A 144,179-nucleotide genomic window follows, 5' to 3' on the forward strand; every position below is an offset into this window, starting at 1 on the left:
CAGTGCCTAGAAGATATCCTTAGAGGCAAAGAGGAGTGCTAACATAAGAGATCAGAAAGGTGTAAATAGTTTTCATCCTTGATCTAATTTGTAATTTGTAAGGTCTTTAATACTAAAATGTTCCTCTTATCCTTAATTATTCTGCTCCTATTTCTTCATTTTACAGTCCATGATTCAATCCTGCCTTCCACATTTTGTTTTCATTGACATTCACTCTCTTTCGCTCTCAGTAGGTCTCCCAGTCAATGAAACAGGAGCAGTCAGGTTAGGTGGAACTCAGTGTTTTTATAGTTTCAATTCACATTCTAAGCATGAACAAATATATAGGTATGTTTGCAATGTAATATTTGACAGAAACCATTTTTAAAGGGAAATATATGTACACACATACATACACGCACATGCCAATACATACACGCCTACCCTCTAGGGTTTTTTTTTGCAGGTGTACTTTAGTGTGCTACAATATTAGGTACGAAAACACACAGATGTTAGAAAAAAGGGGGGGGGGTGTACTAGCGCTAATTTAGTGATTGTGATATAAGTGAATAAGCTGCTTCAACATAGAATTCTTATCTTTAAACAATAGTGGAACAGTGAAATGTAAAGTGAAGCGCTGTATATTTTAAACAATGTGAGGTAAATAAGTTAGGACAATACCTTAGTTTTCATACATACAAGTCCATATGTGACATATAGTACCTTGAAATAAAACACAAATAAAAACACAATAGTGTATCCTGTGATATACAAAAATAGATATAAAACGAAATAATTTCCCACTCACACTTTTAAGAGCTAATGGATATAGCTCAATCAAATCGCTTGTAGGATCCGTAAAGGCGATCCTAATCCCTTCTTTTAGGAGGGAGTTCTTTCTCTTCCTTGGTTTCTAAAATCAGGAGAGGTATATGGTGCAGTACCTTAGATAGTAAATCTTTAAAAGGGTAAAGTAAAAGGGTACTTACAAACCCAGAGCCATCCAAATCGGCTCTGATCAGGGGCGTATGTGGTTAAGGACCACAATCCTTCTTTGTGCAAATAAAAGTAGCAGGAACAATGCCAGTAGTGTTTAAAAATATATATAAATACTTTATTACATAAAAATATATAACATTATAAAAACACTTGACTAGGCATTAAAAAAGTCCAATTCCATGAAGACCGGTGATCTCCAAATTCCCAGGACGCGTTTCGCTATATCAGCTTCATCAACTGGATGTGTAAAAATGGAAAAGTCTTCATTTTCCTCCTTGGACCTGTTCCTGCTTTTATACACCTTCTTAAATCCGTAATGTCAGTCCTGCTTGTAAATCCGCGGGTGATTACCATGTAAACGGTGACGCCCTGCGTTTCAAGTCTCACTTTCAGTCCTTTTCCTTGGTTCCGCCGTCATTTCCGGTCACGTGGGGATATGCCGATACGTCATGCGTTCCAATTTGCGGTTCATTAGGACCGCATTTCCGGTAAAACATAATGTATAAGTGAAACCATAAAAAGAACAGCCGCACTAACAATTATTCATAAATATGTACAATCATTTTGTTTTAACTTGAACCATAGGAAGTGTTTGAACCCCAAGTTATTACATAATTTCACCATATAACTATCGATGAAAATTTATTGTATAGTGGCAAGGGTGTGATTATATGTGCATGCAGTCCAATATTAAAGGGATAGTTAAAATGTATATTATCTTGTAAAAAGGGCGAATCATTTCATTATTTCGGCATATAACTGTAGATATAGAGTGATTCTATACACATACAATAAATATTAAAGGGATAGTATAAAAATATATTCTTGTAGACAGAGAGCGAATTATAAAATGCATAAATTTTAACCCATTTAGAAAGCTAAAAAGACTAAATGTAAAAACTTTTTAAATATAAATAATGCCATTTAGATATAAAAGGAAATTAAAAAGAATTGAAAAATAGATGAAAATCTAACTTTAAAATTCTATTTTAAAAAATGGCACATCTCAAAATCTGTATTGAGACCATAGGGAATAAGTGTATTTAATTTAAAAATCCATTCCATTTCGCTTTTGCTTAATTTAGTATCAAAATCCCCTCCTCTCCAATCTTTTTCTAGGTTTTTTATTCCTAAGAATTTCGTATCTTTCATTTCACAATTTTGGTGCGCCTTATAGTGAGCAGAGACACTATGGTTTTCGAAACCCTTTACTATATTCCTTCCATGTTCTTCGATTCGAATATGTAATGCCCTTGTGGTTTTACCCACATATTGTAAACCACAAGGGCATATCATTAAATATATAAGGTTATTTGAATGGCATGTCAGAAGTTCTTTAATTTGATACTCTATTCCCTCTCTGCTAAAAAAAATTTTATATGTCTTTTCTTATTTACGGTCCTCTTACAGGCCAGGCAATAGCCGCACCCAAAGAAACCTTTTTCTGTGTTTAAAAAAGTGCTAGTTGTTCTCTTCTCTTTTATAAAACTTGATGTGAGGGCGGTGCGGAGATTGCTGACTCCTCTGTGTATAAAACGGGGTCTTTCTGGGAGAAATGTTTTCGCAATAGGATCTTGTAAAAGAATGGGCCAGAATTTTGAAATTATTTTCCGAACTTTATAATTTTCAGTGCTAAAGTTGCATACAAATGGTATGTCTTTGAAGTCTTCTTCTTTTTTTTCTTTATATTTTAGTAAATTTTCCCTTTCTACTTCCTTTGCAAGCTTTCTATCATTTTCTAATTTTTCTTCTTCATACCCTTTCTCCAAAAAGTCTTGTTTAATTTTGTTTGATTGAGTTTCAAAGGTTTTAGAGTCGGTGCAATTTCGCCGTATGCGCAGGAATTGACCTTTGGGGGCATTTTCAAGCCATGGGGCAAAATGGCAGCTATCTCTCCCTATGTAGCTGTTGGCTTCTACTGTTTTAAAATAGTTTTTAGTCTTTATTTTATTGTTCTCAATATATATATGTAAATCTAAAAACACAATCTCTGACTTCTTCCAGTTATTTGTGAGTTTTATTCCCCATGAATTGGTATTCAGATAATTTAAAAATTCTATCAGATCGCTTTCTTCTCCCTCCCATATGAAAAAGATATCATCAATGTACCGGCCATAGGTAACCAAGTTCTGCCTCCAGCCATGTTGCCCATATATAAAAGACTCTTCCCAGTGGGCCATAAATAAATTTGCATAGCTGGGGGCGAACTTGGTTCCCATGGCCGTTCCATTTATCTGGAGAAAAAAACTCCTCTCCATACCAGAAGAAATTGTTTTTGAGAATGAGGTCTATTCCTTCCAAAATATATTCTATTTTTACATCCTTCAGACCTGAAAAATTATTTAAAAAGAACTTTACTGCATTTTGTCCATAAGAATGAGGGATATTACTATAAAGTGCGGTGACATCACTAGTAACTAAAAAACAATCTGGATTCCAAGTGCATTCTTTTAAAATATTTAAAATGGTAATCGTGTCTTTTATATATGAGGTAGTTGTTTTAACAAGGGGTTGTAGATGGATGTCTACAAAATGGGATAGTCTACTTGATACTGAGTCTATCCCAGCCACTATAGGTCTTCCCGGAGGGTTGTTGACGTCTTTGTGTACCTTTGGTAGAAAATAAAATACCGGTATTTTTGGGTGTTTGATGTTTAAAAAACCAAATTCTTTTTCATTCAGGATTTGGAGTTCTTTACCTTTATTAAATTTTTTTAAAAATACTTCATTTATATCTTTATTGGGGTTATAATTTAGTTTTTTATATGTCTGTTCATCTGCTAGTATTCTTTCGGCTTCTTTGCAGTATGATTCCTTGGACATTAAAACTATCCCCCCTCCCTTATCCGCTGGCTTTATTACAAGGTTAGTGTCTGATTTTAAATCCCTAAATGCTTTTCTTTCTTGAGTCGTAAGGTTATTATTAAAATTATCCAGTTTTTCTAATTTTTTTATTTCAGTTAATACCATTCTCAAATGTCACCATTTTTTCTGAAAGACCCCGTTTTATACACAGAGGAGTCAGCAATCTCCGCACCGCCCTCACATCAAGTTTTATAAAAGAGAAGAGAACAACTAGCACTTTTTTAAACACAGAAAAAGGTTTCTTTGGGTGCGGCTATTGCCTGGCCTGTAAGAGGACCGTAAATAAGAAAAGACATATAAAACATTTTTTAGCAGAGAGGGAATAGAGTATCAAATTAAAGAACTTCTGACATGCCATTCAAATAACCTTATATATTTAATGATATGCCCTTGTGGTTTACAATATGTGGGTAAAACCACAAGGGCATTACATATTCGAATCGAAGAACATGGAAGGAATATAGTAAAGGGTTTCGAAAACCATAGTGTCTCTGCTCACTATAAGGCGCACCAAAATTGTGAAATGAAAGATACGAAATTCTTAGGAATAAAAAAACTAGAAAAAGATTGGAGAGGAGGGGATTTTGATACTAAATTAAGCAAAAGCGAAATGGAATGGATTTTTAAATTAAATACACTTATTCCCTATGGTCTCAATACAGATTTTGAGATGTGCCATTTTTTAAAATAGAATTTTAAAGTTAGATTTTCATCTATTTTTCAATTCTTTTTAATTTCCTTTTATATCTAAATGGCATTATTTATATTTAAAAAGTTTTTACATTTAGTCTTTTTAGCTTTCTAAATGGGTTAAAATTTATGCATTTTATAATTCGCTCTCTGTCTACAAGAATATATTTTTATACTATCCCTTTAATATTTATTGTATGTGTATAGAATCACTCTATATCTACAGTTATATGCCGAAATAATGAAATGATTCGCCCTTTTTACAAGATAATATACATTTTAACTATCCCTTTAATATTGGACTGCATGCACATATAATCACACCCTTGCCACTATACAATAAATTTTCATCGATAGTTATATGGTGAAATTATGTAATAACTTGGGGTTCAAACACTTCCTATGGTTCAAGTTAAAACAAAATGATTGTACATATTTATGAATAATTGTTAGTGCGGCTGTTCTTTTTATGGTTTCACTTATACATTATGTTTTACCGGAAATGCGGTCCTAATGAACCGCAAATTGGAACGCATGACGTATCGGCATATCCCCACGTGACCGGAAATGACGGCGGAACCAAGGAAAAGGACTGAAAGTGAGACTTGAAACGCAGGGCGTCACCGTTTACATGGTAATCACCCGCGGATTTACAAGCAGGACTGACATTACGGATTTAAGAAGGTGTATAAAAGCAGGAACAGGTCCAAGGAGGAAAATGAAGACTTTTCCATTTTTACACATCCAGTTGATGAAGCTGATATAGCGAAACGCGTCCTGGGAATTTGGAGATCACCGGTCTTCATGGAATTGGACTTTTTTAATGCCTAGTCAAGTGTTTTTATAATGTTATATATTTTTATGTAATAAAGTATTTATATATATTTTTAAACACTACTGGCATTGTTCCTGCTACTTTTATTTGCACAAAGAAGGATTGTGGTCCTTAACCACATACGCCCCTGATCAGAGCCGATTTGGATGGCTCTGGGTTTGTAAGTACCCTTTTACTTTACCCTTTTAAAGATTTACTATCTAAGGTACTGCACCATATACCTCTCCTGATTTTAGAAACCAAGGAAGAGAAAGAACTCCCTCCTAAAAGAAGGGATTAGGATCGCCTTTACAGATCCTACAAGCGATTTGATTGAGCTATATCCATTAGCTCTTAAAAGTGTGAGTGGGAAATTATTTCGTTTTATATCTATTTCTGTATATCACAGGATACACTATTGTGTTTTTATTTGTGTTTTATTTCAAGGTACTATATGTCACATATGGACTTGTATGTATGAAAACTAAGGTATTGTCCTAACTTATTTACCTCACATTGTTTAAAATATACAGCGCTTCACTTTACATTTCACTGTTACACACAGATGTTAGCCCATAATTTTTCTGATCTAGCAGATCTTATATGTAGAACTAAGCATTGCTGCCATGTAGGGAGTGAATTAGTGGTTAGCTAACCTGGATTATTGACAGTGAACGCCAGACTGGCTTTGATCGCACCTTTTTATTCCCTTTGTGGAAAGAAGCAGTTTAGATCTGGAATCCAGTATTCTGGACGCAGTCAAGCTTTATGAATTTACTGGAATAACTAGACTTGGACTTTGAAGACTAGGGGCACAAATGCATACACCTGTTTCTAATTTATATACACACACACACAAATAAAACAGAATAGTCTGAAATTAACATTTTTTTACTGTACATATCGGACAAAAATTGCTACAAAACAACATCCAAGTAATGAAACAGTTGATGCAGAAATTACAACCACGACAACGCTCCCGGCAAGACTGACAAGTACTCCAAGGCCGACACCCACGATAATTTGAGCCAGTTGTACCATGCTGGTAAGAGCGGCGCAGTCTATTCCTTTTCCTCGGCTTTCTTTGTCCTTCTTCCCAAGTAGCTGCGCTTCATACTGCAGAACAACAACAACAGTTAGGGTTAAATCAATAAAATCATTATGAAAAGTAATTTTAACTACAATTCAATAAAAAATAAAGTGTAAAATATAAACATTCAAATGAGATTTTTAACAACCATAACCAGAACTCTATAGATTATCCCCAGAAGGTTGAGGCCTCACACATACTATAGCATTCTATCACTGGCAAATAATATTTATAAACTTTATTAACTATACTTTGTGCGATGGAATTTCCTTGTGATACATAAATCAATAATTTCGTGCTACCAAGTGTAGCATGTAAACATTAGTCATCCAATTATGAATTCATGTTTTCATAAAATCCATACTTATTAAACAATGAGGTGTTGCATCCCTGTGGCAAGGTCATACAACATATGTTAGTGATAGAAGCAAATGTGTGTGCCTCATCTCAGCTCATACACCACATAGCCAAGCAACATGGAAAATGTATAATGTGAACAGAATAGCTACAAGCACGTTCTTTCCATGTCGCTTTAACATCATCTTAGTTTGCCAGAGATGGTAGCATCTTAACAGGTGCATTTCAGATTTTCAACGGTTTACTAGAGAAAGTCATGGGAGATCCTTGCACATGTGTAGTACTGCCAAATTTACCCTACAATCATATAAATGATTTGCTGTAGTGTCTGTAATATTTTTCATGGTGAGTGAGAGAGCAATAGGCTAGAAGTATTTTTTTTTCTTTTTATAAGACTATGTCCTCTTATTTTTTTTTATTTTTTTTCAATTTTAAAAGATCTATTCTTTTTAACACATAGTTTATAAAATGTTAAAGATGCACCACAGATCCATGAAGCAAACACTTGCTGAAGTACTTTATATGTGAATTGGGTGTTCTCGCTTTTACTTTTTAAAAATAATGCAGATTTCAATAGAAATTGTCACTTTTGCTAAAATTAACCTTGTTACATCCCCTGGCCCCTGTCAGTCAACTGACCCTGTTACTTCCTGGTCTGTTTAACTTTAAGGTGAACTAAACTAAAGAGGCAGCAATTGTCCAGAGCACCTTCCTTGCAAATATTTCTTATTGAGCTGCATTGGAAAGTCTATGATTGGACAGCCACAGAAAGTCTGGGTGGGGCTAGAAAGGGGATGCTTGCAAAGGCATCAGACAAGAGATCGGCAGCTGTTTTTCAAAATACCTCCATAAAAAAATGAATAATTACATGCAAGCATGTTTTCATGGTGAGTATATAAAAAAAAAAATAGTGATTTTTATCTGGGGGAAGGACATTTGGGCAGTGTAAATTAAAAAGTTTTAATGCCTGAAATAGGTGACATTGGAACCCATGTACGGGTTTTTCTCCAATTATTTCTTCTGTGGACATCAAGGTACATTAAGAACTGAAGGCCTTTAATTTGCATCTCTTGTAACTAGCATACCCATGGTTGCCCTGTTTTTGTAGAATGTCAAATTAAAGACTATTTCTTTAATTGCACAGTTACTATATTAAGAAATTTGAAAATCAGAAATATTTTGAATTGTCTCTAGTAGGTTATATAGAAGAACACTACCTTTTTAGCTCATTTTTAAACCAAATCACAGCCAGCTCCCATTCGTTGCGAAGGTTACAATGTATATATGACAGAAGAGTGCCATTTTCAGAGCTTCACCATAGTTATGGTTATTGTTATAGAAGGGATTGGCTAACAATTTATTGCTTAAAAAAAGTACAGGGCCGAAGGAAGATCTTGGGAGTTGGTGCAATTATGGTCTAAATATGCATTGACAAGAGGATGAAAAATGATTTGGAAGAAAGAGAAAAAAGTGTGGGGGAGGGAGAAAAAAAAAAACATCTGAAATACACAAGGGGCTCATAAAACTCAACCAAGAATGAGGGCTGCTACACATCCAAACGTCTAATTGTAAGATACAGCAGGCATGGGCACAATGATCGGCATTTTGGAATGATGCAGTCCACCTTATCCATCCATTGAGTGAGACTTATGGCATCTTGCTGCTGCCATAGAGATATGCATTCTAGCAACTTTAATCAAGTTTCTCTTCAGACATTTTTTGCATTTTGAAAGTGGTAAAGTTGGAAAACATCACCTTGTGAATAAATGGAGGAGGGTTATCCAGAATCTGAGTCAGATAGGAATATGTGAGGCACAAGTAAGCTTGGATAATGCTGCCAAAAATGGAGGTAGCATTATTAATTATATGCATGACTTGTGTGCGCAGTAAGCACCGTGCCAACTCGCCCTCCCCAACCCCGACATGGAGGTAGCATTATTAATTATATGCATGACTTGTGTGTGCAGTAAGCACTGTGCCAACTCGCCCTCCCCAACTCCGACATGGAGGTAGCATTATTAATTATATGCATGACTTGTGTGTGCAGTAAGCACTGTGCCAACTCGCCCTCCCCAACCCCGACATGGAGGTAGCATTATTAATTATATGCATGACTTGTGTGCGCAGTAAGCACCGTGCCAACTCGCCCTCCCCAACCACGACATGGAGGTAGCATTATTAATTATATGCATGACTTGTGTGCGCAGTAAGCACCGTGCCAACTCGCCCTCCCCAACCCCGACATGGAGGTAGCATTATTAATTATATGCATGACTTGTGTGTGCAGTAAGCACTGTGCCAACTCGCCCTCCCCAACTCCGACATGGAGGTAGCATTATTAATTATATGCATGACTTGTGTGTGCAGTAAGCACTGTGCCAACTCGCCCTCCCAAACCCCGACATGGAGGTAGCATTATTAATTATATGCATGACTTGTGTGCACAGTAAGCACTGTGCCAACTCGCCCTCCCCAACTCCGACATGGAGGTAGCATTATTAATTATATGCATGACTTGTGTGTGCAGTAAGCACTGTGCCAAATCGCCCTCCCCAACCCCGACATGGAGGTAGCATTATTAATTATATGCATGACTTGTGTGCGCAGTAAGCACCGTGCCAACTCGCTCTCCCCAACCCCGACATGGAGGTAGCATTATTAATTATATGCATGACTTGTGTGCGCAGTAAGCACCGTGCCAACTCGCCCTCCCCAACCCCGACATGGAGGTAGCATTATTAATTATATGCATGACTTGTGTGTGCAGTAAGCACTGTGCCAACTCGCCCTCCCCAACTCCGACATGGAGGTAGCATTATTAATTATATGCATGACTTGTGTGTGCAGTAAGCACTGTGCCAACTCGCCCTCCCCAACCCCGACATGGAGGTAGCATTATTAATTATATGCATGACTTGTGTGCGCAGTAAGCACCGTGCCAACTCGCCCTCCCCAACCACGACATGGAGGTAGCATTATTAATTATATGCATGACTTGTGTGCGCAGTAAGCACCGTGCCAACTCGCCCTCCCCAACCCCGACTTGGAGGTAGCATTATTAATTATATGCATGACTTGTGTGTGCAGTAAGCACTGTGCCAACTCGCCCTCCCCAACTCCGACATGGAGGTAGCATTATTAATTATATGCATGACTTGTGTGTGCAGTAAGCACTGTGCCAACTCGCCCTCCCAAACCCCGACATGGAGGTAGCATTATTAATTATATGCATGACTTGTGTGCACAGTAAGCACTGTGCCAACTCGCCCTCCCCAACTCCGACATGGAGGTAGCATTATTAATTATATGCATGACTTGTGTGTGCAGTAAGCACTGTGCCAACTCGCCCTCCCAAACCCCGACATGGAGGTAGCATTATTAATTATATGCATGACTTGTGTGCACAGTAAGCACTGTGCCAACTCGCCCTCCCCAACTCCGACATGGAGGTAGCATTATTAATTATATGCATGACTTGTGTGTGCAGTAAGCACTGTGCCAACTCGCCCTCCCCAACCCCGACATGGAGGTAGCATTATTAATTATATGCATGACTTGTGTGCACAGTAAGCACTGTGCCAACTCACCCTCCCCAACTCCGACATGGAGGTAGCATTATTAATTATATGCATGACTTGTGTGCACAATAAGCACTGTGCCAACTTGCCCTCCCCAACTCCGACATGGAGGTAGCATTATTAATTATATGCATGACTTGTGTGTGCAGTAAGCAATGTGCCAACTCGCCCTCCCCAACCCCGACATGGAGATAGCATTATTAATTATATGCATGACTTGTGTGCACAGTAAGCACTGTGCCAACTCGCCCTCCCCAACCCCGACATGGAGGTAGCATTATTAATTATATGCATGACTTGTGTGCACAGTAAGCACTGTGCCAACTCGCCCTCCCCAACTCCGACATGGAGGTAGCATTATTAATTATATGCATGACTTGTGTGCACAGTAAGCACTGTGCCAACTCGCCCTCCCCAACCCCGACATGGAGGCAGCATTATTAATTATATGCATGACTTGTGTGCGCAGTACGCACTGTGCCAACTCGCCCTCCCCAACCCCGACATGGAGGCAGCATTATTATATGCATGACTTGTGTGTGCAGTACCATCTTGAGAGCAGTCTCATTAGTTTCCTATACCTCAGCACTCAAGGTAGCTTAATGGGCCAAAGTGCACATCGTCCTCTGTGACCAAAACAAAAAACAAAAGCAGCAAGGTGAATTTTTAGTGTAGGACTAACTCAAGAGGTTTGTATTTATGTAGCAGGTGAGCTTACACTTTATCATTGTAGTTAAACTAAAATCCTCCAGTTATTTAAAGGGAAACTATAGTGCCAGGAAAATAAACTTCAAGGCCCCCTTCAGTTAATAACCCCTTCAGTCACTTGCATGGGTCCAGCGCCCATGTCTCTTGGTCTCAGCCCACGCTTCTCCGAGGGGGGGGGATGGGGGAGACCTAATGCGCATGCGCTGCAATGGCCGTGCTCGCATTAGGATCTCCCCGTAGGATAACATTATTCAATGCTTTCCTATGGGGAAAATCTGATGCTGGAAATCCTCATGCAGAGAATGGAGGAGCCAATTTAAGGCATCCACAGATGGCAAGTCTAGAATCTGGAACACCAAATTCCATTGGCTTTCTAAGATAGAATATGATTTGAAATAAATATATATCTATATAGTAGTAAAGGCAGATAATTGTGTATCTTGAGGCTCTCTTGCTTCAGTCATGGAGAGTCAGTCATGCTGATGGAATTCCTATATGACATCACCAAACCTCGCAAAATCTCAGCAGGGAGCAATGGTGACAGCAGCAGCAGCAGCAGCTGGAACAGCTGGAACAAGTGGTGTCCTGTTGGTAGAGGGTAGTTCACATATATATTCTGGTGAGTGTTGCATGGGTTGAGGGCATGCATCATTGATAAAGGGACATGGTGTGAGGAACTGACTCTGCTGGGTTTCGAACCCTGGTTTACATGCTGCTAAACCTCTTCCTTACCAGTACTCCAGCCTGCCTTTTGCAAATTAACCTGAGATCTGGTAACCTTGACTCTACAGCATTTGGTATCAGTGACAAGTCTCTTCAGCTGTGTCTGGTCATGTGTCTGGTTCTTGGCCTATAAAAGCCACTTCCTGTCTCTGTACCTTTGCCAGATTATTGTGGTTCCTGTACTCTCTAATCAAGCTTGTTCCTGTTTCTCCTACCTGTTGCTGATTTTGGACCGTTTTGACTTTGCTGATTCTCCTTCCCACTGACCTCGGCTTGCCTCACTACGATTATCATCTCTCTGTTCCAGTCTCCCATCTCTGCTTAAGACCAGAAGGCCACTCAAGGCTCAGGGGCTCAACCACCTGGGTAACGAGTGGCTACCTCTGGCAGAAAACATTGCTGATCTGGCTACTGGACTCCAAAACTTTGTAACATCAATATCATTACAGAATAATCTGGCCCATTCATGGAGACCGTCGGATCAGATTCTGCAAGAACTATGCAGACCCAGGCACAGACCATTCAAGTGCTGCAAGATCAGGTAGCTGAACTGCAAAATGAAGTTCGATCAATGCATAGTGAGCTTACCAGCTACAGGGCACATGATGTTGCGGCTGCTGCTGCTACTACTGTTACACCTGCACAAGATGCCCGCTTGCCTCTACCAGAAAAATTTGGAGGAGACCGCAAAAAATGTAGGGGTTTCCTAAATCAATGCAGTTTGCATTTCATGATGTTACCTAACCGTTTTCCATCTGAAAGAGAGAAGGTGGGATTTATTTTCTCCCTATTCAAAGATGAAGCCCTGTCTTGGGGCTCCCCTTTTCTGGAACAGGACAGTCCAGTCTTGGGAAATTTAAAAGACTTTCTTGAGGCCATCCTGGTACATCCTCAGCCAGAATTGCCATTTACTGTAGAGGTAGATGCTTCTGATTCAGCTGTTGGGGCTATACTGTCTCAAAGGACTGGACCTAAGATGTTGTTACATCCATGTGCCTTCTATTCCCGCCAGATGTTACCAGCAGAAAGAAATTATGACATAGGGAATAAAGAACTTTTGGCTATAAAAGCTGCCTTTGCCGAATGGAGACATCTCTTGGAGGGAGCCACCCATCCAATTACTGTCCTCACAGATCACAAAAATCTGGAATGTATTCAATCAGCTAAGAGACTGTCAGCCAGACAAGCACGCTGGTCCCTATTTTTCTCAAGGTTTAATTTTTTGATTTCATACCGCCCTGGTTCCAGAAATGGCAAGGCAGATGCCTTGTCTAGGATAGCTGACCCCCTCCATACTACAGTAACCAAAGCCACCATCTTGCCTGAGAGTAGATTTTTCGGAGTTTCCTTTCCTTCTGATCTAATGTCTCGCATTAAAAAGGGCTACGCTGAAGATCCAGTTTTTCGTGATCCTCCTCGTAATCTTCATATGACCATGCTTAATGGGTTTTGGATTTTTCAACAACGTCTGTTTGTTCCAGAATCAGTGCGACTGGACATTTTACGTCTCTACCATGACTCAAAACCAGCAGGTCATCCAGGAATCCGAAGGATTGGAGGCAGATCGGTGCAATCGCCACAAGGTCCTACATTGGTTATACGGTCTATTGAGTTTGTTTTGTGGACCTGTTATCACTGTCATTATGTTCCTGTGCAACACTGGTAGGTCCGTCCATAATTGGTGGGTGGCCAGACTAACTGGCACCACCCCTTTAAAGTAGACCATACACTGAGTGAAGCTTTGTTGTTCTATGCATTGTACTAGTGCCCTGCTCCCTCCTGCATTCAAAAATCTGCCTAAAAGAGTCAGAGGTGAAAAAAAGAATCATCTTTGTAATACCCACCCCAGATCTTTAAATGTTAAGTTGCTGTAATAAACATGTTTTCTCTGCTTTACATTTATCTGCTATTCGGGTGAAAACTTTCTTTTGCAATTCCATTGTCACCTAAACAGAGCACAAAACAAGAATGACCCATTGTTACATTTCAAGGAAGGAACTGTAAGATGCGTTCTCAGTATAATGCAGCTTGCTGGGTAGAAAACTTGAAACAGGCTTAAGTAACTACTAGTGGTCAACAGAATCATTGTCCATATTGCTTAAATGTAAAATTGAAACTACCTACCCTTCAGCGGATCGTCCTTTACAATCAGAAAGAAACTGCAGAGAAGAACATTTTAGTACAAAAGACGTGTGTTAAAGTCAATGGGATATCTCATTTAAAAAGGATCTGAGCAACTTCCATTAGCCATATCCCACAGTGATCGCCATACATTTAAACATTAACGCAAAACAATGGAAGGAAAGTAGAAAGGAAAAAACGTTGCAAAAAAACCTCGATTACAAAACCCATAAAAAAAAATAAAAAAATTTTAATAATGCATTAAGATGCTTTTTTTTTTTTAAATAAATGAGTATTTAAAATATATCTTTAAGTCTACCACACAGGTGAAGGAGTAGAATGTGAAACCGAGGTCTTCAGTAAGTAGCTATTAGAAAATAAGTAAGAGAAGGAATCATTAAAGAATATGAATTGAAATATAATGCTACTAACCAAGGTAGATTGCCACCCATAGCTACACCTCTGGCGTCTGCATAAATGGAAATCCCTAGCAGAGGGGAAAGGCCAGCGATGGCTGATGGGAGGCCCTAATGACATTGTACAGCCATCGGGCAATCGCTCAGTGGGCCGCTATGACGTCTAGGGACATTGCTTTGTGTATAGCTTTTTTTGTAGTGGGTCAGAGAGATACTATGGCAACACTCCAATTCCTAATCTAGCACCACAGACATTCAAGATCACAAGCAGCATCCCACAAACACGCAATACCACAAGCAGCATCCCCCCACACATGCATCGCCACAAGCAGCACCCCCAAAAAAACAACAAAAAACGAAAACCACAGTACTACAAGCAATCCTTCCTCCCCTTGCCTCCACAAACACACCACAGGCAGCCAGCCCACACATCTGAACCACAACAAACAGCATTCACAACACTTTCTACCAGTCCCTTCGCTCTTGTGCTCTGGGGTCCCATTTATTACAGATGCAAAAACGTTGTTGGATATGATCTAAATGAAACCAGGTTGGTTCCCCTCCTTTTCTCCTGAGCTGGTTATGAACTCTCTCTTGTGTGCTACACTCTCAGCACAGAATCCACTTGGTGGTCTCATGGCTGATGCATGAAGGGGGCTGAGTTACAGCATGCGCACTTCACCCTGTGTGGCCTACAGCAAAGGGCCAGTAAAATTAGCAGAAGGATGGGAACAAGACTTGCTTAGCAACTTGCTTTCTGAGTGGCAACTCCCTGTCACTGCATGTGAAATTTTGTAATATGAAATTAAATAGCCGTTCCTAACAGTGACAAAAATGTTAATGAGTATCGACTAGCCACAAAAAAATTTCAACAAGGTCGTTAACGAACCTTGAAAATGCCATCCATGTGTAAAAATGTCTGCTTTTGAATATATTTCCAAGGAAAGCGAAATCATATTTCTTCAGTATGACGTTAATTAAGAAGTTTTATAGTGACATATGAGAGAACCAACGTACTCCCTCCCCTTCCCCGACTTTACCGAAATGGTATGAACTTTAAAAACTTCTTTAAGGTTCAGAAGGAGAGGGAGAGGCTGTCACTTTCAGGACATTTGTAGACATTAAATGGGAGTTTTGGGTTACTGGCATAGAAAATCATTGATGTGCAAATTGGAGCCAAGCCACTCCCTACATTTAAACTTTGTAAACCAAATTAAAATGATTAATTACAAATATTTATCAGTGAACTTACCCCATAAATGTCCTGTGTATAATTTTGGGATATATTGTTTAGGCCACCATTGTGGTTCCGTTTACGAGATCTAGTGACTGGAACTACAGATTAGAACAACCTCAATGTTGCTGCTATCGGGTAATTGACCACGCCTACACATTTTAGGGACATGTGAATGCTATGAAATATCTGGATAGCCAAAGAAAGAATAAAATCCCCCCTTGACATAAGAGCTATAAAGGGACAATGTTATAGCAACAGCGATTTTTGCAGTGCTGCTGTTAGGAACTGCAGGGACACATGAACAGGGGTCTCCTTGCACCAGGAGCATAGGTTGTTATGGTGCTTGACATGTCCCATAAAATAATGTCAAAGCTCACAGCAGAAACCACAAAGAAAAACATGGTTTTATTGCATTTAATTCATTATCTATTTAAACAGGATACAATTAAAATGTTAGCATCTTTTAATCAAACAAAATATAAAGATATATTAGACATAAATGGCTCCTAAGGACAATCATTAAATGGGAAAATGTTCTCTTTGCTTTGGGTGCTTATACACCTACAATAACTTCATCTCATAAATGTAGATACATGCCGCGTGAGTGAATAGAAAACCGACTAAATTTACAGTATTAATCTCTAAATGCTACCAGCAGTGGGTACTCTTCCCAGGAGAGTTTTTTTAACCCCTTAAGGACACATGACGTGTGACAAGTCATGATGCCCTTTTATTCCAGAAGTTTGGTCCTTAAGGGGTTAATTTCATCTAGCAAACTAATTACACTCGCACCTAATCCCACGGATTGCACTTTACAGATTTCAAGCACGGACCGAATCCATTTTCTCTGAGTGTACAGCTTGCAGACAGTAATGCAGTCTAGTTATCATTAGGAGGGATTGTCCTTTTGCAGGGAGACTGATTAGCACAGCATGTGCACAGAGAAAACACAAATAAATGATGTCCAATGCCATTGATTAGAGAGAAGATGGAAAGTGTAACAAATTATTTTCAATGAATGACTGGGCCTCATTTCCTGGCCATGAAAGCTATAAAATGAAAGAGGAGCAATTGTATCTTATCAAATACATCAGCACAGAGCAACAGGCAGACCCCTAGCTGGTTGATTACAACTGACACAACATAAACATCACAGAAGCCTTGCACAACTCTGATCCTGCAGGGCTATGATTGGAATATAACTGTATATTATTATGCATTCTATGGTCTAGAATTAGAAAGCAGGAAAGAGAGGCACTTCGGGGTAGTGTGGGTAAACAAACCAAACAAGTGTCCTTATTTAGATCCACAATTCTACGGTCACTCATGTCTTTTAAATGTGAAAATCCCCCTTTTGTAGAAGCTTTGTATTCTTGGTCTGTCTGAATTTATAACAGAGCCCCACAGTCATAATACGGATAGTGATGTATGTTACACAAACTGATTTCTAAACACATTTATTGTAGTTTAAAGACACATAGTACTTGTTCTAAATTACATTTTAATTGTAAAAATTGTATTTAGTAAGTCACCCAACTTTTTTCAGAACTGCCCATTTATATTTCTAAAGTTATAGTCCCTCTATCAGTTTGAAATTTTGGTAATTATGGGTAAGTGATGTGTGCTGGATATGATAATGGTACCACTGGGGCTCTCAGGGGTGTCAGGTGGCAAAGAGACAAGGGGCTTTACCCCAAGGGTAAATGTTATGGCCTCTCCCACATATATTTACTTAAGCCATTACTAAAACCACTATTTAACAAAGCTCTAGGTCCAATCCTTGATAAATCACAATGTGAAACCAAGTCTTTGATTGAATATCGAGTATTCCCTTAACCTAGGTTTATAAAATCCAGACATACGGAATTAACCTCAGGTCATGCTGTATTAACCCTTCACACCTAGTTTATTAAAACACTGCCCCAACAGCAATACCCCCACGCCCCTCCCCACCCCCCCCAATCTGACAGGTATTCTCACAACTTTGTATGTTCGAGACAGCTTTAGGGATGTGCACATCCATATCCAGAATTAGCTCTATTTGTGTAAACATATTTATTAAACAGTTGGTAAGGTAAGGGAAACCTAGTTGTGACTTTAATTTCCTTGACCATCAGTTTCCACCCATGTCTTTACATCAGCGGTCTCAAACGCAAGTTATCTACTCTCATGGGAGCTTCAGATGACCACACACTTACTCCTAGACAGAAGAAAAAATAAATACATAAATATCACACACACAAATACACTCTGCAAGGACACCACTAGGCAATGCTACTTGGACGGGGGTAAACAGCCAACAGGTTACATTCTGGGCTGTCCCTTCAGACACAGGAAACCTGGAAACCAACGCACAAGCTACAAGAAGATATTTCGGGGCTGTAAATTGCCCAAGGACAAGTTGTTTGAGACCCCAGTTTTAGATGAACAGAATTTCTGCCAAGTGCTGAACTATATATTGCCTAACGGGCAGTGTGTATGGCATACGCACAGCGCGACCATAGTAATGTTTCAGATCATCATGTTTGCCTGAAGCATTTATGCTTTGTGGTGATAGGACTCCATGTAGAAACTGCAAATTCTGCCCTTTGTATTGTCTAAATTGCAGGTATTGTCTTCAAAATTGGGACCAATTGCAGAATAAGGTGCTCTAAGAAGATAAAGAGTGGTGAGTGGCCAATAGGAATTTCTGCACATCTAATGAAACAAAAGTTAAGACATAAACGAACGACAATTATTGAGTAACATAGAAACATAGAAAGTGAAGACACATAAGAACCATGTGGCTCATCTAGTCTGCCCAATTTTCTAAATACTCATTAGTCCATGGCCTTATCTTGTAGCTAGGATAGCCTTATGCCTATCCCACTCATGCTTAAACTCCTTCACTGTGTTAACCTATTCCATGCATCCACTACCCTCTCAGTAAAGGAATACTTCCTGATATTTTTAAACCTTTGCCCCTCTAATTTAAGACTATGTCCTCTTGTTATGGTAGTTTTTCTTCTTTTATACATAGTCTCCTCCTTTACAGTGTTGATTCCCTTATTACTTATTTAATGGTTTCTAACATATTTACCTGTCTCGTCTTTCCTCCAAGCTATACATGTTAAGTTCCTTTAACCTTTCCTGGAGGTTTTATCCTGTTGTCAGGATCCTATCCTGACAACTCAAATAATATTTTTTTTCTTCTGTTTTATTTTCTTCAGTACCAGTTTTCACCACTAGTGGCCTCCCTAGCCACTAGTCAAAGCACAGTCTCTCACACCTGCCTATAACCTGATCTTCTGAATGTGCTATAAAATGCTACACCCAACTAAAGGAGTTGCCTTTACATTGAGAGAAGTTATTGTTCTGAACCTGATAAGTCTTCTGCTCCTGACTCTTACTGAAGAAAACCTGCTCTACTTTTACTTACTTTCAACCATCCTGATCTACTCTACAATCCTGATTTATTCCAACCAACCTGCTTCAGTTTATTCTGGACTTTGGTACCTTTATTGCTTGGTTACTACCTACAGTTCTCCTAGCTAAAACAACACAACCTTCCAGGCCCCAGGGAGAGTGTGCAGCTTAGCGGACAAGGGCACATGTATGAGTGTGGGAATGGATGAAGCATGATTAGCTATGTGTTACGTGTGGGAATGTGATATGTGAGGAAGTGGGTGGTGACAGATCCAACTGACCTCAGTGCCACTTAGGAGACGGGCCCGCCCACCCTCCCTTTGTGCTTTAGGCCCGGGGTGTTGTCACAGCGAGGTGGGGGCATATCCTTGCCAAATAAAGGAGAGATGGTTTGCAGGTTAGATGAATAAGGAGGATACTGGCCGGGTCTCATCCTCCCCCTGTCTCTTATGGTGAACCTTAAGGGGTACCAGGTTGGACGTGTCCCCATTGGGTTGAAAGCCGACTAGTGGGGAGCATTATGGTTGGGCCCCACCGAGCGAAAAGCTGGCTGGTGGGGAGCCCAAAAGGAAGAGGATTTTTATTATGCAGAGGGGGGGGGGGGGGGGGGAGGTGAGAGCCTTTGGGAAGAGGGACTTAGATTGGCAAGGATGTTTTTCGGTTACTGTATGACTTTATGCAAGTTATTTATATTAATATAAGATATTTATTATGTACGTTTTATATGTTAAAGGAGTTATACAATATTTGGTTGTGTTAATAAATGCTGTGGCCTGTTATATCCAAGAAGTTGGGTCTGTTGTTATTTGGGGTAAGTTATGGTTTTATGGTTGGGTGAAGGGAATCTATCATCCAATGCCCACTACGTACATACATGGATATTACAGGCTTTCCTATTGTTTGCAAGAATCCTGAAAGACCCTAATTATAACAATCTGAACCCATTTCTGATTTCAAAGTAAAGAGACTGATCACCTCAATTGCTAACTTAACCTGTATTACTTTATCCTTTATGTTCCTGTTTAGTTTTATCTAATTGTATCCCTGTTACCTAAAACCTGCTTAGGGCATATTGCCTAAACCTTCTCTTTTGTTCCTTTTATTAACTCTAACCTATAATTCTGCTTATAGGTTCTTATTCGAACGCTAACCTATAATTCCACTTATGGGTTCATCTTCTTCCTCCAACCTATACAATTTCTCTTCTAGGTTTTCCTGTTACTTTATAATCCTGTCTGGGGCTTATTTCCTAAACTCTTGTTTTCTGTTATCCCTTAATATACTTACCTGTAACTCCGTTCATAGGTTCTACCTTCTCCCTTTTGTCTTTATTTCTTCTTCACTATTAATCATGTTACTCATATTGTTTCTCTTGTTTAACCATGTCTAAACACTCAAAGAACCACAAGTCAAACTCAGCATAAGTCTCTTGTCTGACCTGATCAGAACCATGAAAACTGTATTCCATAAACCAGTTTAGTAGCCCTTCTCTTATCTCTCTGCAAAGTATCAATATCCTTCTGGAGATACGATCTCCAGTACTACATACAATACTCCAAGTGAGGTCTCACCAGTGTTCTGTACAATGGCATGAGCACTTCCCTATAATACTGCCATTACCTCTCCCTATACGACCAATCATTATGTTAGCATTTCCTGCCGCTCTATTACATTGTCTGCCTACCTTTAAGTCATCAGAAAAATCACCCCTAAATCCCTCTCCTCGGATGTTGAGGTTAGGACTATCAAATATTCTATATTCTGTCCTTGGGTTTGTATGTCTAAGATGCATTATTTTACACTTATCCACATTAAATTTCAGTTGCCACAGCTCTGACCATTTTTCTAGTTTACCTAAATCATTTGCCATTTGGCTTATCCCTCCTGGGGATAAATTAGTAATGACTAATTTGTCTAGATTTTACCAGAACCTTTGATAACAAGATCGAATCTACGTTTGGTAGTTACTAGTCACATATTACAAGGAGCTTCGGTTTGAAACATGAACATTTTTTTTTAATTTTTAAATTTCAAAGCTAAAGTTAACATTTACGATCAACAATAATATTGGCCACTGAATACAAAGAGCTCAAAAATAAAAAATAGACAACCTGGGGTAATTATTTTATAAACAGGTTGTAAATTACTGTATCGTGCATTTAAAGAAACTGATTGAAATGTTTATTTGTTACATTTTAGTTTGGACTGTAATCAACTAGTCTTACAGTCTTTAATTTCTCTTTGAGCTGGAAATTTGTTATAATTGCTAATTGTTAACAGCTAGGTCCCCATGATTCAAATAGAAAACAATACGTTACCTATACACATATATATTGAAACCTAAAAGCACTTTTCAAAGCATTAAAACGATATCAAACCAACCAACAAAATTACAGAAAAGGCAGAAACGTGATATAAACATTAAATATTCATTCTGTAAGTAAAGTGCATGTGTCATGTACATTTATAACAATCCACATAATGGCATAGCACAAAAACACAGTTTAATTACATTGTATACACAGACACGAAGACTAATCACAGAGTAAAGCATACTTAATGTGTACCTATTATACTGGCAAGATGTGGTTGCTATGGTGACTATTTACACACTGGGTGTACGATGCATTACCAGCAAGTGGATGTCTACTTTAAATTACTAAGGCTATATAAAAAGAGCACAGATCTAGATCTACACGGCATATTCTTGCCAGACTATTATAAGGCTAAAATGATCCCACGTGGATTTAGATTGCTAAATATACCAACTATAGGAAGGCTTAAAGCGACAGTCTGCAGAGATTGGACTCATGTACTTAACCCATTCAGGACGGAGTCAATAGTACACGTTCTGAACAAAACAAAACGTAAACAAAAACTGGAATTTGCGCTATATGTCTGTTCAACCGTAATTCACCTCTTTCATATTAAATGCACCCACACTTATTATATTTCCTGGCTAATCATGGCAGCATATACACATGGGTTAGCTCCTCCCCTTACAGCCAATAGGACAGGATTAAACAAATTCTTATATAAAAGGAGGATCCAGAGAAGAGACCCTCAGTCTTTTTCCTGTCCTTATAGCCTTTAGGAAGGGAGCTTTTTAGCTCCCTCTATTATTTTCTCTTTACAGTGTGTTATTAAGTACATGCAAGGGGAAATTGATTCCCACTATCTCCTTCCTATTCCTCCTTCTTTTACCTGGGTTCTATGAGTACCTGTTCACTCCTGGGCATCTCAGAGGCCATGGAGGCAAGTAAGCGGTCCGTGAAAAGACCAAGACAGAGACTGGTATCCTCAGAATCATCTGGCTCAGAATACCAGGATTCGCTGGAAGAATTTCAGGTTCTCGATCAGACCTACTCTAGTGAGAATGAAGAAGAGGTCTTGTCGGAATATCTAGACGCCAAGACAGTGGATAAGCTCATCCTGAAGGTAAGAAAGACCCTTGAATTACCAGAGGATCTTCCTAAACCTGAAGTTTCTGACAAGCATTTTGCGGATCTTAGGAAGCAGAAGCCTTCCTTCCCTCTTCACAAAGCCATTAAAGAGGTAGTTACCGCAGAATGGGAGAAACCTGATAAAAAGGTTCCATTTCAGGGCAGGCTATCCAGGCTTTATCCTTTGGAAGAAAAGACTTCAAAGAAATGGACAACACCTCCAAAAGTTGATGCTACCATATCAAGGGTAGCTAGGAAAACGAGTCTACCACTGGATAGTTCAGCCTCCTTGCGGGAGCCGATGGATAAGAAATTGGATTCTGATCTTTCCAAGATATATTCGGCAGGAGGTACTGGATGCCATCCAGCTGTTTGTCTTACGGCGGTATCCAGAGCCATGAAAAGTTGGATGAAGGACCTAGATACAGATGTGGAAAGAGGAATTAAGAGAACAGTCCTCAGGGAGTCTATCCATGACCTTCGGATGGCCACGGAATTTGTCGCTCAAGCTGCTCTGGATATTACCAGGATCTTCTCCCGCACCATGGCCCTCTCCGTTGCAGCTAGGAGAGCTTTATGGTTGCGTTATTGGGGTGCAGATTCCTTCTCTAAGTCCAATTTATGTTCCATACCTTTTGAAGGCGAGCTTCTATTTGGGAAGACCCTGGAGGAATCCATTGAAAAAGCAGCTGAAGGGCGTAAGGTCTTTTTATCCCAAGAAAAAAGAACCAGGAAACCAGGCTCCTCTTGGTCCGATAAGCGACCCCCGAGGGATCAATACTTTCGGGATGCTCGTAGTTACCGACCAGGTAGAGAGTTCAACAGGAGTAGTAATTGGCGTGGGGGCCAATCATATGCTGCCCGTTCTTCCCGAGGTAGAAACCCTTCCTTTCGGGGAGGCAGGAACTTCTGACTATCCGTCAGAGGTCGGTGCTCGTCTTTCCAATTTCTGGAAGGTTTGGGCACAGGACATACAAGATGCCTGGGTCAAAGCTATAATTCAAAGAGGTTACAGATTGGAATTCCTCAGAAGACCCAGGGGCGACTTCTTCATTCCCACAGGCCTGCCCAAGGACGAAGGCAGAAGCAGAGCATTGAGAGATTATATTCAAAACCTCAGGTCCCAAAGGGTCATCGTTCCAGTGCCAGAAGAGGAACGATTTCAGGGTCACTATTCACCTCTGTTCTTAGTCCAGAAAGACAAGGACAAGTGGAGACCTATTCTGGACCTACGAAGGATCAACAGGAGACTTCTAATCAGATCTTTCAAGATGGAGTCCATAAGATCCATCTCCCCAGCCATCCGGAAGGCAGATTGGCTCATTTCTATCGACCTACGGGACGCCTATTATCACATCCCGATAGCCAAGGAACATCATCGTTTTCTCCGATTTGCCATAGGAGAAGACCATTTTCAATTCAGAGCACTTCCATTTGGCCTGAGCACCGCACCCAGAACCTTTTCGAAAGTGTTAGTCGTACTCATAGAAAGATTGAGGATTCAGGGAGTTTCTCTGTTCCATTACCTGGACGACCTTCTGTTGGTAGCACCAAACGTCCAGATGGCGGTGCATCACAGGGAATTTGTACTATCGGAACTTCTTCAATTTGGCTGGCTAGTAAATCTACAAAAAAGCAGCCTCATTACATCCCAGAAGATTACGTTTCTGGGGGCGCGCTTCGACACGCTCCGGAACTCTATCTCCCTTTCACAGGAAAGAATACAGAGGATTTTGATCTTTGTCTACAAGATTCTGCACCTTCATATAATAGAAACATAGAAACATAGAATGTGACGGCAGATAAGAACCATTCGGCCCATCTAGTCTGCCCAGTTTTCTAAATACTTTCATTAGTCCCTGGCCTTATCTTATAGTTAGGATAGCCTTATGCCTATCCCACGCATGCTTAAACTCCTTTACTGTGTTAACCTCTACCACTTCAGCTGGAAGGCTATTCCATGCATCCACTACCCTCTCAGTAAAGTAATACTTCCTGATATTATTTTTAAACCTTTGTCCCTCTAATTTAAGACTATGTCCTCTTGTTGTGGTAGTTTTTCTTCTTTTAAATATAGTCTCCTCCTTTACTGTGTTGATTCCCTTTATGTATTTAAATGTTTCTATCATATCCCCCCTGTCTCGTCTTTCCTCCAAGCTATACATGTTAAGATCCTTTAACCTTTCCTGGTAAGTTTTATCCTGCAATCCATGAACCAGTTTAGTAGCCCTTCTTTGAACTCTCTCTAAGGTATCAATATCCTTCTGAAGATAGGGTCTCCAGTACTGTGTACAGTACTCCAAGTGAGGTCTCACTAGTGTTCTGTACAATGGCATGAGCACTTCCCTCTTTCTACTGCTAATACCTCTCCCTATACAACCAAGCATTCTGCTAGCATTTCCTGCTGCTCTATTACATTGTCTGCCTACCTTTAAGTCATCAGAAATAATCACCCCTAAATCCCTTTCCTCAGATGTTGAGGTTAGGACTCTATCAAATATTCTGTACTCTGCCGTTGAGTTTTTACGTCCAAGATGCATTATCTTGCACTTATCCACATTAAATGTCAGTTGCCACAACTCTGACCATTTTTCTAGTTTACCTAAATCATTTTCCATTTGGCTTATCCCTCCTGGAACATCAACCCTGTTACATATCTTAGTATCATCCGCAAAAAGACACACCTTACCATCAAGACCTTCTGCAATATCACTAATAAAAATATTAAAGAGAATGGGTCCAAGTACAGATCCCTGAGGTACCCCACTGGTGACAAGCCCAAGCTTCGAATATACTCCATTGACTACAACCCTCTGTTGCCTGTCACTCAGCCACTGCCTTACCCATTCAACAATATTGGAATCCAAACTCAAAGATTGTAGTTTATTGATAAGCCTTCTATGTGCAACAGTGTCAAAAGCCTTACTGAAATCTAGGTAAGCAATGTCTACTGCACCACCCTGATCTATAATTTTAGTTACCCAATCAAAAAAATCAATAAGATTAGTTTGGCATGATCTCCCTGAAGTAAACCCATGTTGTCTCTGGTCTTGAAATCCATGTGTTTTTAGATGTTCAACAATCCTATCCTTTAACATGGTTTCCATCACTTTCCCCACTACTGAAGTAAGGCTTACTGGCCTATAGTTGCCCGACTCCTCCCTATTACCTTTCTTGTGAATGGGCACAACATTCGCTAACTTCCAATCTTCTGGGACTACTCCTGTTATCAATGATTGGTTAAATAAATCTGTTAATGGTTTTGCTAGTACACCACTAAGCTCTTTTAATAGCTTTGGGTGTATTCCATCAGGTCCCATTGACTTATTTGTCTTTACTTTTGACAGTTGAAATAGAACCTCTTCCTCTGTAAACTCACGTGTAATAAATGACTCATTTACCCTTTTTCTTAACTGAGGTCCCTTTCCTTCATTTTCATCTGTAAATACCGAACAAAAATATTCATTGAGGCAGTCAGCTAGACCTTTATCCTCATCTACATACCTTCCTTCTTTTGTTTTTAATCTAACTAATCCTTGTTTTACTTTTCTTTTCTCATTTATGTATCTAAAAAAAGTTTTGTCCCCCTTTTTTACTGACTGTGCTATTTTCTCTTCTGTGTGGGATTTGGAAGCTCTTATAACTTGCTTAGCCTCTTTCTGCCTAATCTTATAGGTCATTCTGTCTTCCTCACTCTGGGTTTTTTTATAATTACTAAATGCTAACTTTTTGTTTTTTACTATTTTGGCCACATCTGCGGAGTACCACAGTGGTTTCTTGAATTTTTTGCTTTTACTGACAAGCCTAATGCAATTTTCTGTTGCCTTCAGTAGTGCAGCTTTTAAATAATCCCATTTCTTTTGGACTCCATATAAATTGCTCCAGTCTGATAATGACTCCTTTACACATATTCTAATTTTAGAAAAGTCTGTTTTTCTAAAGTCTAAAACTTTTGTTTTTGTGTGGTGTGACTCAGTCACTGTTCTTATATTAAACCACAACTGCAAGGACATACTCGCAACTTCTGGGCCATCTGACCTCTTCTATAGCAAACACCGAGGCGAAGACGACACAGGATCAGGAGAAGCCGTAAGACCAAAAATGGCACTCAAGGGCAAACCACCATACAGGAGATAAATCCCATCTTCAACCTCTCACACAGACTGCTCAGCACCACCGAAATGACCACTTTAAGTAAAGGACTTTCTTTTATACCTACATGTGGTCCTAATCCATTTAAATGGAGCACTGAATTATTTCAATTCGGAAGACACATGAGATTGAAAGAATTTTTTCAGAATAATGCAAAAGAGAAACTACCAACAGCAGACATTGGAACATGTAGATTCAAGAACAAATCTACATTTGACCCTCACAGCACTAAGCACACGATTAAAACTTTTTTATCTTCTACAGCTAGGATGTCTCAGGATCTTTTCTCACGGGAATCCAGACAATATCAAAATATCACCAAACAGGAACGAAATTTACTAAAGGATTTGGCTAAAGACCCCACCATAATGATCCGTCCGGCGGATGAGGGTGGTGGTATAGTCCTGATGGACTACATTGACTACTCTGAAGATTTAAAAACACAGCTCAAGGATTTAAACACGTACCATCCATTAAAGGGAGACCCCACAATGGAAATACAAAAGAAAATAGTAGACATTCTTGATATGTGTTTAAAAGCTAGCGACATTGAAAGAGAACTTTATCATTTTTTGAATAAATCTTTCCCCCGCACTCCTGTGATATATAGCATACCGAAGATTCACAAAAACGCTCAGAGACCTCCGGGTAGACCAATAGTTTCAGCCATCGATGGAATATTGGAACCTATTGCGCAGTGGCTTGATTTTATCTGCAAAGAACCCATGGAGGCTTTATATACCTGTGTTAAAGATACACAGTCGCTGTTGAATAACATCAAAACTTTGGAATTTCAGGATACAGCACTGGTCTTTATCACTATGGACGTTTCTAATTTGTACACCATTATCCCCCACATTGATGGGGTAGAAGCCATGCGTCAAGTGCTATGTAATTCACCATTATATCGTGGTCCTCCAATTGAGATTTGAGGAACAATGGTACTTACAGGTAGCAGGAACGCCCATGGGTTCGGCAGTTGCACCAAGATATGCTAATATGTATATGTATGAGATACAACATATATTAACTCCATATGCAAGATTCATCACAGGATATTATCGCTACATAGATGATCTCCTGATAATCTGGAACGGTAGATTAACCGAGGCACAGTACATGATAGATCTATTGAACCAGCTACCTACACCGATTAGGTTCACGTCTAACATCAGCAAAGATTCAGTCCAATATTTGGATTTGGAGCTATCATATGGATTAAAAGGAATTGAATATACACTGTTCTCTAAACCAACAGATCGAAACACCCTGCTCCATGCACATAGTGCCCATCCAAAGGCCCTGAAAAAATCCATCCCGAAGGCACAGTACCAGAGGGTTATACGTAATAGCTCCAATGCACCCAAAGCCGAGTTACAACTGGAATCGATGACCCAAAAGTTTGTGAATAGAGGATATGAAGGTCGAGTGTTACAAGAGGCACTCATGCATGCCAAGTTAGCCCCGAATCAGGTTAAGGCTAACTCTTCACAGCGCATGGTGTTTCCCATGACACTCCACAACTCAGCCGATAAGGTAGCAGCATTGATCAAGGACAACTGGAAAGTGATATCCACGGATGACTCACTTCCCAAGATTTTTAAAGAACCACCCATGATCTGCTACAGAAGAAACAGGAACCTACGCAATATGTTGGTACATACAGATCCTGTAGAAAGTTACACCAAGACTTTAAAGAGCAATATATGCGGTTGGATACGCTGTTTGGGATGTGTAACCTGTGGACACATGATTCCTTTAAAAAATTTAGCCACCCTCACACTAATAAAATATATGACATCAGTTACATTTCATGTAAAACACCCTATGTCATTTACAAACTCATGTGCCCCTGTGGATTATACAACGTGGGAAAAACCGAAACCCCTATATGTGAGCGTATTCGGGGCCACTGGTCTAGTATCAGGCTGGCCTATCGTGATGGCCAATCTGTTAAACCGGTGGCCAAACATTTTTTGGAGAAGCGGCATCCCTATCCTACCTCAAATTTGTGAGTATAGACCACATACCTTCTCCTATGAGGGGTGGTAATAGAGGACGGATGCTGCTCCAAAAGGAAGCCTTTTGGATATACCAGTTGGTGCACGTTGGCACTGAAAGGGCTTAGTGAGAATATCCCTTATTATTCATTTATTTGAACTCCATTAGCTTGTACTGTATATATATGTATGTATTAATGTATGTTTTTATTATTATAGCTCTGGTGCTAGTGTTTTGTATGTAATGTGCATTATGTAATATACTTGTATAGTCACACTTGCACACTATCTCATTAATTGAATTATTATCTTTTATTATATGTGTACATTTTGGTGTTTTTTTCTGCATCATATATTACACACATAGTGTCATATACACAAGTATTGACGTATGTGCACCGGATTACGGCCGTCAGTAGTTTTCTGCACCTGGGTGAGTTTCACTTAATTACTTGTATCCTATATATTGTCAGTTATGTGATAATGTTAAATATTGCTTTGTTACCCTGAGGAAAGTCCAGAGCTGGGACTGAAACGTTGGTCTCTTTTAATCTGTATTAAATAAAATTTGGAACTTTTAAAAGACCGGTGAGCAGCTGTTTTTTGGTGAATTATATATATATATATATATATATATATATATATATATATATATATATATATATATATATATATATATATATATACACACACACACACACACATGCCCAAGTAATAAATTAATTATAATACAAAAAAAACTATAAATGCTAACTTTGGCCAGGGTATGTGAGTAAGTGGCTACTAAAAGAGACTGGACATATCCCATTTTGAATACTCTGGACTGTCTCCTTTGCAAATGGTATGCAATGATAGGGATAATGTTCATTCCTGGCCTGTTATATGGTCTCAACATAGACCCAGCAAACTAATTTGGCAAATATCAACGTGTAAAAACTGAAAAATGGAAAGCCCTAAAACCTGTACATGGGGGGTATTGTACTAGTAAAACATTGCTTAACACAAATATGTGTATTTTGGCAGTAAAATCCAACATTATTCACAAAAGATAAATACGGGATACCAGTAGGTGTATAGGTGCTTCCAAGTTTTAGATGGTAGGTGTATATGTACATAAGGTGTATTTTGCCCTTGAAATATAAGTTATGAATAAAGAGAAGTTAAATGACTATTTAGTATACACAACACCCAGGGTCAAAATAGAGGATAAAAAAAAATAATGTACTTAACAGTATATGACACAATGAATGTCCTAATGCTGGTAGGGATACAATTATAGGAGTCTATAAGAAATGAATAAAACAGTACAAAGTGTAACCTGATAAAATAGTAGTACAAAATAAACAAATGTATGGTTAAACTCACAAGTGTATAGCCATGCCAGGCTCTATGTTATCAGCTTCAAGGTGCCAATACTGAAGTCCACAGGCAAAATATGGCAGGTGATTATTTCCAAGACTTTTTTAGAAAAAATATATATAAAAAAAAAACAGGACATGTGAATAGGTAGTGGGTAACAACAATAACATACACTACCGCAATAAAGTCCCCATGATAATACAGCATATAGCATGCAGTGTTTCGACATAAAAGTCTTCCTCAGTGCAGTGTTGATAGGTGCTGATTACTTTTCTTTTATATGCTTCTGTTGATTGCCGAAATCAAATTCACCCGCCTATGCTCCCATTTAATTCCGGGTTACGTGTCACTTGCGGTTAAGGTCCGCTTTAAAATCCAATACTGCCCACAAATGCAATTGTATAATTTAAAATGTGCTCTGTGGACTTATAAACACACGTGACCCGGAAGTAAGACGCAGCATAGGCGGGTGAATTTGATTTCGGCAATCAACAGAAGCATATAAAAGAAAAGTAATCAGCACCTATCAACACTGCACTGAGGAAGACTTATGTCGAAACGCATTTGCTATATGCTGTATTATTGTAAGGACTTTATTGCGGTAGTCTATATTATTGTTTTTACACACTGCTTATGCACATGTTCTGTTTTTATATATTTTTTTCTCATTAACGTCCTGGAAATCATCACCTGACTGATTTTGCCTGTGTACTACTATCCAAGCCAGTATTGGCACCTTAAAGCGGATAACATAGAACCTGGCACGGCTCTACACTTGTGAGTGTAACCAGACATTGATTTTGTACAGCTATTTTATCAGGTTACGCTATGTACTGTTTTATTAATTTCTTATAGACTCCTATAATTGTATCAATACCAGTATTGGGACATTCATTGTGTCATTTACTGTTAAGTATACTATTTTTCATCCTCTATTTTGACACTGGGTGTTGTGTATACTAAATAGTGGTTTAACTTCTATTTATTAATTATTCTATTTAAATTATTATTTCTTAATTTTTATACCTATTACATGGTTTCATAAATTAATATCTGATATGAAATGAAAGCCCTGTTTCTCCTGAACAAACATATATATATATATATATTAGTTGTGAGTTCACTTAATATGAAAGATGTAAATTATGGTTGAACTTACACATTCAAATTCTAGGGTTTGTTTTGATTAGAATTTGGACAATTAATATTTTTATATATTATATATATTTTTCATATCTTATATGTTTCATTCTTTATGGGCATATCTTACTGCATTTCTATTTCTATTTTCGATTTTGACATTTATTCATTGTATTTTTATGTCTTTTAAATAATTCTACCTTTTTGCTTTACATTCTTAAAGGCACAGTACCTCATTTTTTGAAATATTTGTAAAAGTATTTGATAGATTTTTTCATTCATTCCTTTTTAGATATACATAGCTTTAAGCTCCTACAGATCACATCCATATCCTATTAGTCATTTCATTATTCTGTTTTAAGCCATTATCACGAGTCAGCTCCTGGTACCCACACACTATCCTCTAGAGTCTAGAGTGTTGTTTTTCCTCTATTGTCTAGAATAAACACCTCAATCTTTCTAGGTCCTAAATTGACCCAGGTTCCTGATCTTTAGTAAATAACACTCTTGGATTCTCAGGTAGGTCATTGCTGAATATTCACCTTTGAAGGAACATTCCAAGGAGTCTAATGGAAAGGGGTTTGTTTTTTTGTTTTGTTTTAACACAATTTAGAAAATATACCATGCCAAAAAAGGACCTGATAACCACTAGAACGCTTTTCAGCAAATTAAATGTGTATAACAAAAATGACCAAACTTGGTAATGTGCATGAGCAGCACAAAAACTACACACGCCTCACCATACTGGATTACGAAAACATCTACTGATGTCTTCTAATTGATTAAAGCTACAGTGGTTATTGTGCAGAGAGTAGTGTCCTCCTAGAGTAAGTAATCAAAGCATTCAAGAGTGTCTTGCTTGCATTTAGGATCTGCTGGGCACTTTCACTGCCAACTGAGCTAGGTCTAGCCATGCAATGCCACACTCACTGGCTGTAAAAATGCTAAGCGGACACACTCAGCAAACAAGCTGACTCTGCACAAAGCTCTGCTCAGTGAAACTGTTGATCTCTAGAGCTTCTGGCAAATGGGAAGTTTGTGACGGGCATGTGGAAGACCCCAGTTAAGTTGCAAAATATTTCTTAAACGGTTTGCCTATTTACTCTGTGAGAGTGCCATGGCACTCCTGACATATAACTACAGTTCTCTGTCCCTTTGAACGAATATAATTTGGCAAAATTGATAATTGTACACTACAAATACACATGTCCACCATACTCAAAATGACTGTTTTGAACATGCTTAAAGGAACATAGAGATCTCAATTGCAATTTGGAAAACAAGTTAACGTCACAGATGACCGATTATCTATTGTGATGCAATTCCAAAGCCCTTTATTTCTCATAAACCTCGCGATCTCTGTATATTGATCTTGAAATCAGATATTTTATCAATTTCATCAAAAGCCCAGTTCAGAGTTAATAATTTCTAACATCGGCAGCACTATAGTTAGAAAAGGTGAAGGCATTGTGGGGTTGTGATGTTAAAAAAAAAAAAAAAAAAAAAAACACACCCAATTACAGACAAAATTCAGAAACAACTCTCAAACAAAACTCAAGCAAAGTATTGTGATTGAAGCCAACATGCTTTTTTTAAAGGAGAATATCATGAGGTTTGTTCCTCTAATGTATGGAGTAATGGCACCAGAGTTTAATCATTGGTCACCTCCATTTGTATTTACCCACTGCCGTATGCCTGTCTTCTGCTTAAAAACAACATTATTATTTGCATATGGATTACATAAGTAAATATAAAACCTCTCCTTTAAAACGATGTACATATGAGCTAAATATTCTAGGTTTACATAGAAAAAATATGTTTATAAGAAGTGAAAATAAAATATAAGCTAAAAAGTTTTCAAATCCTTAATAAATGTCACCAAAAAAAAAAAACCACACACACATGCAAAAGAACTTTAGAGTTACGGTCTGCTTACAGCTCAAGGCCAAAGATTTGAATACTGATACATTTATAAAATCAGTGGTCTAAAAAAAAAATACCTAAAAAAGGTACAGTAGAAGATAAAAGATCCGATATTATAAGTAAAGTACACTGATCAGTCACAACATTAAAACCACCTACCTAATATCTGGTAAGTGTCCCTCATGCAGCCAAAACAGCTCTGATGCATTGAGGCATGAACTCCACAAAACATCTCTATGTTTCTTGTGGTACTTGGCACCAAGACATTAGCAGCAGATCCTTTAAGCCCTGCAAGTTGTGAGGTGGGACCTCCATTGATCAGATTTGTTGTTCCAGTAAATCCCCACAGATGCTCAATCTGATTGAGATCTCGGGAGTTTGGAGACCAAGGCAACACCTTGAATTCTTTACCATGTTCCTCAAATCATTCCTAAATATTTTTTGCTGTGTGGCAGGGTGCTTTATCCTCCTGAAAGAGACCACTGCCATCAGGGTTGTACGTGGTCTGCAACAATCTCTAGGTAGGTAGTGTCAAAGTAACATCCACATGATTGCCAGGACCAAAGATTTCACAGCTTAACATTGCCCAGAGCATAACACTGCCTTCACAGGCCTGCCATCTTCCCATCAGGGCCGCCATCAGGGCATGACAACCATAACAGTTGTCATGGGCCCGGCGGCCCTGGGGGGCCCGGCCGCCCGGGCCCCACGTGTGGGGCCCATCGGGTGGCCCACACACTTAGGGCCACCCGATGAGCCCCCTCCTTCAGGGGCCCGGTCAGCGCTATGGCCGTTGTATAGCGCGACCGGGCCCCTTTAAAAAAAAAAAAGCAGCCGCAAGTGCTGCTGGGAGGAAGTGCTCACTTCCTCCCAGCTCACTCCGCGCGGGAGGAGCGCGCCCGCCCGCCCGCCCGCCCAGCCGTAAAGAGGGAGAGCCCGGCAATGAAGAGGGAGCAGCGCCGACTCCCATCATCCCCAGCCACCCTCCTGCAAAGAAAAGGTAAGAGACAGAAGGGTGGCTGGAAAATGAGCTGTGTGTGTGTGTGCATGTATGTATGTATGTCTGTGTCTGTCTGTGTCTGTATGCATGTATGTGTATGTCTGTCTGTCTGTCTGTGAGATGGCTTTTATGGTGCCATCTCCTAAACAACTTTGGTGCAGTTTGACAAAAACTTAGACCTTGACCATTACCTGGGGGTGCTGGTGGTAGTGCTGGTAATTATAGAGCTGTTATGGGGTGAGGTGTGTCACCAGCATAAACTGTGCTCCTTGATAAAAGTTGGGTAATGTAAAACATGTCCCATAAGATGTGCAAGCAGCAATGTATGTATCTGTATGTATGCATGTATGTGTATGTATGTGTGTGTGTGTGTCTGTATGTATGTCTGTGTGTCTGTATGCATGTATGTGTATGTGTGTCTGTCTGTATGCATGTTTGTGTATGTCTGTCTGTCTGTATGCATGTCTGTGTCTGTATGCATGTATGTGTATGTCTGTGTGTCTGTATGCATGTCTGTGTGTCTGTATGCATGTCTGTGTGTCTGTATGCATGTACGTGTATGTCTGTATGTATGTATGTGTGTCTGTATGCATGTCTGTGTATGTATGTCTGTCTGAATGTATGTCTGTATGCATGTATGTCTGTCTGTATGTGTATGTCTGTATGCATGTATGTCTATGTATGTAGGTCTGTCTGGATGCATGCATGTCTGTCTGTCTGTCTATGTCTGTCTGTATGCGTGTGTGTCTGTGTGTCTGGATGCATGTATGTGTATGTATGTCTGTCTGCATGTCTGTATGCATGTATGTCTATGTATGTATGTCTGTCTGGATGCATGCCTGTCTGTCTGTATGTCTCTGTCTGTCTGTCTGTATGCGTGTATGTCTGTATGCATGTATGTCTGTCTGTCTGTATGTCTATGTGTGTATGTATGTATGTCTGTGTGTATGTCTATGTATGTATGTCTGTCTGTATGTATGTATATGTCTGTATGCATGTATGTATGTCTATGTATGTGTATATGTATGTCATTATATATGTATATATGTATGTCTGTATGTCAGTATGAATGTATGTCTGCATATTATTATGAACGTAGGTCTGTGTGTATGTATGTATGTATGTCTGGATGCATGTCTGTGTGTATGTCTATGTCTGTCTGACTGCATGCACGTATGTATGTCTGTCTATGTATGTTTGTGTATGTATGTATGCATACATGTATGTCTGTATGCATGTATGTCTGTATGTATGTCTATGTATGTGTATATGTATTTCTGTATGTCATTATATATGTATATATGTATGTCTGTATGTCAGTATGAATGTATGTCTGCATATTATTATGAACGTAGGTCTGTGTGTATGTGTGTATGGATGTCTGTATGCATGTATGTCAGTCTGTATGCCATTATGAATGTATGTGTGTATGGATGTCAGTGTCTGTATGTATGAATGTGTGTGTGTGTGTGTGTGTGTGTATGTATGTATGTATGTCGGTGTCTGTCTGTCACTATGTATGCCTGTGTGTATGTCTCAGTATGTGTGTGTCAGTATGTATGCCTGTATGCGTGTATGTCTGTTTCAGTATGTGTGTCTTAGTATGTATCAGTGTGTGCGTTTGTGTCTGTGTGTGGACCCAGTGAGCGGTATTTGGAGGCGGGCCTCAGGGGGCCCAGACCCTGAGCTGAGTTAGGGGCCCCAAAATTTCTTGTGGCGGCCCTGCTTCCCATAGTCCTTCCTTGCAACACTTTTGGTAGGTATGAGCCACTACATTCCAGGAACACCCTACAAGACTTGCTGTTTTGAAGATGCTCATGCCCAGTCATCTAGCCATCATTATTTGGCCATTGTCAGTCACGCAGATCTTTCCACTGGACCATTTTTCCTGTTCACAACACATGAAATTCAAGAACTGACCGTTTACTTGCTGCCCAATATATCTCACCCCTTGACAGATTCCACTGAAACAATATAATCAGTTGTTTTAATGTTGTGGCTGATCATTGAATACAACTCACTGCAGCCTTTGATGAATTAAATCTGAAGCAATATTGAGTATGATTACATGCCTACCCATGACAAAGACAAAACAATGCATAGTGGATATAAAATTGGTTAATGAGGCTAAAGTGAAAATAGTGATTCTGGTTTTTTTTTTTGTTTTGTTTTTTTTAAATCACACAGCAAAGATCACACATTTGAGATGTCTCATTAAATTGATCAGTTTCTGTGAGGTTCAAAGAAAATTGTTAATAGGGACATTACATTGTACTTCAACTAGTATCTTTCAAAAAAAAGAAAGTGGATAACTGAAATACAAGTCAGAGAGCTTTTATGTTTGCCAACTCAGCCACCATACTCGTTAACTATTGCAATGCCACCATAGGCACAACTGCACATCTTTATGAGCACATTTTCTCTACACTTAGAGATTCGTTTCAGGCCAACTGCGAATTTGGGCCAATTGGGAATTCCTGAACTCAGAGCCAAATTACAGACAATCTGATAGAAGCAGTTCCAAATCGGTTTAGTTCAGGGTTGTGGTTCTGAAATGTACCCATAGCACCCAAGGAGTAAAAAAATAAAATAAAAAATAAGAATGGTGGCCAGTCATTAAATGTTTATTTTTGGCATCTCTTCAAATGACGCTACTTTGATCCCAGTGAAAAAAATACATTCATCTTAAAACTCTAATCTAAGAATGTTTCCATATTTGTTTTATTTAGAGAGAATATATGTGTATTTTGTATTACTGGAGTTACAACTCATGTACGTTTTACCATATCTTCATGGTTTCATCCAATACTTTATAGATTTTGAATTGTTAAGAAAAACAAATATTGAGATTACTGTACGTTAATGCTTTTGTAAATGTTGTGAATTTCAACTTGTACATTTTCTTCTAATGTACTCAAATGTATATGTATTGAAAAGTAACAGTAATCTGCAAAAAATGCAGGTTAAATATATACAACGCACATACCTATCTAATGAGGGGAAAAAAATACTAAACCGATGCTTATTTGTACCATGTGGCTCTAAAACATATTTAGATAAGCTAGGGTACTATCTCATAGAAGGCTTGAATTTTATTGTAAAGCACTGCAGAATACCAATAATAATAATACTACAATAACCAGGAAATCGTTAGATTTGGGCACCACCAACATTTTTGTTTTGTCTGAACAAAATGTCAGTCATTTATCCATTTGCTTTCAGACAAAATTCACAATCAAAAAAATTCCACAATCCTTGCAGTGGCTACATCTTACAGCCAATTAGCAGATAACACCCTAAATTGGTACCCTTGTGAGAATGCTTTATTTAAGAGTATCAAATTAGGAAACCTATTAGTAGATCGCTCCTTTATTTGGAGTCCTTATGGCAATCCCAGATAAGGATTAGGGAGCTGTGGAAAGTATCAAAATTACAAAAAGCCCTTTTTGACATTTTTGACTTTTTGACAAATTTGCCAATACTAAGCAGAAAATACTTTGTATTAGTAAATAAGGTCCCTACCCACCATGCCGTGAGTATGGGGCATGTTTAGTAAACAGCATAAAAAAATAGGCAGCTATTCATTTTCATCCAAATTTTCAGAAAGTAATCCATTCTTCAGAAAGAGGGGTGGATGAATGCAAGGAACAATGAATTTTGTTATTTATTATTTATTATTTTGTTTATTTAGTACAAGGAGGGAGTTCTCAGCTCTCTCATTTTAATATTTAAAAACAGAATCCTAAATCACCCTTTACCATCCCCCATCATAATTGGTATTAGGAAGGTTAAATCCTCCCTTCTGCCCCTACTTGCCAGTGGCTGCTAGTTGTTATACTTAAAGACAAGCGACTGGCAACTATTGTTGCCCAGTCATGTATACAATGGCACAGGTTCATCATGCCCCCATAGTGGGGAACCTAAAATATTAATAAAGTGGGGAGTTCCTTGGTGCCCTCACTTGTGGGGCCTATTAAAATAAATGGAAGGGACCTAGTGTGTCCCTCAGGAAATCATTGGCACAAATAAAATGCATGTGATTAATGCAGAAATGCTCATAAATTCCTATAATATATACAATGTTGGTGTCCTAAAGAACTAACTACTAGCTACTAAATAAATGCAAAGTGCTGACTAGGGAGAGCAATTTAGAGCTCAGCTAGTACTCTTATTTAATGCATGGTTATTATAGAGAACATCTTTCTGTAGAATTCTCCTCCCTTGAGACACTGATGCATTGCAGGCTAGATGAGTGGAAGCCGCACAGTGTAAAGACATTTAGGTGTATCTGTTAAAATAATGAGCATTCTCTTGTATATCTAATATTTATTAAGCAAAATGAGGCTTGTAATAAGCTGGCATGCATATTTAAAAAGTTTAATTAAATTTACAGCTAAACGGTCAAAGGCAAAGAGTAGAGGAGATGAAGCAGGTAGAATATATGATTTTATTAATAACAAGTTAATGTAACTATGTCACTGTTTAATTGTTTGCATAAATCATGCCCTAATTTTTTTGGTATACAATGCATTTTTTCCCCTCTAAAAAGCCCTGTTTTCAAGTTGTTAGGATAAATTTAGGCACTTTGTTCCCTCTTCTATATGACCCAGCAAGAATAATAAGGGTTATTTACTAAATTGAGTAAATTTCCAATTAAGGGTCATAGAACCATTAGAGGATGTTTTAGTTCAGTTATTTTACAGCTTAATGTAGTGGTTGTGCTTAGAGCCTGTCCCTGCAGGGTGACAATTGTTAACACTGCTTTTTCTCTGAGAAGAGGAAGTGTTTACATGAGTGCCCAATGCCACCTCTTGTTGCTGTCACTTAGCCACTAAAGAGAGGCCTCCTGGTGATGTCCTGCAGTCTTTGCAGGACATTCGTACAGTGGCTTCACACTCTGCATGACGATGTTAAACACTCCCCATAGAGATGCTTTGAACTAAAGCATCTCTATGAGGAGATGATGATTGGCACGGTGTTACAATTGCTTAACATGCGCAATAGCCCCTAATGCTTTCCTATAGGGAAGTAATGGATTGATTGAAATCATAAACAATGTTGATTTTAGCAGGGGAGGAACCGTGGTCTACAGCAAGACAGGCTCACCAATGAATAATGTGATTTATTTCACTATTTGAGGTGCCAAACACTAGGAACACATTTTAACGTTAGGAACATATGTTTGCATTCCTAACGTTAGAGTGTTCCTTGTAATTTGAAATTCACTTTGAATGCTCATTTAAGTTATCCTAATCCAATTTTCTTTTTTATTGGTCCTTTTTTTAGTTGCCATGAAGTATAACTGTCTAAATCAGAAAGTAAGGCACAGATGATTGCCGATATGTTGAGCAGACCTCAGACGTAAATTATAGAATTACAAAAGTTACAATTAAAATTGTGGTTTCAGCAGATATCAGATTTAGGTTGTTATACTTAATCGGGATATAAGAAAATGACAGGGGTAAATGGATGGAGGAGTGATATTGATTCTGGCAGTCTGCCCTGCTGTGGTCAAAAAACAGGTCAATCATGGATGATGTCACCACCTGGTGTCTGGACTGCAGCGGAGAAGAAACCATTTAGAAAATGTTCAGTTTGTTATTGAATCTGAACTATAGAGCAGCAAACGGAGGCTTACAGATTGAGAAAAAAAATTCTACATTTTTTCCATATACAGTGGATCTGCTTCAATGGTATTGGTGAGTTCAAGCATGGATTAGATTTGGATGAACATGGTTATATTGTGTTGCATTGTGTCAACTGATTTATAGTATATAGAATAAATATGTAAAAAAAAAAATAGATAGATAAAAATAACTTACTTCCTCTTCTCTGTGGTATTCAGCTATCAAATTAAAGGGTACGGTATATAAGGTACTTGACATCACCCCGAAAAGTGAACACAAAACCAGGGTGGAATAAACATGGGGAAATAATCCAATAAATCCAGTTCCAAGCCCGAACAGGAGGTATCCAACAAAATACAGACCCTTCAGTCCAATGTACGGTAGAAGGGCTTTCTGAACATCTGAAATATATACAAGATACATTCAGAATAGGAAAATAAATAAATAAAACATGCACCAAAACACAGTGTGATTGTATTTTTTAAAATACCTACAAAAATTATTTCTAAGAGGAAGTATAACAGATTCATCATTTTCATTATTTAGAGAATTGCATTTTAAAGATCATTATTACATTAAAATTTGATCTATCTTGGTTGAAGCTAACCTTTGTATGAAACATGATGCACAATAAATAAATAATGATAAAGTGGTATTAAAGTTTTGAAAAATAACAATGAAATGAATAGAACATAGAGATCGCCAACTGTATCCATTCCAAGAGTGTGCTAAAGTTATTGTTTTGGCACTCGACGGTTACAATTGGGTATATGCTTGTACATATTACACAGCAGTGTTAAAGCAGGAGATGTCAAGTTTAGCTAAACTGCAGTATGAGACATTCTAACCGTCAACCAGTGACAGTCAATCAAAACAAAATTTCATTGCCCCACTGAGAAAATAAAAATGCCTCTCAATAGTATTTAAGATCAAACTTCATGAGTCATGAGATCCATAGGGTATTGACTGACATCATAATAGAATACAGTGTTGAGGATGCATGAAAAACTGCATAGCCTTCATGTTAAGACAATAAAGACAGAGACAGTCTCCTTGCTTCAAAGTCACATCATTGTAGTTTCTGTTAACAATGTACATAGAAGATATGCATTTCAGTTCAAAACCAATTTGATTCATTAATCTGATTTGATAAATGCTCATACATTTTAGAAATTAATACTCATGGGTGGATTTGCCAGCAGCCATTTAAAGCTGTATTAATTAATTAATATATATATAATTCTTTCTCAAGTTTTGAGAAAGGACCAGGATTGGGTCTGAAACGCAGACTCTACATTAATAAAAGTTTATTTTTGAACTAAACAAGTTTGCTGGGTGCCCACTTCATTGGCATTTTTTGGTTATATGTTTGTTTCATTGTGGTTAAGCACCAAGGCATTTGTATATCATTGATTTATGGCACTAGCTGCAATTTGGATAGAAAACGTGCCTTTTTCTCTCAATCTGGGGACAGTCCTAAGGAATGACACCAGAGCTGATCCTCGGCTCTGCCCTTTGTGATGGTCTCATAGTTAGATAGCTGAAAAGAGACTTGCGTCCATCAAGTTCAGCCTTCCTCACACCTGTTTTTTGCTGTTGATCCAAAAGGCAAAAAAAAAAAAACCCAGTTTGAAGCACAATTTTGCAACAAGCTAGGACAAAAAATTCCTTCTTGATCCCAGAATGGCAGTCAGATTTATCCTTGAATCAAGCAGTTATTACCCTACATTGAAAGATTATATCCTTGAATATTCTGTCTTTGCAAGCATGCATCTAGTAGCTGTTTGAACATCTGTATGGACTCTGATAAAACCACTTCTTCAGGCAGAGAATTCCACATCCTGATTGTTCTTACAGTAAAAAAACCTTTCCTTTGCCTTCGACGAAATCTTCTTTCTTCTAGTCTAAACGCATGACCTCGTGTCCTATGTAAAGTCCGGTTTGTGAATAGATTTCCACACAATGGTTTGTATTGGCCTCGTAAATATGTATTGGTCTCCACCCCCAAATTAGGCTCTGCATTTGGCACCTAGGACCACCATAAATCAGAATCCCTCACCCCCCTCCCTGGCCAAAACTAAGCAATTAGAGAGGGGGGAATAAACTATTTTTTTTCTTCAGCCCCTACCTGCCACCCTATATTAGCCCTTAGCCCTATTATAGTCCCTAACCCCCAATTGTAGCTCCTAACTTCAGCCCACACAACACCCTAATTTCAGCACCTATACAACACTACCCATCCCCCCTCCCCCCCCACACTACAGTCCCTAACCCTCCTAATACCGCCTCTAACCCTCAATTTGCCTTAACCCCTAATTGTAGTTCCTATTCCCCACTATGGCCCCTAACCCCCAATTTCATCCCCTATCCCTCACACTACAGCCCTATTCCCCCCCCCCCCCACTTGCAGCCCTTATCCCCTCCTACAGCTGATATTGCCTTACTTCAGTCCTTATGACTACTACAGTCCCTATCCTCTCCTCCACAGTCCCTCTCCCCAATTGCAGCCACCCCCCACTTCAGCCCCTAACCCCCTACATTTCCTAAACCATCAATTACAGCCTATACCCTCCACTATAGCTCCTACCTCTACACAATAACCCCCATTCCCCACTACAGTCCATAGTTCCCTACTATAACCCTTAACTCCTAAGAAGGCCGAATCACCCCACCACAGCCCACTGCCAGTGCCCCCACTGAGATTAGGTTCTGGACCACTGAAGCTATTTGGGCACAAAGATAACACGGATTAGCTATTTTGGGACAAAGAGGACACTGGAATGATTTATAGGAACAGAAATGGCACTGGAAAGCAGGGCACAAAGATGGCATTGATAAGATTTTGGGGGATAAAGGTGGCGCAGTAGGAAGTGTGTGACATGTTATCTGGTGAAGTTGGGGGTGGGGGCAAAGAGGCGGAATGGCTTCTATTGAAAATGTTACTTTTAAGGGTAGGAGTTAGCAATATAGCCATGCCCACCTGGGGGCACCAAACATATTCTTGCACCCAGCCAGTGACCATAGGATTGGCCCTGCATGACACTGAAACCATACCTTGAATATTTTGGACTCTGGTGTTCTCTTCTGGAGACACTAGAAACCTACACAGTTATTCACTAAAGTGAGAATTGTCAAGAACTCTTAGTGCATTTAACATTTTAGACCACAGTATCTGATCTGGGAGCATAACTGGCTGGGATAGTTTTTTCAATTCCACAAATTTTGACAAAAATTTGAAATTCACATGATGCCCCCTTTACAAATCTAACACCAACCAATGTTGGAAGGTATTCTGAAACGTATTGCTCGAGTGCTGTATAACACATTCCTGCAAAGGTAACCTTAAAAGGATACTATAGAGTTAGGAATACAGATCTGTATTCCTAACACTATAACGCTCTCTGTACACCCTCTCTCCCCCTTCCTCATGCCCTACACCCCTTCAACAGCTAAAGAGTTCAAATAAAACTTTAGTTACTTACCTGGATCAAGTGCCAATGTCCCTCGGTGCTAGGTCAGCGCTCCACCTCCTCCAACATTTAATGGGGTTTTCATGGACGCATGCAGAGCGTGAAAATGTCCAGCATCATTTAAGTTACCTGGAGTTCGGTGGCAGCCAGGAAGTACCTCTAGTTGACATCTGATTGACAGCCACTAGAGGCAGTCTTAGTGCTGCAAAGTTATTATTGCAGTTTCTCTAAAATTGCAAAGATTTACATTGCGGGACTAAGGAGGCAGGAACAGTGCACCCAGACCACTTCAATTAGATATATTAATCTGACCTTTACTCCTGTAACCAGTCCTTCGCATTCAACATTGCAGCAAGCTGTAGTACATGAATACGCACTGTATGTTACTGTGAAGCTTCCAGCTCTCTAAAGGGACCACTTCATCTTAATGACGGCCACTAGAAGTGCTTCTGATGAAATAGCGGACTAAAATCTATGGTTTCAGAAAGATCATCTGATTGGCGAGGCTTGTTGCCCCACATGCTAACTAGCCTCCCAATGCTTTCCTATGTGAAGCAGGATGGCAAACGCAAACACCGGTGCTGCAAGGGAGAAAAGGTGACAAAGACTTTTCTTCTTGCAGGTGGGGTTTGGCAACCTAAATGGCCACTATCCTTGGGAATGCACATTTGTATTCCTAAAGCTATAGTGCTCCTTTAATACATTGCACATTAATGTTGGATTTATTGAGGTGGATCTTTGTCATGCAATCCAACATGCTGCACATTACTGGGGATTGTATTGCTTTTGGATACATGAATACAAACCTAAATCTACCATGTGGATTAGGAAAGCAGGACATAGAGATTAGGTTGCAAAATGGGGGTTGTCAAGGCAAGAATGCATATGCAATATGTATGGTTTGAATGTGAATGGCTGTACAGATTGAATTACTTACAGGAATAAAGAGAAGAGGAGATTGCATTTATGCACATGCCCCAGCAGCCAATTTCCACTCCTCTCTCATAGATCAGATATGCTGAAGAATTGTGCGGTGCGTATGGATTTCCATGGTAAACAATCTAGGAAATGTAAACCGCTGTTAAAAACATTGTAAAGATACACATACATTCAGAAAATGCAAAAATACACAGAATAGCACCTGGATGAATGTAAGAGACTAACATTTCACATTTCTTTCTCCAATACTCAAATCTAATAATGTCAGTTCAGAATATGTCTAAGAGACCGTATTTTCATTCCACATTCGTTAAGAGCCTTGGTGCTGCATATTGGTGATGGGCAATATTTTCATATATCTTCACATAGGATTGGCAGGTCTGCGCAAATTTTTACATTATTTTTGACAAATATAGCACACAGTCTTATGACTCACTAAAGTATACTAGTAAGCCAGGTTTACGGTTTCTACATTCACACAATAGTATTTATTAAAATTCATAACCAAGCCTAGTAATTCATAGTCATAAAAAAGTTACCTCTTTAAAATAAGACAATTAAGACTATGTTTTGGTAAAAAAAAATAACACAAAGCTATTAATTTGAATATTAAGGAAATTGGCCACTAAGTTAAACTAAAGATGAAAATGACTTTCTAGATGTTGGATGTAAGTGGAGAACACACACACACACAAAAAAAGAGAAAAATAAAAATGCAACATTCTGTAAACTATATTCCAAGGGCAGCAGTTAACAACCTCTAACCTAAGCAATGCAAATACAAAAGACACAAACTTTGTTTAACCGCATTTAAGATATACAATAAAGTAAACTTAAACTAAACAATAAATGTATTTAAGATATCTTTGAGGCAAAGAACACTATGGGGGAGATGAGAAGAACACTATGGGAGGGGTAAAGAACACTATGGGACAGGGGAGGGGGTGAAAGAGCACCATGGGACATGGGAAGGCGGGAAAGAACACTATGGGATGGGGGGAGAACACTATGGGACAGGGGAGGAGTGGGAAAGAACACTATGAGACAGGGAAGTGGGGGGGGGGGGGAAGAAACACTGGGGTGGGGGGGGACCACTTAAAGAGAAGTGAGAGAAACACTAAGAGGGGGGTGGGAGGAACATTAAGGAGAATAAGAAGGAACCAAGAGACAGGTAAAGGAGGGGGAAGAAGAACACTAATTGACATGGAGGAGAGGAGAGAGGAACACTAAGGGACAAGGAGGGGAGAGTGGCACACAGGGGGGCTGAGTGGGGAGAAAGACACACAGATGAGCCTGGGGGAGAGAAAGTTCACAGATGGGCTGTGGATGAAAGTGACACACAGAAGGGCCTAGGGTGGAAATACAAAGGGGATGGGGGTGAAAGACACACAGGGGCTGGAGAAGAGGAAAAAGACACAGAGGGGCTTGGGGGAGATAGACGGGATGGTGGTGAAAGAGAAACACACAAAGTAGCTGGTAAGAGTAAAAGACACAAAGGGGCTGGGAGAGAAGGAGACACACAAAGGGGCTGGGAGGAGTAAGACACACAGATGGGGGTTGTAAGAGATACACAAGTGAGATGCAAGACACACAATGGGGAAAGATAGGGGATAAGATACACTAAAGGGGGTAAGACATTTTAAAAAGGCGATAAGAAACAAAAGGCAGGTTAAGAGGCACACAGTTGAAGATGCTTTTGGGGGGGTGCCAAAATCATCTTCGCCTGTGTACCCAAAAATCATTGCACCGGCCCTGCCAGTAACAGTTATGTAGTCCCCAAAGTTTTGGTGTTTAGTCAGCAAATGCGTATCGCTAGGATTCCGACTTTATTAACCACATCGCGACTTCGGACATCTCAGGTACGTCCGACAAAAAACAGTCCTTAAGGACCTCGGACTTACCGGATATGTCTGCGGGGAATTAGAGCGCTGGAAGCGATCATGATCGCTTCCAGCCACTCTATCGGTCTTGCAGCGATGCCTCGATGTTGGGGCATCGTGCAATATCCCATCTCACTGCCAGGCCGCCGGAGAACACCAGAACGATCACTTCCGGGTTGCTCCGACAGTGCAGAGCATCGGATGCCATCAGGCAGGCTTCTGATGCTCTGCCAGTGCTGAGTACCTTGAGGCTCAATGAATAAATACATTAATTAAAATAAAAAATATATTTTTTTTAATTAACCCCTTCCCTCCTTCTCCCTCTCCCATGTCCTTACCCGATTGCCGCCGTTCCGCCTCCGGCGATCAGTCTTCTGCTCCACTGGGGGGACTGTCTGACAGCCCAAACAGTCCCCCCTCTGCAAATATATGACCATATGACCACATGGCCTCAATAGGTATCTAAAGTGCTATATATATAATATATGTATTCATAATAAGTGTATTTTTGTATTACTATATACATATATTAATATAAAAATACACTTAGAGTAAAATTACACATGTATATATACACATAATATATAACTATATATTGTAAAAAATAATTTAAAGACATTTATATATATGTAATTTTGTTCTAAATGTATTTTGATATATCTATGTATATATAAAAATACAAAATATACATATGTCAAAATATATATATATTTACATAAATAATTTCATTAATATACACATAGACTTCAAATATATAAATATGTATATTTAAATTCTACGTGCATATTTATGTAATATTTTTACATAATTATATACTCGAGTATAAGCCGACCCGAATATAAGCCGAGGCCCCTAATTTTACCCCAAAAAACTGGGAAAACTTATTGACTCGAGTATAAGACTAGGGTGGGAAATGCAGCAGCTACTGGTAAATTTCTAAATAAAATTAGATCCTAAAAAAATTATATTAATTTAATATTTATTTACAGTGTGTGTATATAATGAATGCAGTGTGTGCGTATGAATGCAGTGTGCGTATGAATGCAGTGTGCGTATGAATGCAGTGTGTGCGTATGAATGCAGTGTGCGTATGAATGCAGTGTGCGTATGAGTGCAGTGTGTGTGTATGAGTGCAGTGTGAGTGCAGTGTGTGTGTATGAGTGCAGTGTGTGTGTATGTGTGCAGTGTGAGTGCATTGTGTGTGTATGAGTGCATTGTGTGTGTGTATATATTAATTGAATATTTATTTACAGTGTGTGTATATAATGAATGCAGTGTGTGCGTATGAGTGCAGTGTGTGTGTATGAGTGCAGTGCGTATGAGTGCAGTGCGTATGAGTATGAGTGCAGTGCGTGTGTGTATGAGTGCAGTGTATGTGTGCAGTGTGAGTGCAGTGTGAGTGTATGAGTGCAGTGTGTGTGTGTGTGTATGAGTGCAGTGTATGTATGAGTGCAGTGTGTGTATGAATGCAGTGTGTGTATGAGTGCAGTGTGTGTGTATGAGTGCAGTGTGTGTGTATGAGTGCATGAGTGCAGTGTGTGTGTATGAGTGCAGTGTGTGTGTGTATGAGTGCAGTGTGTGTGTGTGTATGAGTGCAGTGTGTGTGTGTATGAGTGCAGTGTGTATGTATGACTGCAGTGTGTATGTATGAGTGCAGTGTGTATGTATGAGTGCAGTGTGTATGTATGAGTGCAGTGTGTATGTATGAGTGCAGTGTGTATGTATGAGTGCAGTGTGTATGTATGAGTGCAGTGTGTGTATGAATGCAGTGTGTGTATGAATGCAGTGTGTGTATGAATGCAGTGTGTGTATGAATGCAGTGCGAGTGCAGTGTGTATGTATGAATGCAGTGTGTGAGTGCAGTGTGTGTGAGTGCAGTGTGTGTATATGAATGAAGTGTGAGTGTGTGTGATGCAGTGTGTGTTTGTGTATGTGTTGGTGGGGGTGGGCATTTTGATTGTTATATTATTAATTACTTTATTCATTATTATTTTATTTTTTAATATTTATTTTTTTAATTATTCCGATTTTTTTTTGTCCCCCCTCCCTGCTTCCTAGCTGGCCAGGGAGGGGGGCTCTTACTCCCTGGTCGTCCAGCATTGGCAGTTCAGTGGGGGGTAGAGGGGGACTGGCAGAGCTGTAACTTACCTGTCCTGCAGCTCCTGTCAGCTCCCTTCTCCTCCGCGCCGTCCGGTCAGCTCTTCTGTCAGCTCACACTGTAAATCTCGCGAGAGCTTCGGAGCTGACCAAGGTGCTGAACGGACGGCGCGGAGGAGGAGGGAGCTGACAGGAGCTGCAGGAGAGGTAAGTTACAGCTCTGACAGCCCCCACATCCCCAGTCTGTATTATGGCAATGTAAATTGCCATAATACAGACATTGACTCGAGTATAAGCCGAGTTGGGGTTTTTCAGCACAAAAAATGTGCTGAAAAACTCGGCTTATACTCGAGTATATTTATTGATTGCATTTTGGGGGACCTGCGTGACAACCCAAGCCAAAAGTCCAGAGAATCTAAATTGATAGCACTATATTTAATCATGTAACTTTCCAAGACACCATAAAGCCTGTACATGTACCGTTTTTACACTGTAGACTTTGTTGAACACAAATATTAGTGTTTCAGAACAGTAAGACATATCACAGTGTTTTTGTATTTTTCACACACAAACGGCACTTTCACTGATGAAATCATTGTTGTGATACGTTTTACTGTTTTGAAACACTAATATGTGTTCAGCGAAGTCTCCCGAGTATAACAGTACCCCCCATGTACAGGTTTTATAGTATTTTTTAAAGTTACAGGGTCAAATATAAGGCCGTTCTCTCACATTGAAATTTTCCAGATTGGTTATGTTGCCTTTGAGAGCCTATAATAGCACAGGAATGAGAATTACCCCCATGATGGCATATCATTTGCAAAAGAAGATAACTCAAGGTATTGCAAATGGCGTATGTTCAGTCTTTTTTAGTAGCCACTTAGTCACAAACATTGGCCACAGTTAGCGTTCATAATAGTTATTTGCATTTTTAACACACAAACAAATATAAATGCTAACTTTGGCTGCTAAAAAAGACTGGACATACCCCATATTGAATACCATGGGTTGTCTACTTTTCAAAAATATATGGTTTGAGGGAGGTAAATTACATTGGAGGCTTCAAAAATGTCCCAAATAGGACATGGGTGCATGATGACCAGCTGTGAAAATTCCAAGTGGGAAAACTGGAATGTGCACCCTCCAAATAAGGTATTTTAGCCCCCTGAGAAAACGACACACATATACATGGGTGGTATCACTGTACTCAGGAGATGTTGCTGAACACATATTGGGGTTCTTTGACAGGAACGCTTAAAGTTCGTACATGTATTCTTAAATTGCTATGTGTGACAAATAGATTGGTGGTAAAATGGTTGCATGGAAATAGTCAAAATACCCCAAGTGTAATACCTTAGGCTGTCTTCTTTTAAAAATATATACACATGTGAAGGGTTATTCAGGGATTCCTGACAGATATCAGTGTTACAATGTAACTTTCCAAAAAAAGCTAATAACATGTTAGCATTTGGAATTTCTAAACTCATGACAAAAATTTATAAACTATTTAGCACGGGTGTTTTTTGGCAGTTGTAGATGCGTAACAGATTTTGGGGGTCAAAGTTAGAAAAAGTGGTTTTTTTTATAAAAAAATGTTCATCATATTTTAGAATTGTTTTTATAGTAAATTATATGATATGATGAAAATAATGGTATCTTTAAAAAGACCATTTAAAGGAGCACTATAGGGTCAGGAACAAAAACATGTATTCCTGACCCTATAGGGTTAAAACCACCAACTAGCCCCCTGCCCCCTCATGCCTCCCTAAATATAGTAAAATCCTACTTTTATTCAAGCCTGAAGCTGCAGGCTTTGTCCCAGTTTCCTTTTGACCTGCCCACTGACATCATCAGAAGTGGTAGCCGGATCCAATCACAATGCTTACCCATAGTATTGGCTGAGACTGACAAAGAGGCAGATCAGGGGCAGAGCCAGCATGCTTCAAACACAGCCCTGGCCAATCAGCATCTCCTCATAGAGATGAATCGAATCAATGCATCTCTATGAGGAAAGTTCAGTGTCTGCATGCAGAGGGTGGAGACACTAAATGTTTGGATGCATTTTAGGCAGCCATGACCCAGGAAGGATCTCTAATAGTGATGTCGCGAACACAAAATTTTCGGTTCGCGAACGGCATTTCCAAAGTCCATTTGCACAACCGCAAACTCCCCATTTGCACATGTTTTAGTGCAAACTAGTCTAACTACTAATATAGTTGAAACATGCTACTTTTATTCATGCCAGACAACCATGCAGGCCAGACTAACAAACATGCCAGGGCCAATCATAGTTAACCACCTCAGATAGTAACATGGCTCCCCTCTATATACAGAGTAACATGGCTCCCCTCTATATACAGTGTAAACATGGCTCCTCTCTATATACAGAGTAACATGGCTCCTCTCTATATACAGAGTAACATGGCTCCTCTCTATATACAGAGTAACATGGCTTCCCTCTATATACAGAGTAACATGGCTTCCCTCTATATACAGAGTAACATGGCTCCTCTCTATATACAGAGTAACATGGCTTCCCTCTATATACCGTGTCAACATGGCTCCCTCTATATACAGAATAACATGGCTCCCTCTATATACAGAATAACATGGCTCCCTCTATATACAGAGTAACATGGCTCCCTCTATATACAGAGTAACATGGCTCCCTCTATATACAGAGTAACATGGCTTCCCTCTATATACAGAGTAACATGGCTTCCCTCTATATACAGAGTAACATGGCTTCCCTCTATATACCATGTAAACATGGCTCCCTCTATATACAGAGTAACCCTGGCTCCCTATATATACAGTGTAACATGGCTCCCCTATATATACAGTGTAAACATAGCTCCCCTCTATATACAGTGTAAACATGGCTCCTCTCTATATACAGAGTAACATGGCTCCCTCTATATACAGTGTAAACATGGCTCCTCTCTATATACAGAGTAACATGGCTTCCCTCTATATACTGTGTAAACATGGCTCCCTCTATATACAGAGTAACATGGCTCCCTCTATATACCGTGTAAACATGGCTTCCCTCTATATACCGTGTAAACATGGCTCCCTCTATATACAGTGTAAACATGGCTCCTCTCTATATACAGAGTAACATGGCTCCCTCTATATACAGAGTAACATGGCTTCCCTCTATATACCGTGTAAACATGGCTCCCTCTATATACAGAATAACATGGCTCCCACTATATACAGAGTAACATGGCTCCCCTCTATATACAGTGTAAACATGGCTCCCTCTATATACAGTGTAAAAATGGCTCCTCTCTATATACAGAGTAACATGGCTCCCCTCTATATACAGAGTAACAAGGCTCCCTCTATATACAGAGTAACATGGTTTCCCTCTATATACCGTGTAAACATGGCTCCCTCTATATACAGAATAACATGGCTCTCTCTGTATACAGAGTAACATGGCTCCCCTCTATATACAGTGTAAACATGGCTCCTCTCTATATACAGAGTAACATGGCTCCCTCTATATACAGTGTAAACATGGCTCCTCTCTATATACAGAGTAACATGGCTCCTCTCTATATACAGAGTAACATGGCTCCCTCTATATACAGTGTAAACATGGCTCCTCTCTATATACAGAGTAACATGGCTCCCCTCTATACAGGGGCGTACCTGGAACATTTGGCACCCGGGGTGGATCCTTTATTTGGCACCCCCCTTCCAACTTTGAAATGTAAAAAACAACTGCGATTTTTTTTAAATGTATGTGTGTATAGTGTATGAAGTGTGTGCAGTGTGTGTATAGAGTGTGCAGTGTGTGCATAGTGTATACACTGTGTGTATAGTGTGTATGCAGTGTGTGTAGTGCATGTAGTGTGTGCAGTGTGTGTATAGTGTGTGCAATGTGTATAGTGTGTGCAGTGTGTATGAAGTGTGTGTAGTGTGTGTATATTGTGTGCAGTGTGTATGCAGTGTGTGTAGTTTGTGTGTATAGTGTGTACAGTGTGTATAGTGTGTGTGTGTGTGTATTGTGTGTATTGTGTGTATAGTGTGTACAGTGTGTATAGTGTGTACAGTGTGTATAGTGTGTGTATAGTGTGTGTATAGTGTGTGTGCAGTGTGTGTATAGAGTGTGCAGTGTGTGCATAGTGTGTGTATATAGTGTGCAGTGTGTGTATAGAGTGTGCAGTGTGTGCATAGTGTATGCAGTGTGTGTATAGTGTGTGTATAGTGTATGCAGTGTGTATGGTGTGTGTATATAGTGTGTATGCAGTGTGTGTAGTGCATGTAGTGTGTGTAGTGTGTATAGTGTGTGCAGTGTGTATAGTGTGTGCAGTGTGTATAGTGTGTGCAGTGTGTATGTAGTGTGTGTATATTGTGTGCAGTGTGTATGAAGTGTGTGTAGTGTGTGTGTATAGTGTGTGCATGGTGTATGCAGGGTGTGCATGGTGTATGCAGTGTGTGCATAGTGTATGCAGTGTGTGCATAGTGTATGCAGTGTGTGCATAGTGTGTAGAGTGTGCATTGAGTGCATAGTGTGTGTGCATAGTGTGTGTGCATAGTGTGTGTGCAGTGTTTGCAGTGTCTGTAGAGTGTGTATAGTGTGTGTGTAGTGTGTATGCAGTGTGTGTAGTGTGTATGCAGTGTGTGTAGAGTGTATGCAGTGTGTGTAGAGTGTATGCAGTGTGTGTAGAGTGTATGCAGTGTGTGTAGAGTGTATGCAGTGTGTGTAGAGTGTATGCAGTGTGTGTAGAGTGTATGCAGTGTGTGTAGAGTGTATGCAGTGTGTGTAGAGTGCATGCAGTGTGTGTAGAGTGCATGCAGTGTGTATGCAGTGTGTGTAGAGTGTGTGTAGAGTGTATGCAGTGTGTGTAGAGTGTATGCAGTGTCCCCAAGGGGTCCCCAAGCCCCTAGTCACACACCTGTAGCGGAGTGCAATATTAGAATCCACGATCTCCGCTGGTATAACAGGTAAATCCACAGTCGGCGCTGAAAAGTAAGGCAATATCCCCAATCCTCCCAATAACCAGACGAAACACAGTCTGGGAGTCAACTAACTGGCTTTATTCACAGGCTTGTAGATTTATACAGTTCCCCATGCAAGGGGTTTCCTTACAGAGGTTTCAGGGGATTTCTCCCATCAGGCAGTGTAATTCTCCCAGTGGGCATTGCTACACGAGAGGGATACTCCCACTAAAATGGACGATTAAGTGGATTATCCCCTAGTGTAGCAAAACTGACAATTCACATTAAAATACATGTTATGGGCATTATTCGGTACATTGACATAACCGAACGTTCGGTAGATAGCTGGGGTCTGAGCGCATCTTTTGTGATAATACCGCTCAGATCCCAGCTGAAATGACCGAACGCCGCAACAAATACAGTTCTACATTGAAGTTCCCCTCAATCTGCCGATTGCACTTAGGGGAACGATCCTACCGAACACTGGGCTCCCAAACGGTCTGGAAGTCCAGCGGTGTTCGTGTCATCGAGTAGCCGTTTTCAGTTCCAGGCGCTCGACGACCAAACACCGCTGAAGAATAGAGAATCCAAGATGGCCGACCGCCGCATGGTCGGTAGCCGAACGACGGCCACCTAGGAGAGCCTCTAATTACCGATTGCAACATTGTTGCAATCGGTTAACAAGCGCCACACGCCTCTAAGTGTGTGGTCTATCAGGAGAGCCCGTATTCGTTCCACGAACAGCCCGGATAGCCGCTGTTGGTCAAACGAAGGACTTGCATGCTGGTAGCTTACGGCTGCCAGCATGCAAATTACCATAGCCCAATATACATAGTAAAATACATATAGCACACAGTACAACCTACAGACAACCTTTCCTACATTATAGTCCAGAAGTGGCTAGGTTTGCCACAACACCCAAATAAAAAAGCCCCTACTTACCCCCCTCACCCTAAAAAATAGTGAGGGGGGAATAAAATTACTACCCTATAAAGTAAAATTCAACTTACTATTCAACGTCTTCTTTTTTCTAAAATCTTCATTTTTCAGCCCCAAAAAAGCCATCATACCCGTCGAACTTAAAAATAAAATAAAAAACCCGAGCGAGAAAAAAAAATTAATCCATCTTCACCCATGGAGGGCACCGCGCAGACTAGGATATTAACATATACCCTATTGTTACAATTGTTACTTGAAAAGCATGAGGAATGCCGTTGGGGTACCACATGCTCATTTGTTATACCTCCATGCACTACAAAAATAAAGAATTTAAAATAAATAAATAAATGAAAAATGAAAAATGTATGCAGCTTCCAAGTGAATCTAAAATGGATGCTGTGCAGGATGTGGGAGGGTCTGCTAGGGAGGGTGTGCTGCTGATTGGCTGGAATGTGTCTGCTGACTGTGAGGTACAGGGTCAAAGTTTACTCAATGATGACGAATAGGGGGCGGATCGAACGGCGCATGTGTTCGCCCGCCGTGGCGACCACGCTATGTTCGACGGGAACTATTCGCCAGCGAACCGTTCGGTACATCACTAATCTCTAACAGCCATCTAAGGAGTAGCCAGTGAAGTTATCACTAGGCTGTAATGTAAACACTGCATTTTCTCTGAAGTGTTAACAGCAAAAAGCCTGAAGGTAATGATTCTACTCACCAGAACAAATTCAATAAGATGTAGTAGTTCTGGTGACTATAGTGTCCCTTTAATGGCAAGAAAAACGGTATATAATATGTGTGGGTACAGTATATGAGTAAGAGGAAAATTACAGCTAAATACAAACAGCAGAAATGTAAAAACAGCCCTGGTCCTTAACGGTAAGAAAATTGAAAAGTGATCTAGTCACTAAGGGGTTAATGGTATGTTGCTGTTTGGGGATCACCTCCTATTAATAATCCTCATATTTTCATTAAGTGGGCAGTCTCAAGTGTGAGAGACGCATTGTAAATGCTGAATGTACAATATATAAAATACTAATATAGTTGAATTCATATTTCTGTAGGGTACTAAATTAAACCTTCCTCTTCTTAGAATCTTAGAATTTCTTGAAATTAAAAACTGAGTTACCATGGTAACCAATCTACTTGTAGTTTCTTTGACATATCTGCTGATTAGAAGTGTAACTAGTAACCACCAGGCCCTGGTGTGCAAATTGCCCTGGGTTCCTCCTCCGTGACTCATTTCAATTTAAGTAAGAAAGAGGGGTTATAAGTATGATATGTAAAAGACCTGGAGAATATTTTTTTTGGTATATAATTCTGTTGGAATTGATTAACTTACAGAGCAGGGTTACCCATAAGGTAGATCCCCGGATGCTTTAAATACTACAGCTTCCACCATGCTTTGTCACAGTAAAGATTAAAAGAATTATCAGAGGTTTACAAATAAAAAAAAAATAAAAAAAAAATTAAGTCCTGCGCTCAAACTCCCACAACTCTTGGGCGGCAACAACAACCATAGTACACATCAGCCCCAATACATACAGTAAAAAAGAAAGAAAAAAAAGTTACCTGTGCTCTTCCCAAGTCCCTATGCATATTTTAACAAATGGAGGTTTTTTTAGTTTCTCTAATGGCCATGAAGGGGAAAGCCCACCTCCCACCTCTCATGTGGGTCCTACACTGACTATTCACCTTTCTTTCTTGAGCTTCTGGCAAAGATATCTCTAATGAGACAGAGAGGGGTATTTTTTATATACACCCCTATATACTTAGTAACCCTTAATAGGGAACACATGGGATGGGCGGCAGCATCATAACAAAAAAAAATGACCATAGTACACATCAGCCCCAACACATACAGTAAAAAAAAGTTACCTGTGCTCTTCCCAAATCTCTATGGCAGGTTATCAGAGGTGTACCTACAACATCTGGGGATCTACCTTTTGGGCAGCACTGTTATAGAGCATGTATTTTGTTAGGGAAAAGATGGGTAACCTTAGCAATCCGATATTGTTCGCATTGTATTTGGCGAATGGGGTATAAGTTATACATGTTGGTCTTGGAAAATTGATGGAAAAACTGAAGCTTTGATGTAGAAAAGGGTCATAGTTTTTTATATTACTTGGAAACCAGAGTAATCTGAATGTACCTTTCCTGGTTAAATACTTTGTTATTATTATACTGTGAGTATCATACATTTAAACTTAATTGTCATTGTGGCCCATATATTAGAGAATGTGTATACTTTATATTCTTTTCTGACAAAATTTAGAGGGAGGGTCATTGTTTTTACATAGTATGTCCTATAAATTAAAACTCTATTGTCACCATAACACTAATAGGTAATGATTATGCTCTTTAAAACCATTCCCTATTGTTCAGTTATCTTGAATTTTATGATGGTATTCAGTCTGCTGTGCTAATGTTTTTAAAGTATATCTCTATATCTATAATAGTTTTAGTACTTCTGACCTTTATTCTCTTTTTCAACAGTGGGGACCTGTATTTTTCTATTTTTCGCTGAGGTATTGTTCGTTCTATTTCACTGTACTTTTTCTACCTAAACTTTTCTTATTTGATTGGTGCTTATTCATTTTACTCCTTTATTTCTGTACAGTTTCATTTTATTTTCCAGAATTCATTCATTGGTACGTTCTGGAGGCAGACAGGTTGCAGCTCTTAACATCCACTGCTTGAAGGTTTGGGTTTTCATTACCTTATCTTGCTTACAAATTATGACATCTATGAATTCTACTTCCCGTTTCTGTAATTAGGGGCAAGCTGTACTCTCCATGTGTTGTATTGTAGTCTAAAAAATCATCTAATAGGATGGCACTGCCCTGCTAAATGAAAAATATATCATCTATATACCTATATATGAATGAAATTAAAAAAACAAAAACGTAAAAAGTTACAAGAATTCCTTTCTTTCGTAATTTTGGTCTTTCAGACAACTTTACTAATACGAAGTAAAATATACTTGATACTGGTAAATAAGGGAGATGTAATCCTCCATCCTGTCCCTACCCACCATGTGGCAAGGAGGGGCATACCTACTAAACAGTGAGTAGGCAATGGCTGTAACGGGGCAGCTACTAAATAAAATGAATGAGGGAACAGTGTCCTAATAATTTTAAAAAGTATCCCCTCCCCAGTGACTAGGGGAAAGGGAAAGGAAGACAGAAAGAAAGAACACACCCTACCAACTGCCCTCACCCTAATAATAGTGAGGGGGAAGCCAAACTAAATACATGTAAAATAAAAGATTCCTACTTATGATTAGAGGACATCTTTTCTTCAGCTCCAAAAAAGACCAAATAAAAATCCCTAAATTAGTGAATGAAATAACTAATTGGATGGACGAGATTTGGGTCCAAACAATCAATTCATTCTTTGTTTCATTAATTTTTATTTGCATTTGTCTTTCAGAAGAAAATGAATGCAAAAGTCTGGAACTTATTAATGGGGCACAAAGGATTTTTTATTTTTGTTTTTATTTTATTTTTTAACATCAGATAATGGTATTTGATTCATAATATCTTTGTCATAATTAGTTCTATTATCAAACACCATATCAATTGTTAAAACATTTATTTTGTAGTTTCATACTGTATAAAATATTTATATTTAAACAAAATGACGTAGTTACAGTCTACCTCAATTACACGTCCATCTTGAGCACTGTCGGGAGGAGAGCGAATCAGCCTCCGAGGTCACCTCTGAAACATCTATATTCTCCCAGGGATTCCATATTCTATAAAGGATTTTTTTATTTTAAGAGCAGTTAAACTAAGAATTAAATGTGTAAAGTTTTCCCCCTCCCAAGTTTAATCTGGTCACCACTAGACCTCAGGAAAGCAAGCCACGCAGCTATAGAAGAAGCTTGCCCACAGGTTAATACATGAAGCCCATACAGGAATAGCCTTTGCAAAACAACACAGTCAAAAATAATCATACGTAAACGCATCCCTGCAGCATACTAAACCCCAAGCAGCCATCACACACATACACACACCACTTACACACACACACACAATTCATCCCCATACACAGTCCACAATTACACACACACACACACACCCCATGATACACAGCCCACATATATACACTGATCGGCCACTACATTAAAACCACTGACAGTTGAAGTGAATAACATTGATTATATTGTTACAATGGCACCTGACACGGTGGAATATATTATGCAGCAAGTGAACAGTCAGTTCTTGAATTTCATATGTTGAAGGCATTAAAAATCTTAAAGCAAAGAGATCTGAGTGATTTTGACAAGTGCCAAATAGTGATGGCTAGAGGACTGGGTCAGAGCATCTCTAAAAAAGTATTGTGGGGTATTCCCGGGATGCAGTGGTTAGTACCTACCAAAAGGGGTGCAAGGAAGGAAAAATCGATGAGCCGGTATTAGGGTTATGGGCACCCAAATCTCATTGATGCAAATGGGTAAGGAAGGCTAGTTCTTCTGGTCCAATCACATAGAAAAGCTACTGTAGCTCAAATTGCTAAAAAAAAAAAAAAAAAAAAAAAAAAAAATGCTTGCCATGATAGAAAGGTTTCAAAACACACAGTGCATCTCAGTTTGCCGCCTATAGGTAACCAGTGCACACAGTTACATCTGTCCACTGCCGAAAGCACCTTCAATGGGGAAATGAGCAACATAAGTGGACCATGGAGCAATGGAAGAAGGTTTTCATGCTTTTTTGGGGGGGATCAGATCAATGTCCAGGTGAATGTGCATCATTTACCTGTCGAAAAGATGGCAGCAGGATGCACTATGGGAAAAAAAGGCAGGCTGGCCGGCAGAGGCAGTGTTATGATATATGCAATTCTACGAAGAAGTAAGTAGAAGCATAGATCAGGGTGTTGCAGTGGATGTGATACATTTGGATTTTGCCAAGGCGTTTGATACAGTTCCACACAATAAATTAGTGTTCAAAATTTAAAGAAATTGGTCTAGATGAAAATTCTTGTTCTTGGGTAGAACATTGGCTTAAAAATAGAGTACAGAGAGTTGTCATCAATGGTGCATTTTCAAACTGGACAGAGGTGGCAAGTGGTGTCCCTCAGGGTTCTGTTTTGCGACTCCTTCTGTTTAACAGGTTTATAAATGATCTTGAAGACAGCATTGAAAGTCATGTTTCAGTGTTTGCAGATGACACAAAACTTTGTAAAATAATACAATGTGAGCAAGATATTACTTTGCTGCAGAGGGATTTAGATAGACTGGGGGACTGGGCACTCAAATGGCAGATTACATTTAATGTAGAAAAATGCAAAGTTATGCACTTCGCGTCAAGCATGCACAAGCAACGTATACCCTTAATGGAAGCGAATTAGGGATAACAACACACGAAAAGGAACTGGGAATTGTTCTAGACAACAAACTATGCAACAATGTGCAATGTCAATCAGCAGTGGCTAAGACCAGTAAGGCATTAATTCTTGGGATGAGAAGATAATTTTGCCTCTTTATAAAATCGCTGGTAAGAATATGCTGTGCAATTTTGGGCACCTGTACTTAAGAAGGATATCATGGCACTAGAAAGAGTGCAAAGGTTGGCTTCAAAATTAATAAAAGAAATGGAACATATCCGCTATGAAGAAAGGTTAACAAATTTTAACCGCTTTAGTTTAGAAAAACGTCGCCTCAGAGGGATATGATAACATTATACAAATATATCTTTGTCCAAAACAAACCATTGTGTGGAAATCTATTCACAAACAAGAAAGAAAGAAAAAAATATATATATACTTTAGACACAACAGGGTAATCTCGAAATCCTGGTCCGTTTAGGGGTACTTGAGGACTGGGTTGGGAACCCCTGGTGTAAGGCAAAGGAAGGTTTTTTATGTTTTTTTTTTACCGTAAGAACAATAAGGATATGGAATTCTCTGCCTGAAGAAGTGGTTTTATCAGAGTCCATACAGATGTTTAAACATCAACTAGATGCATACTTGCAAAACAGAATATTCAAGGATATAATTTTTCAATGTAGGGTAAATGCTTCTTGATTCAAGGATTAATCTGACTGCCATTCTGGGGTCAAGAGGGATTTTTTTCCTAGTTTGTTGCAAAATTGGAAGTGCTTCAAACTGTTTTTTTTTTTTTGCCTTGTTTTGGATTAACAGCAAAAAAAAATGTGAGGAAGGCTGAACTTGATGGACACATGTCTCTTTTCAGCCTATGTAACTATCTATATTGGGAAACCATGGGTCTTGACATTCATGTAGATGTTACTTTGACACATACCACCTACCTATAAATTGATGTAGACCATGAACTCCTCTTCATGCACCCCACTTCACAACTTGCATGACTTAAAGGATCTGCTACGAATATCTTGGTGCCAGATACCACAGGACAATTTGAACAGTCTTGTGGAGTCTATGCTTTGACACATCAGAGCTGTTTTGGCAGCACAAGGGGGACCTACATGATATTAGGTGGGTGGTTTTACTGTTGTGACTGATCAGTGTATGTAACATACAAATAATAATTAACAGCTCATGCACAGACACAATGCAACAGCCCACATACGCAGAAATACAACCCTACAAAGCAACCCATACATAACACAAGCAATATAAGCATACGTTAATTTAAAAAAATAAAACAAAACACAGCACTCCAAGGGACTTCATAGTCTTTTTGTGGCACAGTGCTACTAAAAGGTTGCCTAGCCCACACCAAGGGTTTAGGTATGTTTATTGAATTCAAAAGTAATAAAGCATAAGCAGCAGATGGGCAAGTAGTCAGATGGAAAAAAGTCTTGCTTCTGGAGGTAGATGAAGTTCTGGTTACTTAAAGAGTTGCTGTGGCAGCAGGTTTGTACTTTAGAATAATGGTTTTGGAGAGGAGTCATCAGTAACTGCTTAAAGAAGGAAGACAAGCACTGAACTAAAAAAGTAACATAAAGCACTATAATTACTACATTTGATGCAGCCATTTTAGCGGTTCAGGTGCAAGGAGACTATAGATTATCTATTAAAGTTCATGTTTTGATGGCAGTGATCGTTAAACTGAGCTCAGCACTCAGTCTATTATTGTCATCCAAAATACAGATTAAGGGAACAGCACTCACAAAACATTTTTAAATCTTACAAAGCTACTTAAAATCACTTACCTTGGCAAACAAACAATAAGAGCATTTGGTCACACCATATCGCCATATAATATAATCCCACTACTACATAAGAATACCCCAATATTGGTGGTTTCTATGCTAATTTTTTATTTTTGTCAGTCTTGGTTTTATTGTGGCATAAATTGAACATGAAATACAGTGGTACATCCATTACAAACAAGATGAGTTATAGTAAGACAACATGCCTACAGGAACTGGCGTCCGCATGGAGGCAGGATAAAACAACATTAATATTCAGTCAAATTCACAGAGTGAATGTGCCCCTTTTGTAAGTAAAAAAAAACAAATTATATGCCTGAGATGAATTGCCATATATAGGTGCGTTAGAAAGAATATAAAGTATATTGCTAGAGGAACAATCTAGGCTAAGCAAAAGGCAATTAACTGGCATATTACAGGTGCTTCACTACATGCTATGTGTACAAGATTATAGCACCACTGGATCCACACAATGTCATGTTGCAGCACATCACAGAACAAAATTATTGGCGCTAATCCATAAAACTTATACTTGGAGTAAGAACCAAGGCTAGGTAATGGTATATTCAACAGCATAGTGTATGTGCATCCCATCAAGCTATAAAAGTATAATACCACTGAAACTTAACGTTATCTCATAGGAACATAACAAAAGAAAAGCGGAGTCACAGTAAGAGAAAAAGTAAAATAAAATTAAAATGTATATCGATGTGAGCACTAGAGAGCAAAAAACATAGTGGATGCTGGTTAGCATGTAGTAGGCATTCGGGTAGGCAAATAAGGGAGTCAGATTTCTGACTAGCAGGGAACTTGGGTTGTTAAGTCACAAGTCAGCCGATGCCCCGGGTTGGTGGCAGGAGAAAGCAGCGGAGTGGTATTGTGTGACAGGATCTGTGCAAGACAACCCCCAGCCTGTCATGAAGGCCTGCATCCTGAGACCACGAACTTGGGAACTCGAAGGGGATCCCAGGTGCTTCCCTTTAGGGGGTGGCAGAGGCTCCTGTTGGACTGTTGCCGCCTGTGATTATGGATCACCCGCGCCAGTGGTCGATGCATTGGGAGATAATCCCTGTTGGTCTTCAGCCCAGCTAGGCCATGGGAGGGTGACTAAAGCGCTGGTGTAGAGGAAGTGCCAAGGGAGACACTTCCTCTTTCTGCTCTCTCTCCAACCGAAGCCAGTGTCACCTCAAGACTTGCAGATAGTTTGGCCCAGAAGTTTTCGAAGATCTCAGTCAGTCACTACAGTATATGCTCTGATGCGCCTTGTGGGATCATCGTAGGCTTTTGCATACGAGGTTGCTGCATGTCCACCATCTTGAGGTAAACCGTAATGCCCAAGGCTAGTGCAGGTGTTAAGGGTTCAGCAGAGGTAAGTGAGGCTCACCAGTGGGACCGGGATAACCCCCACAGGTCCAAAGGGGGGAGGGGGAGCAGTTATGCACTGGTCTCACTGTGATTATCAGAGAGCTAGGAGAGCGGCTGTCTCTTCTCAGCTCAAACTCGAGTAGGCCGCAAGCCCTGGTCTGGGTGATCCATTGCTGAAACAGGCTTCTGTAAGGTATCTCTAGGTGCACCGACCGTGGCTTAGTAGGATAAGTACTAACTGCGGTTGCGGTCAGAATGTGCATGAAGCCCGCTGTTAGACCCAGTTTTTCAGTACCAGATGCAGGAGCTAAGACAGAGCACGTGTGTTCTGTTCTGACTTCAAGCTCTGCTTCCTACGCTAATGTTAACATGGAAGAGAAATAAACCAACTACAAAACTTACTGCTTAAACAATCATAAGCAGAAAGTATTGCACCTATGTTATGTCCAATTGCGAACTACCGTCTTCACACTAGAACCTACAAACCTGGCTTGATCATTTATCAACATGAAATTGGTCCTCCGCTAACTAGCTGTAGTCAAGCTGTATCTTCCCTTCTTGTTCTAATGTTGTAATATGACCTTTTAGATTTAAGATTTTTAAGTGCTTTTTGACCTTTGCGAAATCTGGTTTTCAAAACTATTGACTTGCTCAGATTAATTATGTAGCTTTTTCATTGATCAAGCATTACATATGAAGTCTGCAGATCATAGGGCTTAGTATTGAGACTCTAAAGCTAAGAAAATGAGTTGAATTATTATTATTCATCAACTGTAAATATTGAATTCCCAGTGCAGTAAATATTGGAATTTACTAAGCAAACAAAAAGCACAGTTCCTTGACAAGTGTATAGCAAATGAAATTTATATATTTCTAATGCACAGCTCTCATACATTGTTAAAACAAGAAATTAATATATATATATATATATATATATATATATATATATAATAAACAATACACAAGATCCAGCGTATGGCCCCCAGCAGCACCCCATTTAAGCATGTTCAGGTGAGTGCAACCACCCCCCATGTTCCATATATATATATATATATATATATATACACATAGGCGTGCACGCCTGTGAGTCCTGCAGGAACGCGTTCCTGCAGGCACTCTGCCACCCCCAAATGCCCTCCGAGTTCCCCCCGAGTTCCCCCTGTCATGGGGGGGAGGGCAAGAGGTAATGGACCCCCCTCGCCGGTCTCCATCTCAGCCGCGGCGAGAGAGCTGTGTGCTGTCTGCTTCCTCTCGCCGCGCGCCATTTGCTGATGCCGGAGCCGGAATATGACGTCATATTCCGGCTCCCAGCTACAGCAGACAGCCCGCGCGGTGAGAGGAAGCAGACAGGACACAGCTCTCTCGCCGCGGCTGAAATGGAGACCGGCACCCGACCCACTGGACCCCAGGGACAAGTCCAGCACTCCAGGTAGGGAGGCTGGGTGGACAATTTTTAATTAAAAAAATAATAATTTGTGTGTGTCTAAGTATGTGTGTGTGTGTGTCTAAGTAAGTATGTCTGTGTGTGTATCTAAGTATGTCTGTGTGTGTGTGTCTAAGTATGTCTGTGTGTGTATCTAAGTATGTCTGTGTGTGTATCTAAGTATGTCTGAGTGTGTGTGTGTCTAAGTATGTGTGTGTCTGAGTATGTGAGTGTGTGTCTGTGTGAGTGTGTGTGTCTGTGAATGTATGTGTGGGTGGGTGTCAGAGTATGTGTGTGTCTGTAAGTGTATCTGTGTGTGTGTCTGTGAGTGTGTCTGTGAGTGTATGTGTGTGTGTCTGAGTGTATGTGTGTGTGTCTGAGTGTATGTGTGTGTGTCTGTGAGTGTATGTGTGTGTGTACGCGTATATATATGTGTGTGTGTCAGTGTGTGTGTGCACGTATATATACACGAGTTTATATTATTTTTTTGGGGGGGTGGGAATCTTGGGAGAGTTCTTACACTTTATTCCCCAGGACTTGACCCCTGCCGGCAGGAGAGATCTCCGCATCTCCCCTGTAGGCTCATGCAGAGCCGGCACTATTTGAGTGCCGGCTCTGCTCTAAGCCTCCATGGGCCGGCGGGGAGATCAAAGATCTACCTCACCGGCCCACAGCAGCATAGAGGGAGGCAGGAGAGGACCCGGGGAGCTCTAGACAGAAGCTTCGCCAGGTTCCTCTCGCAAGATCTGAGCATTGCCGTGGCAACGCTCAGATCTCGCGAGAGTGAACTCTAGCCCCGCAGGCTAGAGTATACTCTACACTGGACCACCAGGGATGGCACATGGCAGCAAGGATCTCCCCTCCCTATCATAAGGTAAGAAGGGAGGGGGGTATTTACTACAGCACACACACAGCGCACATACAGCACCCTCACACACACAGCACACATACAGCACCGTCACACACACAACACTCTCACACACAGTACACTAACAGCACCCTCACACACACAGCACCCTCACACACAGTACACTAACAGCACCCTCACACAAACAGCACACTCTCAAATACACGACACAAACAGCACCCTCACACACACAGCACCCACACACACACACAAACACACAAATCACACATCAGACAAACAGCACCCTCACACAGCACACTAGCAGGACCCTAACACACCCTCACACACAGCACACTACCAGCACCCTCACACAATACACACTAACAATACCCTCACCCACATAGCACACTACCAGCACCCTCACACAGCGCACTAACAGCACACACACACACAAACAGCAGTGTGTGTGTGTGTATGTATGTATGTATGTATGTATGTATGTGTATATATATATATATATATATATATATATATAAAACAAACAAAAAAAAATATATATATATATATACATACATGCGGTGTGTGTTTGTGGTGCACACCCTAATGCAATAGGCTGCGCACGCCTATATATATATATATATATATATATATATATATATATATATATATATATATATATATATATATATATATATATATGTGTGTGTGTGTGTGTGTAAAAAGGTATATAGTTTTCCCCATTCTGTTGGGAATGTTTGTTTTACATTTTGCTGATTATCCATGTTATAACATTCATATTAGAGTGTTAGTATTAGAGTACAGAATATTTGATAGAGTCCTAACCTCAACATCTGAGGAAAGGGATTTAGGGGTGATTATTTCTGATGACTTAAAGGTAGGCAGACAATGTAATAGAGCAGCAGGAAATGCTAGCAGAATGCTTGGTTGTATAGGGAGAGGTATTAGCAGTAGAAAGAGGGAAGTGCTCATGCCATTGTACAGAACACTGGTGAGACCTCACTTGGAGTACTGTACACAGTACTGGAGACCCTATCTTCAGAAGGATATTGATACCTTAGAGAGAGTTCAAAGAAGGGCTACTAAACTGGTTCATGGATTGCAGGATAAAACTTACCAGGAAAGGTTAAAGGATCTTAACATGTATAGCATGGAGGAAAGACGAGACAGGGGGGATATGATAGAAACATTTAAATACATAAAGGGAATCAACACAGTAAAGGAGGAGACTATATTTAAAAGAAGAAAAACTACCACAACAAGAGGACATAGTCTTAAATTAGAGGGACAAAGGTTTAAAAATAATATCAGGAAGTATTACTTTACTGAGAGGGTAGTGGATGCATGGAATAGCCTTCCAGCTGAAGTGGTAGAGGTTAACACAGTAAAGGAGTTTAAGCATGCGTGGGATAGGCATAAGGCTATCCTAACTATAAGATAAGGCCAGGGACTAATGAAAGTATTTAGAAAACTGGGCAGACTAGATGGGCCGAATGGTTCTTATCTGCCGTCACATTCTATGTTTCTATGTTTCTATTATAGAACTTGAGGAACGGACCAGAATTTTATCAGGGTTATCCACATTTAACTTCAAATTTTAGTGAATGCAACACATCATAAAATGCAAAACAGAAGCTAAAACTAGTGTAGTGTAACCCACCTCAGCCCAGTAACAGCTTGGCTATTTTCACTTAAACTCTGCAATTTTTATTTAATTTCACTCAATATTTAATGAATAAACCTGTGTATGTAAGATTCCAAAAAATAAATGGCTCAGTGATGTCAGCCATTGCTGCCCAATCGCTAGAAAAGGCCATCCCTGACAAATAAAAGGGGGATGCAGACTAGATCCCTGGTTGCTGGATTGAAACATTGGCTAGAATTGTTTGTTTCTTTCATTTAAAAAACAATATATATATATTAAAACTGTTTTTGTTTTTTTTCACACAGTCCCTTGAGTGTGCTCTATGTGAAGAAAATCTACATATACATACATATATGAAAGCAGGGATCTACCACACCAGTCAAAACCCAAGGTGCAGTCTGTGGAAAAAAAGCCTTTGACACAATCCAGACCATTTCTCTGGTTTTCCCATAAGCGAGACACAAACCAGAGAACACAAGAAGGACAGGGTTAAAATAGGGTAGTGTGTGTGTGTGTGTGTATGGGATAGACAGTTTATGGTGGTGTATATTTGGTGATTGCTTGTGGTGTTAATGTGTGTAGGGTAATCTACGTGTAGTGCTATGTGCATGTGGGGATAGGGAATGTAATGTGTCTGTGCGCGCTTAGGGACTTTAGTGTATGGGAAGATATAAGCTATACAGTATGTGGAAATAACAGGGTCTGCACTGTAAGAGAGGAATAGTGGCTTGAATGTGGGGAGATAGGGGCTTAAATGAGGTAGGGATAAGGGATGTAATGTGGCAGGAAAAGGGTCTGCATTGTGCCAGGGGGATAAGAACTGTACTGTGTGCACGGATAGTGGCTATACTAGGTCTGTGGTGGATAAAAGCTGCCCTGTGGGGGGAAGCACTGTAAGAGGGGTAATGGGGGTAGCTTAAAACATTAAAATACAGTAATATATTAATTTGTTAAGTCCCACCCCCTGTATTGTGGGGAGATAGGGGGATGAAATGAGGTAGGGCTAAGGGCTGTTAAAGTTTGATTTGATCTCCTCTGTGCTTGCTACAGAAATATAAATTGCTTGTATGACTTTTTGTGCAATTATGCCTTGCCATATATATGTCACACTTCCTACTTATGACCTAATACAGTGATGGCGAACCTTTTTGAGCCCGAGTGCCCAAACCGCAATACATGCCAACTTTTTTTTCCTTAAAGTGCCAACACGGCAATTGCGTGTGTGTGTGGGGGGTGCGTGTGTGTGTGGGTGGGGGTGTGGTGTGTGTGTGTATGAGGGGTGCTGTGTAAGTGTGTAGGGGGTGCTGTGTAAGTGTGTGGGCATCGCGCGTGAGGACAAGGGAGCTGCATCACAGATCCCTCCCCCTGCCTCCCGACCCGGAAGCAGAGTAGGCGCCTGCCGTTTCGGGCAGGCAGGTGCCTACTCTGCATTGATGGTGAACCTATGGCCGCGTGCCCACAGAGAGGACCCGGCGTGCCACCTGTGGCACGCGTGCCATAGGTTTGCCATCACTGACCTAATACAATGGATTTCACAATTCCTTCCAAACAGCTTAAGCTGCATTAGCCATATTTATACTCCATTTGTAGGGTGCGCTTTCCCCATTCTAAATAAGCACCAAAGGAGGCATGATTATTCGTCTGTGGATTATTATTAAAGTTCCTTTTTATACGACACTGGAACACAATGGTTATCTTTGTACAAGAATTTAGAGTTCTCTGCAGTACAAGGCTAAATAGGGTTCTGCTGCTGGGGGCCAATAAGTAAATTTTTACTTTATTTATTGGCCCCCAGCAGCACCCCATTTAAAGGACCACTCTAGGCACCCAGACCACTTCAGCTTAATGAAGTGGTCTGGGTGCCAGGTCCAGCGAAACTGCTATGTTTATCAATTAGTTAAGCCTTCCCCTATTTCCTCTAGTGGCTGTCTCACTGACAGCCGCTAGAGGCGCTTGCGTGATTCTCACTGTGAAAATCACAGTGAGAGCACGCAAGCGTCCATAGGAAAGCATTGTAAATGCTTTCCTATGCGACCTGCTGAATGCGCGCATAGCTCTTGCCGCGCGTGCGCATTCAGCCGACGGGGAGGAACGGAGGCGGAGAGGAGGAGGAGAGCTCCCCGCCCAGCGCTGGAAAAAGGTAAGTTTTAACCCTTTTCCCCTTTCCAGAGCCGGGCGGGAGGGGGTCCCTGAGGGTGGGGGCACCCTCAGGGCACTCTAGTGCCAGGAAAACGAGTATGCTTTCCTGGCACTAGAGTGGTCCTTTAAGCATGTTAAGGTGAGTTCAGCCAGCCCCTTGTTTTCCCATATATATTTAGGAGTCTAGCCAGCTCCTTGGTTTTGCACCCCTCCCTGTCACAGGTGCCTCATCTCAGGACCCTATTTAGCCTTGTACTGCAGAGAACTCGAGATGGAAGGATTTCCCCAAGTGAGTAGCTCATTTAGTAGACAGTTGGTTGTGAGAGTAGGACCTGCTAAAGATGGGGTACATTGATGTTGTGGCAGGCTTATGCAATGTATGATCATATAGTGTAACTAAAGCCCCATTATTGTTTGCCTAGATTAGGTGTTTTTACTAAAACTAGCAAAATCTGTCAGCAACAAAGTAGCTGTTTAGTAGATAAGGGAGTGCGCTGGATTTTCATTTTTACAGTCGATAAAATTAACACACACACACTCCCTGACAATTGTAGTCAAATTTAGTAAATTAATATTTTTGAGATTTAGTCAACGAAAACAATTCCGATGACTAAAATATGACTAAAACTAAAATGGCATTTTTGTCAAAAGACTATGACAAACTTAATTTAACTATGCTGCCAAAATTAACACTGCACAGAGGGGATGTGGAAGGGGCAAAATAGACAGGCCAGGGCTTGGAAGAGAGACTCCTAGAGGGGCTGTGGGGACACAGAGAGGATGGGGAACGGGCAAAAGATAGAGGCGTTAACTAAACCCATTAGATTTTAGTTGTGTCGACTAAAATCTCCAGCACATATAGTCGACTAAAACTAAAACAATCAAGATGACTAAAATATGATTAAATTTAAAATGGCTTTTTAGTCAGAAAAGACGGACTAAAAATACATTGAAATTTGCTGCCAAAATTAACACTGCAGTGAATGTGTGTGTGTCTGTCAGCGAGTGTGTGTCTCAGTGAATTTGTAGGTCAGTGTATTTGTGTCTGTCAGTAAATGTGTATGTCTGTGTGTGTCACTGAGTGTGTGTGCCTGTTCGTAAATGTGAGTGTCAATGTGTGTGAGTAACTGAGTGCGTGTATGTGTATGTCTGAATGTGTGTCTGTCAGTGAGTGTGTGCATGAATGTATGTGTGTCTCTCATTGAAAATGAGTGTTGGTTAAATGGTGTGTGCCAATGACCATCAGTCAGCAAATGTATGTTAGTGTATGCATCAGTGAGGTGCCTGTTAGTCAAAATGCATGTTGATCTTAAACATGAAGTGGTGCAGCTTTGACGGGAAGGGATAGAGCAAATTTAGTTTAGAGCCTAGGGCAGCACACAACCTAAATACACCACTGCACTGGAAAGCTTATTTTCATGGTCCTTGAAGTGCCTCCCTACCTGATGTTTTGGAACTCTAGTTTGGATCGGGCACTAGCCATGATCTGCTAACTTTTTTTAGCGCTCTCAGGCCTAGTTTGGAGGTGGAGCTAGAGGAGATAGTGAGGCATCCAATGACAACCTGGACTTGAGGGAGCTTCATGTACCCACAAAAAGTACTGTGTTTGTCTGGTGATGGGAACTTCCTTTCACCCAGCAGCCAGGAACTCTGCTCTGGATCGGAGAACAGTCACGGCCAGCTAAAAACTTGAATTCCACATAATTCAGACTAGCCACCACCAATCAGGGTGCTTTTTGGACAGAGTGGGAACTCAGAAGAATGCTTTGCAGGATATAATTTTGTAGGTATTTGGGTACGGGAAACTTGTATAATTACGGTTTTTGTTACCCAGTGCCAGGGTGTCTGCACCTAGATGAATAATTTAATTAGTGGCCAGACACCAACGCACTGGGGATGTCACAATCCCATTGTTTCCTTGTGGAGCGCCTGTTGAGACCACGGGTATACAAGTGTGATAAAGTGAAAATAAAAACAATTATTCACCCGTCACTAAGTTTCGACTAGTGATTGGGTGAAACCGCTATACAGACTATAACACTAAGCTTTAATAACTGGTCTATGCACTGGGAGAAAAACTTCAGAAGGGAAAGGAGAACCTTGGCAGGGATACTAGGATTCCAAAGGGGCAAAGGAAAGGCCTTTAATCAAGACAATCAGGACTCATTACCCTTTGTGACAGATTGGAATTCCTGCCGAAACGGGTTATCCTTTTGTCACAGTCCCTTGTACCCAGTCTTCCCCCTGGGTCTGCAGTGCTTAGGTCTTTTCTCACTTGGAATCTGTAGCTAAACAAAACCTCTTAAGATTAAGGTCTTGAATGCATTGTAATGGTTTCTGTGTATGAGGCAAATTCCCTTGTAGTTGTATCCACTGTAAAGTGGGATGTTTTTTGTATTTGTCTACGTCTCCTGGGTTTATTAGATTCCCTGCTCAAGCATTTGTAGAGTCTGTGCTCCCTGTAGTCTTTTTTTACATTTTCTATTTAAATTGAATCAAGTCTCTTTTGTATTTACGGACATTCACCTGAACTTTCAGGAGGGTTGTATTAGCTTCTGCATATTTATTTTCAAGCTCTTTAACAATCCAACAGCAGTCATATCCTCTCACACATCCTCAGTTATTATTCGTATCAAGTCCATGAAAACCTTGTTTAATACGGTCACCTATTTGCGGCAGACTTGAGGTTTTAATCTCCCAAATGTCAGAACATTCTTTACACAAAAGCCTCTAGGGATTTGGAATTTGCAATGGTATTGAGAATGAAATAAACTGTAAATCCAGGTCAGCCTCTCGCTATCATAGTCAATTAAATTCAAAATATATTTCCTTAAAAAATTGTCATGGAGGGCAAATCTAGTCCATTAATTCATCCATTGTGAAAGGGAGCATGAAGGGGATAAACTGTATTTGGAAAAGAATATATGTATTTTGTGCTTTGCCTTTATGAAAGTTTTTATAGGGCACTGAAACGCTGACAAATAAAAGTTCAGTTTTAATTTTTTTTTGTAAGACCAAGGAGAACTGAGCTATCCTTTGGTGATTTTTTTTTTTTTAATATTTATATATGATTTTTTTTGTTTTAATTTCTTTACATAGACGGCACTCAAGAAACTTTTGTAAATGTAGTGAATTGCCTTAATTAATTACTTCATATGAATTTTAGATTTAGTATTTTTAAGAACACAAAATAGTTAAGCCAAAATTGTTTTGTACAGTAACAATCGAATATAAATGTACATCTGATTTATCTATCAACATACTTTGAAATGACATGAAAGTTTAAACATTTGCATACATAGCATGGTTTTGATTTCTACCTGTCCCATGAAGTCTGTAAAGAACAGCATGTTAGATAGGAATGCGGTCCATCCAATGAGGTGGCTCACACACAGGTAGCGGTAATGAGCAGGCATGGTAAAGAGAGCATTCACCAGCGATTTAAGGGTCATTCGTTTCTGCACCTAATAATAGAAAAAAAACAAAAAACGAACAAAAAAACGAACATCTCATTAGAAAGGTTAAAATAAATTGCTGAATAAGTGAAAAACGTTCTGTCATTATGGTAAGAAAATACAAAATAAATATGCCTACTACTGAATACATTGATCAGCCACAACATTAAAACACTGACCGTTGAAGTGGATAACAAGGATTATATTGTTACTATGGCACCGGTCAAGGGTTGGGATATAGTTGGCAGCAAGTGAACAGTCACTTCTTGAATTTCATCTGCTGAAAGCCGGAAAATTGACAAGCAAGTGAGTGACTTGGCTAGATGATCGGGTCTAAACATCTCCATAACCTGAAAATCGTGTGGGGTGTTCCTGGGATGCAGCGATTAGCACCTACCGAAGTGGTACATGGAAGGTCAAATGATGGACCAGTATCAGGGTCATGGATGCCCATGGCTCATTAATACACGTAGGAAGCAAAGAGTAACCTTTCTTGTCTGATCACACAAAAGAGCTACTGTTGCTCAAATTGCTGAAAAACGTAATGCTGGACCTGATAGAAAGGTGTCAGAACACACGAAGCATCACAGTCTGCTGCGTATGAGTGTTTGTAGCCACAGACCAGTCAGAGTGCCCATGTCTACTACCCCAAGGTCAAGTGAAATGATTCTCATAGAGAAGCCTTTGATTGCACAATTTTACCAGCTCAGGGCGCATGTGAGTCGGCAAACGGACAGTGCGAGAGGGAGGGAGGGAAAGGCAGAGGATGGAGTGCAGGGAATTAAAAAATATCAGCAGCGGGTCGACAGGGAGAAGGGCTTTACTAAGTGTGGGAGGGAAGGAGGGGAGAGATTTTCCCCTGTATGCTCTTCCTACAAGTGAGTGTTATGGGCAATTTCAAATATTACAAAATTAGAATGAAAAGTAAACTGTGTACTTTGTCTTTAAGAGATTTTGCAAAATAAGTTGTTAGAAATGGAAAAAATAGTATCTCATACAGTTACCAATATTTGCAGTATCCTTGATTTCTTTATACTAAGCAATTAGAAGGACATTTATTATTTACAGAGACATTATTGGATAATATCCCGGCTGACGCTTGTTACTATTATACTTTCCTGAAATCCTTGTTAGCAGATTTCCCACCTTGGTACCCTTTGACCATTTGGACGATTTGGTTTTATATCATTAGGATACTCTTTTCAGGGTAAGAAGTTTTAGTACCTACTTCAGGTTCACTTTTTGTACACTAGCACGTTTGGTTTTTCAGAATGATTTACTTATAATAAAATGTATTTTCCTTTTAATCTATCAGTCAAGTGCTTTGTCTGACAGCTATTCTCTGTATAGACCCAAACACTCACTCTTTAAAGGACCACTATAGGCACCCAGACCACTTCAGCTTAATGAAGTGGTATGTGTGCCTGGTCCAGCTACGGTTAAAGGGAAACTCCAGTGCCAGGAAAACGATCCGTTTTCCTGGCACTGGAGGGTCCCTCTCCTTCCCACCCCCCAATCCCCAGTTGCTGAAGGGGTGAAAACCCCTTCAGTGACGTACCAGAGGCAGCGACAGGTCCCACGTCGCTGCTTCCTCCTCCCCCGCCACTCCTCCTTCTGCTTACGTCGGCCGGTGGGCGAGACTGATCTCGCCCGCCGGCCGAGGAGACCTAATGCGCATGCGCGGCAATGGCGCGCATGCGCATTAGCGCACCCCATAGGAAAGCATTGAAAATTAATTTAGTGACCAAGTCTGCACCTCCACCATGTACTAGCGGTGTTCAATCTTTACATGATCTCCAGCATTATGCGGTGTCGAAGCTTGCAAAAGGAACACACTGCATCCATGAAGGTGCAGGTTGGCGTTGCTCATGTGCTCCCTCTTTTCACCTGCTGATCTCCTAACTGGCCGTGAAGAGTCATGCATTAAGGACATGCGCTTGGATAGTATCAGATCCATATAAGCCAGCAGGGTATATCCTTTGATCTCTCCTGTCTCCTCGACCCATGGCCATCTCGGCCCACTGGGCATTTGGCAACGTGTTTCGTCCTTTTCCAGATGCCAAGTTGGAAAAAAAAAAAACTGGAAAAAGGCGAAACATTGGAACTGTACAGATATTCAGGGCTGCCATCAGAAATTTTGGGGCCCCTAACAAAGCTCAAGGTCTGGGCCCCGGGGCCCACCCCGACGCCGCCCACAGGGCTCTTTCTGAGTCTGCCCACAAGGATGCAGGACTGAATGTGGTGTGTGTATATAGTGGATGTAGAATTAGAATGCATGCAGAGTGAGTGTATAATGAATGCAGTCTGTATAGTGGATGCAGATTTTACATTTGTGTAATGCGTGTAGTGTTTGTGTGTGTTAGATGCAGTGTGTGTTTGTGTAGTGTATGTAGTGAGTATAGAGTGTGTTTGTGTAGTGTGCATTAGATGCAGTGTGTGTAGTGGATGCAGTGTGTGTGTTTGTGTATTGGATGTAGTGTGTGTATTAGATGCAGTGTCTGGGCATAATGAATGCAGAGTGTTTGAATGTGTGGTGGATGTAGTGTGAGTATAGTGGATGCAAAATGTGTGTGTAGTGGATGCTGTGTGTATAGTGAGTGCAGACTGTGTGTCAGTGTGTGTGTGTGTGTGTGTGTGTGTCAGTGTAGTGTATGCAGAGTGTGTGTAAATGTGCAAACTAAGGCCTGCAATCCAGGGGAGGGTCAATTTTACATTAATTGTACATTACATTTAATTAAATGTTATTCTCCCCTCCCTGCTTCTTACCTGTGTCCAGGGAGGGGGGATATTCCATTCCCTGGTTGTCTGGTGGCATGATGGTTTGGTTTAGATTTTTATATCTGTTTTGGGGGCATTTTTCTAAGAGAACACATAACCGGGAATTGTGCATATCAGTTCTGTATTAATATTTTAGTGGAGTATTTAAAGTCACTTTTCATTTATGAATGTGTTTTGAAACCAGAGGTTAATAATATTGGTGTACAAGGTGTCAAGCAGTTGTGGCTATTGATGGATGATCAGGTTTATACTAAAAAAGCAGATATTGTAAACCGAAAATATGCCTTATGAGCCTCATAAATAGGTTTTCTTCAAGGGACAATCCAAGAACCATAAAACCTTTGTGTGTTGTACAGTTTATTAACAGATCTGTTGAAGCACATAGCTCATATGCCCCTTCTGCAATGGAAATTCTTGAACAAGATCACACATACTGATTGGTAAAGATTTTTACTGGTGCAGGAAGACACAACCATGCTGTTTCTTAAGAATTTGCAACAGCTGCAACCATTCCATTTAAAAAATATATATATATATTTTAATATTTTGTTGAAAATTAATTTATGATTATTCCCTAAAAATATTTTTTTAACGCTATACAAAAATAAAAATGAAAGAAACCATACACGAAAATAAAAACCTTTTTTTATTCTCTTGTTAAATTTACAACATAATCTTGTGTTGGTGAAAGGTACACAGAATCTGAAAGAACATATTTATGAAGGAGATGAGAATTTAGAATGATGTAAAAGTCAATGTTCTTCCCGCTTTGTTTTTTTTTTTTTATTTGCATTCTCACACTTTACCAGCTCCTAAAGGCTATTTGTCACTTGGTATACATTTATTTGCTATTCACACTCTAGCACATTTAAAAACCTAAGGGAAATCCAACGACAATCTTCTGAAAATAACTTCAACAACTTCCATAGATCAGTGAGTTGAAGAAACTCTACAATGCCTGCTTGCTCAGAAACTGCTGATTACAATTTGGCTTCTGTCCATTAACACTCAATGTGTCGGATGCAAACATCTGTACCATGTATTGAAGCCTCAAAACTGTGTTTACAAACAGTGGATATATATATTAAAAGGTTTTCAATGTAGCAAACAAAGTACTGAATTTATTCACATAAAAAAAAAATATATATATATAATGTAAGCCATTTCTACTTTTTGCTGACAAATACTAAACCCATTACAAAAATATATATTGGCAGAGCGGGAAGGTGGGGAAAAGGTCTTGAGCCGTACACTTTATGCTCATTTGCAGTAACCAGACAACAACTTAATCTCTTAAATTCCAGGCTAAAAATCCTTCTATAGAATTAGCCAAATAAAAACAATTCAACAACAGATAAATAAATCGCTCACAAATAGAGTAAACAAAAATGGTATTGTAGTAGTAATAAAGTAGGGAGGTTATTATCGAAAAAACTCAAACCAGAAAATAAAAAACAATAATAATAGAAGGAACCAAAATCCTTTTTTCTCCCCTACAAATTGGGAATGTTTTCACTAATTACTACTCATCGTTATATAACTTAACTGATAATAAAATAACCAACGAGGAGTTAAATTCATTTTTTAATAAAATTAATCATCATCAAATGAATCCAGACAAATTAGTTGAACTAAATAACGATATATTGATTGAAGAAATCAAGATCGTAATAAAAAACGTATCCAAAGGAAAAGCGCCGGTTCCAGATGGCTTTACTGCCTCTTTCTTTAAAACATTTGAACCTATAAATATCTCCTTTATTACATAGATGGTTTAGCAAACTTAATTCAACAAAAAACATTTCTTCTGAGTTAAGTGCTACAATTACACCTATTCCTAAACCAAGACCAGAATAAAAATGGGATAATTTGATACTTTCATGGATGGGTAGATTAAATACCATAAAGGCATATTTGATGCCAAAACTCGAATATCTATTTCGTACAATTCCAATAAGAGTATCAAACAACATTTTGAAAATGTTTGATACATTATTCTATTCTTTTGTATGGTCAGATAAAAGCAAGAATCAACAGAAAAATAATGATAACACACTTAAGAGAGGGAGGATTACCATTTCCCAACATTCAGATGATTCATAATTCAGTAATGTTTTCCCATTTCTTGGAATGGGGTAACGAGAAATCTAGAGACAAAACATAGTACAAGATAGAGAAAGAACAATGTGTAGGAATTGATCCCTTCCTTTTCTTTTGGCTGGACAGTAAAATGTTTAAAAATTTAGGAATTGATAATTGGATAATATTACAAATGTTTAAATCAATTGATCCGATAAAAAAAAAAAAAAAACTATTCCTGGCTGATAATCAAATTCTGTGTAAAGCACCTTTAGGAATGACTAAACTAATAATAAGAGATCTGGATTTAACAGAGTGGTTAAGAAAAAAAAATATTGTAGAAATTGACCAACTAGGATCTAATATTTCTCTAATAAATCTTAAACAGATGGTATTTAGTCCCTTCCAGTCTATGTAAATTTAAGCCTCAATGCACAAATCTTTGTTGGAGATGTAATGGGGAAGTGGGAACATTGAAACATATATGGTAGGACTGCTCAAATTTAAGTTCAATACAACACTTTGTATTACACCTTGCTGAAGAACTAGATCTAAAGATACCAGATTTGACTCCTGAGAAGTTTCGTTCATATAAATATTAAGGGTTGAAGGAAATCTGAAAAATACCTATTGATAAATGTACTAATGGCAATAAAGATCTGTATCTCAAGATAGTGAAAGAGTATAAATATTCCGCCTTTAACAGAAATTTTAACTCAAATTAATCACCAAGGAGTTATGGAAAAGGCGCTTTTTTTTTTTTTAATAACCGTAATATCCCAAAATATAATAAAATTTGGTCCAGATGGTTTGAATACTATAACAGGCTAAATCGACCTTGAATTACTCAAATGGGCATGGAAGGTTAATTCATTGACACGTCTGGTTTGTTTCGATCAATCTTAACTATTTAACACTACTTAAAGGAACCCTATAGTCACCTAAATTACTTTAGCTAAATAAAGCAGTTTTAGTGTATAGATCATTCCCCTGCAATCTCACTGCTCAATTCACTGTCATTTAGGAGTTAAATCACTTTGTTTCTGTTTATGCAGCCCTAGCCACACCTCCCCTGGCTATGATTGACAGAGCCTGCATGAAAAAAAAAACTGGTTTCACTTTCAAACAGATGTAATTTATCTTAAATAATTGTATCTCAATCTCTAAATTGAACTTTAATCACATACAAGAGGCTCTTGCAGGGTCTAGCAAGCCATTAACTGTCAGGATCGGGACAGGGATCCAACACGCAGAGTACAAACAGTAGAAAGGTACGTATACCGGGCCTTAGAATGGCCGGACTAACGTACAGAGAATAACAGAGAATGGTCAGAGACAAGCCGAGGTCGAGGGAACAAGAAGACAGGTAAGCGAGAGACAAGCCGGGTCAGAGGGATAACAGAGATAAGCAGAATAGTACAACAAGCCGGGTCAGAACCAAAGAGAATACTAGAATACAAGAGCACTGAGTGACTAGACAAGCTAGAACCACGACAGGGCAATGAGCTGACGAGAGAAGCAAGCTTAAATACCCTGAGTCCGGAGAGTAGACACGCCTCCGATGGGTGCTGATAGGATAAAGCCAATAGAGTGACAGGTCGCTCGGGATAGCGTGAAGATGTCACGTATCGAGCGTCATGTTAGAAAAGGAAGCGGATCCCTTGCGGCCAGCGTTAGAATGACTGGATGGACCGCGAGGAACGGGAGAAATGACCTGTCTAGACGGATAAACAACTAAGTCTCTACCCTTCTCAAAGGTAGAGACCTCAGGTACCCTGACAGTACCCCCCCTCTCAGATACGCCCACCGGGCGGAAGGAACCGGGACGAGATGGGAAGCGGGAGTGAAATGCCCTGCGGAGACGGGGAGCATGAACGTCCTCCTGAGGTACCCAACTCCTCTCCTCAGGACCATATCCCTTCCAGTTGACCAGATACTGTAATCTTCCTCGAGAGAATCGGGAATTGATAATGGAGTTGACCTCGTACTCCTCCTGACCGTCCACCTGAACCGAACGAGGTGAGGAAACCGTAGAGGAGAATCTGTTGCAAATCAGTGGTTTTAGCAAAGACACATGAAAGGAGTTGGGAATACGTTAGGCGGATGGCAGAGCCAGGCGATACGCAACTGGGTTGATACGAGACAAAACCCTGTAAGGGCCTATGTACCGAGGCGCAAATTTCATAGAGGGAACTTTTAAACGAATGTTCTTAGTACTCAGCCATACTCTATCCCCAGGAACAAAAACTGGAGCCGCCCTTCTGTGTTTATCAGCGTGTTTTTTGAACAACATAGAATTATGTAGGAGAATTTGACGAGTCTGATCCCACAACTTCTTCAGATTGGCGACATGATCATCAACCGACGGTACTCCTTGGGAAGAAGAGACCGAAGGAAAAATGGAAGGATGAAAGCCATAGTTCATGAAGAAGGGGCTAGAACGAGTAGAATCACAAACGAGATTGTTATGTGCGAACTCTGCCCAAGGAATCAAACCGACCCAATCATCCTGGTGTTCGGAAACAAAGCAGCGCAGATATTGTTCAATTTTTTGATTAGTACGCTCAGCGGCTCCGTTAGACTGAGGGTGATATGCAGAGGAAAAGTTCAATTTGATACCTAATTGAGAACAGAAGGATCTCCAGAATCGTGAGACAAATTGAGAGCCTCTATCAGAAACGATTTCAGAAGGTATCCCATGTAAGCGAAAAACTTCTCTCGCAAAAATCTCCGCCAATTCAGGAGACGTGGGGAGTTTAGGTAAGGGCACAAAATGAGCCATCTTAGTGAATCTATCCACCACCGTGAGAATAACAGTCTGTCTCTTGGAAGCAGGTAAATCCACAATAAAGTCCATGGCCAAACAGGACCATGGTTTCTCCGGAATGTTCAAGGGGAGCAACAAACCACAAGGAGATGCGTGAGGCTGTTTAGTCCTGGTACAAGTCTCACAAGCTCCGATGAACTCCTTAATATCCTTTCGTAAGGAAGGCCACCAGAAATCCTTGGAGATCAGGGAATAAGTCTTGCGAATGCCAGGATGACCAGCCACCTTGCTTTCGTGGAAACACTGTAAGAGCTCCAGTTGGAGTTCAGGAGGAACAAATTTTCTTCCCTCAGGAGTCTGTCCAGGTGCCAGATGTTGTAAGTTCAAGATCTGAGCAAGCAACGGAGAATGGATTTTGAGACTTGTGTTAGCAATAATATTGCATTGGGGTACTATAGAGGACAGAACCGGTTCAGAAGAAGCCAAAGGTTCATATTGACGAGATAGAGCATCGGCTTTAGAATTCTTTGAACCAGGCCTAAAAGTAAGAACGTAATTGAAATGGGTGAGGAATAACGACCAACGAGCTTGCCTGGAAGACAATCGCTTGGCCTCTCCAATATAGGACAAGTTCTTGTGATCCGTTAAAATAGTAACAGGATGTAATGTCCCTTCCAATAAATGTCTCCATTCTTTCAAAGCTTTGATAACAGCTAGTAGTTCTCTGTCACCAATGTCATTGTAACGCTCAATTGTTGATAAGATGGAAACAACTGCAGATTTCTGAGGTTGATAATGTTTATTACTTTAAATAAAAAAAGATAATCAAATTGAACTGTCTCTTTAATTCCTGGCAGGTTAAAACCAGCAGCGGTGTTTGAAGTTGTTTTAGGATAAGGTAAATTTAACACAACCAGCGAGAAGTTCCAAATTAGGATGCAGATAATTAATAAGTAGGTGTTGGAAACAGGATTATGAGTTGATGTGGAGCAGATAGCGAACCACTTAGATTTAGGATGGTTATATATTAAGTTTGAGCCAATCTGGTTTACTTAACTTATGAAGGAGTGATAATCCAAATTGGTGATGGAGATTCCACAGAGAATCGAGGTTGCAGCAGGCAAGAGAATATCCAAAAAACAGTCCGAGGTCGTAGGAGAGGAGAAGGAGGGTAAATGATTAAACAGTCCGGGTCCGATACACAGTAGAAGTAAATATTCAGTTTGAAGTTCGCGGGAGCTTTCGAGTTGATCCAGCACTGTGGTGTTGACGCGGACTCTCTATGAACCCTGGGAACGACCACGTCATAGGAGGGGGAGTGGCCGCGCTCCGAGAACCCGGAAGTCCACGGTTAGCGAATGCCGGAAGGTCTGACAGAACCCCCCTCATAAGAAGCAGCCACCGGATGCTGTCAACGAGGTCTGGATGGGTAGCGAGCATGGTACGCGTTGATAAGTCGACGAGCATGCACCGCGGAGGACGACACCCATGAGTCTTCGTCAACTCCGTAGCCCTTCCACCGGACAAGATATTGTAAGGAACCACGATGGATTCGTGAGTCGAGAATCCTCTGTACCTCGTATTCCTCTTCACCTTGCACCAGAAGGGGATCAGGAGTAGTAAGAACATCCCTTTGGAAAGGGTCGGAGTGGTGTGGTTTAAGCAATGACACATGGAAGACTGGATGTAGTTTCATGGTAGGTGGAAGTTTCAATCTAACCACGTTTTCGTTGATGAGTGACAATATACGAAAAGGGCCAAGGAAGAGTGAACTTAGTTTCTTTGAGGGACGGTTGGTAACAATGTTTTTTGAAGAGAGCCATACTAGATCACCAACCTTGTAAGTAGGGGAAGGTCGTCTACCAGTATCAAAAAACCTTTTCTGAGCAGCTGATGCATTTTTAAGGTTATCACGTAACCTGAGGAAGAGGGCAGACATGAACGAGTTATGGTTGGAGACGTATGGATTAGAAGAAGGAAGTCCTTGATCGGGGAATGAAGAAGGATGGAATCCAAAATTTGAGAAGAATGGAGTCATTTTGCTACTAGTATGTACCGAGTTGTTGTAAGAGAACTCTGCCATTGGTAACCACGTGATCCAATCATCTTGTAAATGAGAGCAATAACACCTCAAGTATTGTTCAAGACATTGGTTAACTCTCTCTGTTTGTCCGTTGGTTTGAGGATGATAGGCTGAAGATAATTTACGTTGAATGTTGAGGGAGGAACACATCTCATTCCAGAATTTGGAGGTGAACTGTGTTCCTCTGTCTGATATGATTTCTTCAGGAAGACCATGGAGTTTCACGATGTTGTTGATGAATACTTTTGCAAGTTCAGATGAAGAGGGTAATTTCTTTAAAGGAATAAAATGGGACATCTTGGTGAAACGGTCTACCACTACCAGAATGGTGGTATGATGTTGCGAAGGAGGGAGTTCTACCAAGAAATCCATTGAGATGGACTGCCAAGGTCTTTCTGGAATAGGTAGGCTCAGTAATTGACCGAATGGCGGATGATGGTCAGATTTTGATCTCAGACAGGTTGGGCAGTTTTTTACATAAGATTCTATGGTTCTGTCCTGGCGAGGCCACCAGTAATATCTTTTAGACAGCTCCAGTGTTTTTCTTGTACCAGGATGACCAGCCAGAGGGGAATCATGAATCAAGGAGAGTATTTTATTCCTAAACAAGGGAGGAATGTATAACCTGTCCTTGAAGTAGTACAACCCGTCCTTTTTTGATAGATTGCCTTGTTTGGGAAGTTCAAGATCTTCTTCTTTGAGATGTTTAATATCATCAGTTAATGACGAAATAATACCTATGATTTTAGGAGGTTGAGTTTCGTTTACAGGAAGATCTTGGTGAATTCTGGACAGGGCATCTGCCTTTTTATTTCTGGATCCAGGTCTGTAGATGATTTGAAAATTGAAACGGGAAAAGAAAAGATTCCAGCGTACTTGTCTGGCAGAGAGTGTTTTGTTGGAATGAAGATATTCAAGGTTCCTATGGTCGGTATAAACAATTACAGGAGTGCGTGTGTCTTCAAGTATGTGACGCCAGTTTTCGAATGCAGCTTTAATACTTAATAACTCTTTTTCTCCTACAGGATAATTTCGTTCAGCAGGAGACAAGGATCGTGAAAAAAAAGCTACTGGATGGAGAGGATCTTGAGGCGTTTGGTGTTGAGAGAGGACAGCCCCGATAGCTGTATCAGAAGCATCCGTTTCCATGACGTAGAGAAAAGCAGGATTAGGTAGTTGAAGAATGGGTGCACTTGTGAATCTCCGTTTTAATTCATCAAAGGCTGCTTGAGCCTCTTCGTTCCAAGCAAAGGACCGTTTACTGCTATTGAGCAGGTTGAGGGGATGAGCAACCTTGGAGTAATTTTTAATGAACTTCCTATAGAAGTTGGCAAATCCCAGAAAACGTTGTAAGTCTTTAGTATTAGTAGGAGTAGACCAGTTGACAATGCAATCTATTTTGGAGGTATCCATACTTATTGAATGAGGGGAGATAACATATCCCAAAAAAGTGATTTCATTGACTTCAAATATACATTTTTCTGGTTTTGCGTATAATTTGTGTGTTCTTAATCTGGATAATACCCATCTCACGTGTTTTCTGTGTTCTTCAAGGTTGTTGGAGTAGATGAGAATATCATCTAAGTAAATGATGACACAAACGTCTAGGAGATCTCGGAAGATATCGTTAATGAAATGCTGAAAGGTTGCAGGGGCGTTACATAGCCCGAAGGGCATGACAAGATATTCGTAAAGACCATATCGGGTTCTGAACGCCGTTTTCCATTCATCATTGGCTTTGATTCTAACAAGGTTATATGCCCCACGAAGGTCAAGTTTAGTGTAGATGGTAGCTGTTCTTAATCTTTCAATCAACTCATTGATCAGGGGAAGAGGGTAACGATTCTTGATAGTTATTTTATTTAAAGACCTGTAATCGATGATTGGCCGAATAGTCTGGTCCTTGTTTCTTACAAAAAACATGCTGGAAGCGGCTGGTGAACAGGAAGGTCTAATGAACCCCTTCCGGAGGTTTTCATCCAGGTATTCCTTGAGGGTTTTTAACTCTGATTCAGAGAGAGGGTAAATGTGTCCAAAAGGGATAGGAGCACCAGGAACAAGGTCAATCGGACAATCATAGGGTCGATGAGGAGGAAGTGTCTCTGCTTCCTTTTTACTGAACACATCAGCGAACTCTGAATAGATGGAAGGTATAGTGGATTCCCTAGTAACATGCAAAATGGGGATGTGCTGTAGACATGTTCTCTGGCAATATGCAGAGTTAAACGTGAGAGAGAAAGGAGCCCAGGTAATAAGTGGGTTGTGAGTCCGTAACCAGTCTATCCCTAATATTATAGGATAAAGAGGAGAATTTATGACATCAAAAACAAGAAATTCAGAATGGAGATAATTAGTAGTAGTCCTTAAAGGGACAGTTTCGAGGCGAATGGGCCCCGAGGAGATTAAGGAGCCATCAATAACTCTGACAGAGACGGAATTACGTTTTTGAACGCAAGGAATTTTATTTTTTGTAACAAAGGATGAGTCCAGGAACACCCCATTAGCACCGGAGTCAATAATGGCCTTAGTCGTAATTCTTTCTTTGTCCCACTGTAATATGAGAGAGACAGAGGAAAAATGAGAGGTTGGTTTAGAAGGAAGTACACTCATTATAGTCGTGGTAGAACCATGCTTACCGCCTCTTGGACGTTTCAATAGGGGACAGTCTGGGACAACATGTTCTTGCGAAGCACAGTACATGCAGAGGTTCAGTTGTCTTCTTCTGGTTCTCTCTTCTGGAGTAAGAGGACTTCTCACAACCCCTATTTCCATAGGTTCAGCGGGAGTTATAGGTTTCTCCGGTGCTTTTGAAGAGGTGAAGGGTTTTTTCCATAGAGAGCTAGTGAGTGATTTCTCAGCTTTTCTTTCCCTAAGTCTTCGGTCGATACTGATTGACAGTTGAATAAGTGTATTAAGTGTAGTAGGTAGTTCAGTTCTGGAGAGCTCATCTTTGACAGCTTCAGATAACCCAATACGGAACTGGTTACGTAGAGTTATGTCATTCCACTGAGTATCAGGTGCCCATCGTTTGAATTCAGCAATGTAATCTTCAACAGGCCGGTTTCTTTGCTGCAGTGTTCTAATGGTTAAATCTGCAGTCGCTTGTTTGTTTGGGTCTTCGTAAAGGAGAGACATGGCTTCAAAAAATTCATCCAGAGAATCCAATATGGGATCATCATTCTCAAGAAAGGAATGAGCCCAGGCCATGGGTTCACCTCTCAGAAATGAAATAACAGAACAGACTTTAGATCTTTCAGTGGGATATGATCGGGGTTTTAATGCAATCAACAACTTGCAAGAATTGATGAACTCTCGGTATTGGGACCTGTCTCCAGAGAATTTTTCGGGGTTGGAGACAGCAGGGTCACTAGCCGAGTGTGTAAATGTGTGAGGAGTATGGGTTTGCAAGTCCCTTACGTAAGTAAGGATTCTTTCATTGGTGATCTGTAGATCTTGCATGCCTTGAGTGAGAGTATCCACCCTTTGGTTTAATCTGGTGATTTCAGAAGTGAGATCTGCTGTATCCATTAATTAGGCTGGATCAATCTGTAACGCTCAATTGTTGATAAGATGGAAACAACTGCAGATTTCTGAGGTTGATAATGTTTATTACTTTAAATAAAAAAAGATAATCAAATTGAACTGTCTCTTTAATTCCTGGCAGGTTAAAACCAGCAGCGGTGTTTGAAGTTGTTTTAGGATAAGGTAAATTTAACACAACCAGCGAGAAGTTCCAAATTAGGATGCAGATAATTAATAAGTAGGTGTTGGAAACAGGATTATGAGTTGATGTGGAGCAGATAGCGAACCACTTAGATTTAGGATGGTTATATATTAAGTTTGAGCCAATCTGGTTTACTTAACTTATGAAGGAGTGATAATCCAAATTGGTGATGGAGATTCCACAGAGAATCGAGGTTGCAGCAGGCAAGAGAATATCCAAAAAACAGTCCGAGGTCGTAGGAGAGGAGAAGGAGGGTAAATGATTAAACAGTCCGGGTCCGATACACAGTAGAAGTAAATATTCAGTTTGAAGTTCGCGGGAGCTTTCGAGTTGATCCAGCACTGTGGTGTTGACGCGGACTCTCTATGAACCCTGGGAACGACCACGTCATAGGAGGGGGAGTGGCCGCGCTCCGAGAACCCGGAAGTCCACGGTTAGCGAATGCCGGAAGGTCTGACAGTCATATCTGCTCTCCGCACCAGACAATTTTTTCGAAAAAAATCCACATGGATGTAACGGTTTATCCACACCTAGCCTTTGGGATAGGATGGCACCTATGCCAGTCTCAGAGGCGTCTACCTCAAGTAGGAAAGGAAGAGTGGTATTAGGGTGAACTAAAATTGGGGCGGAAGCAAAAAGCTCCTTGAGAGTTTTGAAAGCAAGGAGAGCTTCCGTAGACCAATTCTTAGTATCAGCCCCCTGTTTGGTCATATTGGTGATGGGCGCAATAATAGAAGAATATCCCTTAATAAAGCGCCTATAATAATTGGAGAACCCAATAAATCTCTGAACGGCCTTAAGACCCTTGGGTAGAGGCCAATCCAGAATGGACTGGAGTTTATCCGGGTCCATCTTAAATCCCTCCCCAGAGATCACATAACCGAGGAAGTTTACTTGGGATTGATCGAAACTACATTTCTCCAATTTGCAGTACAGACCATGTTGAAGAAGTTTGTGCAAAACCCTTCTGACTTGTTCGTGGTGAGTCTCAATCTCTCTAGAATGTATGAGTATATCGTCCAGGTATACAATAACACACTCATGCTGAAATTCCCTAAGAACCTCATTTATCAGATCCTGGAATACAGCCGGTGCATTACATAACCCAAAAGGCATTACTGTATATTCATAGTGACCGTATCGAGTATTGAATGCCGTCATCCACTCGTGTCCCTGCTGGACTCTCACCAAGTTATATGCCCCTCTGAGATCTAACTTGGTGAAAATGTTAGAACCCTTTAAACGATCAAAGAGTTCGGTAATCAAAGGAATGGGATAAGCATTCCTAATGGTTATCTTGTTCAAACCTCGATAATCAATACAAGGCCTAAGTGTACCATCCTTCTTTTTAACAAAAAAAAATCCAGCCCCGGCAGGGGAGGAGGATCTCCTAATAAATCCCTTGTCTAAATTCTCGTGAATATACTCCTCTAGAACTGAATTCTCTTTAGTAGATAACGGGTATACATGACCCCTGGGAGGCATGGTACCAGGGAGTAAGTTAATTTTGCAATCAAAGGATCTGTGTGGAGGTAAGGTATCTGCTCTCTTTTTATCAAATACTGCCTTTAAATCCAGGTACTGAGGCGGTATTTGTGTCTCTGTAGGATTAGAGGAGTTAGCCGACGTGTTAGCCAGGCAAAGAGGTGAGACCTTCCGCAAACATTTCTCTTGACAATTCTGACCCCATGAGATTATCTCCCCTAACTCCCAATTAATGATAGGGTTATGTCTCTTTAACCAGGAGTACCCCAGGACTATGGGAATAGAAGGAGAGGAAATGATCAACAGGGATAGGTCTTCCTCATGCAAGATACCAACAGTTAAATTAACAGGTATGGTCTCACGGAAAATAACAGGCTCAAGTAAAGGTCTACCATCAATGGCCTCAACGGCCAGGGGTGTCTCCTTTAACTGGGATGGAATAGTATGCTTGTTAACAAAGACTTGATCGATAAAGCTCTCAGCTGCTCCAGAATCGATCAAAGCCATGGTTTTTACTACTCCCTTCTCCCAAGTCAAAGAAACGGGTAACAGAAGCCTGTGATCTTTATAATTGTGAACAGAGGACAAAATAGATACACCCAAGGCCTGTCCTCTAGAGAAACTTAGGTGCGAGCGTTTCCCGAACGATTGGGACAATTTAGGCGTAAATTACCTTTGACTCCACAGTACATACATAAACCCTCCCTTCTCCTGTACTGTCTCTCCTCCTCTGTGAGGTGAGTATTACCTATCTGCATAGGCTCTGGGAAACGTGAGGTTTCGATCTCAGAATTTTGAAATGCAGGAGCTAGTTTAAAGGAGGGTCTACGAGTCCTATCTCGAGTGTTCTGCCTCTCTCTTAAGCGTTCATCAATGCGAGAGATAAAAGAAATTAAATCCTCCAAATTCTCAGGGAGCTCTCTAGTAGCGACCTCGTCAAGGATTACATCTGATAACCCATTTAAAAATACATCTATATAAGCCTGTTCGTTCCACTTAACCTCTGCCGCCAAGGATCTGAACTCTAGTGCATAATCCACAAGTGTTCGATTTTCCTGTCTAAGGCGCAACAGTAATCTAGCTGCATTGACCTTCCTACCAGGGGGGTCAAAAGTTATTTTAAAAGCAGCTACAAAGGCATTATAGTTATAGACTAACGGGTTATCATTCTCCCATAAAGGATTAGCCCATCTCAGAGCCTTCTCAATGAGTAACGTAACAATAAATCCAACCTTCGCTCTATCTGTAGGATAAGAGCGGGGTTGTAATTCGAAATGGATGCTGATCTGGTTCAAAAAGCCACGACACTTCTCAGGAGAACCGCCATAACGTACTGGTGGAGTAATACGAGAAGAAGCACCTACAGTGGCTACTTCTAGACCTGAACTTACAGGAGAGATCGAAGGAGTACGTGTCTCCTCTGGTGGGTTACTAGCACGAGACAATAGCGCCTGTAGTGCTAGGGCCATCTGATCCATCCTGTGTTCCATGGCATCAAACCTGGGGTCGGAAGAACCAAGCTGACTGTTTGTACCTGCAGGATCCATTGGCCCTGTCGTAATGTCAGGATCGGGACAGGGATCCAACACGCAGAGTACAAACAGTAGAAAGGTACGTATACCGGGCCTTAGAATGGCCGGACTAACGTACAGAGAATAACAGAGAATGGTCAGAGACAAGCCGAGGTCGAGGGAACGAGAAGACAGGTAAGCGAGAGACAAGCCGGGTCAGAGGGATAACAGAGATAAGCAGAATAGTACAACAAGCCGGGTCAGAACCAAAGAGAATACTAGAATACAAGAGCACTGAGTGACTAGACAAGCTAGAACCACGACAGGGCAATGAGCTGACGAGAGAAGCAAGCTTAAATACCCTGAGTCCGGAGAGTAGACACGCCTCCGATGGGTGCTGATAGGATAAAGCCAATAGAGTGACAGGTCGCTCGGGATAGCGTGAAGACGTCACGTATCGAGCGTCATGTTAGAAAAGGAAGCGGATCCCTTGCGGCCAGCGTTAGAATGACTGGATGGACCGCGAGGAACGGGAGAAATGACCTGTCTAGACGGATAAACAACTAAGTCTCTACCCTTCTCAAAGGTAGAGACCTCAGGTACCCTGACATTAACATAGCAGGGGATAAGAAAATCTTAATTAAACAAAACTTGCAATAAAGAAAGCCTAAATAGGGCTCTCTTTACAGGAAGTGTTTATGGAAGGCTGTGCAAGTCACATTCAGGGAGGTGTGACTAGGGTTCATAAACAAAGGGATTTAACTCCTAAATGGCAGAGGATTGAGCAGTGAGGCTGCAGGGGCATGTTCGATACACCAAAACTGCTTCATTAAGCTAAAGTTGTTCAGGTGACTATAGTGTCCCTTTAACGATATACACCTCTCTCCGCCTCCACAGCGTGCTGAAGGTCCCCCACCCTCCCTCGCTAGACAGTATGTAAGGTATATTATACCCATGTTGTGGTCTCTATTCTGTATTTTTATGTATGTACGATTTTCTGTATGTTCTATGGCAATGCGAAGCACAATGAGAATGATAACTACAGTATCTCCATTGTTATAAGAATCAGAGGAACTGTAGTCATATAGCCTACTCCTATTTCAAGGCATATCGAAAAATCTTATATCGTCATTGTTGCATGTAGTTATTTATGTCATGCAATCATCAGAATGTATAGTGCTAAAAGAAAATGTTTAGCAAAATTATGAATCAATACGGTTTACATGGATACTTCCGATTGTTATGTCTTTTTATATGTAAATACAATAAATATTTATAAAAAAAATAAAAAAATAAAATAAAAATTAAATTCCAGGCTAGCTCAGTCAGATTTTTAAATAAAAAATGTAATTCGTCAATCCCGAATTTCGTCCACAAACCATTCGTTTTCGAACGAAATTAGCCAATAATTTGTTTTCGTTCATTAGGACGAAAACAGCACTGCGCATGCGCAAAAAAACAAAATAAACTAAAGCAAGGATAGAGCCATCAACGCTACCAGCTCCCTCCTTGTAATAAATAAACAATTCCTACCCCCCACATTAAAACCTATGGGGGTCACTATGACTTCCATATTAATAAACTGGAGATTAAATCCTCCCGTATGCCCATGCTCGCGGTGTGTCACAAGTAGGGGCATGTTGCCTAAACAGCGCACAGCCATTGGCTGCTTGCTGTCATTTAAAACTACTAGTGACTGGGCAGTTATTGCTGCCCAGTCACTAGTGCAATAATGGGAGACCTGGCCCCATGGTGTGGTAAACATAAAAACTTAAATTGGGGGACATAGTGCCCCCCCACAACCACACCAATGACCCACAGGTGGGGGCTATTTATATAAACGGGAGACCTAATGCCCCCCCTGGTCCCCACCCATGACCAGCGGGTGGGGACAACAAATCATAAAGTGACTAGTGGTCCTTAAGCTCCTAGTCACTCTGCGCCCAATAAAAATATCCTACTTACCCCCCCCCCCCATCCTACTAATAGTGAGGGGGGCGGTGGCAATAAACTAACTCTGTAAAATTAAATTTCATACTTACATACTTACCATTTTACGTCTTCTTTCTTTTTTCTTAAAAATTAGAGCCCCAAATAAGGCCAAATAAAAAAAAAACATAATACCCGTCGAACTTTAAAAATAAAATAAGAAACCTGAGCGCCAAAAAAAATAAAAAAATAAAAAAATAATCCATCTTCACCCATCGAGGGAATGGCAGAATGAGCACCGCAGGGCAGGGAAAGGCACCAACCAGAGTGCTCTGACAAGTAAGTCTCTACATTTACCTGTCACAGCATTCTGATTGGTTGGCTTGAAATCCAACCAGAGTGCTCTGTGTCATTTTACACAGCGTGTAAAGTATTTCAATACATCTACATGTTGTGCTAGCAGTTTTTCTATCAAACGTATTGATTTGGAGAAAAGTCTATTTAAAATTGAGTTTTTTTTGCTCCCATCTACCTCAATTCCAATGCAGGCACAGACATTCCCCGGCTCTCCACCCATAGCAACCACAGCGCCTAGCAGCTTCCTAGTCGGCAATGATAGAGCTGACTAGGGAGTGTAGGACTGGAGTGACACAGCAGCACTCTGTTCAGATGCTGGCATCCTGGCAAGGAAGCCGGCATATCAGTGTCATGGACAAGGTTTGTCCTACTTGGGGAAGTGTCTCCGAGCAGGGCAAGTCAGCAAAGACTGCATAAACAGGGCAGATACACTTCTATATCACTACGTCCAGTTTAACAAACACCTTTTTAATTAGATCATGGCGGGGGAACGAAGGGCTAGGTAACCTAAGAAAATATCTCCTATGAAAGTCCTCCTGTGCTTTCTTTGGCATCTGACTTGTTAAAGTATAACTTGTTTCCCACAGAAAAAAACATGTATACAACAACTATAATAGTAATCGCATATGCGAGTCTCTTAACATTTGCACTTTATCAAGCTTTAGTCCATTAACTTCTGTAGGAAAATCCACTATTCTGTGATTATAAATATGAGGGGGTGTAATTTATGTTGAAATATTCAATAGGCTTGACTCCAAACCCCTGGCTGTATTCTTGATCGGTCCCTAGAGTATGAACTAATTTTATAATCCTGTTTGATAAGGAATGTCTGCAGAAAAGTGAATAAAGTATCCTTTTAGTAATGCGGCTTTTTATGAATTTTGTTTTATCCTTGCAATGTTTACTATATATAGATTAAAAGGACCCAATAGGCAGGACTCTATTACCTAATTTTTTATGTATTTTATAGATGGCATAACTGCCCAGTATGCACGCTACATACAATATATGTGCAAACAGAGCAGCCAGTACAACTTCTTCTTGTGATGTCTGCTGTCACTACAGTTGTATACAACCTTGTGCAGAGACCGTAATTGGGGACAGTATTACACCATAGCTCTAACATGCAGCGTAAATTTATGTAAAATGCCAATTTGAGTATTGTAAAATATGCACAAATGATCAGTTTGGCAATATCCCAAAGTTATGCTCACAATGCATTTATGTATCGATGACATTAAAATTTAAACAATCTCAACACTGCTGCCATGTTAAAAAAAATATTTTTTCCTAACAGCTCATATGATTTCACACTGGTAAAACAATGCCACAATATCAATCTCGCAACAAAAATATGGATTCCTGTGTATCTCATCACCGTGAGCCCAGACTAGGTTTCTTACACCACAGGCCTTGCATGCACAATGATTTGCATTCACAAACCTGAAGTTCCTGAGCATAGTAATGATTTGATTTTTTTTTTTTTTTTTTTTAACCTGGCGTGTGCCAGCCTGTTCCACTTGCTTCCATGCAACAGGAAGCTCTCTACATGTAACTATTCTACGTAGTGCAGGGCTTAGCTCATTGTCTGATACCAATTACCTGGCGTTCTCAGCCAATGAGCTGGTCCTCAGGAGAGCAAACAGAAGATCCTTGCAGGAGTTACAGAGAGGCAGGAAGTGACAACCCTCAGACTCTTGGTAAGAAGTCAAATAGTTAGCAAATTGTTTGACAACTTACACTGGGACAATCATACCATAGTATGTTATTGTGGTTAGGATGAGTTTATTGTTCCTTTAAGTTGCAGTGACATTTCTATTTATTGCTTATTCTTTCTGACGAATGAATTAATATATGAAATTCCCGTCCACTTTTCGGACAATAGCGTATGCCCAAGTGTTTAACTGGGCATGCACGGGAATTTCAAAGCGCTATCTAGTGTTGGCAGATGACGTGTCCCACAGGGACTTCCTCTGCCCACACAAAGAAGGTGGTGCCCAGGACCTAGGTCCGGGCACGAAATACAGATAAAAAAAAAAAATAGGTTATATAGGGGCATTTGGGGGTGACTAGGGAGGCAGTTTGATGAGTGGAGTCGGGTGGGAGTTACAATGTAAAAAAATAAAAAATAACTGAGTTTGGCCATGACAGTGCCGCCTAAATAATCATACCCCACAGTCCTGTATAAACAATTAGCATAATTTTTGTTTAAATTTGTTCATTGCAAATTAAATTTAGTTTGCAAATGATGCCATAACTACAGTCAGAGAGCACACAAGCAGCACAGGGAGTCGAGACACTGCAAGCCTCTTAACATGAATTCAGAGACTAGCTCTCTGTATCCAGCACTGCAAGCTTGTCCTTCAACACAACTACAGCACCTTATACACACAATGCAAATACCTTTTTTTTTTTAATTTAGGTGTTAGTGGGGGCCTCATGTTTGAGTTTTGCCCAAGGCCTCACAAAGTCTAGAGCCGCCACTACTCTCAGCACACAATGCGCACAGGGTTAACGCATCAAGATACTGATAGACTCCCAACCATGTCAGCTATTGCTGACTCACTATTGTCTTTCAGCACACACAGTGTACATCAGATCAGTCATCTGAGTCACAGCCCCAGTCCTGCAGTTTTAAAATTCACAACTTGAGCGTCTCAGGTCTCTGTAGTGTGACTGAGCACTTTAGATTGTGGGTAAGTGTGGTAGGAGTTATTAAAATGATTATTGACCAGCAGCACAGTGCTCCATGTACCATGGTGCGGTCAGCCAATGATGGCCCTGTTAGAGAGGTCAAGAGCATGCCTCTCTCATGAGCAGCTTGCACTGCTGCCTTAATGGTAACTCAATGGAAATTCCTTCTTAAAGGACACTAGGCACGTGCAAAACCTGCTGAAATAGGGCAGATTTCAAACCAGACCCATTTTTTCACATGCCTAGATGCTCTTAAGAAAGCTTCTCCAAACAGCTACCAATAAAGGATCCTGCAGAACTGAAACTTATTACAGACTTAAATATATCCTATTTGTTTCCCATATTTGGTGCCTTTTCACGCTCCCCTCCAGAAAAAGAATCTTAGTTTTTCTAAACTACTACAAAGACTTTTTTTCCTATTTAAAAACTGGTCGGGTATGTGTCTGTATGGACACATCTCCACCGGTTGCTGGTTAAGGTTACTATATGAAGACCGGTATTTTTAGCTCTTTTACACTTTAAAAGGTACACTTCACTGCCCAAACAAATAATCACTGTTTAGTAGATATATCCCTATTGAAAACATGCATGCGTTCGATTCTTTTATTTTTTTCCCATTGGGGCAGATCTAAAAACAGATCTCGTCTGAAGTCTTTGCAAGCAGCCCCTTATTCCCCAGCCTAGACTTCCTGTGCCTGTCCAATAACAAAATTCCAAATGCAGCTCAAGACAGGTGAAATTGCCTGAGTTTATCACAACTGATCTAACTAAACCAGGAAGTAACATGACCAGATATCAGATTAGTAGTCAGGGGGTGTAGCAAGATCTTTAAAAAAAAAAATAGTGCCAATTTCTGTTGAAAGGAAAACATTTCCTTTAATGCATCTTCCATGGAGGAATTTGTTTTGAGCAGCTTGCTAGCAGACTATGGGGTAAAATAAATCAAATCAAAAATTAAAAATAAATAAATAAAAAACAAAAAACATAGAATATATATAACTAAAGGTTTACCTGAATATCTGTATCCTCTGCTGTATCTTGCTCTTCTAAGGTTTTCAAAATTCCATTTTGGGATTTATCTACTAACCCATAGGCTTTTAAATGGTCATGTTTTAGTAAGGACTGTGTTTCTCCTTTGTCATCTTCAAGAGGTACTTCAGGAATGCTGCACATGTGTATAACAAGGAGCACAAGGAATACCAAAGTTGCAAAGAAATATATGACCTGGAATTCGGAACCCATGAGTGTCCCCAAGAAAGTAGATTCCCAGTCAATAGCTCCGGTGAGATAACCCAATGCGCCTCCAAGACCTATAGGAAGAAAAATCACTCTTGTAATTTATTTACATTATATAACTCTCAGTCATATTTGCTTCTATGTCAGGAACTATAAAATTGTTCAAGGAGCACTATTGTGCCAGAAAAACAGCCCTTCAGCCACTTACCTTAATCCAGCGCTGGGCTCCCTCGGCACTGGTGACCTCTCCTCCCCCTGTCTACAGCAGCGTTGAATGCGCATGCGGGGCAAGAGCAACACGCGCACATTAAAGCCACCCATAGAAAAGCATTACTTAATGCTTTCCTATGGACATCAGCGTGTCCTCAATGAGACTTTTGCATTGGAGGATCACGGAAGTGGCCTCTAGTGGCTGTCAGGTGGACAGCCACTAGAGGCTGGATTAACCCTCAATGTAAATATAGCAATTTCTTTGAAACTGCTATGTTTTCAGCTACAGGGTTAAAACTAGGGGGACCTGGCACCCAGACCACTTAATTGAGCTGAAGTGGTCTGGGTGTCTATAGTGGTCCTTTAAGGCTTTATTAAAGTTATTTAGCAAAAGAAATTGGTAAAAAATAAAAAAATAAATATACATTTATTCCATTTTCCCTGTTCTGATGCGCTCTTTTTCCACCCCACTTTTCTTCCTTGTAGCAGTTATTCATATTGGAAAACAGGTATAGCCATTACCCATTTATCCCAACTAAATTGTCATACTGAAAAAAAAAAGGACATTATGCTTGCTGGATTTCAAAATCTGGTAACTCATATCTTACCAAAAGTATGTATCCATTATGCAAGCCAACAAAATTTCAAATTGGGAGAAAGGAAATGAAACTGCAGAGGAAGATGATGTTATAGATCATAAAAAAGTCTAGTAAAATACCTTATTAAAGATAAGTAGTACAGATGACCATGTACTTTAATAAAATCATGTAATCTTAAGGTTCTGTGGACATGATAATCAAGACGACAATGGGTGCAGTGGTTTATAAAGGTCTAGAGACTCCTTAAATGGTGGTACTTCCCTTAAATAACAGTAAGTGGGATGTAAATAATTATAATTAACAATTTGCTTCCTAATGATCGTGTACCATCATGAAAGTTCATGTTTATTTAGCTTGGCTTCCATACAGCCCTCCAGGCATTAACGGAGTGGGGGGGTGAATCAATTTTTGGAATAGTATCCTTACAGTACTGGTTGCTATGATTGTATAAACTGCCATTGGCCTTTAAGGAGGTAAGTTGCATGAAGGACATGATACAAAATAGATAACAGTACACGATGTCCAGTCTTATAATGAAACAAAAACTAATCCTGGTTTATAACTTAGAATAGAAGATAAGAGTGTTTATATTGTCATTCTTTAAGGACTATGTAATCGTGTAAGCAGTCATTAAATATACTTATTCTAGATAAAGATGTATCTAGCCCTAAATAAATCTCAACATTTGCATATCAGATTGATCATGCCTATAACAGCAGTACAGATCCGAAATGCTGGCAAGTTCCAGGCTTGTTCTTGTGCACAGGGAACTAGACAGCATTTTGGGTCTGGAGACTCTAAACTGCCCCTATGGGCCTGATAAATCTGATATGCAAATGGTGTAGGTTAATTCTGTAATGGAACAAGGTAGTAAAAACTAGTTTGAGACCTGTGCGGGAATTCAATGCTTTGCTAGGAGCAGCCGTGACACGTAAATTATGTTTTACTCTGCCAGTGCAGCGGATGTATCTCTAGTGGCCATCATTGTGATAACCACTAGAGGGGTGTTCTACAAAACAATGTTGAAGGGTTAAAACTACATTACCACTGCACCCAGACCACTTAATTGAGATCAAATGATCTGGGTGACCAGTGGCGTACACACAACCCATGGGGCCCCGGTGCGAAAACTGATCCGGGGCCCCCCCCTCCCCCCGTGCGAGCGCTTACTCTGCGCAGGCTGGGGCCGCAACACATGGCGGCGGGCACCTGGTCGCAGGGCTGCGACCCATGCGACCGCGGTATGTATGCCAGTGCATGCATAAACACATACACTTAAGGGACCACTACAGACACCCAGATCACATCAGCTCAATGAAGTGGTCTGGGTGCCAGGTCTCTCTAGTTTTAACCCTGCAGCTGAAAACATAGCAGTTTCAGAGAAACTGCTATGTTTCACTGAGGGTTAATCCAGCCTCTAGTGGCTGTCTCATTGACAGCCGCTAGAGGATTTTCTGCGATTCTCACTGTGAAAATCACAGTGAGAAGACGCTGAACGTCCATAGGAAAGCATTGAGTAATGCTTTCCTATGGGCAGTTTGAATGCGCGCGTGGCTCTTGCCACGCATGTGTATTCGGAGCTGAGAGGCGGATGGGGACGGAGAGATCCCCAGCGTTAAGGGAGTCCGGCGCTGGAGAAAGGTAAGTGCTTAAGACACACACACACACACACACTCTCATGAACAGACGCACACATTTACTGACAGACACACACTCAGTGACAGACACACACAAACATACTCAGTAACAGACACACACACTAACACACACACACACTCACTAACACTAACACACTCACTAACACACACACTCACTAACACACACACACTCACTAACACTAACACACTCACTAACACTAACACACTCACTAACACACACACTCACTAACACTAACACACTCACTAACACACACACTCACTAACACACTCACTAACACTAACACACACACTAACACACACACTAACACACACACTCACTAACACACACACACACTCACTAACACTAACACACTCACTAACACTAACACACTCACTAACACACACTCACTAACACTAACACACACACTAACACACACACTAACACACACACTAACACACACACTCACTAACACTAACACACACACACTCACTAACACTAACACACACACACTCACTAACACTAACACACACGCACACACTAACACACTCACTAACACACACACACCCACTAACACTAACACTAACACTAACACACTCACTAACACTAACACACTCACTAACACACACACACTCACTAACACACACACACTCACTAACACACACACACTCACTAACACACACACACTCACTAACACACACACACACTCACTAACACACACACACTCACTAACACACACACACTCACTAACACTAACACACACACTAACACACACACACTAACACTAACACACACACTCAAACGGTTTTTTTTTTGTTTGTTTAATCCCCCCAGCCTCCTTACCTGTGGGAGAGCTGGGGGATTCCCTGGGGTCCAGTGGTGTTGCTGGCCAGGCTGTCAACCGGCTGGCTGGCGGGCGCGCGAGGGAGCACTGTCCCCTGGGTGCTCCCTCTTCAGTTCCCTCGCGCGCCGCGTACTGATGACGGAGCCGGAAGATGACGTCATCTTCCGGCTCCGGTTTCAGTGCGGTGCGCGAGGGAGCTGAAGAGGGAGCACCCAGGGGACAGTGCTCCCTCGCGCGCCCGCCAGCCAGCCGGGTGACAGCAGGGCCAGCCTCGGGGGGCCCGGAGGTGGCCGGCTCCTGGGCCCCCCAGCAGAAGAGGCTGGCCCTGTGGGTACATACCTGGGTCGCAGGGTGGCCGGGCCCCCTGGTGGGCCGGGCCCGGTCGCAGCCGCGACCCCTGCGACCCTGGTATGTACGCCACTGTGGGTGACTTTGTAGTCCTTTATGATCAGAAGGCCAATGAGCAAACTTAGCATTGCACTCTTGTCAGCTAATCACTATCCTGACCAAAAACCAAACCGACACAAACAAAAATGTATTCTGGAAAGTCCTCAAAAATGCTTTTCACTGTCCCAAATATGGTTGGTAAACATAAGCCTTAAGTAGTTATTACAAAATTCCAAAAGGTTTCCAGCCTACTGTGCCAGGTTTTTTAGTCTACTTTCTCCAACATCCACCTTTCCCCCCTCGAATATGTCGAGTTTTTTTTTTTAGTATTCAAGCACAAGCCCACCTGCCATATCAAAACAAAACTTCTTAGGCGGGTCCTACACCAACAATTCACCTTGCCATCTTCGGCTAGAAGGCAAAATCTTCAATTAGAGAGAGAGGGGTATTTTTCTAAACCCCTTCATACTTAACTCGCACAGGGAATACATGGCATGGGTACCAGCACTGTAACATGGCTGTGTAATACAGAGGCAAATACAATACAATGCCTACATGGCAGGTGGGTTGCACTTTAATGGCCATTGGAGTGATGCTAAAAGACCTCCACCTATTGGGTGTGCATAGGGATTGAGGACAGTGCACAAGTAACTTTTTTTGTTTTTTATTGTGAATATTATTGCTTTGGAGAGTGGAGCTTTGTTATACACTCAACAAAATAGAGCTCATAGAAAATAGGGATATTCAGGGCTGTATTTACAATTTCAAGGCGTCATATTTTTATATCCTATATTAAAATTGGCTAACTTGGACTCAGAAAAAAAGCTTGATGCTTAAAACGACACTTAAGACCATTTATGTCTAGTTCCAGGAGCCAATAGCTCCCACCTGAGCGGTCTATTGTCAAATCATTTTGTTCTTTCTCAGAACTAATTTGTTATATGTACATGACGTCCATCCCTATGTCTTATCTGTACTCCTTTTACCCTTTCACTCCCTTCCTACTACGGTCATATGAGTATTTACACGTAAGCACTTTTTAATGTATGAAAACCCAACTGACAAATAAACAACAGAAGCTTATTTTGATAACAAACATGCGTCTGGTGTTTAATTCATGCTTCTCAAAGTGCACTTGTAATAATAATTTGGGCTTCCTCTGAATATAACAAAGATCAATATTTGGATCTATATCCACTCCAGCTCTCCCAAAGGTAGAGAGGATGGGTGGATTTAAATTTAAAAAAAATAATTGGTGAGAATGAGTGTGTCGCTGTCAGCGAGTGAGAGTGAGTGTGTCGCTGTCAGCGAGTGAGAGTGAGTGTGTCGCTGTCAGCGAGTGAGAGTGAGTGTGTCGCTGTCAGCAAGTGAGAGTGAGTGTGTCGCTGTCAGCAAGTGAGAGTGAGTGTGTCGCTGTCAGCGAGTGAGAGTGTGTCGCTGTCAGTGAGTGAGTGTGTGTCTGTCAGAGTGTGTCAAATCAGTGAGGATTGGTATGTCTGAGTATGTGTCAGTCATGTAATGTGTACCTGAGAGTGTGTATGTTGCAGTGAAAGTGTGTGTTGGTTAAACAGTGTGTGTGCGCCAATAACTGTATCTGTCAGTGCATGTATCAATGAGGACCTGTGTCTGTTAGTCAAAAAAGTAACCTTGACACGAATTGGGGGGGCAAATTTAGATTTGGGGGTGCCCAAATTTAGTCGTGCCTTGGGCAGCACAAATCCAAAATACACCACTGAGGACATTAGGATAAAAAAAAAAAAAAATTAAAAGTGGGATATGGGCCTATAATAGGAACGGTCCCTCCAAAGTAGAGACACTTGGGGGGTATGGAATAGGGGAAGAAGTAGATGGTTAACTGTTGAAGATCTAAAACTGCTAGAATGCCTTGACAATTTTATAACTGGTAAAGCAATAAGGAAGTTGTAGTTTTACAATAGGATGAATGGTCTACTTCCGGACCACTCCTGTTCTAGCATGTCCTGCACACCAATAGTCCACGGAAACCTTTCTATATGTAGAACTCTTGTCCTGAACTAGTGTGCTCCAATGCTGCCCTTGGAAGTTTTGATAGTAACGCAAGATGGACAGATTTGGTCTATCTGATCAAAAGAAATAATTTTATACCTAACACTTTAGACTTGCCATATATGGTCTTGGTTTTGTTGTGTGACACTCACACCATTAAAAAAGAACCAGCTGTAGCTTCGTGTTCATTCTGACAAAGAGTGAAAAAAAGTGCATGTCTTTTTTTGTCATATATAAAAATAATAAAAGACCAACACTAGGTTAAGGTCAAGAAAAGAATATCAATTACTTTTACATTTTCTAACTACGATAATGAACAAATAGTGTGATGTAGCTAAACCAAATTAGTAACATTAAAAATATATCTGTTTAGAGAAAACCATGAACAAGAATATTAAAACCCAATAGCAGGTCGCCTAATCTTTTAATATCTACACAAAAGTCAATAGATGGGTTGTGATTCTGCATGTAGTCCAACTGTCCTCAATTTATCATGCAGGCTGTAAATGTTTACATGAATTTAGAGTTATGGGAAAGTGGGATTTATCGAAAGAAATGGCGCTCTCAAATTTTTACTTAAAGCTTCATTAAATCACCATAACAACTATAAGTGTATGCTGGTGTCATCCAATGGTGAACTGTAAAAGTATGAACAGTCGGAGGACTACTGTCCTACAGCATGGTAATATGGTGCTGAGAATGCCTCTTTAAAAATGGGAATAGCCCCTTTTCCAAGATTTTGGTTTAATTTATGTTTACGTATCTTCTATTTAACAAATCTACGTTAATGAGGGTAAGAAAAAAAAAGTGAATTAGATGAATTGTGTTTAAATAAAAAACTGAATTACAATATTAAGGCTAAATCGCAAAGTTGAAGATTTTTTTTTTTCAAAACAGTTTTTGCCTTAAATTTATACGATTCCGCTTTAAGTCAAAACAAATCAGTAATTACTTAATAAATAAGCCCAGTAGTCTGATAGCAAGGTATAATAGATGTGACCACACAGATCATAAGTTTGCAATTTAGTGTACTACAAAGACTGGTGCTATGTTGCTATGTGCAGCTCAAAAAAAAAAAAAAAAAGATTTTCTTTAGCCAGAGGCCAATTGTATCCAAAGCATCACTAAACACACTATGTGTTAATTTCCCCACTGCAAGCATAATATTTTTCATTTGCCAAGCAGAAAGCCCAGGACACTAAATAGGATGAGTAAATACTAGTACAGTTAATATTTAAGAACAGTGTAACAACCACAATTTTTTTTTTTTTTATAAACAACTCTAGAAAATTGTTTCAGAGATCTAAGACACACATCTCCCGTGAAAGGGTAAAAAAAAAAAAAACACATTAAGGAGTTTCACGTTTATATGAATCCACAAACTGACAATATAGAATTGTCTGAATTAACCATTTTTGTTTAAACACTTTTTTTTATTAAACGAATACCTTTAAATACATCTAGCACAAAAATGTTGACAGCTGTTTAACACTATATATATTTATATATTTTTATTAAAAAACAAAACAAAAAAAAAAACACACAAACACACACACACAGACAGGTGGGTGATATCCATGCCTTCTTATTGATATTTTAGTAAAACGTTGGTAAATAGTATTACTATTTATAAAGAGCCAACACATTCCGCAGTGCTGCTCAATAAAATGAATTAACAAACATGTCATTGCAACAAGTCAAGCGCGGCATATATATAAAAAAAAAAAAGCTTACAATCGAAGGAATGAGGGGTGAAATTACGCAAGAGGTAAAGTGAAGGTGCATTTCATTTATGAAAAAGAAGGATGTTTAAAGAGTTTCGATATCTTTAATCACGAATCTCATCCTATGTATGCAATTTATACTAACCTACAACTAATGAGATTTTAGCAATGATCTCCGATAGCATTTTTTTTTAAAAAACATAAAAAGATCACATTTTAAAATCCCCCTCCCCCAATTTGTATTCATTTAAAAAAAAAAAAAAAAAAAAGAAGTGTAATCAGATCTCTTCATTTGATGTGATCACAAGTTCACTGCAGTAGAATCTCTTGTGACCCGATCAGATGACCAGTTCTTATTCCACTCAGCATGATATGGTTAGGATTAGAAAAACCAGCATTACTGAAAAGTACTTTGAGATATGAAATGGATTCAGAAGAAAAAAAAAAAAAAAAAAAGATTGAATCTGGCCTGGTGCAAGATAAAAATGCTGACTCTAAAAAAGGTATATAGAAAGTTCATAGAGCAGCATGTAGACAATTATGAAGTACATACAATGTAGGACTTACCAGTGAAAAGAGCATGATAGTGAAGACCCCTTTCCTTGTCTTCGTGAGAACACACATCAAATAAATAAGCTTTGATTGGCCCATCAATGAAATCTGCAGCAAAATCGAATGTCACTACTCCAAGCATAGTAATAACTATTGCCCAAGTCTTCTTCTCTGGTGCAGTCTTAAAGATAGCTGTAAAAAAAATAAAAAATAAAAATGTGTAGAAACAAAAATTATAAAAACATAAGTGTACATTTAGCAAGAAAACCAGAACTGCATAAAGTTGTTTTCCGCATATGTGAAACTATGGTGAGTGGGGTTTGTTTCACATGAAATGGAAACTTTTGCTTTTCATCACCAATTACTTTTCTTCCCAGCAATGGTCTTAGGTAGAGATAGGGATATTCACTTGAATAAAAAAAAAAACTGGTTTAAACAATTTGATCCCTACCCACGTTTTCATCAATTATCAGCATAGAGCCGATGTCCTCAACTGAGTGTCAGGGTATTGGTAGAAGAGTGCCCTGCTCTGTTGAAGTAACTATAGTACATGCACTGGAGTTGCTGTGAAATCTATCTGGCAAGCATCTCTAGAGCTGGTTAGTGCAATACATGAACATTGTGATGATGTCATGGTGTTTGATGCCAATGACCTGGCAATAAACCACTTTTTTGGGATCATGGGGAAGGACTGGCTTGCTTGGGAGTTGATACAATTAGCATTTAAATAATATTCCCTGAAAAAAAATAATGTAAAATTATATACAATAAATGATGTCATGGGATGTTAACTTATATTTAATATATATAAGTTGTTTTTTGTAATCTGGTTTTAAAATTGTCCATTAGCATTTATCGTAAATCTAAACAAAATAACCAGGACAGGTAGGTGCCTACTCTTCCTTAGTGTGCAGCCAGCTGCTCGATGAGGAGCCTTTAGATGGCCAGCCAACGTTCAGCATACTCACTACAAGTTAAGAACCTGTGTTTTATACATTTCTTTTAAAAAAAATAAATTAAAAAAAATCATGAAAACTAAATAAAGTAAGTCAAAGCATAAACAAAAACCATGCGCTCTCACTCGGCAGGAGTCGCCCAGTCTAATATCCATCTGTCAATTTAAAAAAGTGGAATTTATTTTGGACTGAAGGGATATATCTAAATAATCGGGTTGTCAGCTTAGAAAAAGATTTTTCTTAAAGTAATGAAGCTACAATCCAATCCATTTTAAATTAAAAGGAGACTTTTGTATGACGCAGAGACACTGGGTGAGGGGAGGGAAGGATCCAATGATGTAGTATATATTTCCTAGGTAAAACAAATGGGCCAGTTTGTTAATATGCCCAGAGTCCTCAGTTAGGTCCACCAATGTCACTAGTGATGGATGGACATGGAACGGTCTACACAATAACAGTTATGTAATCTTTGACCTGTTTCTAAAATGTAAATCTCCATATACTCCCAGAAACAAATGATATAGGTCTGCTCCGTCAGTCACGCATTTCAAATACTTGTCAGGGCCCCTAATTTTGAAAGAAAATGTTTTTTGAGGGGAGTAGTAGGTGTAATGTACAATTTTTAAAATGCATCTCCTGGTAAGATGTCACTGGAAGTAATTTAAGCAACTTAACAGTGGTTGTTAAGAGTACATCAGGTGTTAACGTAGGAAGTGTGTAATCCATCAGGATAAAACTAATTGTGTCACTGAATAATCTAAACACCTTAGACACACCTGGGTAATCCCTAAATCCTGTTAGGTGTGCGTTGAGGAGAGGGTAGAGGAGCACTGATCTAGACGATGCTGGATCAGGAAGTAGAGGGAAAAAATTCAATAGGAAGGAATGTCAGGCTGTGTAACCAAATAATAGATTGATTGGATCTGCAGAACTGAAATATGGAAGTGTTAAGCAGGCTATGTATCTGGAGATATGCAAAGAACAGAACATCGAGGCCAGGAAATGTAAGTTTAAGTTGACGGAAGGTAAGAATCTGCTTATTATTGTGCTCCAAGAAATTATGTATTCTAGCATGGCCTGCAGCCTCCTAGGAACGGTAGGGATATTGTCCCATCCAGTCCTGAAAGAGCGGGTTACATAAAAGGGTATCTGGTATATTGCAGCCCCGGAAGCGCTCTCATAAACTTCCACGGTTTAATAGTGGATGCCAATAGAGAGTTATCCCTGGCTAACTCTGGAAGGGAAGTGTAAGGAGTGCATTGTAATTGAGGGAGTGCTGCGTTAGGGCAAAGTTGCATTTCCAAAGGTACCACTGTAAGTTATCCTGGTCCTCCCATCCAATTTTAAGGATACTAATAATGTGCAGATAGATTAGAGTTTTAGATTTGGAATATTAAGATCCAGATTGAATCTGGGTTGTGCTAGTTTGTGCAAAGCAATCCTTGGGTATTTATGTTGCAAAAAAATAAAAATATTTGGAAAAAAGGTCTGTTGAGACTTTTCTTATCACAGCAGGACAGAAGCATGGGCATTGTCTGTAAGGTATAAAGAAGTTTAGGCACTATACCAGATTTTAGGGGGCTCGCTCTGCCAAAATGGGAAAGTGGTATGTGTGCCTATCGAGAGCAGAGATTGTTTACCTTGGCCAGAATCAGGGTCATTTTCAAATTATGCAGAGTGGACAGATTCTTAGGATTTTATATTTTAAATATGAGGTTATCAACAATAAGCTGGTTTTCAACCTTTAATATATTAGGGGCCTTTTTTATTGATTATTATAATGATGCTGTGCAAAAGCACTTTTCTTACCTTTACACATGCAGGGTACCACATCATATCAATGACTGTGCCTTCATTAAATGATATTTGGAAAAGAAGTATGTTTAAAAAAAAAAAAAAAAGTAGTTGTCATTTGAGTAAATGTATCTAATCTTTTAAGCTATAAATGTTATACAGTCTCTTTAAATGCACAGTGTTCTCCTGCCAATAGTTTTTGTTTCTATAAGTGTACTCAAAGCATTTTTGTCAAATGTGCCAGCTCAACACAGGAAAGTCATTTGGTGTAGTATTGAGCGAGTGGGTATCTTAAAAATAACCAATAACTTGAGATGTTATCTTACACCCATGGGTGTATGAAAACCGTTTTTATTTTTATTACTATTCAGCTTGACATGGTCTCTCTGTGAAACATGACATTTACATAGTTTAGCCTTCTCTTACAAATGTGCATATAAAATCCTTAGAGATTGCTGTGATTTTGATTTGCTTGAATGTGTTAACCATTAGCTGCCAGTGAGAATAGCAATGATTATAGCCCCCTCCCCTCCTATAGCACTCAGAGGAAGAGATAATCACAGAAATATCCATAGCTGCCATTTTGGTATACAGACTTGTTTGGATGGCAGTAAGGACATGTATAAATAGCTGGACATTTAGAGGTGAACTGGCACACAGCAACGGCTATTAATAAACTGAGCACAATAATCCAAACTTGCAATTACCCCCTGCCATCCAATTAGAAACCTTTTACCTCTGTTAAAAAGGAACTGTAGTCAAATCTCCATCATTCACCCACATAAATGAAGTTTTTGAAGTTTTTGAAGAAGGAGTACAATACAGTTGAAAAGGACAAATTTGAGCTTTTTTTTTTTTTTTTTTAAAGAAAATGTCACGTTTTTATTTTTCATCTGGCTGAGCAGCCATGTTGGGTCAGACTCCACTGATATATATTGTAAAAAAAAAAAAAAACACTTTAGATGTAATATAAAACATGAGAAATAAAAGTTTGATGACAGTTCTTTTAAAAAAAAAAAAAAAAACACACACTATTGGCAGACCACCTTATCTCATTGAAGTGGTCTGGGTGGCGTGCCCCTGTAGTTTTAATCCTGCAAGTGAAAACATTGTAGCGGCAGATAAACTGCAATGTTTACATTGCAGGTTTAACCCCTTAAGGACACATGACGTGTGTGACACGTCATGATTCCATTTTATTCCAGAAGTTTGGTCCTTAAGGGGTTAAGATAACCTCTAGCGGCTTTGTTCGAAGAGTAGATGGATCCAGTGCCGAGGGACCAAATTGCTGGAATTAAGGCGAGTGTTAAAAAGGTGTTTAACCCTTTCATGTGCATTGGGGGCAGACCTAAAATAGTGTTAGGAATACAGTTTTGTAGAACGCTATAACGTTTCTTTAAACAAACAGAGGATAATAGGGTAGTGCCGCCTGCTGCACTAGAAATAGAAAATAGCGTCCAGGTTGGACCAATTATCCTTCGCACCAATCCGAGACTCCAGGGGTCTCTAAGGGCTTAACCGTAATGCAAACTAAGCAGAAAAGTACAAAAAAATAGATACATTGATTCTCAACACAAGAGAAGTGAAAATCACTGTATCGCCAGGAAATAAGAGTAGTCGTTGTGATATTCTTTCTGCAATATAAAAAAGTTCTTCCAGCTAAGTAGATATAGAGTATAAATTAGATCTTGTGGAGAAATAAACAAACAAATACCTAGTTAGGTATGCTCCTATGTCTATACACACACATATATATCAGCTCAAAATTGCTGTATCTAGGCAGAGTTTAAATGTAAAAATATAGATCTCAATAAAGGTGAACTCTCCTAGACCATACATCCTGTATAGGCTGATATATAGTAAAAGATATCTCCCGGTAAAAACATATCTTGTAAGGCTAGTAAATATGAAGAGTAGTGTCCTCTTTTGACATATCAGTATACAAAGACTACTAATCCAGGATATTAACCTAGTACCTAAGAGGATATAGTAGATATTAGTAACAGCATATATCCATGGGCGTCCGCGGGGGTGGGGGGGATTTGGATTTTTCAGCTTGTTTTACAATTTTTTGCGTAAAATTGAAAATAGAGTGTAATATCGGCGTATGGAGACAGACAGAGATAGGAAGCTGCATCTTATCCCAGCTTCTCTCTCCTGACTGAATCCACAGGGGAGCAGCACATGCAGCCAGCAACTCCCAGACTGCAGAGACAGCCTACAGATCAGGTAAGTGAGGGATGGGGGAGAGACAGCCTACAGATCAGGTAAGTGAGGGATGGGGGAGAGACAGCCTACAGATCAGGTAAGTGAGGGATGGGGGAGAGACAGCCTACAGATCAGGTAAGTGAGGGATGGGGGAGAGACAGCCTACAGATCAGGTAAGTGAGGGATGGGGGAGAGACAGCCTACAGATCAGGTAAGTGAGGGATGGGGGAGAGACAGCCTACAGATCAGGTAAGTGAGGGATGGGGGAGAGACAGCCTACAGATCAGGTAAGTGAGGGATGGGGGAGAGACAGCCTACAGATCAGGTAAGTGAGGGATGGGGGAGAGACAGCCTACAGATCAGGTAAGTGAGGGATGGGGGAGAGACAGCCTACAGATCAGGTAAGTGAGGGATGGGGGAGAGACAGCCTACAGATCAGGTAAGTGAGGGATGGGGGAGAGACAGCCTACAGATCAGGTAAGTGAGGGATGGGGGAGAGACAGCCTACAGATCAGGTAAGTGAGGGATGGGGGAGAGACAGCCTACAGATCAGGTAAGTGAGGGATGGGGGAGAGACAGCCTACAGATCAGGTAAGTGAGGGATGGGGGAGAGACAGCCTACAGATCAGGTAAGTGAGGGATGGGGGAGAGACAGCCTACAGATCAGGTAAGTGAGGGATGGGGGAGAGACAGCCTACAGATCAGGTAAGTGAGGGATGGGGGAGATACAGCCTACAGATCAGGTAAGTGAGGGATGGGGAGAGACAGCCTACAGGAAGGGTCAGCAAGGAGCAGAAAAGGTAAAGTAAGAAAAGGAACAGAAATAAGCAGAAAAGGTAAATCAGCACAAAGGTAAAGTAGAAGGAGCAGAAAGTCAGCAAGGGACAGAAGGAGCACAAAGGTGAAGTATGAGAAGGAACAGAAATGAGCAGGAATTGACATCAAGGAGCAGAAAGGGTTTCTGCGAGGAGCAGAAAGGGTAAAGTAGGAGAAGGAGCAGAAAGGGATCAGGGCCTGCCTGGAAAACATTGGACCTTCTCATCACCCCATGTAAAAAAAAAATATATATCAGTTATAATGTGTTCACTTTTATTTACTGAGTGTCAGGAAGCACAGAGTGCCGTTGGGTAGGGGTGTCGCTTATTGGCTAGAGCGGTCAGCTGGCACTCTAAGCCAATCAGTAGCTCCCCATTCATAAAAAAGTAAAACATTTTTATGAACCGGGAACTAGCGATTGACTTAGAGCGTCAACTTACCAGTATCGCCAATCTGTAGCACCCATGCCGTACGTCAATCTGCACTTCGCTGAATACCACTGAGCGACCTGGAGATTTGCAGCTGGAGGAAACCATTGGGGTTAAACCATTTGAGAGCGGTTTAACCCCTTGAAGGGTATCATAGCATTGGTATCATAGCATTTCCATTTAGATGAAGTTGTTATGTGATTAGAATGTTCCTTTAATTTGCTTAAAGGAAGACTATAGTGTCAGGAATACAAACATGTAATCCTGACACCATAGTTGTGAAAATGCTATTCACCCTGCCTTTATGTGATCATGACTATGCCCCTTCCCTTTCATGACACTGTCAAAAAGGGACCAAGCATGGATGTCATTACAAATATGCCCCCCTTCCCTGCAAATGGCCATGCATATATCTAGGTTAGTAGTAATACTGTACACACACACACACACTTGTATCCTAGTGGATACCCAGGGAATCAAGATGCCAGCAGAGTCTGTAGTGGAAAGGAGAGAGATAAAATCTAATGTCAGCAATAAAAAAAAAAAACCGTCAGTAATTATATTAAATAGCCTCTCTTCCTTTTAAAACTAGCTAGATAGACTTAGGAGCAAAGGATAAATTGTATTATTTAGGTTTATTTCTCCACTAGATCTCATTTATACACTATATCTACTTAGCTGTAAGAACTTTTACAATGCATAAAGATCACAGCGACTACTCTTATTTCCAGGCGATACAGTGATTTTTCACTACTCGTGTTGAGAATCAATGTATCAGTTTTTTTGTACTTTTCTGTTTTCTTTAAATAGAAAGCACAGTTATCCATGCACAGTCATCCATGTGCCGGCAGTATCATTATCCATTAGGGTATATGCAAGTATTTCGGCATTCCTTCAGAAGCACACACTGTCCCCCCCAGATGCCATAATTTACATTGCATGTCTTGGCATTGCCAGTAACACAGCATAAAAGGGGGAAACAAACACAAACATTGACATTTATCTAAACAGGTAATATGTTAGCCACTGATTATAGACTAATGAAGGCAAAACAGATCTTATTCTGGGGAAAATACTGATTACTGAATAAAGAACCATGGAAACTAAAATATTGTAGTGCAGCTTGCCTTTTAATTGGTGGTAGCAGGTGAATTTTAAAGGCAAAGGACTAAGACATCCCCCTCCTACCCCCAACTTGTTGGCGCTCAGCTCCTTTCTCGCTTTGTACATCTGAATCAATGAGAGATCCAACTACTTTAAAGAGATACAACTCAGCACCTGATTAAGACACACAAATACAGGAAAATACAAAGTATCCAAACGTCCAGAATCTTGGTACAATTAGTTGCTAAGCCCATCAGCACCGTCTTCAATCATCAATAAAAAGGGGGAATAAATTCCAGAACTAGTCATATGCAACATGGTTTTCTCTAACACTTTTTATCCCCCCCCCCCCCCCCGAACCAAACTCTGGAAGGGAGGTCAATACAATTTCCCACCAGACACCATGAACCAGCCTCCACTTCCCTTATTAGAACCTGTGCTGCTACGACATATGTGACTAGAAATGAAAATACAACTGAAGTCCTGGTCTACTTATATTCATTTTAAACCTTGCAATACATTTGGGAATGTATGCATAACAACAACAGCAACAACTCTTCTCCATTTCTATTGGGTTAGTTCTAGAAAAAAAAAAAAAAAAAAAAAAAAAAAGTATAGTTCGTTGAAATAATTTCTGCCCTGCTGAACGCAATTTTTCCAAGTTTCTCAGAATAAGCATATCCACTTCAAATCCATTTCACCTTGACAAATACTACAAAATTAAATGATCTAAATCACAAGATCTGCATGCCGAAATTAACCCAGCAGTCAGAAACATGCTAATGATCAAACAATGCAAAAGTCTTATTCACATGACAATAATTTTGGTAACCCATATCTTCAGTGGTAGCAAATATCCAGGAGCTTCCTGATAGAACGGGTGTAATATAGGACCCCAAGTATAAAATAACACCCTTAAGTGATTAGAAGAGAGAGAGTATAAAATATACAATATGTATATAAATAACTTGGATATGTATGGCAAAGGTGACTAGAATCCTGGAGGAAAAATATCCCAGGGTGAATGAAACCACTTGCCAAATATTATACTTCCATAAGGATAGAAGGTGTAATAGTCAGAAGGCAATAGGATGCTGAAATGCTGACTATGAACAAACATATATTGTAAATTCACTGTAATCAAGCAAAAACCACTATGACAAAAAGTGAATAACAATATATGTTTGTTAATAGTCCGCATCCAATTGCCTTCTGACTATTACACCTTCTATCCTTATGGAAGTATTTGGCAAGCGGTTTCATTCACCCTGGGATATTTTTCCTCTTTTAATCACTTAAGTGTGTTATTTTAGACTCAGGGTCCTATATTATACCCGTTCTATCAGGAAGCTCCTGGATATTTGCTACTATTGTTTTAGTACATCACTCTATGTGCACTGTTTATATAGGTTCTTGGTGAATCCCTATACTTTTCCAGTTTTAGAGCTTTCGACATATGGTCCTTTTCCCTCTTATTTCTGTATATTCTATTCGTTGATATCAGAGTTTACACTCCATATCTTCAGTGACCTCATCATCTCACATTTTAATAGGGATGCAGATGTGAAATGCGTAACATGGGGATGCTTTTATGTATTTGCTGTTATTCCAGTTTTGAATGGTCTAAAAAATGCCATGCACCATAACTACTATAGCATGCAGAGAGCTCTGGCACCATCCCAGGCAGGGCCGGCAGATGGATGTTGGCCACCATGCATGATTGGCAGGCAGCCTGACATGCATTCATGCTAGACTAGCCTTCCAATTCTTTGGGCAGACACGCCTCCTTTTTGGGCATGTTCGGCCCTTTCGTAAGTTCTGGTTACATGATCCGCGTCACTGGCCCACCCTTTTACACCGCCCATTGACTTACTGCTTCAATGGACACTGCTGTTAGGGAGTATGGATTTACTTGAAAGATGAAAGCATAATTTAGAGAGAGATTAGCATAATTTAAGAGGCCCTGATCCCAGGTTATGTAATCAAATGGTTAACAAATGGTTCAAAAACGTGGATGAGTTGGGCATCAGTCACAGCCAGAAACTACAGCAGGGATCTGTTAGCTCCCCTGAGCTAAGCCCAGCACACTACTGAGAGCATCAACTGAGTGCTCTCAGCCAGTGTCTCCCTACACCCTGATGGAACCAGGTAAACTGTCCTCCCAAGTAGACAAATGATTTGACAACTTTCCACCAGGGTGCAGGAAGACAAAAATTGGATGAGAGCACTCAGCAAAGTCTTGTTCTTGCACTGCTGGGCTTAGCTCAGTGAAGCCAACAATATACCTGCTGTAGCTTCTGGGTACTTACCTTTTGAGGACACCAGAGTACTCCTGGTACCATAACCACTACAGAGAGTGGTAGTGGTTATGATGCTTGGACTATTCCTTAAATGGGTCCATACAATTCACTATAGAGCAGTTAATTTCAATAACAATATGCTTAACAGAAGTGTAGAAAAAAAAAAAAGCATAAATCAATATTACATTTCCTTACCGGTCACAGCTGTGTCTCCATTAAGGTAGAGCGTCATGCCTAGTACCATCAAGATTCCAAAAAACAGAATGTATGGTCTACGCCTCCCCCAGCGGGATCGACAGTAGTCACTGGCAGATCCTACCACTGGCTGGAGAACGAAACCCAAGATGGGACTGATAAACCAAACAAGGCTGTATAAACTCTTGGGCAAGCCCACACTTAGTAAAACAGGAGTCACAAATGCGGCCTCCACTGCATAACAAAACTCTCTTCCAAACATAGCCATGCTGTGCATAATTAGTCTGCCAGTTGACCGTGTTGGGGGTTCTACTGGTTTGAAGATACCCCCATTCATTTGCTCAAGGCTATGACTGTAGTCCATGTCTTTGGAAGGTTGAGGCATGCTAGTGCTGGCAACTTGGGTTTGATGAGTTGAATATTCCACTATGGTAGGCAAAGTCATTTGGGCTGGAAACACATAAGAAGTTGCTTGCAGAAACTTGGTACTGATCTCTGTATTTGTAGATCAGGCTGTGACTGCCACACATGCTTTGGAGAGAGGCGTGACTCCTATTCCTTCATAGCTGAAAGATCACAAGATTAGGAAAAGGAAAAAAAAAAAAGTTGTCATGTGAAAGCTGGTTTTAAACAATTTAGCTTTCAGGCAGCTTACTACGAAAATAAAAAGTTTATTGACAAACGTCTCTATCACATTGGTATCAAATACCACATTTCAACAATATTACAGTTCACAACAAAATGCAATAAAAAAAAAAAAAAAAACCAAAATAAATAAATAATAAAATTAACTCTGAGGGCTATTCACTAAAAAATTAATTTCTAATTAAATGGCAAAATAGCTGAACTGAACAATATAAAGTATTATATATGTGAGTTATATGTCCAATGTGACTGCTCTGGAGTTCAGGATCAAATTTATTTTGACTGCTCAGAAAATTTCACTTTAGCAAATAACTGTTTACATATTAACAATAACGAAAACCACCCAAACTATATATTTGGTGCTGGCTGATCACTATGAACCTCTGGTAACCATACCCTCACATTAATTATGCACATTTATAAAAATGCATCTTGACGGGTTGAAATTACTTTATTGATTATTTTCACTGATTTTCAAGATTTCACAAAATGGTCTTGATGTTGCTCCAATTCTGAAATGAGATGAGAATATTATGGTGGAATTGCAAAGAGGTGGGGACTTCATATAGTAAATTCTGAGGTTCCTTTTATTATTGATAAACGATCCACTAAACTCAATGCTTACCTTTAGGTGTGGAGTGATCCCCTGGATTCCATATACATTAACGGGAACCTAGTCACCGTGGCATGTCAGTAAGAGTCATGGTTTGCAGGTGCTATTGTCACACCAGATTCCAGGACTATACACCTGCTTCAACATTCTGTTTGGCTAGTGATGTAACAGGGAAGGAGGAGAGCCATGCTAGAAGTGGCACAGCTGCCTCTTATTTGATTAATTTTGTCATTCTCTGCTGTAGAGCAATCCTGGTCACAGTGTATAATATAACAGGGCTATTAATCAAAATGTGAACTGTCGGAAATTCAAAGTGAATTCTACAGTTCAGACCTGAATAGTAAAACTGGAAAAGTCTGCTATGGTTTAAGTAAAGCTAATTTGGCCTAAAATGTGAAATTCTCTTTTGGGTCTATTAACTAAAGTCTGATAGAGTTACTCAATAATGCAGGAATAAATGGGGTTAGTGAAACCAGTTTAAATTCAGTGTTTGATAAATATAATATTACCGAATTTCAACCAGACTTGCCTTTAGTAGATTAGAGAATTGTCAGTTGAAATCCTCTTATTTTGTTTGTGTGGACCAATTCTAACTTTATTGAATAACCCTGAATACCTATCCAATCTTAAAGGGATACAAAGCTGTTTTCCTGCCACTATAGGGTTAATACCCCTTCAGCCACTTACCTGAATCCAGGTGCTAGGTCAGGCTCCGCTCATGCTCCTCTCTCCTGCTGATGGGTAAAATCTGATGCTGCGGGTCCATGAGGACGTCCAGCATCAGATAACGGACCAAAAGCCAGTTTGGATTCCGGAAGCGCCCCCATTGGCTGTTTGGTAGACAGCCACTGATGGCAGATTTAGAGCTGCAATGTATACATTGCAGTTTCTCTGGCATTAAGTGCAAAAGGGTCACAGTACCCAGACCACTTAAATTAGCTGAAGTGGTCTGGGTGCCTACAGTGTCCCATTAAGCACAGCTCTCCCTTTTAACAAACAGAACACAAGAGTTATTCACTAAACTCCGAATTGTAGCAAATCTGAAAAACAGAATTTAGTCAAAAATAATTGATCTAGTCATATTTTATTTTACCCTTAATTTCAACAATTTAACAACACTGCAGCCAGAAATCTGGAACTTGCTGGCTCAATCACAATTAGACAGGTGGTTTGTTGATGTTCAAGGCATATATTGTTAGGTTAGTGAGAACTGGGATTTATTAAACAATGGATTATGGAGAACTGCAAATATTAGCAGTGTGTGAGATGCAAACAAAATCCAATCATTTATTAGCGGAAGTCTCATTATTGAAGCTGTGAATTTAATCCATTGTACTAAAGTTTGCACTTAGGCTACCTTATAGAGAGAGTATCTCTCTGTTATGCAAATTTGTACTTGCATAACTATGCTGTGCACAGTGGTGTATTTTGGATAGGTGTTTCCTAGGCATGACATATCTTGGGCAGCCCCTAATTTAAAAGTACCCACCCCTTCCTGCCAAGGCCACACCTCTTCCTGTTAACTAACACACATTTGACTGACAGACACATACACTCACTGACAGACACACATAAGCACTGACAGACGCGCACACTAACTGACATACACGCACAATCACTCAGACACACATTCACTGGACACACACACTCACAGACACACTGACAGACACACACACATATTCACTGACACACACACACTCACTCGATTCACTGGCACACACACATTCACTGACAAACACACACACACACACACACATATTCCCCCAACACTCACAATTATTATTTTTTTTTTATTTAAAGCCTCCCTACTTTGGAATAGCTATGTGTTTTTTTTTTACCTGGGGTCCATTGGGGCTGCTGGACAGGAAGGTGGGCAGACGTGCAGACAGGCAGGCGGCCGGCCGTGCAAAGCTGTCAGAGAGGGAGCTGTGATCTCCCTGCTTAGCTCCCCCACGCGCGGCAGAGTGATGCCAGGAGCCAGAGTGACGTCATATTCCGGCTCCCGGCATCACTGCGGTGCGCACAAGGGAGCTGAGCAGGGAGAGCTCAGGGGGAAATGCTCCCTCGCCGCCAGCCTGGAAAACAAATAGCTGCCTGAAAATCCTTTCAACATTCTGATCCGGGTATTATTCAGGCTGAAATCCAGTGGGTGTTCAAGTCCATTCAGATACTGCTTTGCAAAATCTAGACATTGATAAATCTTATAAACCATGTTTGGATTTTGCAGTTTTAATGCACCCAAATGGATCTGGATTATTTTGGATTTTAGTGATAAAATCCCTTTATTATCCCCACGGTAGTATACATTAGTCTCGAACTGTAGCTAATTAAAATTTGAATGGCACTGTAAATCTAAGCCAAAATAGCTGACCTGCAAAAATTCAATAATTCGGCTATAACTAAAGCTAGACTATTTGCCATTGGCTGGTTAATTCACTCAAGTGAGAATTCAAAGTGAATTCAAAGTAATCTACAATTTGGGGTCAATATAGCCAAACTGGCTAAATTCAGTTTGCTATAAGATCAGCTATTCTGGCTGACGTGGCCATAAATTTGAAAATCAATTTTGAAATTCAGTTTTGCATTTTATGGCGTTATCTACTAAAGAGACACAAATGCCAAAGCTTGAAGAAAAACAAACTGTTTACAAGAGTAACAAAATTACAATTAGACCATTAAGAAAAACTAGCACATACATTGTTTTAAGACCTCACACTGTTGGCTCATGTGCTCTCAAGGGTTTGAATCACATTCCTTCACATCAAAGAAAGGTCAAATGTTGCAACATTCTATTTGGTTTTCATTTTTTTTAACACCATCAATGAAAGTTTAAATTCCTCCTACTCAAACATGTGACAGTTGGACAGAATGAGTTATTAAAAATATACTCTGTAAATGACTAAAGTACTTTGAGAACTAAGGGGGCTCTGTATAAAAATGTCCACATGTGCTTTTAAGTTTACATCATGATCCATTTCCTTAAATATAAAACCATTACTCCCCCTTTATATTTTTCTGTAAAGCACCAAAATCATGGAGCGTTCTGCTGCATTCCATTCCATTTTCAGATTTTTATTATCCTTCTTTCATTTGATGATTTTATCATTGATTTCATTCACAAAGTAAGACGAGCAATATTACTAGGAAAAATACACTAGCAATTTGAAACAAAATGCAAAGCTGTAAAAAGCTCCTTACTTGTTTCAGAAAATCCACCACTCTGACAGTGAAAAAAAGATGCACTCTTGTGCCTTTTTTTTATATATTGGGAGTGTCACATTTTTTTATAAAAAAAAAAAAAAAAGGTACCAAAAAGGAAAATAAAGTGGTGGAATAGACGCAGAACTGAATGTTTTTTTTTTTAATTCTTTATTTTTTTGTGTGCATGAGTGAACAAAGCAGTTTACAATGCCACAATAACATATGCAAGCACGGTAATATCACAGCGTTTCACAAATATGGTCTTTAAGCAAAACATACAAGACGTGGTGGTTAATGCGATAGGTAGAATAATAGCAAGGTAACTGAGTGTCATGAGAGTTAACCGCTGTTTTCCTTTTCCTTTACGCCCTCCTGCACTTTCTATGCTGTCCATTGATATTCACGTATTGCTAAATAAAATTAATAACGAACTTAGTGAGAATCATATTAAAACAAAAATTTAGACAGCGAGATTTAGCCTTAATAACAATGAGTCGCTTGTCGTGCTTTGCACTTCAAGCGGTATTCGCCTGTCGTGTGTGTGCGTTCTCCAGCTGCAGTCTGGCACTGCATTCAGCCAATTCCGATGAGTTGCAAGGTCGGTGTGGTGTTGAGAGAGTCCGGGTGAGTAGCTGCAGGGTCTTGCCTGCGTAGGTCTTCCCTCCAATGCCCGGCAGTAATGTGGGCCTGCATCCCAGATCCAAGTCCTTGTTCCCAAGGGAGCGAGTGGGGGAGCTAGGTGGTAAAGTCCGCCGTCGACGGGTGGTCACCCGCAGTTTTGGAGGGTGTGATGAGGTATTGCCTCTAGGGGCTTTCAGCACTTGTGGCAGGTGGCAGAATGAACAGGAACATGTGTTGTGTGTTTTTGCCCCAGGGAGGCCTGTCCTGCTTCGGCAGGTTGCTTCTCAGCTCAGCTACACCATGTTCCAGCTTGGCTGTTTGTGCCCGGTCATGTAGGTGCGCCCAGAAGTTCTGGAATATCTTGTCGAGATTTTGCAGGGTTGGCTGTAAGGAGCTGTGTTGTGGCGTTTGAGGCTGATTCAGTACTCCATTGTTAGGCCACAGGGCAGTTGCCATTTCACATGTGCCGCGTGGTCGGGGTTCAGCTTAACTGTGATCAGAGGATCAAGGTAAGTGCAGGGTAGGTCACTCAAGGTATGCCAGTGGGGACCCAGATAACCCCCGCCGGTCCAAAGGGGGGGGGGGGTTAGGATAGCTGTGAGGTTTGGAGACAAGGAGATCAGCTACCTCTCCCGAGTCTCATCCCCAGCAGGCCTCAGCAAAGGTGCCCAGGCCTCCATCACGTTACAGGCTTGAATAAGGTGTCAAATTGTGAAGCCGGGAGCCCAGGTTCAGGTTCTGTTGTCGGTGAACGGGTTTTTGCACCCCAAATCGGGCTCAGAATACAGGAGCACAGATTCACCATGTCTGCTCTGCTCAGCAGCTAGGCTCCGCCCCAGAACTGAATGTTTTTGTGCAAATTAGGAAATAAGCAGGCGCAAATAGTAAAAGCACAACAAAAAATTGCAATTCCTGCAATATGTAGTCTTTACCAATATCTGTTTATGAATCTGTATATACTGCACTATAATCTGTTTTTTATTTATGTAACATTGCAATGTTTTGTGAGACACTAGGGACCCAGGACATACCTGAAAACGAGAGAAATCTCAATATATCCATCCTGGTAAAATATTTAATAAATATATAAATACCTAATTTTTTTCCAGACCCAAATCAAGTTCATGAAAGTGGTAATATATAGTTTTTGTGTATTTTTGTGCTCTCATCTATTATTTTAATTATTCACACTGACTATGACAACCAACCCAGTCACTGCTTTCACAGGTTTGTATGGGAAGATATTTATTATATTTATCCAGAATGATTTAGAAGTTAAAGGAACACTTCAACGGTAAAAAGTGATGTTAGGTTTTAAAAGTTTATGGTGGTCCTTTACCACTGCTCCACTACACCCCAAGGAAGATGTCAGAGGCAACAGAATTCTCTTCTTCTTCAGTTAAAACCGGCACACATGCGGAAATTGCCACTAAAGCACCAAACAGATATGGCAACTGCAGTGATCACCTAATAGAATGCTTCTCTGTCAGGACTGGTCTAACCCTAACTGGCAAACTTAAGTAGTGACAGGACAGGCAGTGGCATACTAAGTGGGGGGCAGGCCGCCCCCGGTCAACTCAGTAGGGGGGTACCACGCTCTGTACCTCCTGCTTTCCCTCGTGGTTCCGGCAGACCAGCGCTCAGTTTGTGAGTCAGAGCACAAGGAGGGGGTTTCCAGCCTGAGTTCTGACTCACACTGAGCAGCGGGGAGGTTATTATGAAGTGTACCAGCAGGGGGAGCAGAGCCAGGTTGCTGCCCCACGGCCACTCTGAACATGCAGAGAATCAGAGTCCGGCTCTCAAGATCCCAAGATCCTCAATATGAAGCTCCCATTGGGCCTGGTGCTGACAATTACGATGGGCCTAATTACAGAATCTTATCGACCAAAAACAATAAAACAGTCATACCTCCCAAGTGTCATGTATCGGAGATGGGGCTGGAGGGAAACTCACAGGATGCAGCTATGAAAAAACGCATACCCAATGCTATTTTCTCTCTAATTTGTGTTTTCATCTTTCAAGTAAATCCATACCCCTAACAGCAGTGTCCAGTGCAGCAGGAAGTCAATGGGTAGGGTAAAAGGGTGTGTAACCAAAACTGCCAAAAGGGGCGAACATGCCCAAAGAATTGGAAGGCCAGCCTGGCATAAAAACATGTCAGGCTGCCTGCCAATCATGCAGGCTAGCCAACTAAGGGCATACTATGCAGACAGCACCCTGAACTTGAAATAAATGCGTCTAATGATGCACTCGATCCATGCTTTCTAAGGACTGTCCCCTATCACTCACATGTTCACTTGTCTCCATACCATCTTACTAGCAGGCAGAAGCTCCTGGTATATAGTCTGGGACAGAGAAAAGGTGTATGTAGTGAGTGTAGAAGAAAGGGGACATGCCACAGTGTTAGAGAGACCAAAGTCAGCATTAGCTTAACTAATTTTATTGTCAGCCAGTCCACACAAGTTTTGTACCCATACATCTCTCTTAAGTTTCCATACTTGAGCAAGAGTATGTGAAAAGTAGTTAGGGATGCCACCTTGGAAAAAAATACTGTCCCTTTTCATTTGTATAATTAATTATGTATGCGTGACATCACATGATGTAAATCACAAGGAGTGACATAAGAGAAAAAATTTCCAGTGCCGAGTATGCTCACATCTCCGCCTCACACAACGTCCTTGAGGAGGCATGACCTTCTCCTTTGCATTGGGGACATAATGCTCATTTAAGATTCCCCAATGAATCAGTGCTTTCCTATGGGGCTTCCGTGGTACATGGAGGAGTTTTACTTGGTCTGTGCCGTGGAAGCACCTCTTGTAGCTGTTATGCTGATTGCTATGCAATGTAAATTTTGTAGTTTCTAAAGATGCTGCAATGTTTTCCATTGAAGGGTTAAAAAGGCAGGGCCACAGCAACCAGACCACTTCATCTCAATGGAGTTGCCTGAGTGACTATAGTGTCCCTTTAATAGCGCTCAATATATTTACCCTCGTTCTATACAGAGAAAGAAACAAAGCTGAGTTTCAAAGATCTGAAGATTTCCCCCAATATGAAGGTGGGAAAATAAAACAGTCCATAGATCTGCTGCCGCAAACCGATCCAGCTAACAAAAATGAAGATAAACTCAATTTTCACTGCACCCAACTAACTTCCAGGTATTGACTATAGCTTGGAAGAAAGTCCACCTCATATGTTCTAGCCTTTGTAACCATGTTTTATTTTCTACAATCATGTTACTTGCAGCTTACCATTGTAAATGTTTTGTCTTGCATTTTTTCATCGTTAATGTAAAATTTTTCGCTGATAGAATTAATTGGCAAAATGTTTTAATTGCACACTACAAATGTCTTCTTTACCGACCCATCTCTTTCTGCTTTCCTTACCCCTCCTAACAGTAAATACCCTCTTCTTACAGAGTCTTTTCTCCATTCCTGAAATAGAAAAGGTACTCCAACAACTTCAGGCAAATTCAGTAGAACAGAAGACTACACTGAAACGTTTTGACCTTGAAATGGTTTTTTGTCAAACGACTCCACACAGGCCTAACCCTAGCCACTTAGTCCACTAATATGTCTGAGTTAAAGTAACCAGTAATAAAGTAACAATATTAGCATTAGGTACAAGTGAGGTTACTGGTAAAATATAGGGAATTCTCATCAGGTATTAACTGGGTCAACAACCCGATAACATTAATGTGAAACAAGTTAGGGTGGTAACCATGTATTAACCTCTTTACTACCAAACAATTTACGCTTAAAACAATATTAGCATAACATTTACTGTAGACATAGGGGTACAGATAGCGGGTAAATACAGTCCCTTAAAAAGTGGGAGGCACATATACAAACTGTTGTAATTCCTACACCGTTCACCTGATTTTCATGTAAATACCCTCAAATTAAAGCTGAAAGTCTGCAGTTAAAGCACATCTTGTTTTTTTCATTTCAAACCCATTGTGTTGGTGTATAGAGCCAAAAATCTTAGAATTGTGTCGATGTCCCAATATTTATGGACCTGACTGGATATGGTAAAACGGTGCTATTCTGTATATATTCTGTTGCTATACAGACAAACATAAAAAGTTTATTTTTAATGTATTTGTTAATCTTTTATACAAATATTAGGGAGATGAAACGCTTGTACAGCAGTGTACAGAATCTCTTCTCTTCCAAAATTCCACACACAGGCCTCAATTTAATATTGTTGGATAATCTTTTCAAATGTAATATTTTTGGAGGGCGGGGCTTGGAGGCCATGCTGAACGGTCGCAGGCTGCAGGAGCTCCTGCTTCAAACCGACTGAAAGGCAATATGTACCACTCGAAAGACGACTTACAGCTACAAAAATGCCACCACAAGCAAGGGGACAACGGGGTGCACAAATCGGTACCCGTCCAGCGACGTTTCCACCGGTATGCACCCGACACCCCAGCAAGGCCCATTAGCATGGCGGGCACAGGGGAGACGGCCGCTCTCCTGCCGCCAATGACGGCGAGACCGTGGACCCAGAGCCCTCGTTCCCCCCCCCATGGTCCAGCGGGGGTTATCGCGGACCACCTTTTTACAGTCTCCCTAACGAAGGGTACCCAAGCGACAAGATCTCTGAAACGAGAAAACGATACTGAGGCCTACAAAATGGCGTCTAGCCCGCACGCCGCAGCCATGTACAGTGCCAAGGAAGAAACCGAGCTCCGGCTCAATGGCTTATTCAGCGCTTTATGGGAGAAGCTTGAGGCACTCTTCTGGCCAGCAGCGCAAGGTATGCCACCAGACAGCACTACACAGGGCTTAACAGGGGCAGCCGGAGGGACAGCAGTAACTCCCCACCCGGACCTCACTCCCAAGTCGAGCAGGCATCCTCACCGGGCAGCTCCAAAGGCGGCAAAAGAGAAACCTACAGAGAGCAGGCAAGGCCTGGAAAAGACCATCATGGGGCAACCAGCAAGCAGACACCATCGGCTACACCGCATACTTACCAACTCCAGGCGCAAGAACCGGAGAGGCACAGCCTTTCGAGACAGATCCAAAATGGCGGACACAGCGAACCGACGACGCAGGAAACCAAGCAGCCCGCGACCGAACCAAGCAAGGAGATCTGCAACCGGGACTAACCAATACTCAGACAGTCAGTCAAGTAAAGCATGGCGCAGGTTTACAGTGATACACCCCAGCGAACCCCTTGCCTACACCTGGCACGTTGCCATGTCGGGACTGCAGGCTCTCTGGACACTGACTGCACCATGGGGTGATGACATACCCCGAACAGGCAAGGGTTGACCAGACACCATCATCGGGACTGCTGTTATTATCTTTTTATTGTTACTTTTTTTTTTTTTTTTATTAATGCCAGAAGTCTCATTTATTTTAAATAAGAGCATAAAGTTCAACATACATTACATAATTGTTTAGCTTTAACTTTTAATTGCGTGCCATTTTGCACTGCTGTTTAGGCGCTAGCATAAATAGCAACTAAAATACTGTTACCCTCATATGATGTTTTAATGCTCCGGCACCGCTGGCCTCCCTGCTCGGCCTGTACTTAAATGTTTAGTTAATACCCATGCCTAGAATGCATAGGACGGCTATTTTGACTAACAAGCTGGACATAGTAAAATTTTTCAGGGCAGGCACCTAGGGAGAATAGCGATGTTTAGGCATGCTTTATATTGTAGGCGAGCTATAGATTGTATTTATATTTTGATTCTACTGAGAACTTCTGCCAGGCTATGCGCTACCTTGCTTTAAGCATTTCACGTCATGGCCTACATATGTATAATGTGACCGTACTTTGTTACTAGCTAGCCCTATCTAAACCTAAGCCCAGCTAGCAATGTTCTATACGCGTAAGGCCTGGCATGATAGATGATATACTCTAAAAATCGATGTCAAGCATACCCTAACGCACACAATAAGCTCTGTTCAGCTTGTTAATATTGACAGTGTTGATGTCAAAATTGTGCATATATCCTTTTTAACATACCTGTTCCTGCACCTCAAGCAATGCACACCCAGCAGGTTTAATTAGCACCATTAACCCACGCTTGTAACTCGCTTAAAAAGTCAAGCTATCTGTATATTTTTCTGCCTCATAGGTGAGACAGCGTACGTTCACATGTTTGGAAGGGGCATATGTGTCTACCGAAGCAAGCCTGTAACCCTATCGTGTCTTACTGCCTTAGACATAATAATTCAGAGTGTTGCATAATTTAAATCGCATGTTTACCACGTTTTGTATTTTTATGCAACTGCCTACATCTTGTTATTTTCATGTTCTAAAATATAAAAATCGTGCTGTATAACAAGCCACATGTTGAAATGATGACAAACCGCTTGCAGCAGCTGTTGTGGCGCTGTACGCAGCAGCAGCTTGCAGCAGCTGTTGTGGCGCTTTACTGTTACTCCATGCACGAATAAAAATAAAGAATTTAAAAATTTTTTTTTTAATATTTTTAGATTAGCTTTATAAATGACTTAATATTTTGATAATTCAATATTTATTTGATATATTGCTTTTTTATATATAATATATTTGATGTTTTCGAAAACAAAATTAAAATTCCAGCAGTTATAAACCAATTTGTGAAGTGAAGCAGAGGCCAGACCCGTCACTACCCGACAGGCAAACCAAGCAACTGCTTGGGGCCCCGAGCTGGCCCGGGGCCCCAAGCAGAGCCGGCAGGGTTGCCATCAGGGTATGCGGTCCTGGGGGGCCCGGACTGCTCAGGTCGTCCGGGCCCCACATTCAGTGGGTACATACCGGGTCGCAGGGGGCCCTGCGACCCCGGTATGTACCCACTGGGCCAGCCTCTTCTCCTGGGGGGCCCAGCAGCCGGTCACCTCAGGGCCCCCCAGAGGCTGGCCCTGCTGACACCCGGCGGGCGCGCGAGGGAGCACTCTCCTCTGAGTGCTTCCTCTTCAGCTCCCTCGCGCACTGTACTGATGAACGTCATCTTCCGGCTCCGGCATCAGTACGCGGCGCGCGAGGGAGCTGAAGAGGAAGCACTCAGAGGAGAGTGCTCCCTCGCGCGCCCGCCGGGTGTCAGCAGGGCCAGGGACAGAGAGAAAATTTAAGTGAGTGGGGGTGGGTGGGGAGAAACATGTGCCGCGTGGTCGGGGTTCAGCTTAACTGTGATCAGAGGATCAAGGTAAGTGCAGGGTAGGTCACTCAAGGTATGCCAGTGGGGACCCAGATAACCCCCGCCGGTCCAAAGGGGGGGGGGGTTAGGATAGCTGTGAGGTTTGGAGACAAGGAGATCAGCTACCTCTCCCGAGTCTCATCCCCAGCAGGCCTCAGCAAAGGTGCCCAGGCCTCCATCACGTTACAGGCTTGAATAAGGTGTCAAATTGTGAAGCCGGGAGCCCAGGTTCAGGTTCTGTTGTCGGTGAACGGGTTTTTGCACCCCAAATCGGGCTCAGAATACAGGAGCACAGATTCACCATGTCTGCTCTGCTCAGCAGCTAGGCTCCGCCCCAGAACTGAATGTTTTTGTGCAAATTAGGAAATAAGCAGGCGCAAATAGTAAAAGCACAACAAAAAATTGCAATTCCTGCAATATGTAGTCTTTACCAATATCTGTTTATGAATCTGTATATACTGCACTATAATCTGTTTTTTATTTATGTAACATTGCAATGTTTTGTGAGACACTAGGGACCCAGGACATACCTGAAAACGAGAGAAATCTCAATATATCCATCCTGGTAAAATATTTAATAAATATATAAATACCTAATTTTTTTCCAGACCCAAATCAAGTTCATGAAAGTGGTAATATATAGTTTTTGTGTATTTTTGTGCTCTCATCTATTATTTTAATTATTCACACTGACTATGACAACCAACCCAGTCACTGCTTTCACAGGTTTGTATGGGAAGATATTTATTATATTTATCCAGAATGATTTAGAAGTTAAAGGAACACTTCAACGGTAAAAAGTGATGTTAGGTTTTAAAAGTTTATGGTGGTCCTTTACCACTGCTCCACTACACCCCAAGGAAGATGTCAGAGGCAACAGAATTCTCTTCTTCTTCAGTTAAAACCGGCACACATGCGGAAATTGCCACTAAAGCACCAAACAGATATGGCAACTGCAGTGATCACCTAATAGAATGCTTCTCTGTCAGGACTGGTCTAACCCTAACTGGCAAACTTAAGTAGTGACAGGACAGGCAGTGGCATACTAAGTGGGGGGCAGGCCGCCCCCGGTCAACTCAGTAGGGGGGTACCACGCTCTGTACCTCCTGCTTTCCCTCGTGGTTCCGGCAGACCAGCGCTCAGTTTGTGAGTCAGAGCACAAGGAGGGGGTTTCCAGCCTGAGTTCTGACTCACACTGAGCAGCGGGGAGGTTATTATGAAGTGTACCAGCAGGGGGAGCAGAGCCAGGTTGCTGCCCCACGGCCACTCTGAACATGCAGAGAATCAGAGTCCGGCTCTCAAGATCCCAAGATCCTCAATATGAAGCTCCCATTGGGCCTGGTGCTGACAATTACGATGGGCCTAATTACAGAATCTTATCGACCAAAAACAATAAAACAGTCATACCTCCCAAGTGTCATGTATCGGAGATGGGGCTGGAGGGAAACTCACAGGATGCAGCTATGAAAAAACGCATACCCAATGCTATTTTCTCTCTAATTTGTGTTTTCATCTTTCAAGTAAATCCATACCCCTAACAGCAGTGTCCAGTGCAGCAGGAAGTCAATGGGTAGGGTAAAAGGGTGTGTAACCAAAACTGCCAAAAGGGGCGAACATGCCCAAAGAATTGGAAGGCCAGCCTGGCATAAAAACATGTCAGGCGGCCTGCCAATCATGCAGGCTAGCCAACTAAGGGCATACTATGCAGACAGCACCCTGAACTTGAAATAAATGCGTCTAATGATGCACTCGATCCATGCTTTCTAAGGACTGTCCCCTATCACTCACATGTTCACTTGTCTCCATACCATCTTACTAGCAGGCAGAAGCTCCTGGTATATAGTCTGGGACAGAGAAAAGGTGTATGTAGTGAGTGTAGAAGAAAGGGGACATGCCACAGTGTTAGAGAGACCAAAGTCAGCATTAGCTTAACTAATTTTATTGTCAGCCAGTCCACACAAGTTTTGTACCCATACATCTCTCTTAAGTTTCCATACTTGAGCAAGAGTATGTGAAAAGTAGTTAGGGATGCCACCTTGGAAAAAAATACTGTCCCTTTTCATTTGTATAATTAATTATGTATGCGTGACATCACATGATGTAAATCACAAGGAGTGACATAAGAGAAAAAATTTCCAGTGCCGAGTATGCTCACATCTCCGCCTCACACAACGTCCTTGAGGAGGCATGACCTTCTCCTTTGCATTGGGGACATAATGCTCATTTAAGATTCCCCAATGAATCAGTGCTTTCCTATGGGGCTTCCGTGGTACATGGAGGAGTTTTACTTGGTCTGTGCCGTGGAAGCACCTCTTGTAGCTGTTATGCTGATTGCTATGCAATGTAAATTTTGTAGTTTCTAAAGATGCTGCAATGTTTTCCATTGAAGGGTTAAAAAGGCAGGGCCACAGCAACCAGACCACTTCATCTCAATGGAGTTGCCTGAGTGACTATAGTGTCCCTTTAATAGCGCTCAATATATTTACCCTCGTTCTATACAGAGAAAGAAACAAAGCTGAGTTTCAAAGATCTGAAGATTTCCCCCAATATGAAGGTGGGAAAATAAAACAGTCCATAGATCTGCTGCCGCAAACCGATCCAGCTAACAAAAATGAAGATAAACTCAATTTTCACTGCACCCAACTAACTTCCAGGTATTGACTATAGCTTGGAAGAAAGTCCACCTCATATGTTCTAGCCTTTGTAACCATGTTTTATTTTCTACAATCATGTTACTTGCAGCTTACCATTGTAAATGTTTTGTCTTGCATTTTTTCATCGTTAATGTAAAATTTTTCGCTGATAGAATTAATTGGCAAAATGTTTTAATTGCACACTACAAATGTCTTCTTTACCGACCCATCTCTTTCTGCTTTCCTTACCCCTCCTAACAGTAAATACCCTCTTCTTACAGAGTCTTTTCTCCATTCCTGAAATAGAAAAGGTACTCCAACAACTTCAGGCAAATTCAGTAGAACAGAAGACTACACTGAAACGTTTTGACCTTGAAATGGGTTTTTGTCAAACGACTCCACACAGGCCTAACCCTAGCCACTTAGTCCACTAATATGTCTGAGTTAAAGTAACCAGTAATAAAGTAACAATATTAGCATTAGGTACAAGTGAGGTTACTGGTAAAATATAGGGAATTCTCATCAGGTATTAACTGGGTCAACAACCCGATAACATTAATGTGAAACAAGTTAGGGTGGTAACCATGTATTAACCTCTTTACTACCAAACAATTTACGCTTAAAACAATATTAGCATAACATTTACTGTAGACATAGGGGTACAGATAGCGGGTAAATACAGTCCCTTAAAAAGTGGGAGGCACATATACAAACTGTTGTAATTCCTACACCGTTCACCTGATTTTCATGTAAATACCCTCAAATTAAAGCTGAAAGTCTGCAGTTAAAGCACATCTTGTTTGTTTCATTTCAAACCCATTGTGTTGGTGTATAGAGCCAAAAATATTAGAATTGTGTCGATGTCCCAATATTTATGGACCTGACTGGATATGGTAAAACGGTGCTATTCTGTATATTTTCTGTTGCTATACAGACAAACATAAAAAGTTTATTTTTGGGGGGGCGTGGCCAACCACGGAGCTACATGGACGCACATTGAATTAGCTCCTGAGGAACCGGGCTCAATCCATAACAATCGGAGACTTTCTTAAGACATGGGTAATCACAAAAAGCAGGGTTCAACACAAGGACAATCGGGGAGGACTCCATCAACAAAATCGGGAGCTCTGACCCGTTACTTTAAGGAAAACCTAAACCGCGAGGAGGAGGCCGCAACCATAGCTGGCGTAATGGCGGATACAGACCCACATCCGAATAGCCCATCGGCCTCAGAGATCTCACAAACCTCGACGGAACTAACAATAGATACAGATTTAAAATCAATACTGAGGAACTTACCTTCCAAAACTGATCTTCACAGCATGAAAAGCGATCTTCAGAACTCGATCGATAAACTGGAAGCCTCATTCCACAAGAAATGGAAGGTATAGGAACGGAGGTCCGGCAGTTGAACCTCAGAGTAGTAGACCTGGAGGAGGAGAGAGATCTCACTCAGGCCCAACTGACAAACTTATCAACGACACTAAACTCCTATGCATACAATATGGCAGCCACACAAAGACACATAGATGATCTGGACAACCGCGGGAGGAGGAATAACCTGCGGATTAGAGGCCTACCAGAGTCACAAGGTGAGAGTCTGGACGTTATCCTGTCTGAACTTTTTAATCTCATTATGGGGGAACAAAGCGATAATGTAATCCTGCTTGACAGAGCTCACCGCTCTTTACGCCCCAGAGGCCTAACTCCTGACACCCCCAGAGATGTAATTTGCAGAATTCATTACTTCTCAATCAAAGAAAATATCCTCAAATCACTCAGGGATACCTCCCAACCCCTCCTCTTCCACGGTCACCCCATACAGATTTACCCGGACTTATCTCGCTACACTTTACAAGCCCGAAGGGCCCTAAAACCCATCACCGAACACTTAAGGAACAGGAATATCAGGTATCGCTGGGGATTCCCTTTCGCCCTAATTGTTAACCACAAAGGCATGCTTCTAACGATATCCTCCATCCTAGATGTCCCTCCATTCCTTCAGGCACTAGATCTACCGAATACCACAGTCTTAGACTGGAACGGGCAACAACCCCAACAAGACACAGCAAGCCTTCCGCAGAGACAACGCTGGATTACGCCTGCTAAAAAGAGAAGAAACGACCAACGATTTATATCGCCGACACAAAGATCCAAATTACCTCCGGACGACTCAACCCGCAGGAATCTACAATCTCCGGAATAAGTGACTGTTTACACCAACAACAAGATTCAACATTTCATGACTCATGACCCATACTATTCAATGGTCAACCAGATGAAGACAACTACATGCTACTCAAACCTCCCCTGGAAACGGACACCGACCACTCCACCCAACCCTATACTCCCTAACCTATACCTTGTCAAAACGGAACCAAAAACTTTCCTTATTAACAGTTTATTTTTCCTTAGCTTCCCTTCAGAGGACAATTAGTGCCTTCCGAGAAAGTTGAAGGTAAAGCAGACAGAATGAGAAAGACACCTGAACTATCAGCGGGTACAACCTGACCCAACGAGACACCTCCATTTTCTCTCTTCAGGTTGACTTTGCCTGCCTGCCCATTGAACAGGTCGTATCAAAATTACTATGAACTGTACAATTTGTGTTATATGCAAAACTTGTTAATCCAAACCACTACTAAGACCTGCCTCTCTGGGGCCATTATCACTTACGAATTATTAAGTACATGTAATGCCTACATACCTCTAATAACTTGAATGTAGTTCATTGTATGACATTACCCCCTCCCCCCCACCCCCCCCACCCTCCCCCCCACCCCCCCCACCCTCCCCCCACCCCCCCCTCCCCCCCCCCCCCACCTCCCCCCACTCCCCCCCAGTCCCCCCCTAACCACCTACCATCCAATTTCCTGGTAATCCCACCCCATTTTCCTTCTTGTCCTCTTCCCTATCCCCCCCCCCCTATACCCGCTCCGTTAAGGCTCTGGTATCCGACCTGATTTATTTACATGTCTCCCGAAATAACTAAATAACTGTCCAAATCAATGGATTGCCACACCCGGGATCCTTAGCTATGCCACGGATTTCCCCAATTATAAAAGGGTATCTATCGGTTGCGCCTAGATAGATCACCCATTCTCTCTCATTCGAGAGAAAACCCCTATTGTAAGGGGTAAGATAAGTTTAATTAATACAGAACCCCATCCAAGCCACACTAACGCTTGACCACTAGAAAGTGGGTTCTGAGCTCTGGTGGTACTGTTCAGGCTGCAGCCCCTCAGACCACCTGCGCTAATAAAGTCGACCTGTAAATCAGATCAATTTCTAAAACTTTTTTTCCATCCACTGTAAGACAGGGTAGCCATTTTCGCATATATCACCACTGTCTATCATTTCAATTGTTAAATTTATACTTGTCTTTTCACTGTTCATTTTTCTTTTTTAGTTACTGTTAACGAGTGATTATATAACACTTTACATCACTGACTATTACTTCTGCACGTGGACGTGCATCCCATCTAAACATATATTGAAGTGTATACCTATCATCAAAAGATAAGGAAGTTCAACAATAGCTCTGTAACAGACTCCACTCCAGCACACACACCTAACAATGACAACTCTAACAATATTAACACAAAACGCCAAAGGCCTAAACACCCCTGAGAAAAGATCACTGGCCTTGTCTGACTTCCGCAGACAAAGGGCGGACATAGTTTTTGTCCAAGAGACGCACCTCCGCAAGGGCACAAATGTAAAATTACGCAATAAAGATTATCCACAGGGATACTATGGCCATTTCTCAGAATCCAAATCTAGAGGGGTAGCGATACTGATAGGGAAACATTCCCCATTCACTATTCGAGAACATCTCACAGACGATTCAGGTAGATTTTTGTTTGTGAAAGGGACGTTAGGCTCAACTATGGTAACGCTGGCCAACCTATATATACCTAACAAAAAACAAAACCAATTTCTGAACAAAGTTCTACAGAAACTATCAGGGTTTCAGGAAGGTATCCTAATACTAGGGGGAGACATGAACATTTCCTTAGATGGAAAACTAGACTCTACAGCTAAATCACAACCTCACCTGACGCAAATCAGAAAAAAGATAAACTCTACCCTATACGAAGCACAGTTGTTTGACTGCTGGAGGCTACTTCATCCTTCCCGTAGAGATTTCTCTTTCTACTCCCCACCAGCGGGCACATATTCCCGAATCGACTCATTATTTCTTCAACACAGGTATCTGTCCCTGGTGACTGCTGCCGCTTACGGCCCGATCACCTGGTCTGACCATGCAGCAATGACACTAACACTAACAATACCACATCTTCCACACCCCTCCACTCAGTGGAAATTAAATGACTTACTCCTTAATGACACAGACACCAAATCACATATAGACAAAGCAATGAAAACATACTTTGAAGAGAATACAAATCCAGAAACCACACTACCTCTCCTATGGGAAGCCCACAAAGCAGTCATAAGAGGAGAATTCATTAGAATTGCCTCCTCAGTCAAAAGAAACAGAGAACGAAGAGTGGCCCAACTACTGAGGGAACTAAAAACACTAGAATCTACACACCACGATCAGGATCCATCCCTTGACACGTACAAACTAATTCTATCAAAAAGAGCTGAACTCACGACAACTCTACATCTCCATGCTAGACGCAAGGTTACCTTGACTAAACACCTCTACTATACCAAGGGGGGTAAGGCGGGGAGATTGTTAGCGCAAACACTAAAGCCAGATAAACAAACCACATTCATCTCAGAAATTAAAACATCCGCAGGGAAATTAACAAAAAACATGCCTGAAATTAGCAGAGAATTCCATAAATTCTATACTAGCCTCTACAATATCGCAAAAGTACAACCAACTAGCGAGCAGATACGCTCATATTTACAACCGAGAATTCAAAGAACAATCCCATCCAATGAACTAGCGTTCCTGGATGAACCCATCTCAATAGAGGAGTTTCAAAATGTAGTCCGATCACTACCTTCAAGTAAAAGCCCAGGGCCAGACGGCTATACCGGGAAATATTATAAAACTTTCTCACCAACCCTAGCACGGCCATTCATAGAGGCATATAATACACAAAAATTATCCAACCAAATCCCCAATTCTGCATTGGAGGCAACCATCACACTCATCCCAAAACCAGGCAAAGACCCAACTGAGTGTGGAAACTATAGACCAATCTCTTTGATAAATATAGATCTGAAGATTTTAACGAAGATTATGGCGAACAGACTTAAAGTTTTCCTCCCAAACATAATTCATACCGACCAAGCGGGCTTCGTGCCCGGTAGGGAAGCAAAAAATAACACAACGAAAGTCCTGAACCTGATTCACTGGGCCCAATCACACAAAATCCACAGCGCACTCCTTGCCATAGACGCCGAAAAGGCATTTGATAGAGTCAACTGGTCTCTCATCACACATACGATGCAAGCCCTGGGCTTTGGCCCACGATGGATGGAATGGTTGGCAGCAATCTATTCCAGACCAACGGCACGCATACGTATTAACGGCCAACTATCACAGCAGGTCCCAATAACCAACGGGACGAGGCAGGGGTGTCCACTCTCACCCCTACTATTCATACTAGTTCTAGAGCCATTTCTCCAAGGAATAAGAGACAACCCAAGCATTAGAGGCATCCAAGTAAAGGACCATGAATACAAGGTCATGGCATTTGCAGATGACCTCCTCTTCACAATAACAAACCCGCTAACCTCTCTACCAAAAATCATCTCAGAAATGGAACTGTACGGCAAAATCTCCAACTTTCAGGCAAATATATCTAAATGTGACTTGATGCCTATCCACTCTACCAAATACCTGAACACACAACTCAAGAACAGGTTCCAATTCACTTGGCAACCCATTTCTATCAAATATCTGGGAGTACACATACCACAAACAAGTAAACTTATCTTTAGCCTCAACTTCCTCAAGTTACTAGATAACATCACTACTGACTTACACAACTGGAACAAACCATGCTTCGGTTGGTTCAGTAGAATCAACATCATCAAAATGAACGTTCTCCCACGCCTACTCTACACTCTTCAAGCCCTTCCGATCCAATTAAACACCAATTTCTTCTCCAAAATCAGGAAAACATTCACCAGCTTCATATGGTCAAACTCACAACCTAGGATTGCATTCGAAACACTTATAAAAAACAAAGACAAGGGGGGGTTAAACTTTCCAGATATTGTCTCATACCACAAAGCTGTCCACCTAAGCAGGATCTATGAATGGACAAGGCCCGTGCCAGCCCACCATTGGGTCCAGATAGAGAATGAATTCTCAATCATTCCCTTAAAAGACCGCCCATGGCTAGCGAATCCACCGGCCCAATGCGGAACACTCAATGGCCCTCATCCTACCATCACACCTACACTACAATTATGGCACAAACTGACACGAACCACCGAAATATCCCCCTATCCCTCACCACTATACCCACTCACTAATAATCCTAATTTCCAGGGAGGTCAGTCAGGTGGGGCCTATGCTATCTACCACTGTGGCTCCACGCTACGGCTACGGGATATGGTTACTAATAACATACTGAAACCAATACAGCAGTTTTTCCCCTCTAATCCCCCGACCGGTAACCAATTACTACACTACACCCAACTAAAACAGTTTATCACGTCCAATGATCTTTTACCATTGGGCAACCGTCCCTTGACTGAGTTTGAAAACATCTGTGAGAAACACAAAATTAAGAAAAAACTATTATCCTCTCTATACCAAACGATCAGGGACTCACAACCGCTAGAACTACCAAAATGCACGCAAAAATGGTCACAAGAGTTACAAATAGAGATTACCCCCAAACAATGGCAAGCTATTTTCAACTCCACGCACAGAACTTCCACCTCTCTACTAACACAAGAAAGTAATTTCAAACGTATCTCCAGATGGCATTATACACCAGAGAAAATCCAACAAATACATGGTAATGAGAAAGCTAAATGCTGGAGATGTGCCAACCCCACAGCACACCATGCTCACGTCTGGTGGCAATGCCCAGTCATACATAAATATTGGAGCAGAATACATACTCTTATCCAGTCCATAATGAATATTACTTTCCCACTAGCTCCATTACAGTTCATCTTCCAAGAACTTCCCCCAGACCTTACCCTAAATAAACCACAACGCACACTGTTTAAACTCCTGACCATGACAGCGGCTCAATTGATCCCTAAGTATTGGAATCAACCACAGGCTCCCACGATCAGGGAATGGATCAAGCGAGTAGAAAATATCAAACAATTGGAACTAATAACATATGCCATTTTGAAAGAATTTAAAACATTCACCGCTACCTGGGAACCATGGACACGTTTCATGGTTGCAACTAGTACAACAAAACTCAGCTATACAACACCTCTCCCTTCTCTCAAAGAACACACTTCTTAGAGAAATCAGCTATACCGCCCTCATGTCCACGCTAACCACCCACCGCAAAAAAAAAAAACACTCCAGCACCTTGCTGATAGTCTACAATGACTCTAACTATTATATATGAATAACGCACGAGGTGGCACATTTAAATATGTTGGGATAGAAAATCTTACCGTTAGAATCATTCTGTCTATTTTCGTTAGGATTTATCCTTTTGTACCCTGTACCCTGTAATCACAAAATGTAATCACTTGTCAACAATGCATGTTATAACACGTATACCATATTGTACTGAATTATAATTTCTTTGTAACAGTGAAGAATTTGTTATATGTAACGTACAACTTCATGTAAAATGTATGCTTATAAAAGAATAAAAAACTTATAAATTAAAAAAAAAAAAAAAAAAAAAAGTTTATTTTTAATGTATTTGTTAATCTTTTATACAAATATTAGGGAGATGAAACGCTTGTACAGCAGTGTACAGAATCTCTTATCTTCCAAAATTCCACACACAGGCCTCAATTTAATATTGTTGGATAATCTTTTCAAATGTAATATTTTTAGATTAGCTTTATAAATGACTTAATATTTTGATAATTCAATATTTATTTGATATATTGCTTTTTTATATATAATATATTTGATGTTTTCAAAAACAAAATTAAAATTCCAGCAGTTATAAACCAATTTGTGAAGTGAAGCAGAGGCAGGGGACCCTGAATCATGTCTGTCATTGCCATGGGGCCAGGAGTGTCCCTTTAAGATATTATTATCGATTCTGACAGCAGCAATGTATCAGAAGTGTGTGTGTCTGTGAAAATATTGTAGTTGCCTGCAATTTGTCAAAGTTCAGTTTAAGTGCATTTTTATCATCTCACAAATGTCACAGAAATGATGCATTCATTTTAAGTATTGGATTTTCTCTCCATTGCAAACGAAAATAAAAAATAAATAAAAAAGGAAAAAAAGACTGGTTCCTTCAAAACAGAAGTAGCACACTAATCGTTTCAATTTCATGTCTTCTTCCAAAACCGACAATCATCATGACACAGCTGAAAATTAAACTACAATAATGCACTGAGATGCCAACCATTTTATTACTATCTATATAGCTAGGAGCAAAATCCAGAATAGGACAGAGGCATAGTTTCCAATATACAGAAATACCTCTATAAAAGAAACAATTAACCTTTAATGGACTGCAAGATATTCTATAACTTGTGTTTTGCTAGCAGAGGAGTAACTAGAAACCACGGAACCCTGGTGCTAAAATCACCCTGGCTCCCCATTCCAGTCCCTCCATGTGTCTCATTCACGCTTCACAGGGTGAGTGTGGCATGGTTGGGGGTGAAGCGTATGACAGAATCGGAGGGGTGTATGTGATAGGGTGAGTGTGGCATGGTTGGGGGTGAAGCGTATGACAGAATCGGAGGGGTGTATGTTATAGGGTGAGTGTGGCATGGTTGGGGGTGAAGCGTATGACAGAATCGGAGGGGTGTATGTGATAGGGTGAGTGTGGCATGGTTGGGGGTGAAGCGTATGACAGAATTGGAGGGGGTATGTGATAGGGTGAGTGTGGCATGGTTGGGGGTGAAGCGTATGACAGAATTGGAGGGGTGTATGTGATAGGGTGTGTGGCATGGTTGGGGGTGAAGCGTATGACATAATTGGAGGGGTGTATGTGATAGGGTGAGTGTGGCATGGTTGGGGGTGAAGCGTATGACAGAATCGGAGGGGTGTATGTGATAGGGTGAGTGTGGCATGGTTGGGGGTGAAGCGTATGACAGAATTGGAGGGGGTATGTGATAGGGTGAGTGTGGCATGGTTGGGGGTGAAGCTTATGAAAGAATCGGAGGGGTGTATGTGTAACGGATCCACTGGCACCCCGACTGGGTACCTCCGTTGAAAGATGCTCCTAGCGCTTCCAGAGGACTCCAAGCACTCCACCAGACACCATAAGAACCGCAGGCTGCAGCTATCTCCCTTCAGAACGAAGCAGGAACAAGCTCTTACAAGAGCTCAGTGATTATAGCAAGGGAATATGCCTAGCATAGCAATCCCTTGTAGCAGATTCCCCCAATAAGAGACAGGACTCAAGTTGAGGGTAAAAATAGAACTCTCTGGCTGCTAGCTTGCAGCCCTTTTTATTAGGTGCTCCCATGAAGGGGAGGGACACACACAGTAACGTACATTAACCAATCACACAATAGTTACATCCCACACATAGCCCTCCCCTCTACCTGTAAACTAATTATCTGTACACACAGGAAAATACAATTATCCTAGGTAGGGAAAATACAGTTTTTACACAACATTCATAACTCCCAAAATATACATCACATTCGCATAAAAATACATATACACAATCAATCCATTCGGGGGAACAACATACTCAAAAATCATACGAATTGGACCAGGGGTTCAAAAGTTAGTACAAATGTGCATTTGACCTTCTGGAAGCATGGTTTTTAGAAGCTCAAACTAGTTCCCCAGAATCCTCTATCCTGGAGACAATGGAGAAGCTGATTTAATTATATCCAGAGACAAACACAGCCTCCATTAAGCACATGTTACCAGCAACCACCAAAAGACATAAAAATACATAACTCCTGTTATACTAAACAGAACCCCCACATTCAACCCATCCCCAGATGGCTTGGATCTGAGCGCTCAACATATCCAAACAGCGTTTAGATGCCACAAACACAGTTCAAACGCCATGGGGTTTAAGTTTCGTATGGGCTGATGAGAGGGCCCATAATCCTGGGGCAGCCCAATAACCCACAGTATGCCCAAATACCGTGCATAAAGGGCCAAATCGCCCAGGGACCGTAGTCACAGGGTAAGAGGCGGGCAAGCAGCCCCCTCCAAACCACAGTGGCGAAGTGGCTTTCGCTACATATCTTCCCATTCGGGGGTAGACTAACCAGGTACCTGACCTTCTGCCGGTCAGTACCTAGATTAGTCGGGCAGCCCACCCATAAAACAAAATTAGCAGAGTAGCCCACCCACAAAACAAATTTAGCAGTGTAGCCCCCCCACAATAAAGAATTCACAGAATGGCCCACCCACGGTACATAGTTCACAGAGGGTCTAACCCACAAAACAAATTTAGCAGTGTAGCCCCCCCACAATAAAGAATTCACAGAATAGCCCCCCAACAATAAGTCATACTGGCCTGTAGGTCCCAAGTTGTGGGGTGAAACTGTGGCACCCTCAGCCTTGCTGGGCAAATGGCTGTGAGTACTTGGGGGCCAGATGCCCGATGTGCTCTGCTCCGGGGTCAGAGCTGGGGTAGTCTCAGGGTAAGGAAAAAAGGAAGGACAGAGGCCAGCGGCGCTCTGCCCAGTTGCCAGCTCTTCCGCTGAGGCAGCCTGTAGAAAGTCAGGCTCAGGGGAAGGAAACAAGGGAGGACAGAGGCCAGCGGCGCTCTGCCCAGTTGCCAGCTCTTCTGCTGGGGGGTCAGGGAACAAAGGAGTTGACTGGGGAGGAGAAATATCACTTACCTCCCCCTGGTACTCCGGCTGCTGCTGGGGGGGGAGGTCGATGCTCTCCACTTTCTGTAACTCCAGCTCTAGTTGGGGATCTGGGCCGGTTGCCCAGCATCCCTGTAGGGCCGGTGGAGAGATCTCGGTCCCATCTCCACCTGCCTGCAGGGGGTCCTCCCAGGACCAGTCTATGAGGTCCTCCACCTCGGGTACCTCTGGTTGCTGTTGGGGAGGGAGACCGGTTGTCTCTTCCTCCAATAACACATTCTGCCGCTGGGGAGTGAGACCGACTGTCTCCCCTCCCTGTAAAACATACTGCCGCTGGGGATCTGGGCCGGGTGCCCAGCATCCCTGTAGGGCCGGTAGAGAGACCTCGGTCCCATCTCCACCGGCCACCTCGGTTTCTTCCTCGTCCCACTCTACCTGTGGCTGGAGTTTCTCCCAACGTGCCCACTGCCTTCCCTCAACGCCCTGTGTTGTAGGTTCCGGGTCACCATGTCCCACACGAACCGCACGTATTTCTCCTCTGGATTGGGTCCGTAAAACTTCAGGCGCAACCCTACCATCGTGCCAAACTCTAGTACGGAGTAGCTATACGCCATGCTTGCTGTAGCCACTGCTGGTTCCATTATGTTGCTGAAGATAGGGACGCTGCACAACTCCACACGTTACCGGTGTCTCTGAGCTGCTTCTCCTCGCACTAGGACGCCATCCCACCGCTTGCCACCAATGTAACGGATCCACTGGCACCCCGACTGGGTACCTCCGTTGAAAGATGCTCCTAGCGCTTCCAGAGGACTCCAAGCACTCCACCAGACACCATAAGAACCGCAGGCTGCAGCTATCTCCCTTCAGAACGAAGCAGGAACAAGCTCTTACAAGAGCTCAGTGATTATAGCAAGGGAATATGCCTAGCATAGCAATCCCTTGTAGCAGATTCCCCCAATAAGAGACAGGACTCAAGTTGAGGGTAAAAATAGAACTCTCTGGCTGCTAGCTTGCAGCCCTTTTTATTAGGTGCTCCCATGAAGGGGAGGGACACACACAGTAACGTACATTAACCAATCACACAATAGTTACATCCCACACATAGCCCTCCCCTCTACCTGTAAACTAATTATCTGTACACACAGGAAAATACAATTATCCTAGGTAGGGAAAATACAGTTTTTACACAACATTCATAACTCCCAAAATATACATCACATTCGCATAAAAATACATATACACAATCAATCCATTCGGGGGAACAACATACTCAAAAATCATACGAATTGGACCAGGGGTTCAAAAGTTAGTACAAATGTGCATTTGACCTTCTGGAAGCATGGTTTTTAGAAGCTCAAACTAGTTCCCCAGAATCCTCTATCCTGGAGACAATGGAGAAGCTGATTTAATTATATCCAGGGACAAACACAGCCTCCATTAAGCACATGTTACCAGCAACCACCAAAAGACATAAAAATACATAACTCCTGTTATACTAAACAGAACCCCCACATTCAACCCATCCCCAGATGGCTTGGATCTGAGCGCTCAACATATCCAAACAGCGTTTAGATGCCACAAACACAGTTCAAACGCCATGGGGTTTAAGTTTCGTATGGGCTGATGAGAGGGCCCATAATCCTGGGGCAGCCCAATAACCCACAGTATGCCCAAATACCGTGCATAAAGGGCCAAATCGCCCAGGGACCGTAGTCACAGGGTAAGAGGCGGGCAAGCAGCCCCCTCCAAACCACAGTGGCGAAGTGGCTTTCGCTACAGTATGTGATAGGGTGTGTGGCATGGTTGGGGGTGAAGCGTATGACATAATTGGAGGGGTGTATGTGATAGGGTGAGTGTGGCATGGTCGGGGGTGAAGCGTATGACAGAATTGGAGGGGGTATGTGATAGGGTGAGTGTGGCATGGTTGGGGGTGAAGCTTATGAAAGAATCGGAGGGGTGTATGTGATAGGGTGTGTGGCATGGTTGGGGGTGAAGCGTATGACATAATTGGAGGGGTGTATGTGATAGGGTGAGTGTGGCATGGTTGGGGGTGAAGCGTATGACAGAATCGGAGGGGTGTATGTGATAGGGTGAGTGTGGCATGGTTGGGGGTGAAGCGTATGACAGAATCGGAGGGGTGTATGTGATAGGGTGTGTGGCATGGTTGGGGGTGAAGCGTATGACAGAATCGGAGGGGTGTATGTGATAGGGTGAGTGTGGCAGGGTGAAAGGGGCAAGTGTGACAGAGTGATTGAGAATGAGTGTGACAGGATTGGGGGGGTGAGTGTGACAGCGTTAGATAATGTGAGTGTGATAGAGTGAATATGGCAGAGCAATGGAAGGTGAGTATGGCATTGGTGAGTGACAGGATTAGGGGAGTTATTGTGAGTGTGGCAGGGTGAAGGGGGGTGACAGTGCATGGGGTGGGGTGACAGTAACACAGACACACACGTGCATACAAACATGCAGATAAACAAACATACACTGACATACATGCAGATACACACCATATACCATATACAGATACGTACATAGAAACAGACGCACAGATACACACACTGACACACATGCAAATACACAGACACAAAAACTAACACACAGATATACAGACACATATATACAAACAGACACACATGCAGATACACAGAATGACAATACACAGAATTACACTCCTACAGATACAAACACTGACACATACACAGATATACAGACACACATTGACACACATGTGGATACACACATACACATACAGACACACAAGCAGATACACATACACTTAATGACAAACATTCAGATACACAGAATTACACTCATACAGACACAAACAGCAACACACATTCAGATACATAGGGCACACGCAGACATATAGATACACATTATTATTATTATTTATAAAATATTTTACCAGGAAAGATACATTGAGATTTCTCTCGTTTTCAAGTATGTCCTGGGATATAGACAAACATGCAGATACACGTGCAGAAATACAGATACACACACAAAAACACATATACATACAGACACACAGACATACATGCATATACACAAACATACACACATACATAGACACAAATACATACATACAGAAACAGATACACACACACATGCAAAATGTTTGAGTCACCCTCCTGTTTCCTACCTTTCATGTGTAGGAGGGTGACTTCCCTGGGGGGGTCCAGTGGTTGGATCAGGATGATGGGAGCCAGAGTTCCCACTCTGGCTCCCTCCTCTCCTTCTCCTCCCACGCAGCACATCTCCTCCTCTTCCTCCCTTGCGGCACTCTGGGAGGAAGTGACTGGTCTGGGGCTGTAACTTCCTCCCAGCGCTCTCACCTCATCACAGGGGGTATGAATATTCATTGCCATCAGGTGGCCTTAGAGGATGGGCCACCAGATGAGCCCCTGAATGTGCAGCTCCCCTGAACAGCATGAGCCACCTGATGAGCCCTTGAATGTGCAGCTCCAGCACGCACCACATGGCCGGCGGGCACACCGGTCGGAGGGATCCACAGGGCAGCCTGGCCTCCTAGAGTTATGGGCCCAGTAGCAGCTGGGACCTCTGCGACCGCTTTAAAGTTCAGTTACAGCATAGAATGGCATGCAATTTTAGCAAGAGTACTAGTACAGGTCTGAAGGACATTGAGATTATCGACAGCAGGCAGGATTTGTGCATGACCTTTGCTAGTATAAATTTGTACATGACCTGCTTGCCTGTAATCTCAATGTCCTCCAGACCTGTACTAGTTCACTAGGATATTTTCCAGTGGGCTGCAGTAACATGACAGTTTTCTTTGGTAGCAATGGAGTTATGGGAAACTGTGTCTGTGGCCGCAGGCATTGCACAGCTCACCGAGAATGCTCAATAAAGCTATACAGCTGATACAGAGAAGGAAAACTCAGTTCTATGTGTATTGTTCACAAAAATACCTTTTCATTCTTATTGAGTTAGCATATCCCCTTTACCCAGCAACATCACAGATGTCTTAACTATAGCCACAAATTAATTCTAAATCATACCTTCAGTGAAATACTGGGTTCCCAGTTTTGTCAGTATCCTTTAAATCACAGAGCTGACCAAGTTGAATTTTTTAAAATTTTTCCTTTAAATAACTTTGCAAAACCAGTGTAGATTTTGTTAGCCAAACTTATCTATTTAGTGCTCTTATTTCTTTTAAAAAGTCCCTAAAACCGCAACTATTAACAGTAACCTTCTCAATAACATTTATCAAGTTTGACACATGAGCAGATTGGCATACCTTCACAAATGTTAACATTATTTGCTTAAAACTAACCTGTTACAATGTCAAATACTGACATATTTATGTACATAGGTGGTCCAAATAAAACTCATAAAAATTGATTGGACACATGCTGAGATCTAATCATTTGAAGTCTTATACATGACTAAAGTGACTGTACTTACTCCTTTGTTTCTAAATCTAAAACAACTTATAAACCCAATGTGCAGGCTTTCCATTAGTTTTTCCCCCTTCTAATGAAGCAATAACACAATACACAAGTATAACTTGAGCTTCATTTGTGATATTGTGAAATATGAAACTAATGAAAAATACCCATGCTGTTTTCGTGTTTTAAAAGATTAGAAATATACTTGTATTATAAGAAAATCTATTTAATTTTTAGAACAAATGTACTATAAAATATGCTATAAATGGTCCACATAAGTGCAAATTCTGCATTGTGCATAACCCAGTTTTGTTCTGTGGGGGTGTGCATGCGCAGTCGGATTCGACATCCTCTGTGAAATGAGCTAAATTAAACCATAGCAATATAGTACTGCCCTAGTTAATGGGATTATCATGTGTGCTACCTAAAACTGTACAAAATATAAGTAATTATATAACTAGCTTGAGCAGAGTATTAGTGGGACTGGAGCTTACAGAAGAAAATAAAATAAAAGTAAGTTAACAAAAGTGAAAAGTGACATTCAAAATATGACAGAGATATTTAATTATTTTCATGTTGGATTGACAAATGCTCCGAAGCCTGCATGTCAAAGTAGTGGGGGATCCTCTTCTCTGTGACAGCTGCATGCTGTACATAAAATGGGTTGGCATCCTGCAACATTGAGTCTGCTTTTGCCAAGGTGCTAATAATAGATTGTGTAGATGACAACAGATGTTGCAACGGGAGAAATGTGATTGATAATAATACACCTTCATTTAAAGGGAATATAAAGGCTTTCTTCAAGGATATCAGTCAACTGTTTGAAGTGGATTTATCTATAATGCACAAAACCACAGGCTGCATGACGGACACCTAAGAGTTAACTTTTGTTCTCCAGGCTAAACAGACCACCATGAAAACCATGCAAGCATACATAATACAGCATTGCAAAGCAGGGCCTTCTTTAATTTTGACTGAACCATGGGCAAGCATTTTGCTAGTGCCTATACAGGCACACTGATTCACATACAGGCACACATGCAGACACACAGATACAAATACACACACATATATTCACATACAGACGAACAGACACATGCAAAGCACACATTCACATACAGACACACATATACACATATAGGCACACATTCACATACAAACACATAGATTCACCTACAGACACATATGCAGACATACAGATACACATGCAGACATACAGACGCACAAATTCACATACAGGCACACAGACACAGATAAATGCACACAGATTAATGTACAGACTCACATGCAGACATAAAGATACACATACAGACAGACACACATACAGACACACAATTTCACATATAGACACACAGATACACATACAGACAGCTAGATAAATATACAGACACACATACAGGCACACTGATTTACATACAGGCACACTGATTCATATACAGACACACTGCAGACACACAGATACAAACACACACCCACATATATTCACATACACATGAACAGACACATATAATTTAAACTGTTAGGGGATTTTCATACTCCTCTCCCTCATGACTCCTCTCCTGCAACTGTCAAAAATAACCTAAGTTCTCAGTGAATACTTTTCTAGCAATCTATTTCATTACCCCTACTTATACCTTTTGTGTCACTATACCCCACTCCCTCTAGCATATAAGCTCATTGAGA

General features: G+C 40.8%; 1 protein-coding gene across 1 annotated transcript; it reads right to left on the reverse strand.

Moving 5' to 3' along the window:
• Positions 1-275: 275 nt before the first annotated feature.
• Positions 276-113,724, reverse strand: SLC45A2 (solute carrier family 45 member 2). Its single transcript, XM_063456840.1, has 9 exons — positions 113,626-113,724; positions 112,356-112,921; positions 102,570-102,746; positions 94,354-94,652; positions 71,801-71,944; positions 44,034-44,157; positions 39,822-40,027; positions 5,911-6,463; positions 276-419 (listed from the first exon to the last, which is right to left on the reverse strand). Exons 2-8 carry the CDS (start codon positions 112,798-112,800, stop codon positions 6,239-6,241), a joined length of 1,620 nt encoding a protein of 539 aa, XP_063312910.1. The 5' UTR covers positions 112,801-112,921; positions 113,626-113,724; the 3' UTR covers positions 276-419; positions 5,911-6,238.
• Positions 113,725-144,179: the final 30,455 nt, after the last annotated feature.

This window comes from Pelobates fuscus, chromosome 5, assembly GCF_036172605.1.
Source record: "Pelobates fuscus isolate aPelFus1 chromosome 5, aPelFus1.pri, whole genome shotgun sequence".
In the NCBI taxonomy this organism is placed as follows: Eukaryota; Metazoa; Chordata; class Amphibia; order Anura; family Pelobatidae; genus Pelobates; species Pelobates fuscus.

What these genes read in the sequence shown, in the direction of transcription:
- SLC45A2 (XM_063456840.1), bottom strand. Translation starts at nt 112,800, where the DNA reads ATGACTTTGCCTACCATAGTGGAATATTCAACTCATCAAACCCAAGTT. An exon ending in CTATCATGCTCTTTTCACTG is followed by an intron (nt 94,653 to 102,569) that starts GTAAGTCCTACA and finishes TTCTTCCTATAG; the next exon opens with GTCTTGGAGGCGCATTGGGT. An exon ending in TTACAGACTTCATGGGACAG is followed by an intron (nt 44,158 to 71,800) that starts GTAGAAATCAAA and finishes TACATTTCCTAG; the next exon opens with ATTGTTTACCATGGAAATCC.